General features: G+C 43.9%; 7 protein-coding genes and 2 long non-coding RNA genes across 17 annotated transcripts in view; 4 read left to right on the top strand and 5 right to left on the bottom strand.

Moving 5' to 3' along the window:
• The window catches only part of LOC118937835 (transmembrane channel-like protein 5), a 24,440-nt gene extending 9,666 nt beyond the window's left edge, over positions 1–14,774 (top strand). Inside the window, exons 10-15 of the mRNA XM_036939560.1 lie at positions 623–797; positions 2,579–2,731; positions 2,882–3,051; positions 9,784–9,859; positions 10,191–10,288; positions 14,741–14,774. Of these exons, the coding sequence (XP_036795455.1) occupies positions 623–797; positions 2,579–2,731; positions 2,882–3,051; positions 9,784–9,859; positions 10,191–10,288; positions 14,741–14,774 (706 nt within the window). The remainder of the gene's footprint in view (positions 1–622; positions 798–2,578; positions 2,732–2,881; positions 3,052–9,783; positions 9,860–10,190; positions 10,289–14,740) is intronic.
• Positions 14,775–14,824: 50 nt separating this feature from the next.
• LOC110518479 (transmembrane channel-like protein 5) lies at positions 14,825–29,466 on the top strand. The gene is made up of 7 exons (XM_036939558.1): positions 14,825–14,946; positions 15,528–15,603; positions 16,295–16,425; positions 25,481–25,657; positions 28,174–28,252; positions 28,598–28,675; positions 28,822–29,466. The coding sequence occupies exons 1-7, from the start codon at positions 14,825–14,827 to the stop codon at positions 29,284–29,286; spliced, it is 1,128 nt and encodes a 375-aa protein (XP_036795453.1). The 3' UTR covers positions 29,287–29,466.
• Positions 29,467–41,030: 11,564 nt separating this feature from the next.
• Positions 41,031–66,982, bottom strand: LOC118937804 (ras-related protein Rab-40C). 2 transcript variants are annotated; one of them, XM_036939383.1, is made up of 7 exons: positions 66,405–66,982; positions 65,035–65,263; positions 53,247–53,307; positions 48,879–48,939; positions 45,954–46,031; positions 43,195–43,417; positions 41,031–42,039 (listed from the first exon to the last, which is right to left on the bottom strand). In XM_036939383.1, exons 2-7 carry the CDS (start codon positions 65,174–65,176, stop codon positions 41,765–41,767), a joined length of 840 nt encoding a protein of 279 aa, XP_036795278.1. In that variant the 5' UTR covers positions 65,177–65,263; positions 66,405–66,982; the 3' UTR covers positions 41,031–41,764. The 2 variants fall into 2 exon arrangements, with proteins under 2 accessions (XP_036795278.1, XP_036795277.1); XM_036939382.1 differs by having other exon boundaries at positions 65,035–65,712; positions 66,405–66,981.
• A 4,148-nt stretch (positions 66,983–71,130) lies between these two features.
• LOC110494408 lies at positions 71,131–72,291 on the bottom strand. Its single transcript, XR_005035251.1, has 2 exons — positions 71,732–72,291; positions 71,131–71,680 (listed from the first exon to the last, which is right to left on the bottom strand). It is a non-coding gene; the product is annotated as an uncharacterized LOC110494408 (long non-coding RNA).
• A 1,018-nt stretch (positions 72,292–73,309) lies between these two features.
• LOC110494405 (phosphatidylinositol glycan anchor biosynthesis, class Q) lies at positions 73,310–106,558 on the bottom strand. 5 transcript variants are annotated; one of them, XM_036939377.1, is made up of 14 exons: positions 106,224–106,558; positions 104,221–104,470; positions 103,305–103,491; positions 101,629–101,870; positions 96,413–96,624; positions 90,467–90,598; positions 90,126–90,246; positions 80,021–80,147; positions 79,679–79,832; positions 77,694–77,805; positions 77,493–77,573; positions 77,191–77,305; positions 76,805–76,866; positions 73,310–73,490 (listed from the first exon to the last, which is right to left on the bottom strand). In XM_036939377.1, exons 2-14 carry the CDS (start codon positions 104,371–104,373, stop codon positions 73,338–73,340), a joined length of 1,851 nt encoding a protein of 616 aa, XP_036795272.1. In that variant the 5' UTR covers positions 104,374–104,470; positions 106,224–106,558; the 3' UTR covers positions 73,310–73,337. The 5 variants fall into 5 exon arrangements, with proteins under 5 accessions (XP_036795272.1, XP_036795269.1, XP_036795271.1 ...); XM_036939374.1 differs by lacking the exon at positions 106,224–106,558 and adding an exon at positions 105,659–105,866; XM_036939376.1 differs by lacking the exon at positions 106,224–106,558 and adding an exon at positions 105,745–105,768.
• An 86-nt stretch (positions 106,559–106,644) lies between these two features.
• Positions 106,645–110,342, top strand: eef2kmt (eukaryotic elongation factor 2 lysine methyltransferase). Its single transcript, XM_036939381.1, has 8 exons — positions 106,645–107,036; positions 107,172–107,234; positions 107,362–107,442; positions 107,615–107,716; positions 108,013–108,146; positions 108,620–108,864; positions 109,440–109,589; positions 110,062–110,342. Exons 1-8 carry the CDS (start codon positions 106,911–106,913, stop codon positions 110,160–110,162), a joined length of 1,002 nt encoding a protein of 333 aa, XP_036795276.1. The 5' UTR covers positions 106,645–106,910; the 3' UTR covers positions 110,163–110,342.
• Positions 110,343–110,416: 74 nt separating this feature from the next.
• Positions 110,417–125,517, bottom strand: LOC110512418 (chitobiosyldiphosphodolichol beta-mannosyltransferase-like). The gene is made up of 13 exons (XM_036939380.1): positions 125,204–125,517; positions 124,960–125,037; positions 123,908–124,011; positions 122,245–122,393; positions 120,990–121,079; positions 120,389–120,499; positions 119,000–119,121; positions 118,348–118,386; positions 117,590–117,649; positions 113,040–113,150; positions 112,785–112,899; positions 111,638–111,713; positions 110,417–111,351 (listed from the first exon to the last, which is right to left on the bottom strand). The coding sequence occupies exons 1-13, from the start codon at positions 125,493–125,495 to the stop codon at positions 111,214–111,216; spliced, it is 1,485 nt and encodes a 494-aa protein (XP_036795275.1). The 5' UTR covers positions 125,496–125,517; the 3' UTR covers positions 110,417–111,213.
• Positions 113,157–116,648, bottom strand: LOC118937803. Of its 4 annotated transcripts, none has more exons than XR_005035249.1 (4): positions 115,826–116,648; positions 115,427–115,470; positions 113,984–115,381; positions 113,157–113,669 (listed from the first exon to the last, which is right to left on the bottom strand). It is a non-coding gene; the product is annotated as an uncharacterized LOC118937803 (long non-coding RNA). The 4 variants fall into 4 exon arrangements; XR_005035250.1 differs by adding an exon at positions 113,910–113,954 and having other exon boundaries at positions 113,669–113,684; positions 114,087–114,133; positions 114,315–116,648; XR_005035247.1 differs by having other exon boundaries at positions 113,984–114,266; positions 114,315–116,648.
• An 8,119-nt stretch (positions 125,518–133,636) lies between the features above and the next one.
• LOC110494398 (UPF0764 protein C16orf89 homolog) lies at positions 133,637–138,382 on the top strand. The gene is made up of 7 exons (XM_036939373.1): positions 133,637–134,013; positions 134,657–134,809; positions 135,380–135,530; positions 135,917–136,034; positions 136,425–136,587; positions 137,219–137,359; positions 137,748–138,382. The coding sequence occupies exons 1-7, from the start codon at positions 133,839–133,841 to the stop codon at positions 137,849–137,851; spliced, it is 1,005 nt and encodes a 334-aa protein (XP_036795268.1). The 5' UTR covers positions 133,637–133,838; the 3' UTR covers positions 137,852–138,382.
• Positions 138,383–144,179: the final 5,797 nt, after the last annotated feature.

The raw sequence follows: 144,179 nt of genomic DNA, 5'->3' as shown, positions 1-144,179 counted from the left end.
AATATGGAGGAACAGTCAGCATGCCAGATATTATAGAGGAACAGTCAGTCAGCATGCCAGATATTATAGAGGAACAGTCAGTCAGCATGCCAGATATTATAGAGGAACAGTCAGTCAGCATGCCAGATATTATAGAGGAACAGTCAGTCAGCATGCCAGATATTATAGAGGAACAGTCAGTCAGCATGCCAGATATTATGGAGGAACAGTCAGCATGCCAGATATTATGGAGGAACAGTCAGCATGCCAGATAATATGGAGGAACAGTCAGCATGACAGATAATATGGAGGAACAGTCAGCATGCCAGATAATATAGAGGAACAGTCAGCAAGCCAGATAATATGGAGGAACAGTCAGTCAGCATGCCAGATATTATGGAGGAACAGTCAGCATGCCAGATAATATGGAGGAACAGTCAGTCAGCATGCCAGATATTATGGAGGAACACTCAGCATGCCAGATAATATGGAGGAACAGTCAGTCAGCATGCCAGATATTATGGAGGAACAGTCAGCATGCCAGATAATATGGAGGAACAGTCAGCATGCCAGATAATATGGAGGATCAGTCAGCATGACAGATATTATGGAGGAACAGTCTGTGTGTGTGTGTGTTGAGCAGCATGGCAGGGTGTCTCCAGACTGGTGTTGTGGCGTCAGGTGTAGCGGCTCAGAGACCTGGCTCTCTGTCTGGAAGAGGAGATGACTACTGGAGACTGTTGTGTAGCTGGGACTTCTCTCTGCTGCACCACGCGGACATACACACACACAGGACCAACCTGCTAGTACATCTAAAGGTACTCACACACACACACACACACACACATACACATAAACAACCTGCTAGTATTACTGAAGGTACACACAGAAACAACCTGCTAGTATTACTGAAGGTTCACACACAGAAACAACCTGCTAGTATTACTGAAGGTTCACACACAGAAACAACCTGCTAGTATTACTGAAGGTTCACACACAGAAACAACCTGCTAGTATTACTGAAGGTTCACACACATAAACAACCTGCTAGTATTACTGAAGGTTCACACACAGAAACAACCTGCTAGTATTACTGAAGGTTCACACACAGAAACAACCTGCTAGTATTACTGAAGGTTCACACACAGAAACAACCTGCTAGTATTACTGAAGGTTCACACACAGAAACAACCTGCTAGTATTACTGAAGGTTCACACACAGAAACAACCTGCTAGTATTACTGAAGGTTCACACAGAAACAATCTGCTAGTATTACTGAAGGTTCACACAGAAACAATCTGCTAGTATTACTGAAGGTACACACAGAAACAACTCTGTTGATCTGTATTGAGACCTCTAACTGTTGATTTGTATTGAGACCTCTAACTCTGTTGATTTATATTGAGACCTCTAACTGTTGATTTGTATTGAGACCTCTAACTGTTGATTTGTATTGAGACCTCTAACTGTTGATTTGTATTGAGACCTCTAACTGTTGATTTGTATTGAGACCTCTAACTGTTGATTTGTATTGAGACCTCTAACTGTTGATTTGTATTGAGACCTCTAACTGTTGATTTGTATTGAGACCTCTAACTGTTGATTTGTATTGAGACCTCTAACTGTTGATTTGTATTGAGACCTCTAACTGTTGATTTGTATTGAGACCTCTAACTGTTGATTTGTATTGAACCCTCTAACTGTTGATTTGTATTGAGACCTCTAACTGTTGATTTGTATTGAGACCTCTAACTGTTGATTTGTATTGAGACCTCTAACTGTTGATTTGTATTGAGACCTCTAACTGTTGATTTGTATTGAGACCTCTAACTGTTGATTTGTATTGAGACCTCTAACTCTGTTGATTTGTATTGAGACCTCTAACTGTTGATTTGTATTGAGACCTCTAACTGTTGATTTGTATTGAGACCTCTAACTGTTGATTTGTATTGAGACCTCTAACTGTTGATTTGTATTGAGACCTCTAACTCTGTTGATTTGTATTGAGACCTCTAACTGTTGATTTGTATTGAGACCTCTAACTCTGTTGATTTGTATTGAGACCTCTAACTGTTGATTTATATTGAGACCTCTAACTGTTGATTTGTATTGAGACCTCTAACTGTTGATTTATATTGAGACCTCTAACTGTTGATTTGTATTGAGACCTCTAACTGTTGATTTGTATTGAGACCTCTAACTGTTGATTTGTATTGAGACCTCTAACTCTGTTGATTTGTATTGAGACCTCTAACTGTTGATTTGTATTGAGACCTCTAACTCTGTTGATTTGTATTGAGACCTCTAACTGTTGATTTATATTGAGACCTCTAACTGTTGATTTGTATTGAGACCTCTAACTGTTGATTTATATTGAGACCTCTAACTGTTGATTTGTATTGAGACCTCTAACTGTTGATTTGTATTGAGACCTCTAACTGTTGATTTGTATTGAGACCTCTAACTCTGACCTTGTAGCTTGGTTGAGTAGGCTATCGCATGCAAAAGGCATCCTTGTGGGGGGCTGGGGGAACAGACAGAATGAAACACACACACACACACACACACGTACCCATCTTAATAGCTGTGTTTGTCTAGGAGTCTCTAAGGGAGAGCAGAGTGGAGAGAGAGCTGTCTGTGTCAGACAAGATGAGGGCCTGTCTGGTCCGTCTGGCTGTCTGGCTTCTGTCTGTCTGTCTGGCTACTGGGGCCTGTGTGGCTGTCTACTACCTCTGTCAGCACAACCTGCAGGTCGGTAGCACAAACACACACCACACACACACAGTTTAATGTGTTGTACTGTCACCTGGAACTACCTCTGTAAATATGTGTGTGTGTGTGTGTGTGTGTGTGTGTGTGTGTGTGTGTGGGTCCATGTGATGTGTGTGTGTGTTTCTCCAGTGTGTGGTAACGTCCCCCAGTCCAGAGGATGTCCTGACGGAGGCCTGGTCTCTGCTGCTGCCTGTAGCAGTGTGTGTCCTCAACACCTTCATATCACTACTCTACACACACACACACAGACTGGAGCGCTACGATAGCCCACGTACACGCGTCTACGTCACGGTGCTCAGGTAACGCACGCAGTACACACACACAGTACACACACACAGTACACACACACACCCACGCACACAGTACACACACACACACACACCCACGCACAAACAGTACACACACACACACACACACACCCACAAACAGTACACACACACACACCCACAAACAGTATACACCCACCCACGCACAAACAGTACACACACACACAGTACACACACACCCACGCACACACAGTACACAGTAGTAGGTAACATGTTATTGTCTCTACTCTGACTGTAACACCCCAGACCCTCAGTAGTAGGTAACATGTTATTGTCTCTGTGACTGTAACACCCCAGACCCTCAGTAGTAGGTAACATGTTATTGTCTCTGTGACTGTAACACCCCAGACCCACAGTAGTAGGTAACATGTTATTGTCTCTGTGACTGTAACACCCCAGACCCTCAGTAGTAGGTAACATGTTATTGTCTCTGTGACTGTAACACCCCAGACCCTCAGTAGTAGGTAACATGTTATTGTCTCTGTGACTGTAACACCCCAGACCCTCAGTAGTAGGTAACATGTTATTGTCTCTGTGACTGTAACACCCCCAGACCCTCAGTAGTAGGTAACATGTTATTGTCTCTGTGACTGTAACACCCCAGACCCTCAGTAGTAGGTAACATGTTATTGTCTCTACTCTGTGACTGTAACACCCCAGACCCTCAGTAGTAGGTAACATGTTATTGTCTCTGTGACTTTAACACCCCAGACCCTCAGTAGTAGGTAACATGTTATTGTCTCTACTCTGACTGTAACACCCCAGACCCTCAGTAGTAGGTAACATGTTATTGTCTCCACTCTGACTGTAACACCCCAGACCCTCAGTAGTAGGTAACATGTTATTGTCTCTGTGACTGTAACACCCCAGACCCTCAGTAGTAGGTAACATGTTATTGTCTCTGTGACTGTAACACCCCAGACCCTCAGTAGTAGGTAACATGTTATTGTCTCCACTCTGACTGTAACACCCCAGACCCTCAGTAGTAGGTAACATGTTATTGTCTCTACTCTGACTGTAACACCCCAGACCCTCAGTAGTAGGTAACATGTTATTGTCTCTACTCTGTGACTGTAACACCCCAGACCCTCAGTAGTAGTTAACATGTTATTGTCTCTGTGACTGTAACACCCCAGACCCTCAGTAGTAGGTAACATGTTATTGTCTCTACTCTGACTGTAACACCCCAGACCCTCAGTAGTAGGTAACATGTTATTGTCTCTACTCTGACTGTAACAATCCAGACCCTCAGTAGTAGGTAACATGTTATTGTCTCTACTCTGTGACTGTAACACCCCAGACCCTCAGTAGTAGGTAACATGTTATTGTCTCCACTCTGACTGTAACACCCCAGACCCTCAGTAGTAGGTAACATGTTATTGTCTCCACTCTGACTGTAACACCCCAGACCCTCAGTAGTAGGTAACATGTTATTGTCTCTGTGACTGTAACACCCCAGACCCTCAGTAGTAGGTAACATGTTATTGTCTCTGTGACTGTAACACCCCAGACCCTCAGTAGTAGGTAACATGTTATTGTCTCTACTCTGACTGTAACACCCCAGACCCTCAGTAGTAGGTAACATGTTATTGTCTCTACTCTGTGACTGTAACACCCCAGACCCTCAGTAGTAGGTAACATGTTATTGTCTCTGTGACTGTAACACCCCAGACCCTCAGTAGTAGGTAACATGTTATTGTCTCTGTGACTGTAACACCCCAGACCCTCAGTAGTAGGTACCATGTTATTGTCTCTACTCTGACTGTAACACCCCAGACCCTCAGTAGTAGGTAACATGTTATTGTCTCTGTGACTGTAACACCCCAGACCCTCAGTAGTAGGTAACATGTTATTGTCTCTACTCTGACTGTAACACCCCAGACCCTCAGTAGTAGGTAACATGTTATTGTCTCCACTCTGACTGTAACACCCCAGACCCTCAGTAGTAGGTAACATGTTATTGTCTCTGTGACTGTAACACCCCAGACCCTCAGTAGTAGGTAACATGTTATTGTCTCTGTGACTGTAACACCCCAGACCCTCAGTAGTAGGTAACATGTTATTGTCTCCACTCTGACTGTAACACCCCAGACCCTCAGTAGTAGGTAACATGTTATTGTCTCTGTGACTGTAACACCCCAGACCCTCAGTAGTAGGTAACATGTTATTGTCTCTACTCTGACTGTAACACCCCAGACCCTCAGTAGTAGGTAACATGTTATTGTCTCTACTCTGACTGTAACACCCCAGACCCTCAGTAGTAGGTAACATGTTATTGTCTCTACTCTGTGACTGTAACACCCCAGACCCTCAGTAGTAGGTAACATGTTATTGTCTCTGTGACTGTAACACCCCAGACCCTCAGTAGTAGGTAACATGTTATTGCCTCTACTCTGTGACTGTAACACCCCAGACCCTCAGTAGTAGGTAACATGTTATTGTCTCTGTGACTGTAACACCCCAGACCCTCAGTAGTAGATAACATGTTATTGTCTCTACTCTGACTGTAACACCCCAGACCCTCAGTAGTAGGTAACATGTTATTGTCTCTGTGACTGTAACACCCCAGACCCTCAGTAGTAGGTAACATGTTGTTGTCTCTGTGACTGTAACACCCCAGACCCTCAGTAGTAGGTAACATGTTATTGTCTCTGTGACTGTAACACCCCAGACCCTCAGTAGTAGGTAACATGTTATTGTCTCTGTGACTGTAACACCCCAGACCCTCAGTAGTAGGTAACATGTTATTGTCTCTGTAACACCCCATACCCTCAGTAGTAGGTAACATGTTATTGTCTCTGTAACACCCCAGACCCTCAGTAGTAGGTAACATGTTATTGTCTCTGTAACACCCCAGACCCTCAGTAGTAGGTAACATGTTATTGTCTCTGTGACTTTAACACCCCAGACCCTCAGTAGTAGGTAACATGTTATTGTCTCTACTCTGACTGTAACACCCCAGACCCTCAGTAGTAGGTAACATGTTATTGTCTCTGTGACTGTAACACCCCAGACCCTCAGTAGTAGGTAACATGTTATTGTCTCTGTGACTTTAACACCCCAGACCCTCAGTAGTAGGTAACATGTTATTGTCTCTACTCTGACTGTAACACCCCAGACCCTCAGTAGTAGGTAACATGTTATTGTCTCCACTCTGACTGTAACACCCCAGACCCTCAGTAGTAGGTAACATGTTATTGTCTCTGTGACTGTAACACCCCAGACCCTCAGTAGTAGGTAACATGTTATTGTCTCTGTGACTGTAACACCCCAGACCCTCAGTAGTAGGTAACATGTTATTGTCTCCACTCTGACTGTAACACCCCAGACCCTCAGTAGTAGGTAACATGTTATTGTCTCTACTCTGACTGTAACACCCCAGACCCTCAGTAGTAGGTAACATGTTATTGTCTCTACTCTGTGACTGTAACACCCCAGACCCTCAGTAGTAGTTAACATGTTATTGTCTCTGTGACTGTAACACCCCAGACCCTCAGTAGTAGGTAACATGTTATTGTCTCTACTCTGACTGTAACACCCCAGACCCTCAGTAGTAGGTAACATGTTATTGTCTCTACTCTGACTGTAACAATCCAGACCCTCAGTAGTAGGTAACATGTTATTGTCTCTACTCTGTGACTGTAACACCCCAGACCCTCAGTAGTAGGTAACATGTTATTGTCTCCACTCTGACTGTAACACCCCAGACCCTCAGTAGTAGGTAACATGTTATTGTCTCTGTGACTGTAACACCCCAGACCCTCAGTAGTAGGTAACATGTTATTGTCTCTGTGACTGTAACACCCCAGACCCTCAGTAGTAGGTAACATGTTATTGTCTCTGTGACTGTAACACCCCAGACCCTCAGTAGTAGGTAACATGTTATTGTCTCTACTCTGACTGTAACACCCCAGACCCTCAGTAGTAGGTAACATGTTATTGTCTCTACTCTGTGACTGTAACACCCCAGACCCTCAGTAGTAGGTAACATGTTATTGTCTCTGTGACTGTAACACCCCAGACCCTCAGTAGTAGGTAACATGTTATTGTCTCTGTGACTGTAACACCCCAGACCCTCAGTAGTAGGTACCATGTTATTGTCTCTACTCTGACTGTAACACCCCAGACCCTCAGTAGTAGGTAACATGTTATTGTCTCTGTGACTGTAACACCCCAGACCCTCAGTAGTAGGTAACATGTTATTGTCTCTACTCTGACTGTAACACCCCAGACCCTCAGTAGTAGGTAACATGTTATTGTCTCCACTCTGACTGTAACACCCCAGACCCTCAGTAGTAGGTAACATGTTATTGTCTCTGTGACTGTAACACCCCAGACCCTCAGTAGTAGGTAACATGTTATTGTCTCTGTGACTGTAACACCCCAGACCCTCAGTAGTAGGTAACATGTTATTGTCTCCACTCTGACTGTAACACCCCAGACCCTCAGTAGTAGGTAACATGTTATTGTCTCTGTGACTGTAACACCCCAGACCCTCAGTAGTAGGTAACATGTTATTGTCTCTACTCTGACTGTAACACCCCAGACCCTCAGTAGTAGGTAACATGTTATTGTCTCTACTCTGACTGTAACACCCCAGACCCTCAGTAGTAGGTAACATGTTATTGTCTCTACTCTGTGACTGTAACACCCCAGACCCTCAGTAGTAGGTAACATGTTATTGTCTCTGTGACTGTAACACCCCAGACCCTCAGTAGTAGGTAACATGTTATTGCCTCTACTCTGTGACTGTAACACCCCAGACCCTCAGTAGTAGGTAACATGTTATTGTCTCTGTGACTGTAACACCCCAGACCCTCAGTAGTAGATAACATGTTATTGTCTCCACTCTGACTGTAACACCCCAGACCCTCAGTAGTAGGTAACATGTTATTGTCTCTGTGACTGTAACACCCCAGACCCTCAGTAGTAGGTAACATGTTGTTGTCTCTGTGACTGTAACACCCCAGACCCTCAGTAGTAGGTAACATGTTATTGTCTCTGTGACTGTAACACCCCAGACCCTCAGTAGTAGGTAACATGTTATTGTCTCTGTGACTGTAACACCCCAGACCCTCAGTAGTAGGTAACATGTTATTGTCTCTGTAACACCCCATACCCTCAGTAGTAGGTAACATGTTATTGTCTCTGTAACACCCCAGACCCTCAGTAGTAGGTAACATGTTATTGTCTCTGTAACACCCCAGACCCTCAGTAGTAGGTAACATGTTATTGTCTCTGTAACACCCCAGACCCTCAGTAGTAGGTAACATGTTATTGTCTCTACTCTGACTGTAACACCCCAGACCCTCAGTAGTAGGTAACATGTTATTGTCTCTACTCTGACTGTAACACCCCAGACCCTCAGTAGTAGGTAACATGTTATTGTCTCTGTAACACCCCAGACCCTCAGTAGTAGGTAACATGTTATTGTCTCTGTAACACCCCAGACCCTCAGTAGTAGGTAACATGTTATTGTCTCTGTGACTTTAACACCCCAGACCCTCAGTAGTAGGTAACATGTTATTGTCTCTACTCTGACTGTAACACCCCAGACCCTCAGTAGTAGGTAACATGTTATTGTCTCTGTGACTGTAACACCCCAGACCCTCAGTAGTAGGTAACATGTTATTGTCTCTGTGACTGTAACACCCCAGACCCTCAGTAGTAGGTAACATGTTATTGTCTCCACTCTGACTGTAACACCCCAGACCCACAGTAGTAGGTAACATGTTATTGTCTCTGTGACTGTAACACCCCAGACCCTCAGTAGTAGGTAACATGTTATTGTCTCTACTCTGACTGTAACACCCCAGACCCTCAGTAGTAGGTAACATGTTATTGTCTCTACTCTGTGACTGTAACACCCCAGACCCTCAGTAGTAGGTAACATGTTATTGTCTCTGTGACTGTAACACCCCAGACCCTCAGTAGTAGGTAACATGTTATTGTCTCTGTGACTGTAACACCCCAGACCCTCAGTAGTAGGTAACATGTTATTGTCTCTACTCTGTGACTGTAACACCCCAGACCCTCAGTAGTAGGTAACATGTTATTGTCTCCACTCTGACTGTAACACCCCAGACCCTCAGTAGTAGGTAACATGTTATTGTCTCTACTCTGTGACTGTAACACCCCAGACCCTCAGTAGTAGGTAACATGTTATTGTCTCTGTGACTGTAACACCCCAGACCCTCAGTAGTAGGTAACATGTTATTGTCTCTGTGACTGTAACACCCCAGACCCTCAGTAGTAGGTAACATGTTATTGTCTCTACTCTGACTGTAACACCCCAGACCCTCAGTAGTAGGTAACATGTTATTGTCTCTGTGACTGTAACACCCCAGACCCTCAGTAGTAGGTAACATGTTATTGTCTCTGTGACTGTAACACCCCCAGACCCTCAGTAGTAGGTAACATGTTATTGTCTCTGTGACTGTAACACCCCAGACCCTCAGTAGTAGGTAACATGTTATTGTCTCTACTCTGACTGTAACACCCCAGACCCTCAGTAGTAGGTAACATGTTATTGTCTCTGTGACTGTAACACCCCAGACCCTCAGTAGTAGGTAACATGTTATTGTCTCTGTGACTGTAACACCCCAGACCCTCAGTAGTAGGTAACATGTTATTGTCTCTGTGACTGTAACACCCCAGACCCTCAGTAGTAGGTAACATGTTATTGTCTCTACTCTGTGACTGCAGGAATGCGATGCTGAAGGTGTCTATCCTAGCCGTGTTGTGTTACTACTGGTTAGCGCTGGTCCCCGGCAACGTCCCGGTAAGAACTAATACACACATATTGCCTGAGTCACATACGGCACCCTATTCCCTGTATAGTACACTACTATAGACCAGAGCACTATTCCCTGTATAGTGCACTACTTTAGACCAGAGCCCTATTTCCTGTATAGTACACTACTTTAGACCAGAGCCCTATTCCCTGTATAGTACACTACTTTAGAACAGAGCCCTATTTCCTGTGTAGTGCACTACTTTAGACCAGGGCCCTATTCCCTGTATAGTGCACTACTTTAGACCAGAGCCCTATTCCCTGTATAGTGCACTACTTTAGACCAGGGTGTGTGTCTGTGTGTCTGTCTGTCCTACAGTGCTGGGAGTCGTATGTTGGTCAGGATGTGTACCGGCTGGTCATAGTGGACTTCATCTTCTGTCTGCTGGGATCCTTCTGTGGAGAATACCTCTACAAGTACAGCTGTCTTTACTATACTATACTATATTACTATACTATACTATATTACTATACTATATTACTATACTGTGGAGAATACCTCTACAAGTACAGCTGTCTTTACTATATTATACTATATTACTATATTGTGGAGAATACCTCTACAAGTACAGCTGTCTTTACTATACTATACTATACTATATTACTAGACTGTGGAGAATACCTCTACAAGTACAGCTGTCTTTACTATACTATACTATACTATATTACTATACTATACTATATTACTATACTGTGGAGAATACCTCTACAAGTACAGCTGTCTTTACTATACTATATTACTATACTATACTATATTACTATACTATACTATATTACTATACTATACTAGACTGTAGAGAATACCTCTACAAGTACAGCTGTCTTTACTATACTATACTATATTACTATACTATACTATATTACTATACTGTGGAGAATACCTCTACAAGTACAGCTGTCTTTACTATACTATACTATACTATATTACTATACTATGCTATATTACTATACTGTAGAGAATACCTCTACAAGTACAGCTGTCTTTACTATACTATACTATATTACTATACTATACTATATTACTATACTGTGGAGAATACCTCTACAAGTACAGCTGTCTTTACTATACTATACTATACTATACTATATTACTATACTATACTATATTACTATACTGTGGAGAATACCTCTACAAGTACAGCTGTCTTTACTATACTATACTATACTATATTACTATACTATACTACATTACTATACTGTGGAGAATACCTCTACAAGTACAGCTGTCTTTACTATACTATACTATATTACTATAGTATACTATATTACTATACTATACTACTATACTGTGGAGAATACCTCTACAAGTACAGTTGTCTTTACTATACTATACTACATTACTATACTGTGGAGAATACCTCTACAAGTACAGCTGTCTTTACTATACTATACTATATTACTATAGTATACTATATTACTATACTATACTATATTACTATACTGTGGAGAATACCTCTACAAGTACAGCTGTCTTTACTATACTATACTATATTACTAGACTGTGGAGAATATCTCTACAAGTACAGCTGTCCATACTATACTATACTATACTGTGGAGAATACCTCTACAAGTACAGCTGTCCATACTATACTATATACTATACTATACTATACTATACTGTGGAGAATACCTCTACAAGTACAGCTGCCCATACTATACTATACTATACTGTGGAGAATACCTCTACAAGTACAGCTGTCCATACTATACTATACTATACTGTGGAGAATACCTCTACAAGTACAGCTGTCCATACTATACTATACTATACTGTGGAGAATACCTCTACAAGTACAGCTGTCCATACTATACTATACTAGACTGTGGAGAATACCTCTACAAGTACAGCTGTCCATACTATACTATACTAGACTGTGGAGAATACCTCTACAAGTACAGCTGTCTTTACTATACTATACTATATACTATATTACTATACTGTGGAGAATACCTCTACAAGTACAGTACTTATATTGGAGCTGGGATGATCAACAGCGACCACTTAACCACAGTCATTTTGCTGATATTGTTCATTACGATAAGTAGCCTATACTAGAGAAATGTGAAGTTTGAAATACGTTTGCTAATGTGGATGATTGTTAATTGATGACTACGACAGTCAGACTGGTAGTAGTAGTTTTTAAAGGGCAATTAAAAACCAACTGTGGTACACATCAATGTTGTAACTAGTATAGTACTGTATACACTGAGTGTACAAAACATTAGGAACACCTTCCTGATATTGAGTCGCACCCTCTTTTGCTCTAAGAACAGTCTCAATTTGTTGGGGTTTGAACTCTACAAGGTGTTGAACGTGTTCCACAGGGATGCTGGGCCATGTTGACTCTACAAGGTGTTGAAAGCGTTCCACAGGGATGCTGGGCCATGTTGACTCTACAAGGTGTTGAAAGGGTTCCACAGGGATGCTGGCCCATGTTGACTCTACAAGGTGTTGAAAGAGTTCCACAGGGATGCTGGACCATGTTGACTCCACAAGGTGTTGAAAGCGTTCCACAGGGATGCTGGCCCATGTTGACTCTACAAGGTGTTGAAAGAGTTCCACAGGGATGCTGGCCCATGTTGACTCTACAAGGTGTTGAAAGCGTTCCACAGGGATGCTGGCCCATGTTGACTCTACAAGGTGTTGAAAGAGTTCCACAGGGATGCTGGCCCATGTTGACTCTACAAGGTGTTGAAAGCGTTCCACAGGGATGCTGGCCCATGTTGACTCTACAAGGTGTTGAAAGCGTTCCACAGGGATGCTGGCCCATGTTGACTCTACAAGGTGTTGAAAGTGTTCCACATAGATGCTGGCCCATGTTAACTCTACAAGGTGTTGAAAGTGTTCCACAGGGATGCTGGCCCATGTTGACTCTACAAGGTGTTGAAAGGGTTCCACAGGGATGCTGGCCCATGTTGACTCTACAAGGTGTTGAAAGCGTTCCACAGGGATGCTGGCCCATGTTGACTCTACAAGGTGTTGAAAGGGTTCCACAGGGATGCTGGCCCATGTTGACTCTACAAGGTGTTGAAAGCGTTCCACAGGGATGCTGGCCCATGTTGACTCTACAAGGTGTTGAAAGGGTTCCACAGGGATGCTGGCCCATGTTGACTCTACAAGGTGTTGAAAGCGTTCCACAGGGATGCTGGCCCATGTTGACTCTACAAGGTGTTGAAAGAGTTCCACAGGGATGCTGGCCCATGTTGACTCTACAAGGTGTTGAAAGCGTTCCACAGGGATGCTGGCCCATGTTGACTCTACAAGGTGTTGACAGCGTTCCACAGGGATGCTGGCCCATGTTGACTCTACAAGGTGTTGACAGCGTTCCACAGGGATGCTGGCCCATGTTGACTCTACAAGGTGTTGAAAGCGTTCCACAGGGATGCTGGCCCATGTTGACTCTACAAGGTGTTGAAAGCGTTCCACAGGGATGCTGGCCCATGTTGACTCTACAAGGTGTTGAAAGCGTTCCACAGGGATGCTGGCCCATGTTGACTCTACAAGGTGTTGAAAGTGTTCCACAGGGATGCTGGCCCATGTTGACTCTACAAGGTGTTGAAAGCGTTCCACAGGGATGCTCGCCCATGTTGACTCTACAAGGTGTTGAAAGCGTTCCACAGGGATGCTGGCCCATGTTGACTCTACAAGGTGTTGAAAGCGTTCCACAGGGATGCTGGCCCATGTTGACTCTACAAGGTGTTGAAAGCGTTCCACAGGGATGCTGGCCCATGTTGACTCTACAAGGTGTTGAAAGGGTTCCACAGAGATGCTGGACCATGTTAACTCTACAATATGTTGAAAATGTTCCACAGAGATGCTGGCCCATGTTAACTCTACAAGATGTTGAAAATGTTCCACAGAGATGCTGGCCCATGTTAACTCTACAAGATGTTGAAAATGTTCCACAGAGATGCTGGCCCATGTTGACTCTACAAGGTGTTGAAAGCGTTCCACAGGGATGCTGGCCCATGTTGACTCTACAAGGTGTTGAAAGGGTTCCACAGGGATGCTGGCCCATGTTGACTCTACAAGGTGTTGAAAGCGTTCCACAGGGATGCTGGCCCATGTTGACTCTACAAGGTTTTGAAAGTGTTCCACAGAGATGCTGGCCCATGTTAACTCTACAAGGTGTTGAAAGTGTTCCACAGGGATGCTGGCCCATGTTGACTCTACAAGGTGTTGAAAGAGTTCCACAGGGATGCTGGCCCATGTTGACTCTACAAGGTGTTGAAAGCGTTCCACAGGGATGCTGGCCCATGTTGACTCTACAAGGTGTTGAAAGGGTTCCACAGGGATGCTGGCCCATGTTGACTCTACAAGGTGTTGAAAGCGTTCCACAGGGATGCTGGCCCATGTTGACTCTACAAGGTGTTGAAAGCGTTCCACAGGGATGCTGGCCCATGTTGACTCTACAAGGTGTTGAAAGCGTTCCACAGGGATGCTGGGCCATGTTGACTCCAATACTTCCCACAGTTGTGTCCAGTTGGCTGGATGTCCTTTAGGTGGTGGACCATTCTTGATACTCACGGGAAACTGTTGAGCGTGAAAAACCCAGCAGCGTTGCAGTTCTTGACACAAACTGGTGCGCCTGGCACCTACTACCATTCACCCTCTGAATGGCACACATACACAATCCATGTCTCTATTGTCTCAAGGTTTTAAAAATCCTTCTTTAACCAGGTCTCCTCCCCTTCATCTACACTGATTGAAGTGGATTTAACAAGTGACATCAATAAGGGATCATAGCTTTCACCTGGATTCACCTGGTCAGTCTATGTCATGTATAACACCTGGTCAGTCTGTGTCATGGAAAGAGCCGGTGTTCCTAATGTTTTGTCCACTCAGTGTCTATCCTCTCCTCTACAAGTTTGCCCATCTATCTGTGGTTATTCCATGTTTAGTATATTCACAAAAATACACTTATATAGATAGTTTAGTATTTAACTCCAACATGGACTCAAGCACACCTGTTGTTGTCTTTAGTGTGATTGCCACCAGGTGTGTTGTGAAGCCGGCAGAGTTTGACGTGGCCAGGAACGTTCTAGATCTGATCAACGCTCAGACCCTGGCCTGGTACAGTAACCTATAGTCCTACCCACTCTGCCTCTCTAGTAACCTATATATATATATATACCCTCTCTGCCTCTCTAGTAACCTATATCTATATAATCGATTAGCATGCCCACCATTTCCGTCAGTTAAACATGACAAACTGAACACAGTATGTATGCATTAACGTATCATGATACAATATTATAGTGAGGCAACATATGAGGTGTGAATGGCAAACATTTCACAGCAAAATGGATGTACATTTTTTCTCTACAGCAAAAAAACAACAATTTTTTCAAAATATATTAGAATAGCAGACTGATCACATGACCAATATCTGAGCTCTGGTTGGAGTAGTCCTAAAATTGCACACTAGGTGGCGCAGCTGATAAAAATTCCCCATGCTGGCAACATTGCTTGTCAATATTGGCAAAAGAAAATGCTAGTGTATCATTAGCTTGAGACTGTCTTAATGTTGCTCTGCCTGCCTGTCTGTCTGTCTGCCGGTCTGTCTGTCTGCCTGTCGGTCTGTCTGCCTGTCGGTCTGTCTGCCTGTCTGTCTGCCTGTCCGTCTGTCTCTCTCTGTCTCTCTCCCTCTCCAGGATAGGGGTGTACTTCTCTCCTCTCCTCCCTGTCGTTCAGCTCATCAAACTCTTCCTAATCTTCCACCTAAAGAAGGTAGAGCCCTGGAGAAAACACTAGGGTTCCATTGTAATACTAGGGTTCCATTGTAATACTAGGGTTCCATTGTAATACTAGGGTTCCATTGTGATACTAGGGTTCCATTCTAATACTAGGGTTCCATTGTAATACTAGGGTTCCATTCTAATACTAGGGTTCCGTTGTAATACTAGGGTTCCATTCTAATACTAGGGTTCCATTGTAATACTAGGGTGCCGTTGTAATACTAGGGTTCCATTGTGATACTAGGGTTCCATTGTGATACTAGGGTTCCATTCTAATACTAGGGTTCCGTTGTAATACTAGGGTTCCATTTGAGATGTAGACTCAGACTCCCTCCCTCCCTCTCTTTCTCCCCCCTCCTCCCTCCCTCCCTCCCTCTCTTTCTCCCCCCTCCTCCCTCCCTCCCTCCCTCTCGTTCTCCCCCCTCCTCCCTCCCTCCCTCCCTCTCGTTCTCCCCCCTCCTCCCTCCCTCCCTCCCTCCCTCTCTTTCTCCCCCCTCCTCCCTCCCTCCCTCCCTCCCTCTCTTTCTCCTCCTCTCTCCCCCTTGCTCCCCCATCTCTCTTTCTCCCTCCCTACCTCTCTTTCTCCCCCCTCCCTCCCTACCTCTCTCCCTCCTCCTCTCTCCCTCCCTACCTCTCTCCCCCCTCTCTCCACCCCCCCTCCTCCCTCCCTACCTCTCTCCTAGACCAGTATAAGGAGCTGCCATCCTCCCAGCTCCTGGAGTAGGGTGGGTCAGATGCAGACCCTCTTCATCTCCCTCCTCTTCCTCCCCTGTTACCTGGGGACTCTGGCCCTGCTGGCATACACACTCTGGAGGTACACACACACACACACACACTCACAATCAATACAATGTTTTTTATAAAGCCCTTTTTACATCAGCAGAGTGCTTCTACAGAAAACCCAGCCTAAAACCACAAACAGGAAAAACTCCCTAGAAAGGCAGGAACCTGGGTAGAAACCTAGAGAGGAACCAGGCTCTGAGGGGTGGCCAGTCTTCTTCTGGCTGTGCCGGGTGAAGATTATAACAGAACATGGTCATGAAGGCCAGATCGTTCTTCAAGATGTTCAAATGTTCATAGATGACCAGCAGCAGGAATCGTCAGGCCCGGTAGTTCTGAGGCATGGGCCCAGGTCCTCCGGGAGGGGAGACATAGAATGCCTAACAAGCAAAAAGGCAGTAACTGCTCATTTGGTTGAAAATTAGTTAATGTAATTTTTTGCTACATTAAATACATGCTTCATCATGTGGACAAGTATCCTTCCTCTGTTGTATTGTGTTTTGTAGAAAATGGGGGTCATATTAGCAGTAACAGCATACAGGTACTGTGAAACCAAGGTGAATCAAAGCTGTTCCACGCTATGAGCAGGTACTGCCTTTTTGCTTGGTAGGGCAGTATACTCTGCTTTGTCTCAGGGTAGTAAGTTAGTGGTCTGTTGATATCCCTTTGGTGGTGTGGGGGGGTAACCACGACCCTCCCCTGTCTCAGTCTCCAGTATCTATTCTGTAATAGTCTATGTGCCGGGTCAGGGTCAGTCTGTCCTATCTGGTGTAATTATCCTGTCTTATCTGGTGTCCTGTGTGATGGTAGGGCAGTATAGTCCACGAAGATCTCCCCCGCCACAGGAGTCCCAGAGGGCGCAAAACTGGACAGGAAAGACCCCGTCAGGGACTCAACCCACTCACTCGTACAGCGTGGCATGACGGGATGCACCCTCCTAGGGAGGGCATGTCATGTACTGTCATGTTGTGTCTTGTCTCTGTCCTTTCCCTTCACCCTGTCTCCCTCTGCTGGTCGTTGTTAGGTTACCTTTTCTCCCCCTCTTTCCCCCAGCTGTGCCTTGTCTCCTCCTAACCACCTCGTCACCCCTTTTCCCACCTGTTCCCTTTTTCCCTCTGATTAGGTCCCTATATCTCTCTCTGTTTCTGCTCCTGTCCTTGTCGGATTCTTGTTTGTTGTGTTTCATGCCTGAACCAGACTGTCGTCATGTTTGCTGTAACCTTGTCTTGTCCTGTCGGAATCTGCCGGTCCGTCTGAGCCTACCTATGTTTGGTAATTAAAGAAGCTCTGTTTAAGTTAATTCGCTTTTGGGTCCTCATTCACGCACCGTAACAGAAGAATCCGACCAAGAATGGACCCAGCGACTTCGGATCCTCTCCACTCAGCCGTCGGGATCCAGGGAGCGATGCTAGGCAGACACGAGCAGGAATTGTCTGCTGCTCGACATGCCGTTGAGACCCTGGCCACCCAAGTCTCCAACCTCACAGAACAGGTTCACCATCTCCGCCTCGATCCACCGGCCACTTCCAGGGCTTTCGAATCTCCGGAGCCCAGAATCAATAACCCGCCGTGTTACTCTGGGGAGCCCACTGAATGCCGCTCGTTCCTCACCCAGTGTGATATTGTGTTTTCTCTCCAGCCCTACACTTTCTCCAGGAGCACTGCTCGTGTCGCCTACGTCATATCTCTCCTTATTGGACGGGCTCGTGAGTGGGGCACGGCAATCTGGGAGGCAAGGGCTGAGTGTACTAACCAGTATCAGGACTTTAAGGAGGAGATGATACGGGTTTTTGATCGATCTGTTTTTGGGGAGGAGGCTTCCAGGGCCCTGTCTTCCCTATGTCAAGGTAATCGATCCATAACAGACTACTCTATTGAGTTTCGCACTCTTGCTGCCTCCAGTGGCTGGAACGAGCCGGCTTTGCTCGCTCGTTTTCTGGAGGGTCTCCGCGCAGAGGTAAAGGATGAGATTCTCTCCCGGGAGGTTCCTTCCAGCGTGGATTCCTTGATTGAACTCGCTATTCGCATTGAGCGACGGGTTGATCTTCGTCACCGAGCTCGTGGAAAGGAGCTCGCGCTCTCCGTCGCTCCCCTCTCCGCATCACTACCATCTTCCTCTGCCGGCTCGGGTGCTGAGCCCATGCAGCTGGGAGGTATCCGCATCTCGACTAAGGAGAGGGAACGGAGAATCACCAACCGCCTCTGTCTCTATTGCGGTTCCGCTGGTCATTTTGTCACTTCATGTCCAGTAAAAGGCCAGAGCTCATCAGTAAGCGGAGGGCTACTGGTGAGCGCTACTACTCCTGTCTCTCCTTCAAGATCCTGCACTACCTTGTCGGTCCATCTACGCTGGACCGGTTCGTCAGCTTCCTGCAGTGCCTTAATAGACTCTGGGGCGGAGGGCTGTTTTATGGACGAGACCTGGGCTCGGGAACATGACATTCCTCTCAGACAGTTAAAGGAGCCCACGGCCTTGTTCGCCCTGGATGGTAGTCCTCTCCCCAGGATTCAGCGTGAGACGCTACCTTTAACCCTCACTGTTTCTGGTAATCATAGTGAAACCATTTCTTTTTAAATTTTTCGTTCACCTTTTACACCTGTTGTTTTGGGCCATCCCTGGCTAGTTTGTCACAATCCTTCCATTAATTGGTCTAGTAATTCTATCCTCTCCTGGAACGTCTCTTGTCATGTGAAATGTTTAATGTCTGCTATCCCTCCTGTTTCCTCTGTCTCTTCTTCACAGGAGGAGCCTGGTGATTTGACAGGGGTGCCGGAGGAATATCACGATCTGCGCACGGTGTTCAGTCGGTCCAGGGCCACCTCTCTTCCTCCACACCGGTCGTATGATTGTAGTATTGATCTCCTTCCGGGAACCACCCCCCCCCGGGGTAGACTATACTCTCTGTCGGCTCCCGAACGTAAGGCTCTCGAAGATTATTTGTCTGTAGCTCTTGACGCCGGTACCATAGTCCCCTCCTCTCCCGCCGGAGCGGGGTTTTTTTTTGTCAAGAAGAAGGACGGGTCTCTGCGCCCCTGCATAGATTATCGAGGGCTGAATGACATAACAGTGAAGAATCGTTATCCGCTTCCTCTTATGTCTTCAGCCTTCGAGATCCTGCAGGGAGCCAGGTTTTTCACTAAGTTGGACCTTCGTAACGCTTACCATCTCGTGCGCATCAGGGAGGGGGACGAGTGGAAGACGGCGTTTAACACTCCGTTAGGGCACTTTGAATACCGGGTTCTTCCTTTCGGCCTCGCTAACGCTCCAGCTGTCTTTCAGGCATTAGTCAATGATGTCCTGAGAGACATGCTGAACATCTTTGTTTTCGTTTACCTTGACGATATCCTGATTTTTTCACCGTCACTCCAGATTCATGTTCAGCACGTTCGACGTGTCCTCCAGCGCCTTTTAGAGAATTGTCTTTTTGTGAAGGCTGAGAAGTGCACTTTTCATGCCTCCTCCGTCACATTTCTCGGTTCTGTTATTTCCGCTGAAGGCATTAAGATGGATCCCGCTAAGGTCCAAGCTGTCATTGATTGGCCCGTCCCTAAGTCACGCGTCGAGCTGCAGCGCTTTCTCGGCTTCGCGAACTTCTATCGTCGTTTCATCCGTAATTTCGGTCAGGTGGCAGCTCCTCTCACAGCCCTTACTTCTGTCAAGACGTGCTTTAAGTGGTCCGTTTCCGCCCAGGGAGCTTTTGATCTCCTCAAGAATCGTTTTACATCCGCTCCTATCCTTGTTACACCTGACGTCTCTAGACAGTTCGTTGTCGAGGTTGACGCGTCAGAGGTGGGCGTGGGAGCCATTCTTTCTCAGCGCTCCCTCTCTGACGACAAGGTCCACCCATGCGCGTATTTTTCTCATCGCCTGTCGCCGTCGGAACGTAACTATGATGTGGGTAACCGCGAACTGCTCGCCATCCGGTTAGCCCTAGGCGAATGGCGACAGTGGTTGGAGGGGGCGACCGTTCCTTTTGTCGTTTGGACTGACCATAGGAACCTTGAGTACATCCGTTCTGCCAAACGACTTAATGCGCGTCAGGCGCGTTGGGCGCTGTTTTTTCGCTCGTTTCGAGTTCGTGATTTCTTATCGTCCGGGCTCTAAGAACACCAAGCCTGATGCTTTGTCTCGTCTCTTCAGTTCTTCAGTAGCCTCCACTGACCCCGAGGGGATTCTCCCTGAGGGGCGTGTTGTCGGGTTGACTGTCTGGGGAATTGAGAGGCAGGTAAAGCAAGCGCTCACTCACACTCCGTCGCCGCGCGCTTGTCCTAGGAACCTTCTTTTCGTTCCCGTTCCTACTCGTCTGGCCGTTCTTCAGTGGGCTCACTCTGCCAAGTTAGCCGGCCACCCTGGCGTTCGGGGTACGCTTGCTTCCATTCGCCAGCGTTTTTGGTGGCCCACCCGGGAGCATGACACGCGTCGTTTCGTGGCTGCTTGTTCGGTCTGCGCGCAGACTAAGTCCGGTAACTCTCCTCCTGCCGGCCGTCTCAGGCCGCTTCCTATTCCCTCTCGACCGTGGTCTCACATCGCCTTAGATTTTGTCACCGGACTGCCTTCGTCAGCGGGGAAGACTGTTATTCTTACGGTTGTCGATAGGTTCTCTAAGGCGGCTCATTTCATTCCCCTTGCTAAGCTTCCTTCTGCTAAAGAGACGGCACAAATCATCATCGAGAATGTTTTCAGAATTCATGGCCTTCCGTCAGACGTCGTTTCGGACAGAGGTCCGCAATTCACGTCTCAATTTTGGAGGGAGTTTTGCCGTTTGATTGGGGCTTCCGTCAGTCTCTCTTCCGGCTTTCACCCCCAGTCTAACGGTCAAGCAGAACGGGCCAATCAGACTATTGGTCGCATCTTACGCAGTCTTTCTTTTCGCAACCCTGCGTCTTGGTCAGAACAGCTCCCCTGGGCAGAATACGCCCACAACTCGCTTCCTTCGTCTGCGACCGGGCTATCTCCTTTTCAGAGTAGCCTCGGGTACCAGCCTCCGCTGTTCTCATCTCAGTTCGCCGAGTCCAGCGTCCCCTCCGCTCAGGCTTTTGTCCAACGTTGCGAGCGCACCTGGAAGAGGGTCAGGTCTGCACTTTGCCGTTATAGGACGCAGACTGTGAGGGCTGCTAATAAGCGTAGAACTAAGAGTCCTAGATATTGTCGCGGTCAGAGAGTTTGGCTCTCCACTCAGAACCTTCCCCTTAAGACGGCTTCTCGCAAGTTGACCCCGCGGTTCATTGGTCCGTTCCGTATTTCTCGGGTCATTAATCCTGTCGCAGTTCGACTTCTTCTTCCGCGATACCTTCGTCGTGTCCACCCGGTCTTCCATGTCTCCTGCATCAAGCCCGTCCTTCGCGCCCCCGCTCGTCTTCCCCCCTCCCCCCCCATCCTTGTCGAGGGCGCACCCATCTACAGGGTCCGTAGAATTTTGGACATGCGTCCTCGGGGCCGTGGTCACCAGTACCTCGTAGATTGGGAGGGGTACGGTCCTGAGGAGAGGAGTTGGGTTCCCTCTCGGGACGTGCTGGACCGTGCGCTGATCGAGGATTTCCTCCGTTGCCGCCAGGTTTCCTCCTCGAGTGCGCCAGGAGGCGCTCGGTGAGTGGGGGGGTACTGTCATGTACTGTCATGTTGTGTCTTGTCTCTGTCCTTTCCCTTCACCCTGTCTCCCTCTGCTGGTCGTTGTTAGGTTACCTTTTCTCCCCCTCTTTCCCCCAGCTGTGCCTTGTCTCCTCCTAACCACCTCGTCACCCCTTTTCCCACCTGTTCCCTTTTTCCCTCTGATTAGGTCCCTATATCTCTCTCTGTTTCTGCTCCTGTCCTTGTCGGATTATTGTTTGTTGTGTTTCATGCCTGAACCAGACTGTCGTCATGTTTGCTGTAACCTTGTCTTGTCCTGTCGGAATCTGCCGGTCCGTCTGAGCCTACCTATGTTTGGTAATTAAAGAAGCTCTGTTTAAGTTAATTCGCTTTTGGGTCCTCATTCACGCACCGTAACAGGGCATGGGAGAGTGAGAGCGAGCCAGTGACTCAGCCTCCGTAATCGGGTCAGAGACAGAGGAACTCAGTGGAGTGAGGGGAGCCGGACAAGGCGGAAAACGCAAGGATGGTTGGTCACTCCAGTGCCTTGCCGTTCACCTTCAAACCCCCTGGGCCAGACTACACTCAATCAAAGAACCTACTGAAGAGATGAGTCTTCAGTAAAGACTTAAAAGGTTGAGATCGAGTCTTCATCTCTCACATGGATAGGCAGACCATTCCATAAAAATGTTGCTCTATAGGAGAAAGCCCTTGCTTCCAGCTGTTTGCTTAGGAATTCTAGGGGCAATAAGGAGTCCTGCGTCTTGTGACCGTAGCGTACATGTAGATACAGTATGTACCACAGGACTAACTCTGAGAGATGGGTAGGAGCAAGTCCTGTAATTCTTTGTAGGTTATCAGTAAAACCGTGAAATCAGCCCTAGCCTTAACAGGAAGCCAGTGTAGAGAGTCTAGCACTGGTGTAATATGATTGGTGTGATATGATGTAATATGTCAAGACTCTAGCAGCCGTGTTTAGTGCTAGCTGAAGCTAGTCTAGTTTTGAAGTGACAAAAGCATGGATTAGCTTTTCTGCAAGATGGGAAAAAAACGTTTTATCTGTTCGTCAAAGGAGAGATCAGGGTCCAGAGTAACGCCGAGGTCCTTCACAGTTTTATTTAAGACGACTGTACAACCATCGAGATTTGTCATTGTCAGATTCAACAGAAGATCTCTTTGTTTCTTGGGACCTAGAACTAGCATCACTGTTTTGTCAAAGACTAAAAGTACCAAAATTGCCACCATCCACTTCCTTATGTCTGAAGCACGGGCTTTGGGGTTGTCAATTTTTAGTGCTTCACCATGTTTCATTGAAATCTATAGCTGTGCGTCGTCCACATAGCAGTGAAAGTTGACTTTGTGTTTCCGTTATGACATCACCAAGAGGTAGCACATATAGTGAAAACAATAGTGGTCCTAGAACGGAACCTTGGGGAACACCAAACGTCCGAAGACAAACCATCCACCGAGACGAACTGATATCTTTCTGACAGATAAGAACTTGCGCGTGTGGACCATTTATGGTTTCCAATCTTCCCCCCCCCAAAAAATGTGCTGATTGATGTTGTCGAAAGCGGCACTAAGGTCTAGGAGCACGAGGACAGACGCAGAGGCTCGGTCTGACGCCATTTAATAGGTCATTTACAACCTTCATACGTTTGGTCTCAGGACTATGGTGGGGTCTAAAACCAGACTGGGACGTTTCGTATACATGATTTGTTTTCAGGACGGCGGTGAGTTGCTGAGAAACTGCTTTTTCTAGCGTTTTTGACAGGAACACGAGATTAGACATAGACTGATAGTTTATTTTCATTTATCAGGTCAAGGTTTGGCTTTTTCAGAAGACGTGTTATTACTGCCACTTTCAGTGAGTGTGGGACACATCTGGAGGATAGGGAGCCGTTTATTATGTTGAACATAGGAGGGCCAAGCACAGGAAGTACAGTGAGCTCCCAAAGTATTGGGACAGCGACCATTTTGTTTGTTTGTTGTGGCTCTGTACTCCACTTTGGATTTGAAATGATACAATGACTACGAGGTTAAAGGTCAGACTGTCAGCTTTAATTTGAGGGTATTGTCATCCATATTGGGTGAACCGTTTAGAAATTATTATTATTATTATTATTCTTGTACTTAGTCCTCCCATTTTAGGGGACCAAAAGTATTGGGACAAATTCACTTATATGTGTCTTAAAGTAGTTTAAAGTTGAGTATTTAGTCCCATATTTCTAGCAAACAGTGACTACATCAAGCTTGTGACTCTATAAACTGGTTGGATGCATTTGCTGTTTGTTTTGGTTGTTTCAGATTATTTGGTGCCCAATAGAAATGAAGGGTAAATAAATAACGTATTGTGTCATTTTGGAGTCACTTTTATTGTAAATAAGAATAGATATTTCTAAACACTTCTACATTAATGTGGATGCTACCGTGAATTAATCGTGAATGAATGAATGAATCTTGAATGATGATGAGTGAGAAAGTTAGACGCTCAAATATCACACCCCCAGGACATGTTAACCACTCACCATTACAATAACAGGGTTAGCATTTTTTTTTGTGGGGGGGGGTGGGATGATATCTGTGCATCTGTAACTTTCTCACACAGACTGTAGACCGGTGTATAGACACACTCTAACCCTACCTGTCCTGTCTCGGTCCCCAGTCTCCCTCCCTCTAGTGTGTGTGGTCCGTTCCAGGACCAGGGCTGGGTGATGCAGACTGTAGACACACACTAACCCTACCTGTCCTGTCTCTGTCCCCAGTCTCCCTCCCTCTAGTGTGTGTGGTCCGTTCCAGGACCAGGGCTGGGTGATGCAGACTGTAGACCAGTAGATAGACACACACTAACCCTACCTGTCCTGTCTCTGTCCCCAGTCTCCCTCCCTCTAGTGTGTGTGGTCCGTTCCAGGACCAGGGCTGGGTGATGCAGACTGTAGACCAGTAGATAGACACACACTAACCCTACCTGTCCTGTCTCTGTCCCCAGTCTCCCTCCCTCTAGTGTGTGTGGTCCGTTCCAGGACCAGGGCTGGGTGATGCAGACTGTAGACCAGTAGATAGACACACACTAACCCTACCTGTCCTGTCTCGGTCCCCAGTCTCCCTCCCTCTAAGTGTGTGTGGTCTGTTTCAGGGCTGGGTGATGCAGACTGTAGACCAGTAGATAGACACACACTAACCCTACCTGTCCTGTCTCAGTCCCCAGTCTCCCTCCCTCTAGTGTGTGTGGTCCGTTCCAGGACCAGGGCTGGGTGATGCAGACTGTAGACACACACTAACCCTACCTGTCCTGTCTCGGTCCCCAGTCTCCCTCCCTCTAGTGTGTGTGGTCCGTTCCAGGGCCAGGGCTGGGTGATGCAGACTGTAGACCAGTAGATAGACACACACTAACCCTACCTGTCCTGTCTCAGTCCCCAGTCTCCCTCCCTCTAGTGTGTGTGGTCCGTTCCAGGACCAGGGCTGGGTGATGCAGACTGTAGACACACACTAACCCTACCTGTCCTGTCTCGGTCCCCAGTCTCCCTCCCTCTAGTGTGTGTGGTCCGTTCCAGGGCCAGGACTGGGTGATGCAGACTGTAGATCAGTGGCTAGCCTCCCTTCAGGCCTCTCAACCCCACTCTGCCTGGCTGGCTTGGATCATCAACGTTATACTACACAGTCAAGTCTTCTACTGCCTCCTAACACTCATAGTACTGTGAGTAGCTGTGTACACACACATAAACACACACACACACACTTCTCCTATGTCCAGTCCTGGTACAGTATGTTACTGTGTGTCTAACGGTTTTATCCTCCCATGAAATAAAGAACAGAAGCTAAGGCTACTAGCTCTGACTGATGTACTGACAATGACCGTGTGGTTACTATAGCTAGCCTAGCTCCTAGCTATCTGATAACTACTCTATTGAGGGATAATGTACTATGACAGTGTGGTTGCTATAGCTAGCCTAGCTCCTAGCTATCTGATAACTACTCTATTGAGGGATAATGTACTATGACAGTGTGGTTACTATAGCTAGCCTAGCTCCTAACTATCTGATAACTACTCTATTGAGGGATAATGTACTATGACAGTGTGGTTGCTATAGCTAGCCTAGCTCCTAGCTATCTGATAACTACTCTGTTGAGGGATAATGTACTATGACCGTGTGGTTACGATAGCTAGCCTAGCTATCTGATAACTACTCTATTGAGGGATAATGTGCTATGACCGTGTGGTTGCTATAGCTAGCCTAGCTCCTAGCTATCTGATAACTACTATATTGAGGGATAATGTACTATGACAGTGTGGTTGCTATAGCTAGTCTAGCTCCTAGCTATCTGATAACTACTATATTGAGGGATAATGTACTATGACCGTGTGGTTGCTATAGCTAGCCTAGCTCCTAGCTATCTGATAACTACTCTATTGAGGAATAATGTACTATGACAGTGTGGTTGCTATAGCTAGCCTAGCTCCTAGCTATCTGATAACTACTCTATTGAGGGATAATGTACTATATGACAGTGTGGTTGCTATAGCTAGCCTAGCTCCTAGCTATCTGATAACTACTCTATTGAGGGATAATGTACTATGACCGTGTGGTTGCTATAGCTAGCCTAGCTCCTAGCTATCTGATAACTAGTCTATTGAGGGATAATGTACTATATGACAGTGTGGTTACTATAGCTAGCCTAGCTCCTAGCTATCTGATAACTAGTCTATTGAGGGATAATGTACTATGACAGTGTGGTTGCTATAGCTAGCCTAGCTCCTAGCTATCTGATAACTAGTCTATTGAGGGATAATGTACTATGACCGTGTGGTTGCTATAGCTAGCCTAGCTCCTAGCTATCTGATAACTAGTCTATTGAGGGATAATGTACTATGACAGTGTGGTTACTATAGCTAGCCTAGCTCCTAGCTATCTGATAACTACTCTATTGAGGGATAATGTACTATGACAGTGTGGTTACTATAGCTAGCCTAGCTCCTAGCTATCTGATAACTACTCTATTGAGGGATAATGTACTATGACAGTGTGGTTGCTATAGCTAGCCTAGCTCCTAGCTATCTGATAACTACTCTATTGAGGGATAATGTACTATGACCGTGTGGTTGCTATAGCTAGCCTAGCTCCTAGCTATCTGATAACTACTCTATTGAGGGATAATGTACTATGACAGTGTGGTTGCTATAGCTAGCCTAGCTCCTAGCTATCTGATAACTACTCTATTGAGGGATAATGTACTATGACCGTGTGGTTGCTATAGCTAGCCTAGCTCCTAGCTATCTGATAACTAGTCTATTGAGGAATAATGTACTATGACAGTGTGGTTGCTATAGCTAGCCTAGCTCCTAGCTATCTGATAACTACTCTATTGAGGGATAATGTACTATGACAGTGTGGTTACGATAGCTAGCCTAGCTCCTAGCTATCTGATAACTAGTCTATTGAGGGATAATGTACTATGACCGTGTGGTTGCTATAGCTAGCCTAGCTCCTAGCTATCTGATAACTACTCTGTTGAGGAATAATGTACTATGACCGTGTGGTTGCTATAGCTAGCCTAGCTCCTAGCTATCTGATAACTACTCTATTGAGGGATAATGTACTATGACCGTGTGGTTGCTATAGCTAGCCTAGCTCCTAGCTATCTGATAACTACTCTATTGAGGGATAATGTACTATGACCGTGTGGTTGCTATAGCTAGCCTAGCTCCTAGCTATCTGATAACTACTCTATTGAGGGATAATGTACTATGACCGTGTGGTTGCTATAGCTAGCCTAGCTCCTAGCTATGTTAAGATGGATTCTCTGACTGTCGCTCTGAATAAGAACGTCTGGTAAATGACTCAAATATAAAAATGTGCCTTTACTTCCTGTAGGGTGGTGATGTACTTCCTGTGGCAGGTGACTCAGGGTCGTAAACATCTCATCATGTCTCTTCCTGTAGGGTGGTGATGTACTTCCTGTGGCAGGTGACTCAGGGTCGTAAACGTCTCATCATGTCTCTTCCTGTAGGGTGGTGATGTACTTCCTGTGGCAGGTGACTCAGGGTCGTAAACGTCTCATCATGTCTCTTCCTGTAGGGTGGTGATGTACTTCCTGTGGCAGGTGACTCAGGGTCGTAAACGTCTCATCATGTCTCTTCCTGTAGGGTGGTGATGTACTTCCTGTGGCAGGTGACTCAGGGTCGTAAACGTCTCATCATGTCTCTTCCTGTAGGGTGGTGATGTACTTCCTGTGGCAGGTGACTCAGGGTCGTAAACGTCTCATCGTGTCTCTACGGGAACAGATCGTCAACGTGAGGGTCTCCTACACATACATACACTGAAGCACACACACACCTATAAAAACACACACGCACCTCTCTTCCTCAGTGTTTCCCTCTCTTCCTCTCTCCCCTTCCTCCCTCTCTCCCTCTTCCCCCCTCTCTCTTCCTCCCTTCCCTCTCTCTCTTCCTCCCTCTCTCTTCCTCCCTTCCTTCTCTCTCTTCCTCCCTCTCTCTTCCTCCCTTCCCTCTCTCTCTTCCTCTCTTCCTCTCTCCCCTTCCTCTCTTCCCTGTCTAATCCATCCATTTCTCTCCTCCTCCTGTCTCTCTCTCTCTCTCTCTCTCTCTCTCTCTCTCTCTCTCTCTCTGTGGTGTTAGGAGGGGAAGGACAAGGCCTTTCTCCTCAGGAGGTTACAGTGTCTACAGAGACAGGGAGCAGGCAGACCTAGACCACAGGTTAGTACTATAACCCCATAGGACTCTGGTCTGAAGTAGTGCACTGTAAAGGGATTAGGGTGCCATTTATGAAGCACTCTTGTTGTAGATAAGATGACAGACAGACAGACAGATGTAGATATGAAGACCGTCTGTTTCCCCTATAGGTGCACTTCGAGGAGGAGAGACCGACCAGGCCAGAGTCAGGGCAGCTTAGAGAAGAAGCACGCCCTCCTCCCTCCTTCCAACACCCATCCCACCCCATGGAGGCCCCCTCCGTGTTCACTCGGCCTCCCTGGGACAGCTCCCCCAGGCTAGGTAGAGCCCAGCCCCCCAGCCCCCGTGGTGGAGCCAGCCCCAGAGGCAGCCCTGGTCGCCGCCGGATCCCAGCCAGCAGGCAGGCGTGCTGGGTAGAGGAGGAGCGACCAGCCCCTCCCCTTCCAGATCCACTGTGGCCAGTCAGGGGTAGAGGATGGCTTCAGGGAAGGCCCCACGGGGGGCCCAGATTGGAGCCGCTGCCTGCCCGCGAGGTACCCGTCCTGCCTGGGTCGGTGCCTGAGAGCGCCCCCCCTCCCCCACGGAGACCAGGGTCCAGCAGAGCAGAGGTGAACCAGGGACAACATCAGTCCTAGCTAGACTCAGAGAGAGGATAGGAGCCCACATCAACTGTCGGGCTCAGACATGGCCTGCTTCCAAAATGCCACCCTATTCCTTAGGACTCAGGTCAAATGTAGTGCACTATGTAGGGAATAGGGTGCCATAGAGCTCTGGTCTAAAGTAGTGCACTATGTAGGGAATAGGGTGCCATAGAGCTCTGGTCTAAAGTAGTGCACTATGTAGGGAATAGGGTGCCATAGAGCTCTGGTCTAAAGTAGAGCACTATGTAGGGAATAGGGTGCCATAGAGCTCTGGTCTAAAGTAGTGCACTATGTAGGGAATAGGGTGCCATAGAGCTCTGGTCTAAAGTAGTGCACTATGTAGGGAATAGGGTGTTGTCCCAGAAGAAGATTTAAGTGTTAGTTAGTTGAGATAAAGGTAGGTGATCTTTATGTTGATATGCTGAGTCATGTTGAGATATGTTGACATGCTGAGTTATGTTGAGATGTTGAGTTATGTTGATATGTTGGCAGGGTGTTGATTAGTTTTGATATTCTAATAAGTCTTGTTCTGTATCAGTTGATTTTGAATTAAATTCTTTGTCATGTGTAAATAACATGCATGAGTCAGTTAGTGGACGTGTCTGAAATCTGGCGTGCCTACTACCAGGGTAGTATTGCTGCTGGAGGACTGTCTTGCCTACTACCAGGGTAGTATTGCTGCTGGAGGACTGGCGTGCCTACTACCAGGGTAGTATTGCTGCTGGAGGACTGGCGTGCCTACTACCAGGGTAGTATTGCTGCTGGAGGACTGGCGTGCCTACTACCAGGGTAGTATTGCTGCTGGAGGACTGTCTTGCCTACTACCAGGGTAGTATTGCTGCTGGAGGACTGGCGTGCCTACTACCAGGGTAGTATTGCTGCTGGAGGACTGGCGTGCCTACTACCAGGGTGGTATTGCTGCTGGAGGACTGGCGTGCCTACTACCAGGGTGGTATTGCTGCTGGAGGACTGGCGTGCCTACTACCAGGGTAGTATTGCTGCTGGAGGACTGGCGTGCCTACTACCAGGGTGGTATTGCTGCTGGAGGACTGGCGTGCCTACTACCAGGGTGGTATTGCTGCTGGAGGACTGGCGTGCCTACTACCAGGGTAGTATTGCTGCTGGAGGACTGGCGTGCCTACTACCAGGGTGGTATTGCTGCTGGAGGACTGGCGTGCCTACTACCAGGGTAGTATTGCTGCTGGAGGACTGGCGTGCCTACTACCAGGGTAATATTGCTGCTGGAAGAATGGCGTGCCTACTACCAGGGTAGTATTGCTGCTGGAGGACTGGCGTGCACTATGTAGGGAATAGGGTGCCATAGAGCTCTGGTCTAAAGTAGAGCACTATGTAGGGAATAGTGTGCCATAGAGCTCTGGTCTAATGTAGTGCACTATGTAGGGAATAGGGTGCCATAGAGCTCTGGTCTAAAGTAGTGCACTATGTAGGGAATAGGGTGCCATAGAGCTCTGGTCTAAAATAGTGCACTATGTAGGGAATAGGGTGTTGTCCCAGAAGAAGATTTAAGTGTTAGTTAGTTGAGATAAAGGTAGGTGATCTTTATGTTGATATGCTGAGTCATGTTGAGATATGTTGACATGCTGAGTTATGTTGAGATGTTGAGTTATGTTGATATGTTGGCAGGTTGTTGATTATTTTTGATATTCTAATAAGTCTTGTTCTGTATCAGTTGATTTTGAATTAAATTCTTTGTCATGTGTAAATAACATGCATGAGTCAGTTAGTGGACGTGTCTGAAATCTGGCGTGCCTACTACCAGGGTAGTATTGCTGCTGGAGGACTGTCTTGCCTACTACCAGGGTAGTATTGCTGCTGGAGGACTGGCGTGCCTACTACCAGGGTAGTATTGCTGCTGGAGGACTGGCGTGCCTACTACCAGGGTGGTATTGCTGCTGGAGGACTGGCGTGCCTACTACCAGGGTGGTATTGCTGCTGGAGGACTGGCGTGCCTACTACCAGGGTAGTATTGCTGCTGGAGGACTGGCGTGCCTACTACCAGGGTAGTATTGCTGCTGGAGGACTGGCGTGCCTACTACCAGGGTAGTATTGCTGCTGGAGGACTGGCGTGCCTACTACCAGGGTAGTATTGCTGCTGGAGGACTGGCGTGCCTACTACCAGGGTAGTATTGCTGCTGGAGGACTGTCTTGCCTACTACCAGGGTAGTATTGCTGCTGGAGGACTGGCGTGCCTACTACCAGGGTAGTATTGCTGCTGGAGGACTGTCTTGCCTACTACCAGGGTAGTATTGCTGCTGGAGGACTGTCTTGCCTACTACCAGGGTAGTATTGCTGCTGGAGGACTGGCGTGCCTACTACCAGGGTAGTATTGCTGCTGGAGGACTGGCGTGCCTACTACCAGGGTGGTATTGCTGCTGGAGGACTGGCGTGCCTACTACCAGGGTAGTATTGTTGCTGGAGGACTGGCGTGCCTACTACCAGGGTAGTATTGCTGCTGGAGGACTGGCGTGCCTACTACCAGGGTGGTATTGCTGCTGGAGGACTGGCGTGCCTACTACCAGGGTGGTAGAATGATGAAGACCTATAGGATACAGCCTCCTACAGGAAGGTAAATGGTGGTTTCTACCCTCTTCTCTCTGTTGGTGGATAGAATGATGAAGACCTATAGGATACAGCCTCCTACAGGAAGGTAAATGGTGGTTTCTACCCTCTTCTCTCTGTTGGTGGATAGAATGATGAAGACCTATAGGATACAGCCTCCTACAGGAAGGTAAATGGTGGTTTCTACCCTCTTCTCTCTGTTGGTGGATAGAATGATGAAGACCTATAGGATACAGCCTCCTACAGGAAGGTAAATGGTGGTTTCTTCCCTCTTCTCTCTGTTGGTGGATAGAATGATGAAGACCTATAGGATACAGCCTCCTACAGGAAGGTAAATGGTGGTTTCTTCCCTCTTCTCTCTGTTGGTGGATAGAATGATGAAGACCTATAGGATACAGCCTCCTACAGGAAGGTAAATGGTGGTTTCCTATAGGCTGTGTTTCCACTGCAGAGGTCCGTCAGAGGCTTGACCACTTTGGCCAATCAGAACATTGATTAAAAAAAATCTGCTGTTTAGCCACATGGACCTTATCATCACACCAATGAGATCGAGGATCCAAATTCACCGTGTGTCTGCCTTGACTTATCATCACACCAATGAGATCGAGGATCCAAATTCACCGTGTGTCTGCCTTGACTTATCATCACACCAATGAGATCGAGGATCCAAATTCACCGTGTGTCTGCCTTGACTTATCATCACACCAATGAGATCGAGGATCCAAATTCACCGTGTGTCTGCCTTGACTTATCATCACACCAATGAGATCGAGGATCCAAATTCACCGTGTGTCTGCCTTGACTTATCATCACACCAATGAGATCGAGGATCCAAATTCACCGTGTGTCTGCCTTGACTTATCATCACACCAATGAGATCGAGGATCCAAATTCACTGTGTGTCTGCCTTGACTTATCATCACACCAATGAGATCGAGGATCCAAATTCACCGTGTGTCTGCCTTGACTTGTCATCACACCAATGAGATCGAGGACCCAAATTCACTGTGTCTGCCTTGACTTATCATCACACCAATGAGATCGAGGATCCAAATTCACCGTGTGTCTGCCTTGACTTATCATCACACCAATGAGATCGAGGATCCAAATTCACCGTGTGTCTGCCTTGACTTATCATCACACCAATGAGATCGAGGATCCAAATTCACCGTGTGTCTGCCTTGACTTATCATCACACCAATGAGATCGAGGATCCAAATTCACTGTGTGTCTGCCTTGACTTATCATCACACCAATGAGATCGAGGATCCAAATTCACCGTGTGTCTGCCTTGACTTATCATCACACCAATGAGATCGAGGATCCAAATTCACCGTGTGTCTGCCTTGACTTATCATCACACCAATGAGATCGAGGATCCAAATTCACCATGTGTCTGCCTTGATGTTCATAATACCCTCAACAATATTTGACCAGTTGGTTACGGTGACACTTCTGCCAAGGACACACAACCCAGAGTGGCCACAGCAAAGCCCAGGGAGCCTGATCCTCTCTGGAAGTTGCTGTAGCCCTGCTTGGGATATTTAGCCAACACTAGAGCCTTTAGCCCTGCTTGGGATATTTAGCCAACACTAGAGCCTGTAGCCCTGTTTGGGATATTTAGCCAACACTAGAGCATGTAGCCCTGTTTGGGATATTTAGCCAACACTAGAGCATGTAGCCCTGCTTGGGATATTTAGCCAACACTGGCTATTGGTTGAGACGCAGGGCCCGTTCTAGCTTGGTATGTCAGGGGTGGGGAAATTGGAAATGTGAATCGTGCCAAGTTGGAGGTAACAATGTGTTTAGGTTCTAGTTTGTTGAGATGCGTGAATACGCCACACCAATAGATAGATTTTTATGTCTGTTTTAAAACTTAATTTCCTTCAGTTCTACTTTAGTAATGATGTATATTCACGACTTGGTCAGTTAATTTGATAGCATGTATAATCTATGCAAATAAATGATATGAATTGATAGTCCACATCTGTTTTCTTTTATTCTGTAACAGGGTATATTGTAACAATGTATTCAAGTGAATCAAATCAAAGTCTATTTATGATATAGATACACAATACAATGGTGGACTCACTAAACAGAGAACATCCCTGGTCATCCCTACTGCCTCTGATCTGGTGGACTCACTAAACAGAGAACATCCTTGGTCATCCATACTGCCTCTGATCTGGAGGACTCATTTGTTAATTATGTCTGAGTGTTGGAGTGTGTCGTTGACTATCCGTAAATAAAAATACAAAAACCAAATTGTGGCATTTGGATTGGCTAATAGAACTAATTTGAAATGATTTATACTTTCTATTATTTGTGATACTTAAGTATATTTAAAACCGAATACTTTGACTTTTACTAAAGTAGTATTTTACTGGGTGACTTTCACTTTTACTTGAGTCATTTTCTATGAAGGAATCTTTACTTTTACTCAAATATGACAGTTGGGTACTTTTTTCACCACTGGGTGTGGCTAACTTGGTGTTTGAGGGTTTTAAAAATCATATTAAAATGAGGTTTCTTATATATAAGTTTACAAATTGACTCATTCATCCCCCCTCCTCTCCCCTGTAACTATTCCCCAGGTCGTTGCTGCAAATGAGAATGTGTTCTCAGTCAACTTACCTGGTAAAATAATGGATAAATAAAAATAAATAAATACAAATCTCTCAGATAGAGTACAGACAGGTATAAAACATTTCCTTCTGATTACATTTTACAATCTGTTATTCCATGTATGAATCTGTTATTCCATGTATGAATCTGTTATTCCATGTATGAATCTGTTATTCCATGTATGAATCTGTATGAATCTGTTATTCCATGTATGAATCTGTTATTCCATGTATGAATCTGTTATTCCATGTATGAATCTGTATGAATCTGTTATTCCATGTATGAATCTGTTATTCCATGTATGAATCTGTTATTCCATGTATGAATCTGTTATTCCATGTATGAATCTGTATGAATCTGTTATTCCATGTATGAATCTGTTATTCCATGTATGAATCTGTATGAATCTGTTATTCCATGTATGAATCTGTTATTCCATGTATGAATCTGTTATTCCATGTATGAATCTGTATGAATCTGTTATTCCATGTATGAATCTGTTATTCCATGTATGAATCTGTATGAATCTGTTATTCCATGTATGAATCTGTATGAATCTGTTATTCCATGTATGAATCTGTATGAATCTGTTATTCCATGTATGAATCTGTTATTCCATGTATGAATCTGTATGAATCTGTTATTCCATGTATGAATCTGTATGAATCTGTTATTCCATGTATGAATCTGTTTTTTAATGCATTTCTTTGGGCTAATAGCAGTATGGCCAAATTTAATGTTTCATCAAATAATGTATTTTATTTATTCCTACAGGGGTCCTAAAATTATACATCAAACAGCTAAATTATCCATGGTATGACCATCTTAAAACAATTCCATATGTCAGCTTAGTAGAAACCCAGACCCGTGTCTTTGGACTAGGTGGATGGATACAATACGCATTTCTTTAGTCGAAAAACAGGTGCTGCTGATAATACTGCCATCGTCGTGGAGACAGAGGACATGTATCTGATGCTGTCTGGCCAACTAGACTATGGCATGTTATATAGTAAGGCAGAGGGGGACGCTGTTTCGCTCGCTCGGATGCTTTCTCAGGTGAGATGGTTTCAGACACGTGCGGATTGAAGGAAAAGTTAGCGAGTGGCGCTGTTGGGATGCCGGAATTATTTTTGGATGAACGTGTGAAGGTAACCTACTTTTTTATAGTGATTGGTTTGACAATCAGATGAAAACATAACTGGTTGTGTTCATGGCACATTAAAAGGTAGTTAATTTTTTACATTTAAATTACATGTCTTTACTATAAATTCTTTTTTTTTTTTTTAAATGAGGGGCAGGGCCTCCTACTGGCCTCTAAATCACTTAGCACCAGCGCTAGCCTGGGGACGGGGTTAGTGTCTGTTTTGGGGCCAGTAGATGGCGTTGTTTCTTTAAGAAACTGATACTCGTGTCTATGGCGCTAAATTCTGCACGCACCTCCAGCCGCTACATAGGATAAACTAACACACACTGTAAACACACAATATTACCTCTGGTTAGTGTGTCAAGGTTTTGGTCAGAACTTTAGCTGTTTTTTAACCATTTTGACAGTCACACATCCGGCACCACCTAAACAAAAACAATGATGCAGTGTGATGTTCACACAGGCAGCCCAATTAAGACGTTGACGCCACTAATTGGTCTTTTGACCAAGGAGAGCAGATGTTTTGCCAATAATTAGGCAAAAGACTCAAGAATTGGGCTGCCTGTGTTAATGCAGCCTTTTTGTGTCAAGGTTTTGGTCAGACTTTAAGACTACTTGTTGGCATTGTCTATTTTAACAAAAGTGTGGATTGCAGTCACTCCTTGTCCATAGACTGCTTTCAAGGTAAGGAAACAAACATCTTAATATGTCAAATTTCAACTATCCCTTTACAATAGAACATCAGACCCTGGTTCAGGCTCTCGAGTGGTGCAGCGGTCTAAGGCACCTCATCTCAGTGCTAGAGGCTATATCACTACAGACCCTGGTTCAGGCTCCCAAGTGGTGCAGTGGTCTAAGGCAACTCATCTCAGTGCTAGAGGCGATATCACTACAGACCCTGGTTCAGGCTCCCAAGTGGTGCAGTGGTCTAAGGCAACTCATCTCAGTGCTAGAGGCGATATCACTACAGACCCTGGTTCAGGCTCCCGAGTGGTGCAGTGGTCTAAGGCACCTCATCGCAGTGCTAGAAGAGTCACTACAGACCCTGGTTCAGGCTCCCGAGTGGTGCAGTGGTCTAAGGCACCTCATCTCAGTGCTAGAGGCGATATCACTACAGACCCTGGTTCAGGCTCCCGAGTGGTGCAGTGGTCTAAGGCTCCCCATCTCAGTGCTAGAGGCTATATCACTACAGTACCTGGTTCAGTGGTCTATGACACTGCATCTCAGTGCTAGAGGAGTCACTACAGTACCTGGTTCAGTGGTCTAAGACACTGCATCTCAGTGCTAGAGGCTATATCACTACAGTACCTGGTTCAGCGGTCTATGACACTGCATCTCAGTGCTAGAGGCTATATCACTACAGTACCTGGTTCAGCGGTCTAAGACACTGCATCTCAGTGCTAGAGGCTATATCACTACAGACCCTGGTTCAGAGGTCTAAGGCACCTCATCTCAGTGCTAGAGGCGATATCACTACAGACCCTGGTTTGAATCCAGGCTGTATCACAACCGGCTGTGATTGGGAGTCCCATAGGGCGGTGCACAATTGGCCCAGCGTCGTCTGGGTTAGGGTTTGGCCGTCATTGTAAATAAGAATTTGTTCTTAACTGACTCGCCAAGTTAAATAAAAGGTTAAATCTTTTATTTTATTTTTTAATCACAGAAGACACCATAACAATGACAACGTTAAGAACAGTTTTTATTGTGAAAAAAGTCTGCTTTTCATACCCTAGCCTAAAACTGTACAATCAATAATTTAAAAACATGTTTCGGCTTGTTTAAAAAATAATAATTAAGAACACACTCTTGCGCTCGTTCGATCACACACTCCTTGTTTAAATTACCCAGCAGCAGCTACAACCAAAGGAAAATAGGAATGCATCCCAAATCGCACCCTATCCCCTATGTAGTGCACTACTTTTGACCAGGGCCCATTGGCATATGCACTACATAGGTAATAAAAGTGCTCTTTTAGGACACACGCATAGTGTTTACATTTTGTGTTCACCATCATTTCTCTTCCCTTAGTCCCAAAATGGCCCCCTATTTCCTATCAAGTGCACTGCTCTGTTCAAAAGCAGTGCACTAATATAAGGAATAGGGTGCCATTTGGGACACACATTAACAACCTCAACTCAGGCAACATCAGGGACACCCCCCAAACGGGGCCCTTCTCCTGACATGGTCACAAAACTCCATCTCCCATCATTCTTTGCCAACTTTAAACAAATAAAATAAAAATTTAAACAGTCCATCATAATAACAACATTAATCTTATCTAGAGAAATCATTTGAGAAGGAAAAAATATATAATATCTCCGTTTCAAATTACACCCTTATTCCCCCATTATTAGGGCACTTAATTGAAAAAGTACTGCACTTATTTTGAAGAATAGGGTGTAATTTGAGGCCTTCCTGAAGTCCGACTATTATAAAGGTCAACGTTAAAGGCTGCTGTCGTAATAAAAGACATTACAATATGTCAAAACGTTTTCAAATGAATGACAAAAAAGGTTTTGTTGAAAGCTCGTCTTCTCTACATGTCGAAGGTAGTGGGCTCCATATTACGATGTGCTGCACAAGAACCAAAACCACCTCTTCCCTCCTTTACAGTCTACAACCAACAGATCACCATTAGGACTCTACTGGCACCCTATTCCCTAGGTAGGGCACTACTTTCGACCAGGGTGCCATAGTGACTAGGGTGCCATTTGGGATACATCCTATGCTTCTGTCCTGGCCAAAGAACAGCTTGACAACCTTTTCATATGACCAGACCGAGAGGTTTTCCCTGACCTCATGACCTGACCATGTGACCTAACCAGGAAAACCTCACAGAGGGAGGCCTGTAAAAAGGCTGTCGGGGGGAGAAGCTTCTTTATAAAAAGCAGACAAGAGTTAAAGTCCTATTTTCTTCATTCATACAATACTGGACTTTTGAGGCGATGGATGCATACAAACTACATAAAACAAAGTCCTTTTCTCCATTACGTTTACTCAACTCCGGGGTCCCTCTCTCCCTCCGTCCTCTTATCGCCTCCTTTTGGAAAAAGGTCAAAGGTAATCGAGGAGAGGCGGCGAGAAGGGAACGTGGGTGAGAAGGGAACGTGGGCGAGAAGGGAACGTGGGCGAGAAGGGAATGTGGGCGAGAAGGGAACGTGGGCGAGAAGGGAACGTGGGCGAGAAGGGAACGTGGGTGAAAATGCTACCTGTATAGAATGAAGACTCCTCTCCACTTACAGGCAAATTATCAGGCAAATTATGTTGACAGGGTGGAATCCCCAATAAATGTGTAATGTGATTAAAAAAACATTTCAAGAGTCTTTCCCGTGAAGGACTCGGGGTAGGGTCCACATGACCATCCTCCATGAAAGGTGGCTATCGAGGAGGGGAGGAGCCTCTTCCGTTCGTCTACTAACTAATTGACACCACTCGACCGGTTTCCGGATCACGCAGAAGAGAAGACGGAGATGAGAATGAGAAAAGGCCATCCATACATACATAGAAGAGTCTGTCCTTCTAGCGGTTGATACTCAGAGAGATACTACTCTCTCTGAGACCAGAGGGACAGTTCAGTAAAACACAGAACAATAAGGGAGAAAAATAGCTTTGAGGGCCAGGGGATTTCCCCGAATACGAGAAACTCTGGGGCTCCGCGCTCACGTCGCTGACTGTCTGTGTAGGAAAACAATATGGCCGCCCTGCAGTGAGAAGAGAACACCACTCAGCCTGACAACCAGGCTTCATTGGGTGAGTCTGGGACTACGTCCTAAATGGTACCCTATTCCCTACATAGTGCACTACTTTAGACCAGAGCCCTACATAGTGCACAACTTTAGACCAGAGCCCTATGGCACCCTATTCCCTACATAGTGCACTACTTTAGACCAGAGCTCTATGACACCCTATTCCCTACATAGTGCACTACTTTTGACCAGAGCTCTATGGCACCCTATTCCCTACATAGTGCACTACTTTAGACCAGAGCCCTACATAGTGCACAACTTTAGACCAGAGCCCTATGGCACCCTATTCCCTACATAGTGCACTACTTTAGACCAGAGCCCTATGGCACCCTATTCCCTACATAGTGCACTACTTTAGACCAGAGCCTGTGTAGGGAATAGGGTGACGTTCACTGTCTGCACTGGAAACTGGTGCAGAGAGGAGAGGAGGAGAGAGAGAGAGAGAGAGAGAGAAAGGAAAAGAGGAGAGAGAGAAAGGAAGGCGAGGAAAACTGGCAGGCAGACTGGATGACTCTGGGGAGAAGAGAGGAGGGAGGGAGGTAAAGAACAAGGAGGGAGGGAGATGAGAGGTAAAGAACAAGGAGGGAGGGAGATGAGAGGTAAAGAACAAGGAGGGAGGGAGATGAGAGGTAAAGAACAAGGAGGGAGGGAGATGAGAGGTAAAGAACAAGGAGGGAGGGAGATGAGAGGTAAAGAACAAGGAGGGAGGGAGATGAGAGGTAAAGAACAAGGAGGGAGGGAGATGAGAGGTAAAGAACAAGGAGGGAGGGAGATGAGGTAAAGAACAAGGAGGGAGGGAGATGAGAGGTAAAGAACAAGGAGGGAGTGCGAGATAATGCAAAGTGAGGGAGATGTAGGGAGAGAGAGCAGGCAGTGAGATGGAGAGAGAGAGGGAGCAGGCAGAGTGAGGAGAGAAAGCAGGCAGAGTGAGGGAGAGAGAGAGCAGGCAGAGTGGGGGAGATGTAGGGAGAGAGAGCAGGCAGTGAGATGGAGAGAGAGAGGGAGCAGGCAGAGTGAGGAGAGAAAGCAGGCAGAGTGAGGGAGATGGAGAGAGGAAGGAAGGAGAGAAGGAGAGCAGGCAGTGAGATGGAGAGAGAGAGAGTGCAGGCAGAGTGAGGAGAGAAAGCAGGCAGAGTGAGGGAGAGAGAGAGCAGACAGAGTGGGGGAGATGTAGGGAGAGAGAGCAGGCAGTGAGATGGAGAGAGAGAGAGAGCAGGCAGAGTGAGGAGAGAAAGCAGGCAGAGTGAGGGAGATGGAGAGAGGAAGCAGGCAGAGTGAGGGAGATGTAGGGAGAGAGAGCAGGCAGAGTGAGGGAGATGTAGGGAGAGAGAGCAGGCAGAGTGAGGGAGATGTAGGGAGAGAGAGCAGGCAGTGAGATGGAGAGAGAGAGAGAGCAGGCAGAGTGAGGAGAGAAAGCAGGCAGAGTGAGGGAGATGGAGAGAGGAAGCAGGCAGAGTGAGGGAGATGTAGGGAGAGAGAGCAGGCAGAGTGAGGGAGATGTAGGGAGAGAGAGCAGGCAGAGTGAGGGAGATGTAGGGAGAGAGAGCAGGCAGAGTGAGGAGAGAAAGCAGGCAGAGTGAGGGAGATGGAGAGAGGAGGCAGGCAGAGTGAGGGAGATGTAGGGAGAGAGAGCAGGCAGAGTGAGGGAGATGTAGGGAGAGAGAGCAGAGAAAGCAGGCAGAGTCAGGGAGATGGAGAGAGGAAGGAAGGAGAGCAGGCAGAGTGAGGGAGATGGAGAGAGGAAGGAAGGAGAGCAGGCAGAGATCCATGAAGAGAACATCTATTATTTAACATATGAATCATGGGACAGCAGGAGGCAACACTCTGATCAACAGAGAGAGAAAGGGGGGAAGACGAGAGGAGGGGAAAACACTATAACTCAGTAGGGTTGTGTGGATCTATTCTGGATGTAGTGTGGATGTATTCTGGGTCTATTCTGGGTGTGGATGGATGTATTCTGGGTGTGGATGGATGTATTCTGGGTGTTTTCTGGGTGTATTCTGGATCTATTCTGGATGTATTACAACTCCAGCACAACCCCTCCTATGGACGAGGGTTGACCAGAAATGTCTGGTCGGGTTTCCTCAAGTCTGTGCACACACACCTCCGTCCTCCTCCTCCACTAGGTTTCACCTCCCTCCTCCTACACTAGGTTTCATCACCCTCCTCATCCAGGGTTTCTCCTCCCCCAGGGTTAGGGTATGGGATAATTGCTAGGTCTGTTTCAGGGTATCTCCTCCCTTCAGGGTGTAGGTTATGTCTCAGACTTGGTTCTCCCCACAGGCTCTACACATCCTCTCCTCAGTGGAAGGGACAGGGTCTGTTTTAGTGTGTTTAGGGTGTCAGTCTCCCCCCTCCCCCCAGACAGGGTCCATCACTAGGAGATTTTACAGTTGTTGCGTGTGCAGTTCTGTGGGGGGCTCTGGGGGGGTTTGATAGATTTAGAACGCTTCAGACTGTTCCCTTTAGACCCGCCCGCCGCGTTGGCCAGCGAATAGGAACGTCCGTGCATCATCACTGCGTTCATCCCATTGGCCATAGAGAAGGACTTGAGGTGGGACTTTATCGCCACGGGCAACGGCAGCTTGTCGATCAGGTGGACGGGCGTGCAGGAGACAATCGCTCTGCAGCACAGGTCCTGGAGAGTGAAGACTGGAGGGAGAGGGGAGGAGAGACAGTTACTTCAACCTTGTTCTGTCCTGTTACAGCATTAGCTAGCTAGCAACCTGCTAACCACAGATCATTAGCTAGCTAGCAACCTGCTAACCACAGATCATTAGCTAGCTAGCAACCTGCTAACCACAGATCCTTAGCTAGCTAGCAACCTGCTAACCACAGATCCTTAGCTAGCTAGCAACCTGCTAACCACAGATCATTAGCTAGCTAGCAACCTGCTAACCACAGATCCTTAGCTAGCTAGCAACCTGCTAACCACAGATCATTAGCTAGCTAGCAACCTGCTAACCACAGCTCATTAGCTAGCAACCTGCTAACCACAGATCATTAGCTAGCTAGCAACCTGCCTAACCACAGATCATTAGCTAGCTAGCAACCTGCCTAACCACAGATCATTAGCTAGCTAGCAACCTGTCTAACCACAGATCATTAGCTAGCTAGCAACCTGCTAACCACAGATCATTAGCTAGCTAGCAACCTGCCTAACTACAGATCATTAGCTAGCTAGCAACCTGCTAACCACAGATCATTAGCTAGCTAGCAACCTGCTAACCACAGATCATTAGCTAGCTAGCAACCTGCTAACCACAGATCGCGGCCCTCCGTAGCTCAGTCGCTAGAGCGCGGCCCTCCGTAGCTCAGCCGCTAGAGCGCGGCCTTCCGTAGCTCAAGTCGCTAGAGCGCGGCCCTCCGTAGCGCAGTCGCTAGAGCGCGGCCCTCCGTAGCGCAGTCGCTAGAGCGCGGCCCTCCGTAGCTCAGTCGCTAGAGCGCGGCCCTCCGTAGCTCAGTCGCTAGAGCATAGCACTTGCAACACCGGGATAGTGGGTTCAATTCTCGGGACCGTCCAAACGTAAAATGTATGTACGCATGACTAAGTCACTGGATAAAAGCTCCTGCTAAATGGTATATGTTATAATATTAAAGTAGGACAGCTTTATGTGGGCTGCATCTTATTGTGTTCCTTCTGGTGCTCCTAAACCCTGGATTCTGTAATTACTACCTATTTATATCATCTATACCTTGAATACTTTTTATTGTGCTCCTACAATTTTTTTCTAATTAGGAGCACATGTACTCCTTGTAAAAAAGAAATATCAGTGTCAAGCTCCTCCCCCCACCACCCCCTCCTACCTCTGTTGGGCTTCCAGAACTTCTCCATGCCGTGCCTCATCAGTACGATGCGAGACAGCTCTGTGAACGACTCGATGACGTTGAAGTTGCAGAGCGGGCTGACCTCAAAGAAGGTCATGCCGTTCTTCTCCGCGTACGCCCGGGCCTGCTCCGTAGGAACCTGCCGCTTGAACGCCAGGTGGAGCCGGTTGCCTACCAGGATACGAGGTACACCCGGGGCATGCTGATGGGAGGGAGAGAGGGGGGGGGGAATTTAAGTGGTTTACAGGAAGTAGAAAACAGTAGTAAGTTATAGAAACTGTTAGAATTGTCTCTTTTATATAACAGAGAGGAACAAGCCATAGTTGGTAATATCTCTCTAGGAGCTGATCCGTCGTCAGTATTGTAGAATAATTCTAATGTTAAGGTACGATTGGAAAGGGAGAACGCTGATCTGAGAACTGTGCTTCCTTTCTTTCAATCCAATCAGTATCCATCCTATCAGTATCCATCCTATCCTATCAGTATCCATCCTATCAGTATCCATCCTATCATATCAGTATCCATCCTATCCTATCAGTATCCTATCCGTATCCATCCCATCCTATCCGTATCCATCCCATCCTATCCGTATCCATCCCATCCTATCCGTATCCATCCCATCCTATCCGTATCCATCCCATCCTATCCGTATCCATCCCATCCTATCCGTATCCATCCCATCCAATCCGTATCCATCCCATCCTATCAGTATCCATCCCATTAGTATCCATCCCATCAGTATCCATCCTATCAGTATCCATCCCATCCTATCCGTATCCATCCCATCCTATCCGTATCCATCCCATCCTATCCGTATCCATCCCACCCTATCCGTATCCATCCCATCCTATCCGTATCCATCCCATCCTATCCGTATCCATCCCATCCTATCCGTATCCATCCCATCCTATCCGTATCCATCCTATCAGTATCTATCCTATCAGTATCCATCCTATCCTATCAGTATCCATCCTATCCTATCAGTATCCATCCTATCAGTATCCATCCTATCAGTATCCATCCTATCAGTATCCATCCTATCCTATCAGTATCCATCCCATCAGTATCGACACGCTGCAACAACACACTTAACGAGCGTTCCCTCTGCGTGGTGTTTAGGGAAACACACGTTGCATCTTGGGTTGTTGTAGGAAAGATACGTGGTTAAAACACTGGGAAGCCTGAGCTCCATCGCTATGGGAAACGGGCCCTGGTCTTTCTAGCGGCTTCACCTTTCATTCTAACAATCAAATTCTCTAGTCTATTCCCCCCCCCCATCTGTCTGTCTCTCCCCCCCCCCGTTTCGTATCTGTCTCCCGCTCTCTGAATGACAGGAGTCCAGTTGCAGGGTACTGTAGACTAGAGGTGAACAAACAAACACACACACCCCCCCATATCTGTCTGTCTCTCTCCCCCCCCGTTTCGTATCTGTCTCCCGCTCTCTGAATGACAGGAGTCCAGTTGCAGGGTACTGTAGACTAGAGGTGAAGAAAAACACACACACACAGGGAGGATGTCCTGTATGCTTCTGCATCCCAGAAGGACATGGTGTGTCTATAGCAGTACTCTGGGTCTATTTGGTTCTGTTCACCGAGGTGTGTTGAGGACTATGGGACAGGGTCTCTCCTCTCCTCCTCCTCCTCCTCTCCCCTCTCCTCCTCCTCCTCCATCCCAGAAGGACATGGTGTGTCTATAGCAGTACTCTGGGTCTATTTGGTTCTGTTCACCGAGGTGTGTTGAGGACTATGGGACAGGGTCTCTCCTTTCCTCTCCCTCTCCTCCTCCCTCCCCTCCCCTCTCCTCCTCTCCCCTCTCCTCCTCCCTCCCCTCTCCTCCTCCTCCTCTCCTCTCCTCCTCCTCCATCCCAGAAGGACATGGTGTGTCTATAGCAGTACTCTGGGTCTATTTGGTTCTGTTCACCGAGGTGTGTTGAGGACTACGGGACAGGGTCTCTCCTTTCCTCTCCCTCTCCTCCTCCCTCCCCTCCTCTCCCCTCTCCTCCTCCCTCCCCTCTCCTCCTCCTCCTCCTCCATCCCAGAAGGACATGGTGTGTCTATAGCAGTACTCTGGGTCTATTTGGTTCTGTTCACCGAGGTGTGTTGAGGACTACGGGACAGGGTCTCTCCTCTCCTCTCCTCCTCCTCCATCCCAGAAGGACATGGTGTGTCTATAGCAGTACTCTGGGTCTATTTGGTTCTGTTCACCGAGGTGTGTTGAGGACTATGGGACAGGGTCTCTCCTTTCCTCTCCCTCTCCTCCTCCCTCCCCTCCTCTCCTCTCCTCCTCCTCCATCCCAGAAGGACATGGTGTGTCTATAGCAGTACTCTGGGTCTATTTGGTTCTGTTCACCGAGGTGTGTTGAGGACTACGGGACAGGGTCTCTCCTTTTCTCTCCCTCTCCTCCTCCCTCCCCTCCTCTCCCCTCTCCTCCTCCCTCCCCTCTCCTCCTCCTCCATCCCAGAAGGACATGGTGTGTCTATAGCAGTACTCTGGGTCTATTTGGTTCTGTTCACCGAGGTGTGTTGAGGACTACGGGACAGGGTCTCTCCTCTCCTCCTCCTCCTACTCTCCTCCTCCTCCATCCCAGAAGGACATGGTGTGTCTATAGCAGTACTCTGGGTCTATTTGGTTCTGTTCACCGAGGTGTGTTGAGGACTATGGGACAGGGTCTCTCCTTTCCTCTCCCTCCCCTCTCCTCCTCCTCCTCCTCTACCCTCCCCTCTCCTCTCCCTTCATACCTCGTCAATCTCTCGTATCCAGCGGTCGATGCCTTCAAACGACCAGCGGTTTGCGATGTCATACACCAGCAGGATTCCCTGGAGAGAAAACACACACACACACACACACACACACACACACACACACACACACACACACACACCATTGTTCTTTATGTCCTGTTTATAGAAGTAGGAGGAGCAGACAGGACCAGCCAAACACACTCAGTAGGGGACTTGTGTCATTAGATTGTGTGTGTGTACTATGTCATTAGATTGTGTGCGTGTACTATGTCATTAGATTGTGTGTGTACTGGATTAGATGAGTTTATTAGTCATGTGCACAGAGTCTCAGATGTAATTGCAGGGTACAGTGAAACTCTGTAGCTCCAACACTGCAGGTCAAAAAGAGAAGTACATGAAACAATAATACTAATATAATACTAATATATATACTATATACAGTCGGGAAGTTTACATACACCTTAGCCAAATACATTTAAACTCAGTATTTCACAATTCCTGACATAATCCTAGTAAAAAATGCCCTGTCTTAGGTCAGTTAGGATCATCACTTTATTTTAAGAATGTGAAATGTCAGAATAATAGTAGAGAGAAGGATTTATTTCAGCTTTCATTTCTTTCATCACATTCCCAGTGGGTCAGAAGTTTACATACACGCAATTAGTATTTGGTAGCATTGCCTTTAAATTGTTTAACTTGGGTCAAACGTTTCGGGTAGCCTTCCACAAGCTTCCCACAATAAGTTGGGTGAATATTGGCCCATTCCTCCTCCTCGGTGTAACTGAGTCAGGTTTGTAGGCCTCCTTGCTCGCACACACTTTTTCAGTTCTGCCCACACATTTTCTATGGGATTGAGGTCAGGGCTTTGTGATGGCCACTCAAATACCTTGACTTTGATGTCCTTAAGCCATTTTGCCACAACTTTGGAAGTATGCTTGGGGTCATTGTCCATTTGGAAGAACCATTTGCGACCAAGCTTTAACTTCCTGACTGATGTCTTGAGATGTTGCTTCAATATATCCACATAATTTTCCATCCTCATGATGCCATGTATTTTGTGAAGTGCACCAGTCCCTCTGCAGCAAAGCACCCCCACAACATGATGCTGCCACCCCCGTGCTTCACTGTTGGGATGGTGTTCTTCTGCTTGCAAGCCTCCCCCTTACCCTCCAAACATAACGGTGGTCATTATGGCCAAACAGTTTCATCAGACCAGAGGACATTTCTCCAAAACTACAATCTTTGTCCCCATGTGCAGTTGCAAACCATAGTCTGGCTTTTTTATGGTGGTTTTGGAGCAGTGGCTTCTTCCTTGCTGAGCGGTCTTTCAGGTTATGTCGATATAGGACTTGTTTTACTGTGGATATAGATACTTTTGTACCTGTTTCCTCCAGCATCTTCACAAGGTCCTTTGCTGTTGTTCTGGGATTGATTTGCACTTTTCACACCAAAGTACGCTCATCTCTAGGAGACAGAACGTGTCTCCTTCCTGAGCGGTATGTTGGCTGCATGGTCCCATGGTGTTTATACTTGCGTACTATTGTTTGTACAGATGAACATGGTACCTTCAGGTGTTTGGAAATTGCTCCCAAGGATGAACCAGACTTGGAGGTCTACAATTTTTTTTTCTGAGGTCTTGGTTGATTTCTTTTGATTTTCCCATGATGTCAAGCAAAGAGGCACTGAGTTTGAAGGTAGGCCTTGAAATACATCCACAGGTAGACCTCCAATTGACTCAAATTATGTCAATTAGCCTATCAGAAGCTTCTAAAGCCATGACATAATTTTCTGGAATTTTTCAAGTTGTTTAAAGTCAACTTAGTGTATGTAAAGTTCTGACCCACTAGAATTGTGATACAGTGAATTATAAGTGAAATCATCTGTCTGTAAACAATTGTTGGAAAAATGACTTGTGTCATGCACAAAATAGATGTCCTAACCGACTGGCCAAAACTATAGTTTGTTAACAAGAAATTTGTGGAGTGGATGAAAACCAAGTTTTAATGACTCCAACCTGAGTGTATGTAAACTTCTGACTTCAACTGTATATATACACACACTATGTCAGCAGAATGTGAGTACTATGTCAGCAGAATGTGTGTACCATGTCAGCAGAATGTGTGTACCATGTCAGCAGAATGTGTGTACCATGTCAGCAGAATGTGTGTACCATGTCAGCAGAATGTGTGTACCATGTCAGCAGAATGTGTGTACCATGTCAGCAGAATGTGTGTACCATGTCAGCAGAATGTGTGTACCATGTCAGCAGAATGTGTGTACCATGTCAGCAGAATGTGTGTACCATGTCAGCAGAATGTGTGTACCATGTCAGCAGAATGTGTGTACCATGTCAGCAGAATGTGTGTACCATGTCAGCAGAATGTGTGTACCATGTCAGCAGAATGTGCGTACCATGTCAGCAGAATGTGCGTACCATGTCAGCAGAATGTGCGTACCATGTCAGCAGAATGTGCGTACCATGTCAGCAGAATGTGCGTACCATGTCAGCAGAATGTGCGTACCATGTCAGCAGAATGTGCGTACCATGTCAGCAGAATGTGCGTACCATGTCAGCAGAATGTGCGTACCATGTCAGCAGAATGTGCGTACCATGTCAGCAGAATGTGCGTACCATGTCAGCAGAATGTGCGTACCATGTCAGCAGAATGTGCGTACCATGTCAGCAGAATGTGCGTACCATGTCAGCAGAATGTGCGTACCATGTCAGCAGAATGTGCGTACCATGTCAGCAGAATGTGCGTACCATGTCAGCAGAATGTGTGTTACATGGTACACACATTCTGCTGACATGTCAGCAGAATGTGTGTACCATGTCAGCAGAATGTGTGTACCATGTCAGCAGAATGTGTGTACCATGTCAGCAGAATGTGTGTACCATGTCAGCAGAATGTGTGTTCCTACCTGAGCCCCTCTGGAGTAGGACCTGAAGATGGTGCAGAACCTCCCCTGTCCTGACGTGTCCCTGAGAGAGAGAGATATGAGTTAACCACAATTAAAGGGATATTCCGTCAATTTTGATCTGTGGTTAAAAAGAGAAGGTTCTAAAAAATAAAAATGTATCTGTGACATGTATCTGTGAAAAAGTGATTTTCAAAACCTGCAACGAATTTCTAGCCAGGAGGGTATTATCTTCCTCCCCACGTCACCACAAATCCCATAGCGTTTGAATATCACTGTTTTTAAAATGGTTTAACTTCTGATGATATCATCGGGTAAAACTTAACATTTATATTTGTTTCTACAAAACGTAGAAAATGTGCCGTTTTCACACAGTGTCAATCTACGGTGTACCAAACGGAGATGAATGATTATCCAAGATAAAACCCAGATAATGCACTTCAGAAAACAAGGGTAGAGTAAGAAGACTTCTCTTTAGGCCAACGCCCCTAAACTACACTACCTCATAAATACCTTGGTTTCCTGTCTGATCTTGATCTTTGAGGTATAAAGTCTTCATCGAAAACTGTAGTAAACTGAACATCTGGAAAGACCTTAGCTGTGTTCGAATACCCATCCTAACATACTGTATACTACCTACTTAATGAGTACCCATACTAACATACTGTATACTACCTACTTAATGAGTACCCATACTAACATACTGTATACTACATACTTAATGAGTACCCATACTAACATACTGTATACTACCTACTTAATGAGTACCCATACTAACATGCTGTATACTACATACTTAATGAGTACCCATACTAACATACTGTATACTACTTACTTAATGAGTACCCATCCTAACATACTGTATACTGCCTACTTAATGAGTACCCATACTAACATGCTGTATACGACCTACTTAATGAGTACCCATACTAACATACTGTATACCCACCCTAACATACTGTATACTACCTACTTAATGAGTACCCATACTAACATACTGTATACTACCTACTTAATGAGTACCCATACTAACATACTGTATACCCATACTAACATACTGTATACTACATACTTAATGAGTACCCACCCTAACATACTGTATATTACCTACTTAATGAGTACCCATACTAACATACTGTATACTACCTACTTAATGAGTACCCATACTAACATACTGTATACTACCTACTTAATGAGTACCCATACTAACATACTGTATACTACCTACTTAATGAGTACCCATACTAACATACTGTATACCCACCCTAACATACTGTATACTACCTACTTAATGAGTACCCATACTAACATACTGTATACTACCTACTTAATGAGTACCCATACTAACATACTGTATACTACCTACTTAATGAGTACCCATACTAACATACTGTATACTACCTACTTAATGAGTACCCATACTAACATACTGTATACTACCTACTTAATGAGTACCCATACTAACATACTGTATACCCATACTAACATACTGTATACTACCTACTTAATGAGTACCCATACTAACATACTGTATACCCACCCTAACATACTGTATACTACCTACTTAATGAGTACCCATACTAACATACTGTATACCCATACTAACATACTGTATACTACCTACTTAATGAGTACCCATACTAACCTACTGTATACTACCTACTTAATGAGTACCCATTCTAACATACTGTATACTACCTACTTAATGAGTACCCATACTAACATACTGTATACTACCTACTTAATGAGTACCCATACTAACATACTGTATACTACCTACTTAATGAGTACCCATACTAACATACTGTATACTACATACTTAATGAGTATATACTATTAGTTAATTTCAGTATACTGTAAACAAACGGTATTGTTTCAGTTGAGCGTACTAGCATTTCGCCTGTCGACCGGAAGTTGATGCTGTTGCTATGCAACCTCTTAATAGCATTACAAATGACTAGCTAGGCATGTTAAGATTTCGGGTGTGTTCGTGAATTCAATCTGGAGTACTTTCTGTTTCACACAACTCTCCCACTGACTGACAATGCTTCACACAACTCTCCAGACATATTTAGCAAATGTACTGAAAATGAAACACAGAAATGCCCCTGTGTATTCACACCCCTCTGCTGTGTCACTACAGGCTGAGCTGTGTATTCACACCCCTGTGTATTCACACCCCTCTGCTATGTCACTACAGATGGAGCTGTGTATTCACCTTGATCATCCTTGATGTCACTACAAATTGGAGTCCACCGGTGGCCAATTCAATAGTTTGGACATGATTTAGAAAGAAACACACTTGTCTATTTAAGGTCCCACAGTTGACAGAGCAACTCTACCACGATGTCAGAGGAGAACCCCCCACCACGACGTCAGAGGAGAAACCCCACCACGAAGTCAGAGGAGAACCTATACCACGACGTCAGAGGAGAAACCCCCACCACGACGTCAGAGGAGAAACCCCCACCACGACGTCAGAGGAGAAACCCCACCACGAAGTCAGAGGAGAACCTATACCACGACGTCAGAGGAGAAACCCCCACCACGACGTCAGAGGAGAAACCCCCACCACGACGTCAGAGGAGAAACCCCACCACGTCGTCAGAGGAGAAACCCCCACCATGTCCAAGGAACTGTCCGTAGATCTCCAATATAAAATTGTGATGAGGCATATATCTGGGGAAGGGTATAAAACTAGTTTCCGAGAGAAATGGACTGCTAATTTCTACGCTCCAAAATGGCCACCTAGCTTCCCAAGGCCAAAAGGCCTTCAGCTGTACAGAGTGGGGCTGAGTTGAAATGGACTGCTGATATCTCTGTTAGTCAGAGGGCAGAGCGATGTATCTGTCACCACAGACAGGGTTGGGTTGGTCCTGTCCAGCACTACTTTACTGCTTCACACAACTCTACTGACTGACTGTTTCACACAACTCTACTGGCTGACTGTTTCACACAACTCTACTGGCTGACTGTTTCACACAACTCTACTGGCTGACTGTTTCACACAACTCTACTGGCTGACTGTTTCACACAACTCTACTGGCTGACTACTTCACACAACTCTACTGGCTGACTGTTTCACACAACTCTACTGGCTGACTGCTTCACACAACTCTACTGGCTGACTGTTTCACACAACTCTACTGGCTGACTGTTTCACACAACTCTACAGGCTGGCTGACTGTTTCACACAACTCTACAGGCTGACTATTTCTGTTTCACACAACTCTACTGGCTGACTGTTTCACACAACTCTACTGGCTGACTGTTTCTGTTTCACACAACTCTACTGGCTGACTGTTTCTGTTTCACACAACTCTACTGGTTGACTGTTTCTGTTTCACACAACTCTACTGGCTGACTGTTTCACACAACTCTACTGGCTGACTGTTTCTGTTTCACACAACTCTACTGGCTGACTGTTTCACACAACTCTACTGGTTGACTGTTTCTGTTTCACACAACTCTACTGGCTGACTGTTTCACACAACTCTACTGGCTGACTGTTTCTGTTTCACACAACTCTACTGGCTGACTGTTTCACACAACTCTACTGGCTGACTAATTCACACAACTCTACTGGCTGACTGTTTCTGTTTCACACAACTCTACTGGTTGACTGTTTCTGTTTCACACAACTCTACTGACTGACTGTTTCTGTTTCACACAACTCTACTGGCTGACTGTTTCTGTTTCACACAACTCTACTGGCTGACTGTTTCACGCAACTCTACTGGCTGACTGTTTCTGTTTCACACAACTCTACTAGCTGACTGTTTCTGTTTCACACAAATCTACTGGCTGACTGTTTCTGTTTCACACAACTCTACTGGCTGACTGTTTCACACAACTCTACTGGCTGACTGTTTCTGTTTCACACGACTCTACTGGCTGACTAATTCACACAACTCTACTGGCTGACTGTTTCTGTTTCACACAACTCTACTGACTGACTGTTTCTGACTGACCCTGTAAAACAACACCTATCATACTACTATGACTGACCCAGTAAAACAACACCTATCATACTACTATGACTGACCCTGTAAAACAACACCTATCATACTACTATGACTGACCCTGTAAAACAACACCTATCATCCTACTATGACTGACCCTGTAAAACAACACCTATCATACTACTATGACTGACCCTGTAGAACAACACCTATCATACTACTATGACCCTGTACAACAACACCTATCATACTACTATGACTGACCCTGTAGAACAACACCTATCATACTACTATGACCCTGTAAAACAACACCTATCATACTACTATGACTGAACCTGTAAAACAACACATTACACTGCAATGTACTAATAACCACAACGTGTTGATTCAACATGTAGGATGTACTAACCACAGCTCCAGTTTCACTCTCCTCCCATCCAGCAGAATAGTGGTGGTCTTGTAGTCGATGCCTGGATGGAGGAGAGAGGGAGGAGGTTGAGAGAGAGAGAAAGAGCGAGAGAGAGAGAGAGAGGGGAGGAGGTTGTTGAGAGAGAGATAGAGAGAGGAGGTTGAGAGAGAGAGAGCGGAGGTTGAGAGAGAGAGAGAGAGAGAGAGAGAGAGGAGGTTGAGAGAGAGAGAGAGGAGGTTGAGAGAGAGAGAGAGAGAGAGAGAGGAGGTTGAGAGAGAGAGAGAGAGAGAGAGAGAGAGAGAGAGAGAGAGAGAGAGAGAGAGAGAGAGAGGAGGTTGAGAGAGAGAGAGAGAGAGAGAGAGAGGAGGTTGAGAGAGAGAGAGAGAGAGAGGAGGTTGAGAGAGAGAGAGAGAGAGAGGAGGTTGAGAGTGAGAGAGAGGAGGTTGAGAGAGAGAGAGAGAGAGAGAGGTTGAGAGAGAGAGGGGGTTGAGAGAGAGAGAGAGAGAGAGCGGGTTGAGAGAGAGAGAGCGGGTTGAGAGAGAGAGAGAGAGCGAGAGAGAGAGAGAGAGAGAGAGAGAGGAGGTTGAGAGGGGGAGGTTGAGAGGGAGAAGGGGGAGGTTGAAATACAGAAGAGAAAGTGGTAGGGAGGAGGGTGAGAGAAAGAAGGGAGAGGTATTAGACATTAAAAAGCATTATCAGTTCACCTGTCCTTATAGCTGTGTGTGTGTGTGTGTGTGTGTGTGTGTGTGTGTGTGTGTGTGTGTGTGTGTGTGTGTGTGTGTGTGTGTGTGTAAAAGGACACATGTCGTGCTTCAGTTGCAGTTCTCCACTTGGATGAGAAATCTTTGCTCTCGTCCTGACCAATCAAATTACTGCTTTCACGGCGCGGTCTATGGCACTGCCTCTCAGTGCTAGAGGCGTCACTACAGACCCTGGTTCGATTCCAGGCTCATTCACAATTGTCCTAGCGTCGTCTGCGTTAGAGTTTGGCCTTACCCCCCGGCCGTCATTGTAAATAAGAATTTGTTCTTAGTTGATTTTCCAAGTTTAAAAAAAAAAAGTGTAATAAAATTTTAAAATTCACGAACTGGCATTATTTTATTTAAAAGGAACTCAGTCCACCTTTAAACTTACTCTTGAAAGGTGTAATAGTAGTGTAGTGTAGTGCATCATCAGTTCCTCTGTCATGTCAGTCATTACAGACCTTAGGGAGACATTTATACCCTGTCAGAAATGTCCAGATCAACCAGCTAACGCTTTTTAACTCAGGTTTTTTTAGCCCGTAGATACCGTTGTCCTTTTGTCGCTCAAATATCACATGATCAGTGCTGGTCCCCATAGAGGTGTGAACAGTCTGTATCATGAACAGTGCTTGTCCCCATAGAGGTCTGAACAGTACTGGTCCCCATAGAGGTGTGAACAGTCTGTATTATGAACAGTGCTGGTCCCCATAGAGGTGTGAACAGTCTGTATTATGAACAGTGCTGGTCCCCATAGAGGTGTGAACAGTGCTGGTCCCCATAGAGGTGTGCACAGTACTGGTCCCCATAGAGGTGTGCATAGTACTGGTCCCCATAGAGGTGTGAACAGTCTGTATTATGAACAGTGCTCATCCCCATAGGGGTGTGCACAGTGCTGGTCCCCATAGAGGTGTGAACAGTCTGTATTATGAACAGTGCTCATCCCCATAGAGGTGTGCACAGTACTGGTCCCCATAGAGGTGTGAACAGTCTGTATTATGAACAGTGCTCATCCCCATAGAGGTGTGAACAGTCTGTATTATGAACAGTGCTGGTCCCCATAGAGATGTAAACAGTCTGTATTATGAACAGTGCTGGTCCCCATAGAGGTGTGAACAGTCTGTATTATGAACAGTGCTGGTCCCCATAGAGGTGTGAACAGTCTGTATTATGAACAGTGCTGGTCCCCATAGAGATGTAAACAGTCTGTATTATGAACAGTGCTGGTCCCCATAGAGGTGTGAACAGTCTGTATTATGAACAGTGCTGGTCCCCATAGAGGTGTGAACAGTCTGTATTATGAACAGTGCTGGTCCCCATAGAGATGTAAACAGTCTGTATTATGAACAGTGCTGGTCCCCATAGAGATGTAAACAGTCTGTATCATGAACAGTGCTTGTCCCCATAGAGGTGTGAACAGTCTGTATTATGAACAGTACTGGTCCCCATAGAGGTGTGAACAGTACTGGTCCCCATAGAGGTGTGAACAGTCTGTATTATGAACAGTGCTGGTCCCCATAGAGGTGTGAACAGTCTGTATTATGAACAGTGCTGGTCCCCATAGAGGTGTGAACAGTCTGTATTATGAACAGTGCTGGTCCCCATAGAGATGTGAACAGTCTGTATTATGAACAGTGCTGGTCCCCATAGAGGTGTGAACAGTGTTGGTCCCCATAGAGATGTGAACAGTCTGTATCATGAACAGTGCTCATCCACATAGAGGTGTGAACAGTCTGTATTATGAACAGTGCTGGTCCCCATAGAGATGTGAACAGTCTGTATCATGAACAGTGCTGGTCCCCATAGAGGTCTGAACAGTCTGTATCATGAACAGTGCTTGTCCCCATAGAGATGTGAACAGTCTGTATTATGAACAGTGCTGGTCCCCATAGAGGTCTGAACAGTCTGTATTATGAACAGTACTGGTCCCCATAGAGGTGTGAACAGTCTGTATTATGAACAGTGCTGGTCCCCATAGAGGTCTGAACAGTCTGTATCATGAACAGTGCTTGTCCCCATAGAGATGTGAACAGTCTGTATTATGAACAGTGCTGGTCCCCATAGAGGTCTGAACAGTCTGTATCATGAACAGTGCTTGTCCCCATAGAGATGTGAACAGTCTGTATTATGAACAGTGCTGGTCCCCATAGAGGTCTGAACAGTCTGTATTATGAACAGTGCTGGTCCCCATAGAGATGTGAACAGTGCTGGTCCCCATAGAGGTGTGAACAGTGCTGGTCCCCATAGAGGTGTGAACAGTCTGTATTATGAACAGTGCTGGTCCCCATAGAGGTGTGAACAGTCTGTATCATGAACAGTGCTCATCCCCATAGAGGTGTGAACAGTCTGTATCATGAACAGTGCTCATCCCCATAGAGGTGTGAACAGTCTGTATCATGAACAGTGTTTGTCCCCATAGAGGAGTGAACAGTGCTGGTCCCCATAGAGGTGTGAACAGTCTGTATTATGAACAGTGCTCATCCCCATAGAGATGTGAACAGTCTGTATTATGAACAGTGCTGGTCCCCATAGGGGTGTGAACAGTGCTGGTCCCCATAGAGGTGTGAACAGTCTGTATCATGAACAGTGCTCATCCCCATAGAGGTGTGAACAGTCTGTATTATGAACAGTACTGGTCCCCATAGAGATGTGAACAGTCTGTATCATGAACAGTGCTTGTCCCCATAGAGATGTGAACAGTCTGTATCATGAACAGTACTTGTCCCCATAGAGATGTGAACAGTCTGTATCATGAACAGTGCTTGTCCCCATAGAGATGTGAACAGTCTGTATCATGAACAGTGCTTGTCCCCATAGAGGTCTGAACAGTCTGTATCATGAACAGTGCTTGTCCCCATAGAGATGTGAACAGTCTGTATCATGAACAGTGCTTGTCCCCATAGAGGTCTGAACAGTCTGTATCATGAACAGTGCTTGTCCCCATAGAGATGTGAACAGTCTGTATCATGAACAGTGCTTGTCCCCATAGAGGTCTGAACAGTCTGTATCATGAACAGTGCTTGTCCCCATAGAGATGTGAACAGTCTGTATCATGAACAGTGCTTGTCCCCATAGAGGTCTGAACAGTCTGTATTATGAACAGTGCTGGTCCCCATAGAGATGTGAACAGTCTGTATTATGAACAGTGCTGGTCCCCATAGAGGTGTGAACAGTCTGTATCATGAACAGTGCTTGTCCCCATAGAGATGTGAACAGTCTGTATTATGAACAGTGCTGGTCCCCATAGAGGTGTGAACAGTCTGTATCATGATCAGTGCTCATCCCCATAGAGGTGTGAACAGTCTGTATTATGAACAGTGCTGGTCCCCATAGAGGTGTGAACAGTCTGTATCATGATCAGTGCTCATCCCCATAGAGGTGTGAACAGTCTGTATTATGAACAGTGCTGGTCCCCATAGAGATGTGAACAGTCTGTATCATGAACAGTACTGGTCCCCATAGAGATGTGAACAGTCTGTATCATGAACAGTACTGGTCCCCATAGAGGTGTGAACAGTCTGTATCATGAACAGTGCTTGTCCCCATAGAGATGTGAACAGTCTGTATCATGAACAGTGCTTGTCCCCATAGAGATGTGAACAGTCTGTATTATGAACAGTGCTGGTCCCCATAGAGGTGTGAACAGTGCTGGTCCCCATAGAGATGTGAACAGTCTGTATCATGAACAGTGCTTGTCCCCATAGAGATGTGAACAGTCTGTATTATGAACAGTGCTGGTCCCCATAGAGGTGTGAACAGTGCTGGTCCCCATAGAGATGTGAACAGTGCTGGTCCCCATAGAGATGTGAACAGTGCTGGTCCCCATAGAGATGTGAACAGTGCTGGTCCCCATAGAGATGTGAACAGTCTGTATCATGAACAGTGCTGGTCCCCATAGAGGTGTGAACAGTCTGTATTATGAACAGTGCTGGTCCCCATAGAGGTGTGAACAGTCTGCATTATGAACAGTGCTGGTCCCCATAGAGGTGTGAACAGTCTGTATTATGAACAGTGCTGGTCCCCATAGAGGTCTGAACAGTCTGTATCATGAACAGTGCTGGTCCCCATAGAGGTGTGAACAGTCTGTATTATGAACAGTGCTCATCCCCATAGAGGTGTGAACAGTCTGTATTATGAACAGTGCTGGTCCCCATAGAGGTGTGAACAGTCTGTATTATGAACAGTGCTCATCCCCATAGAGGTGTGAACAGTCTGTATCATGAACAGTCTGTATTATGAACAGTGCTGGTCCCCATAGAGGTGTGAACAGTCTGTATTATGAACAGTGCTGGTCCCCATAGAGGTGTGAACAGTACTGGTCCCCATAGAGGTGTGAACAGTACTGGTCCCCATAGAGATGTGAACAGTCTGTATCATGAACAGTACTGGTCCCCATAGAGGTGTGAACAGTCTGTATCATGAACAGTACTGGTCCCCATAGAGGTCTGATCAGTCTGTATCATGAACAGTGCTCGTCCCCATAGAGATGTGAACATTAGATAGTTCCTGAAGACAGAGCATCTCTCTCTCTCTCTCTCATTAGTTATTCCCTCTATCTTCTCCCCCCATGTCTCTGGGGGATGTGTCTGATGGAGCTGGGAGTGTGTGAAGCAGCTCTTTTGAAGCCACAGACCAGCAGCCCCCCCCCCCCTCTTTCTCCCCATCGCCCCCCAATTATCAACAGCAGCAAGCTGTCACATCCAGCAGCACCATAACACCCAGACAGGCATCCGTCTCCTTTCCTCATGCCCAAGGAGAGCTCACCCCATCGGGTGGATCTGTCACATCCAGCAGCACCATAACACCCAGACAGGCATCCGTCCCCTTTCCTCATGCCCAAGGAGAGCTCACCCCATCAGGTACGGACGGATCTGTCACATCCAGCAGCACCATAACACCCAGACAGACATCCGTCTCCTTTCCTCATGCCCAAGGAGAGCTCACCCCATCAGGTACGGACGGATCTGTCACAACCTCCCCTCTCCACTGAGAACCTCCAGGACTCCGACAGAGTCACACCCCTAGCTCTGAACGATAATGACTGGGGATTTCCGGCAACAATGTTATTGTATTGAAGAAAAAGAAACCACACAACCTTTGAAATGACTTAACAAGGACAACGTAGGCAGTTCAACACACACCCTGATGAACTGGTGTGGAAGCTATGATTCCCAGCGTGATGGTAGCTAATGGGGGTCTCCCGACTCAACACACACCCTGATGAACTGGTGTGGAAGCTATGATTCCAGGCGTGATGGTAGCTAATGGGCTTCTCCCGACTCAACACACACCCTGATGAACTGGTGTGGAAGCTATGATTCCCAGCGTGATGGTAGCTGATGGGCGTCTCCCGACTCAACACACACCCTGACAAACCAGAATAGAAGGCATCTGGTGATCCTCGGGCTAAGGTCATGGTGACTGTGTAGCTACACTCTCAGGGGACCTGCTGGGTGTGTGTGTGTGTGTGGAGTGTGTGTGTAGTGTGTAGTGTGTGTGTGGAGTGTGGAGTGTGTAGTGTGTGTGTGGAGTGTGTGTACTCTATAATACAAGGCTTGTTGTAGGACTGTGAAGTCATTCAAACCAGGGGTGGGAGGAAAGGTCTGGTTTGAAAAGCTTCTCTTAAAACGTTATTATTTAAAAATAAATAAAAATACACAGGATAGGTGTTGTTTTACAGGGTCAGTCATAGTAGTATGATAGGTGTTGTTTTACAGGGTCAGTCATAGTAGTATGATAGGTGTTGTTGTACAGGGTCAGTCATAGTAGTATGATAGGTGTTGTTTTACAGGGTCAGTCATAGTAGTATGATAGGTGTTGTTTTACAGGGTCAGTCATAGTAGTATGATAGGTGTTGTTTTACAGGGTCAGTCATAGTAGTATGATAGGTGTTGTTTTACAGGGTCAGACATAGTAGTATGATAGGTGTTGTTTTACAGGGTCAGTCATAGTAGTATGATAGGTGTTGTTTTACAGGGTCAGTCATAGTAGTATGATAGGTGTTGTTCTACAGGGTCAGTCATAGTAGTATGATAGGTGTTGTTTTACAGGGTCAGTCATAGTAGTATAATAGGTGTTGTTTTACAGGGTCAGTCATAGTAGTATAATAGGTGTTGTTTTACAGGGTCAGTCATAGTAGTATGATAGGTGTTGTTTTACAGGGTCAGTCATAGTAGTATGATAGGTGTTGTTGTACAGGGTCAGTCATAGTAGTATGATAGGTGTTGTTGTACAGGGTCAGTCATAGTAGTATGATAGGTGTTGTTTTACAGGGTCAGTCATAGTAGTATGATAGGTGTTGTTGTACAGGGTCAGTCATAGTAGTATGATAGGTGTTGTTTTACAGGGTCAGTCATAGTAGTATGATAGGTGTTGTTTTACAGGGTCAGTCATAGTAGTATGATAGGTGTTGTTTTACAGGGTCAGTCATAGTAGTATGATAGGTGTTGTTGTACAGGGTCAGTCATAGTAGTATGATAGGTGTTGTTGTACAGGGTCAGTCATAGTAGTATGATAGGTGTTGTTTTACAGGGTCAGTCATAGTAGTATGATAGGTGTTGTTGTACAGGGTCAGTCATAGTAGTATGATAGGTGTTGTTTTACAGGGTCAGTCATAGTAGTATGATAGGTGTTGTTTTACAGGGTCAGTCATAGTAGTATGATAGGTGTTGTTGTACAGGGTCAGTCATAGTAGTATGATAGGTGTTGTTTTACAGGGTCGTAGTAGTATGATAGGTGTTGTTGTACAGGGTCAGTCATAGTAGTATGATAGGTGTTGTTTTACAGGGTCAGTCATAGTAGTATGATAGGTGTTGTTTTACAGGGTCAGTCATAGTAGTATGATAGGTGTTGTTGTACAGGGTCAGTCATAGTAGTATGATAGGTGTTGTTTTACAGGGTCAGTCATAGTAGTATGATAGGTGTTGTTGTACAGGGTCAGTCATAGTAGTATGATAGGTGTTGTTGTACAGGGTCAGTCATAGTAGTATGATAGGTGTTGTTTTACAGGGTCAGTCATAGTAGTATGATAGGTGTTGTTTTACAGGGTCAGTCATAGTAGTATGATAGGTGTTGTTTTACAGGGTCAGTCATAGTAGTATGATAGGTGTTGTTTTACAGGGTCAGTCATAGTAGTATGATAGGTGTTGTTTTACAGGGTCAGTCATAGTAGTATGATAGGTGTTGTTTTACAGGGTCAGTCATAGTAGTATGATAGGTGTTGTTTTACAGGGTCAGTCATAGTAGTATGATAGGTGTTGTTTTACAGGGTCAGTCATAGTAGTATGATAGGTGTTGTTTTACAGGGTCAGTCATAGTAGGATGATAGGTGTTGTTTTACAGGGTCAGCCATAGTAGTATGATAGGTGTTGTTTTACAGGGTCAGTCATAGTAGTATGATAGGTGTTGTTTTACAGGGTCAGACATAGTAGTATGTTACCCCTGGAGGAAACTAGGGTTAAGTGCCTTCCTCAAGGCACTTGGAGATTTTCACCTTGTCGACTCGGGCAGCGACCTTTCAGCTACTGACCCTTCTGCTGTAGCTGATACATTATTAGTTAGGGAGACAGTGACTGGACCTTTCTGCTGTAGCTGATACATTATTAGTTAGTGAGAGTGACTGGACCTTTCTGCTGTAGCTGATGCATTATTAGTTAGTGAGACAGTGACTGGACCTTCTGCTGTAGCTGATACATTATTAGTTAGTGAGACAGTGACTGGACCTTTCTGCTGTAGCTGATGCATTATTAGTTAGTGAGACAGTGACTGGACCTTTCTGCTGTAGCTGATGCATTATTAGTTAGTGAGACAGTGACTGGACCTTCCTGCTGTAGCTGATGCATTATTAGTTAGTGAGAGTGACTGGACCTTCCGCTGTAACTGATGCATTATTAGTTAGTGAGACAGTGACTGGACCTTCTGCTGTAGCTGATGCATTATTAGTTAGTGAGACAGTGACTGGACCTTCTGCTGTAGCTGATGCATTATTAGTTAGTGAGACAGTGACTGGACCTTCTGCTGTAGCTGATACATTATTAGTTAGTGAGACAGTGACTGGACCTTCTGCTGTAGCTGATGCATTATTAGTTAGTGAGACAGTGACTGGACCCTCTGCTGTAGCTGATACATTATTAGTTAGTGAGACAGTGACTGACCCTTCTGCTGTAGCTGATGCATTATTAGTTAGTGAGACAGTGACTGGACCTTCTGCTGTAGCTGATGCATTATTAGTTAGTGAGGCAGTGACTGGACCCTCTGCTGTAGCTGATACATTATTAGTTAGTGAGACAGTGACTGGACCTTCTGCTGTAACTGATGCATTATTAGTTAGTGAGACAGTGACTGGACCTTTCTGCTGTAGCTGATGCATTATTAGTTAGTGAGACAGTGACTGGACCTTCCTGCTGTAACTGATGCATTATTAGTTAGTGAGACAGTGACTGGACCTTCCTGCTGTAGCTGATGCATTATTAGTTAGTGAGAGTGACTGGACCTTCCGCTGTAACTGATGCATTATTAGTTAGTGAGACAGTGACTGGACCTTCCTGCTGTAGCTGATGCATTATTAGTTAGTGAGACAGTGACTGGACCTTCTGCTGTAACTGATGCATTATTAGTTAGTGAGACAGTGACTGGACCTTCTGCTGTAGCTGATACATTATTAGTTAGTGAGACAGTGACTGGACCTTCTGCTGTAGCTGATACATTATTAGTTAGTGAGACAGTGACTGGACCTTCTGCTGTAGCTGATACATTATTAGTTAGTGAGACAGTGACTGGACCTTCTGCTGTAGCTGATGCATTATTAGTTAGTGAGACAGTGACTGGACCCTCTGTAGCTGATACATTATTAGTTAGTGAGACAGTGACTGGACCTTATGCTGTAGCTGATACATTATTAGTTAGTGAGACAGTGACTGGACCTTTCTGCTGTAGCTGATGCATTATTAGTTAGTGAGACAGTGACTGGACCCTCTGTAGCTGATACATTATTAGTTAGTGAGACAGTGACTGGACCTTCTGCTGTAGCTGATACATTATTAGTTAGTGAGACAGTGACTGGACCTTCTGCTGTAGCTGATACATTATTAGTTAGTGAGACAGTGACTGGACCCTCTGCTGTAGCTGATACATTATTAGTTAGTGAGACAGTGACTGGACCTTCTGCTTTAGCTGATGCATTATTAGTTAGTGAGACAGTGACTGGACCCTCTGTAGCTGATGCATTATTAGTTAGTGAGACAGTGACTGGACCCTCTGTAGCTGATGCATTATTAGTTAGTGAGACAGTGACTGGACCCTCTGCTGTAGCTGATGCATTATTAGTTAGTGAGACAGTGACTGGACCCTCTGTAGCTGATACATTATTAGTTAGTGAGACAGTGACTGGACCTTTCTGCTGTAGCTGATACATTATTAGTTAGTGAGACAGTGACTGGACCTTCTGCTGTAGCTGATACATTATTAGTTAGTGAGACAGTGACTGGACCCTCTGTAGCTGATACATTATTAGTTAGTGAGACAGTGACTGGACCTTCTGCTGTAGCTGATACATTATTAGTTAGTGAGACAGTGACTGGACCCTCTGTAGCTGATACATTATTAGTTAGTGAGACAGTGACTGGACCTTCTGCTGTAGCTGATACATTATTAGTTAGTGAGACAGTGACTGGACCTTTCTGCTGTAGCTGATACATTATTAGTTAGTGAGACAGTGACTGGACCCTCTGTAGCTGATACATTATTAGTTAGTGAGACAGTGACTGGACCTTCTGCTTTAGCTGATACATTATTAGTTAGTGAGACAGTGACTGGACCTTTCTGCTGTAGCTGATACATTATTAGTTAGTGAGACAGTGACTGGACCTTCTGCTGTAGCTGATGCATTATTAGTTAGTGAGACAGTGACTGGACCTTCTGCTGTAGCTGATGCATTATTAGTTAGTGAGACAGTGACTGGACCCTCTGTAGCTGATACATTATTAGTTAGTGAGACAGTGACTGGACCTTCTGCTGTAGCTGATACATTATTAGTTAGTGAGACAGTGACTGGACCTTCTGCTGTAGCTGATGCATTATTAGTTAGTGAGACAGTGACTGGACCTTCTGCTGTAGCTGATGCATTATTAGTTAGTGAGACAGTGACTGGACCTTCTGCTGTAGCTGATGCATTATTAGTTAGTGAGACAGTGACTGGACCTTCTGCTGTAGCTGATGCATTATTAGTTAGTGAGACAGTGACTGGACCCTCTGCTGTAGCTGATACATTATTAGTTAGTGAGACAGTATGAATGTGTCTGCATTGTTCAGACGTTTTTACAGGAGCGGAAAAGATTATTCACTTACCACACACAGCGGACTGGTATGTGTCTGTTTTTAGGTGGTGTGTGTGTGTGTGTGTAGATGGTGTGTGTGTGTGTGTGTGTAGATGGTGTGTGTGTGTGTGTGTGTAGATGGTGTGTGTGTGTGTGTGTGTGTAGATGGTGTGTGTGTGTGTGTGTGTGTAGATGGTGTGTGTGTGTGTGTGTGTGTGTGTGTGTGTGTGTAGATGGTGTGTGTGTGTGTGTGTGTGTAGATGGTGTGTGTGTGTGTGTAGATGGTGTGTGTGTGTGTGTGTAGATGGTGTGTGTAGATGGTGTGTGTGTGTGTATGTAGATGGTGTGTGTTGCTGTGTTTGTGTGTAGAATGTGTATACATGTGTTATGTGTCCATGCGTCTGTGTGTGTGTTGATGGTGTGTGTGTAGTATGTGTATACATGTGTTATGTGTCCGTGTGTGTCTGTGTCTTTACGCGTTCGTGCTGTGTATTTGTATTTATTAGAGATCCCCCTTAGCTGCTGCCAAGACTTTGTGTGTGTGTGTGTGTGTGTGTGTGTGTAGTACATTTGCAAGTGAGTCATTTAGCAGAAGCTCTTATCCAGAGCGACTGACAGTTAGTGCATTCATCCTAAGACAGCTCGGTTGGACCACCACATAATCACTGTCACAGTAAGTACATTTTCCCCTTCAATAAAGTAGTTATCAGAAAAAGTCCTGAGCTCGTGACTCACCACTGCTGTACGCGTACGGAGACTCTGCCGATCCATCCTGTAGGCTGTCTAGTATCTCCCCTTTCCCCACATCGCTGTCCCCGACCAAGAGGAACTTCAACAGGTAGTCATAACTCTTCACCGGGCTGCCCTGGGTACCCATCCTACCTTCCTCACATCTGTACCCTCACACACTGGGGGAGGAGAGTGGAGAGGATGGAGGCAGAGGGGGACTAAGGGGGGATAGGGGCTGGAGAGAGGGGGAGAAACAGGTACAGTCTATTCCAGCAGAGAAGTTAAAAGAGTCAAGAGTCTGTGTGGTCCTCCAGTTGAGAATTGTTGATTAGCCCTACGGCCCACTGTTGTGTGTCGAGGTGGAGTTGAGGCGCTGCTACAGGTTAAAACACCTGACCACCATTGTAGCTTGGCAAGTCTGAATGATGCAGCAACAGTGGACACAATAAAAAATAAAAAGTCCCTCCAGGTTAAACAGCTTGCAGCAGTTGGAAGTACGGTGTGCTGCTCAAAACCAAAAACGTCCCTTGGACAGGAATTCGGCAGGGTACCAGTGGTGGTCCAAATAACGTCACTGCTGAAAGCAAGCTGCGAGCAGAAGTCCTGATCTTCCAACCTCAACACCGTTTTACAACTGGTATTTATTTAACCACCGACTTCTCTGACTGCTAGCGCTTCAAACACCTGTCACAGTTTAAAACATAAATTACATTTAAAATACAACGCGGTTGCTTCATCAACAGACGGTTAGTAAACGAACCTTGTTGTGAGCTATCTGGCAATAACCTCTCTTTAGATGAAAACAACATATTTGTTTTGTGGACGTGACGTTAGCTAAACTGTATATTTTAAGGACGTAGCTAGTTTCCTAGTTAGCGTACAGGCTATCTGTGTCCTTATTGTTAGCATAACGTTAGCTAGCTAGCGAGTAATGCCATTATGGGCTAGCTATCGCAACAAAGAAAGTGTTATCAAGAACATCTAACGTTACAGCCTATGTTGAGCCCACAAAACAAACATGTTTATAACCTGTTTTCTTTTAAAACTAGATAGTTAGCAACCCTGTTATAGTAATTAAAGGGTAAATAGGCATATGAACAACAGCTTTGCGTGGCTGGCAAGACAGGAGGAGCTAGTTAGCTGGATATGCTAAGCTAGCTGGTAATGCTAAACTAGCTGGGTATGCTAAGCTAGCTGGTAATGCTAAGCTAGCTGGTAATGCTAAGCTAGCTAGATATTCGTGGTTAGTTGACAAGTGTCAAATCAAATCAACGACAGAGGTCAACATCCGAATTAAATAACATACCCTATATGTATCAGTTTGAGCTCTCATTCATAAACCAGTTAGGTAATAATTTTACGAGTAATCTCCTAACCTGTCGAAAACTGGACTATCCTCTTCCTAAGTGGTTTACGATGCTGGCTTCCTTGGTACCGATTGCTTGCTAACTTCACCCGAGACTGGCTGCTCTGAAATCGGGCCCCTCTCTCTTGTCCGGACAACAAAGATCCGTAACTTCCCGACCTTTTCCTTGCCTTGGTTCTATCCAGAACTTGCAGTTTGCCGTATTTTCTCGTGGGTCCAAAGCACACTTTGAGATGTAAGGTTTTAGTCCAAGTCCGCGGTAAATCATTTGAAAATCTCAGTTTGTGAAATTATACATGTGTTTTTTTCCTTCCACGCTCAATCATATTCGCGATAACACACTGTAGTTGACAGATAGGCACTGCACAGTCTGGTGCTCGAGGTTCCCGCTCCGCCCTTACCAGCCTCTGATTGGATACACATACGCACAGAATGATCCGATTGGCTATCAGAAAAATCAATCATAAAATCTGTCAACAACACATTGAGAGTGTGGAAGTGACTGAGATTAAGGGGCAGATTCGACTATGTTGATCGTACTGGTCTACTGGGTACTGGCCTGTGACCGGTGACGCAAACGGGCAAAAGCAGGTGAAGGAGGAGCGTCGTTCTCAAATGGAACAGTAATCTTGCGCTGCTCGGTTCGTGTTGTCAACAAGGCAGCATTGTGCATCGTCCAGAAACATACATCTCTTTCCAATAAAAAAAAATATATGTTAGAATTTTTCTAATTAGTTTTCATTTGGAAGGCATGTACAGCGTTTATTTTTTTTTTTTTAAACAATCACTTTTTCATGTCATAACACATGAAAAAGTAATACACATTACTCCACGAGTTTAATTATGTCACTTTTGTTTTTGAGCCGATTTCGCCATGGGCTTTGAATGGGGTACCTGGCTCACGCCTGGGGGGCAGCCCGGTTCTAAAACGAATGCAATCAACTTTCACCCGGTGCAAAACACGTCTTATCGGGCGTCCCGGACAGATTGATTAATCGAATGCCTTCAATGCTAATCAGATGATAGAATGGATTAAAGCACTGGCTCTAACAAAAACGGAATAAAAAACAATGGGGAAATGTAGTAATACTAGTAACGTCATAAATGTTGAAACAAAGGACACGGAAGTAACCTTAACAAACACGTTTGTGTGGGATACTGTCAGTTGACAGAGGGTGTGAATGTGTGTCAAACCTGTTTGAAAATCATGACTCATTACCTCTCTCCCCTCCCATATATAGATACTCGAATGAATGAATGACTGATTGAATTAATCACACACACACATAGCCGAGGTAAGTAGTGGTGCTGAGGGTGCTGCAGCATCCTCTGAAAAATAACAATAATAATAATAATAATAATATATATATATATATACTAGTCATGTATTAGCGGACCGATATAGGCTTCCGTATCGCCGGCAAATATTTTTTTAGATATATATTTCAGGATATTGTGTATCCTTGGAAATAAACAGAATTCTGGTAAACATTACAATTTTAAAAACATAGCTTGTCCAAGAAAAGTAGTCTCTTGACAGGGTAAATTAAGCTGCCTACAAAGTTCTGTACTGAATTCAATATTACCGCTACCTTTTTAAAACCATGTATAGATAGATGTATTACCCAAACACAAGCATTATTATTTATTTGTATATATTTAATTTTAAGCTTTATTTTAACACAGGCCAGGCCCGGTCATATCCCACCTGCTTTGCATTACCCTGGGAAGACAAAATGCAATTTGCTCAACTTGCCATTGGCTCAACTTTCCCCAAGGCACATATCTACAAGGATGCACTTTCATACTAGGTTTAGGACCTCATATTGAAGCTTGTAGGCTGCGTTTACACAGGCAGCTCAATTCTGATTTCAGCCTACCGGGGAACAGTGGGTTAACTGCCTTGTTCAGGGGCAGAACTACAGATTTTTACCTTGTCAGCTCGGGGATTCGATCCAGCAACCTTTCGGTTACTGGCCCAATGCTCTAACCACTAGGCTATCTGCCACATCAAAATAATTTGTTATACTGTTTTATAAGATATGTTTTTATATTGTGTTAGATTTGTTGTTAATACATATTGTATATATACACACAAATATATATATATATACAGTACCAGTCAGAAGGTTTAGAACACCTACTCATTCAAGGGTTTTTATTTAATGTTTACTAGTATTCTATTTTTCTTTTTTGCTGTTTTCTACATTGTAGAATAATAGTGAAGACATCAAAACTATGAAATAACACATACGGAATCATGTAGTAACCAACAAAGTGTTAAATAAATCCTTGTTAAAAGTTCATTTGTGTAATTTCTTTCCTTCTTAATGCGTTTGAGCCAATCAGTTGTGTTGTGACAAGGAAGGGTTGGTATACAGGAGATAGACCTATTTGGTGAAAGACCAAGTCCATATTATGGCAAGAACAGCTCAAATAAGCAAAGAGAAATGACAGGCTCTCATTTCATTAAGACATGAAGGTCAGTCAATGCAGGAAAAAGTGCAGTCGTAAAAACCTTAAAGTGCTGAAACTGTCTCTCATGAGGAAAGGAAGAGCCAAGGTTACCTCTGCTGCAGAGGATAAGCTCATTGGAGTTACACACACCTATAAAACACACACCTGGTCAGGACTCCAGACACACACCTATAAAACACACACTATGACACCATGATGTGCATGTACTCACACAACCACGAGGCAAACGCACACACAGCTATTTCACACAAACACCACTGACAGATACACAATCTATGGGAACAATATTGTATGAACCAAGCACTTGGTCGATAACTCCCATTGGAATAATCTGCTTTAGCCTGATAACGCAATATACTTTACTAATGGATTATACCAATCATCATCACAATGATGCAGATAATATATGTAAACCCTGGATTATCCATCATCAATCTGAATCTCAGATAATATATATAAACCCTGGATTATCCATCATCAATCTGAATCTGTGTGTCTGTTGTGTTTGTGTGGCCAACAGGGCTCTGGTATGCTGCTTCTGGACAGGCCTCCCAATCCTCTAGATCCCTGCCTTGCCATTGGAGCCAGGTTCTGTCCCTGACTAGCCCCTGTGCAGATCCTGGTGTGTAACAGGCACGCCATATAAATATCCTCACACACTGACTGGAACCCTCCAGGAACTGTGGAGGGGAATCATACTTGACTATGAGGGATCCCAAAGGAATAGAAGGTGGAGTGTAGTGTGGTTGTGGTGTTGTGTGAGTGTGTGTCCAATCCATAGCAATTAGCAAGACACCCCCAATAAAGGAGTGGTTCTGCAGGTGGTAACCACAGACCACTTCTCAGTTCCTATGCTTCCTGGCTGATGTTTTGGTCACTTTTGAATGCTGGCGGTGCTTTCACTCTAGTGGTAGCATGAGACGGAGTCTACAACCCACACAAGTGGCTCAGGTAGTGCAGCTCATCCAGGATGGCACATCAATGCGAGCTGTGGCAAGAAGGTTTGCTGTGTCTGTCAACGTAGTGTCCAGAGCATGGAGGCGCTACCAGGAGACAGTCCAGTACATCAGGAGACGTGGAGGAGGCCGTAGGAGGGCAACAACCCAGCAGCAGGACTGCTACCTCCACCTTTGTGCAAGGAGGAGCACTGCCAGAGCCCTGCAAAATGACCTCCAGCAGGCCACAAATGTGCATGTGTCTGCTCAAACGGTCAGAAACAGACTCCATGAGGGTGGTATGAGGGCCCGACGTCCACAGGTGGGGGTTGTGCTTACAGCCCAACACCGTGCAGGACGTTTGGCATTTGCCAGAGAACACCAAGATTGGCAAATTCGCCACTGGCGTCCTGTGCTCTTCACAGATGAAAGCAGGATCACACTGAGCACGTGACAGACGTGACAGAGTCTGGAGACGCCGTGGAGAATGTTCTGCTGCCTGCAACATCCTCCAGCATGACCGGTTTGGCGGTGGGTCAGTCATGGTGTGGGGTGGCATTTCTTTTGGGGGCCGCACAGCCCTCCATGTGCTCGCCAGAGGTAGCCTGACTGCCATTAGGTACCGAGATGAGATCCTCAGACCCCTTGTGAGACCATATGCTGGTGCGGTTGGCCCTGGGTTCCTCCTAATGCTAGACCTCATGTGGCTGGAGTGTGTCAGCAGTTCCTGCAAGAGGAAGGCATTGATGCTATGGACTGGCCCGCCCGTTCCCCAGACCTGAATCCAATTGAGCACATCTGGGACGTCATGTCTCGCTCCATCCACCAACGCTACCTTGCACCACAGACTGTCCAGGAGTTGGCGGATGCTTTAGTCCAGGTCTGGGAGGAGATCCCTCAGGAGACCATCCGCCACCTCATCAGGAGCATGCCCAGGCGTTGTAGGGAGGTCATACAGACACGTGGAGGCCACACACACTACTGAGCCTCATTTTGACTTGTTTTAAGGACATTACATCAAAGTTGGATCAGCCTGTAGTGTGGTTTCCCACTTTAATTTAGAGTGTGACTCCAAATCCAGACCTCCATGGGTTGATAAATTTGATTTCCATTGATAATTTGTGTTTGATTTTGTTGTCAGCACATTCAACTATGTAAAGACAAAAGTATTTAATAAGAATATTTCAATCATTCAGATGTAGGATGTGTTATTTTAGTGTTCCCTTTATTTTTTTGAGCAGTGTATAAACCTCTCTCTCTCTCTCTCATATATATATATATAGATAGATAAACTGGAAAACAATGAGGCTACTCATTTTCAAACCACATTCAAATCAACTGGGCCTTTATTATTATGAAAGGGACATTGGGGATACGTCCCACATAGCCCTAGTCAAAAAGTAGTGCACTACTTAGTCTATAGCGTTCCATTTGAGACACATCCCTGGACATTCAGCACCTTCAGTAGTAGTCAACACTCAACACAAATCAAATGCAAGCAAACATGACTATATGACAAACTACGGTCCTGATTTAGAATCAATTGTTTTCTTATTTCTTCCATTATGGCACAAACAACAAAAAATCAGTCTATGAAATTAAAGGAGATTTAAAAAAAAATAGGTTCTAAGAAGATAAAACAGGATAATACCAGGTTGTTATTGTTAAAAAATAAAGGCTCTCAATAAAGTTGAGAAAGTCCTTTTGTATTTCAGAATTTCAGATGGAGGATTCCCTGTTTCTTCCTTCCAGATTCAGGGAATATTCTAACCAGGATTTCTGAAGGAAAACCTGGGAATTTGGGGAAAGTTAGGGGAATCTTTCAAACGTAATGCTAAATAAAAAGGTTAAATAAATACAGTACCTCTATACTCTAGTACTTCTCTGGCAGTTAGATACTGTACTGAATACAGTACCTCTATACTCTAGTACTTCTCTGGCAGTTAGATACTGTACTGTAGGTTTGGGGTTCGCAGGTTCTTAGGGGGGAAATGGCACATTACCAGAGTAAAAAATGACCTAGAATATTAAACTAAGAATAAATACGGAATGTTTTCAATGAAAATAAATTGATTGACAAATGTTGTAATAATCATAATCTCGTTACACATTAGTCGGAATGTATAAACAATAAATTCATCCTAAAATGTGAATGTTCTATTTTAATCTTATAATATAAAATACGTCTGGAATTAAATAAGACTAGGAGTAATTAGTTCAGTAGATGCTTTAGACAGCATCAAATGGCACCCTATTCCCTACATAGTGCACTACTTTTGACCAGGGCCCCATAGAGCTCTGGTCAAAAGTAGTGCACTATGAAGGGAATAGGGTGCCAGCAGCCCTAAATACCTGATTTAAAAGGAGACACACACACCTCCTTTACAAGCTCTCATCAGCAACACCAACATTCTCACACTAACATTCTCTCCCACCACCCCTCCCCCTCCACTCATCAACCTTGGTGTTCCCTTATCCCTCCCCCTTCTCTATTCTGTCTCTCCCCCCTATCCCTCCCCCTTCTCTATTCTGTCTCCCCCCCTATCCCTCCCCCTTCTCTATTCTGTCTCCCCCCTATCCCTCCCCCTTCTCTATTCTGTCTCCCCCCTATCCCTCCCCCTTCTCTATTCTCGGTCTCTCCCCCTATCCCTCCCCCTTCTCTATTCTGTCTCCCCCCTATTCCTCCCCCTTCTCTATTCTCCCCCCCCCGCTATCCCTCCCCCTTCTCTATTCTGTCTCTCCCCCATCCCTCCCCCTTCTCTATTCTATCTCTCCCCCCTATCCCTCCCCCTTCTCTATTCTCTCCCCCCCTATCCCTCCCCCTTCTCTATTCTGTCTCTCCCCTATCCCTCCCCCTTCTCTATTCTATCTCTCCCCCCCTATCCCTCCCCCTTCTCTATTCTCCCCCCCCGCTATCCCTCCCCCTTCTCTATTCTGTCTCTCCCCCATCCCTCCCCCTTCTCTATTCTATCTCTCCCCCCTATCCCTCCCCCTTCTCTATTCTCTCCCCCCCTTATCCCTCCCTCTTCTCTATTCTCCCCCCCCGCTATCCCTCCCCCTTCTCTATTCTATCTCTCCCCCCTATCCCTCCCCCTTCTCTATTCTCTCCCCCCCTATCCCTCCCCCTTCTCTATTCTCTCCCCCCCTATCCCTCCCCCTTCTCTATTCTGTCTCTCCCCCTATCCCTCCCCCTTCTCTATTCTGTCTCTCCCCCTATCCCTCCCCCTTCTCTATTCTGTCTCTCCCCCTATCCCTCCCCCTTCTCTATTCTCGGTCTCTCCCCTGGTCTCAGTTAGATCTTGGTGGTGTCTCCAGGGGTAGATGAGTTCTCCCAGAAACAGCCCCCCCCCCCGGTCCCCTGGTCCTAGTCTATCTTGGTAGTCTTGTGTCTCCAGGGGTAGATGAGTTCTCCCAGAAACAGCCCCCCCCCCCCCCCCCCCCCCCCGGTCCTAGTCTATCTTGGTAGTCTTGTGTCTCCAGGGGTAGATGAGTTCTCCCAGAAACAGCCCCCCCCCCCCGGTCCCCTGGTCCTAGTCTATCTTGGTAGTCTTGTGTCTCCAGGGGTAGATGAGTTCTCCCAGGAACAGCTTCTTGCAGAGGGCCAGCCATGAGTCTTTAGGGTAGCAGCTGTAGGTGGGGGTCCTGTAGGTCTGAACCACACTGCTCACCTTCAGAGGGTTAATCTGAGAGAGAGACGGAGGGAGGGAGGGGGGAGACATAAACATGTCTAGGTTTATCTAGGAGAAAAACTGTGAATGACACATGTGTAGGGTATGTCTGTGTTGTTGTGGTTTTACAGGAATACATAACCTAAACTGACTGTGTGTAGGGTATGTCTGTGTGGTTTTACAGGAATACATACCCTAAACTGACTGTGTGTAGGGTATGTCTGTGTGGTTTTACAGGAATACATACCCTAAACTGACTGTGTGTAGGGTATGTCTGTGTTGTTGTGGTTTTACAGGAATAAATAACCTAAACTGACTGTGTGTAGGGTATGTCTGTGTGGTTTTACAGGAATAAATAACCTAAACTGACTGTGTGTAGGGTATGTCTGTGTGGTTTTACAGGAATACATAACCTAAACTGACTGTGTGTAGGGTATGTCTGTGTGGTTTTACAGGAATACATAACCTAAACTGACTGTGTGTAGGGTATGTCTGTGTGGTTTTACAGGAATACATAACCTAAACTGACTGTGTGTAGGGTATGTCTGTGTGGTTTTACAGGAATAAATAACCTAAACTGACTGTGTGTAGGGTATGTCTGTGTTGTTGTGGTTTTACAGGAATACATACCCTAAACTGACTGTGTGTAGGGTATGTCTGTGTGGTTGTGGTTTTACAGGAATACATAACCTAAACTGACTGTGTGTAGGGTATGTCTGTGTTGTTGTGGTTTTACAGGAATACATACCCTAAACTGACTGTGTGTAGGGTATGTCTGTGTTGTTGTGGTTTTACAGGAATACATAACCTAAACTGACTGTGTGTAGGGTATGTCTGTGTGGTTTTACAGGAATACATAACCTAAACTGACTGTGTGTAGGGTATGTCTGTGTGGTTTTACAGGAATAAATAACCTAAACTGACTGTGTGTAGGGTATGTCTGTGTGGTTTTACAGGAATAAATAACCTAAACTGACTGTGTGTAGGGTATGTCTGTGTGGTTTTACAGGAATAAATAACCTAAACTGACTGTGTGTAGGGTATGTCTGTGTGGTTTTACAGGAATAAATAACCTAAACTGACTGTGTGTAGGGTATGTCTGTGTGGTTTTACAGGAATACATAACCTAAACTGACTGTGTGTAGGGTATGTCTGTGTTGTTTTACAGGAATACATAACCTAAACTGACTGTGTGTAGGGTATGTCTGTGTTGTTGTGGTTTTACAGGAATACATAACCTAAACTGACTGTGTGTAGGGTATGTCTGTGTGGTTTTACAGGAATAAATAACCTAAACTGACTGTGTGTAGGGTATGTCTGTGTGGTTTTACAGGAATAAATAACCTAAACTGACTGTGTGTAGGGTATGTCTGTGTGGTTTTACAGGAATACATAACCTAAACTGACTGTGTGTAGGGTATGTCTGTGTGGTTTTACAGGAATAAATAACCTAAACTGACTGTGTGTAGGGTATGTCTGTGTGGTTTTACAGGAATAAATAACCTAAACTGACTGTGTGTAGGGTATGTCTGTGTGGTTTTACAGGAATAAATAACCTAAACTGACTGTGTGTAGGGTATGTCTGTGTTGTTGTGGTTTTACAGGAATAAATAACCTAAACTGACTGTGTGTAGGGTATGTCTGTGTGGTTTTACAGGAATAAATAACCTAAACTGACTGTGTGTAGGGTATGTCTGTGTGGTTGTGGTTTTACAGGAATAAATAACCTAAACTGACTGTGTGTAGGGAATGTCTGTGTGGTTTTACAGGAATAAATAACCTAAACTGACTGTGTGTAGGGTATGTCTGTGTGGTTTTACAGGAATACATAACCTAAACTGACTGTGTGTAGGGTATGTCTGTGTGGTTTTACAGGAATAAATAACCTAAACTGACTGTGTGTAGGGTATGTCTGTGTGGTTTTACAGGAATAAATAACCTAAACTGACTGTGTGTAGGGTATGTCTGTGTGGTTTTACAGGAATAAATAACCTAAACTGACTGTGTGTAGGGTATGTCTGTGTTGTTGTGGTTTTACAGGAATAAATAACCTAAACTGACTGTGTGTAGGGTATGTCTGTGTGGTTTTACAGGAATAAATAACCTAAACTGACTGTGTGTAGGGTATGTCTGTGTGGTTTTACAGGAATACATAACCTAAACTGACTGTGTGTAGGGTATGTCTGTGTTGTTGTGGTTTTACAGGAATAAATAACCTAAACTGACTGTGTGTAGGGTATGTCTGTGTGGTTTTACAGGAATAAATAACCTAAACTGACTGTGTGTAGGGTATGTCTGTGTGGTTTTACAGGAATAAATAACCTAAACTGACTGTGTGTAGGGTATGTCTGTGTGGTTTTACAGGAATAAATAACCTAAACTGACTGTGTGTAGGGTATGTCTGTGTGGTTTTACAGGAATACATAACCTAAACTGACTGTGTGTAGGGTATGTCTGTGTTGTTTTACAGGAATACATAACCTAAACTGACTGTGTGTAGGGTATGTCTGTGTGGTTTTACAGGAATAAATAACCTAAACTGACTGTGTGTAGGGTATGTCTGTGTTGTTGTGGTTTTACAGGAATACATAACCTAAACTGACTGTGTGTAGGGTATGTCTGTGTGGTTTTACAGGAATAAATAACCTAAACTGACTGTGTGTAGGGTATGTCTGTGTGGTTTTACAGGAATAAATAACCTAAACTGACTGTGTGTAGGGTATGTCTGTGTTGTTGTGGTTTTACAGGAATACATAACCTAAACTGACTGTGTGTAGGGTATGTCTGTGTGGTTTTACAGGAATACATAACCTAAACTGACTGTGTGTAGGGAATGTCTGTGTGGTTTTACAGGAATACATACCCTAAACTGACTGTGTGTAGGGTATGTCTGTGTGGTTTTACAGGAATAAATAACCTAAACTGGCTGTGTGTAGGGTATGTCTGTGTGGTTTTACAGGAATACATAACCTAAACTGACTGTGTGTAGGGTATCTGTGTTGTTGTGGTTTATTTTCCCAGCCAAACGCTGTCATCAAAGAGGATCACAATTGAAATAAGTTGTATACCTTTTTTGTGTGTCCTCAAGTATTCTTAATCAAGTGCATCATTTTGTGTGGAACTAGTTTTAAATGATTAAATAAACTAAAAGACAGAACGAAAAGGAAGACAGGATTTATGTTGTGAAAAATTAAATGAAAGAGAGAGAAGTGAGAAAGAGACAAGAGCGAAAGAAGAGAGAAGAGAAATAAACAAAGAGGGGAAAGAGAGAGAGAAAGATACAGAGAAAGAGAAGAGGAAGAGAGAGAAGAGAGTGAGAGATGTCTTACATCCATCATGAGGTGTAGAGGTGTTCCTGGCTCCTCACAGAGCACTCTGAACTTCACCCCCTCTGTAGAGAACACACACATCTCAGTCAAACACAGAACATCACAGCCCAGCACCGTCTCCTCCCTCATTCAACCAGGTCTCTCTTAAAAAATAGAGACTAACCTGGTTAAATAAAATTAATATAGAAACCACAGTACAGAACATTTTTAAAAACATTTAATAAAGTTGGTTTTGTAACAAACTGGAAATCTGATATTTTTGACTGTCCTTATGATTGTTTCATATCGGCAAAGTAGTTAAAATGCTGTCACTTCCTCAAAGTTTTAAAGTACATTTCCTGCAATTCTACACAGTTAGACATGTTGGCAGAGACAGTCCCTCCCACCTGCCAGTCTGTAGGATCTGAAGAGTCGGAGGCCCATGGCGAACAGAGGGAAGGAGTTGATGAAGTCAACACTGAGGTGGAGAACTCCCTGGAACATTACTACCACAAGGCGGAGCTAGACAGAGAGAGACAGACAGACAGAGACAGTAAGGGGTCAAAGAATATACATTTTATTGTTCATTGGTTAGAAGGAGAATGTGTTTGGTTCCTTTCCCAGCAGCCCCAGACACACGTGGAGAGGCCCAGGGACAGCGCCCATGGATGGAGAGGGGATTAAAGTGCCTGTGTGTGTGTGTTCTCACCAGGGTAAACACTAGGTAGTATAGAGCTGTGGTTGGCAGGAGGAACAGCAGGATGGTGAAGAGTAACGTCCCGATGAACAACTAGAAAACACCACATGTTAGTTCACTGTAACAAATACACATGTTAGTTCACTGTAACAAATATACACAAATTAGTGTGTGTATGATAGGTGTGTGAGAGTAATAGGTGTGTGAGACTACCTGGTCCAGGTCATAAGAGCAGGAGTCTACTCTCTGTCTGAGGACATTCCATTTCTTCCCTCTGAACAGCCTCCACAGAGAGGACAGACCATATACTGTCATACAGTACAGCCTGGAGAGAGAGAGGAGTAGAGAGAGGAGGAGGGGAGGGGAGAGAGAGAGAGGAGGGGGAGAGAGAAGGGAGTAGAGAGAGAGAGAGGAGGGGAGAGAGAGAGAGGAGGTAGGAGAGGGGAGAGAGAGAGGAGTAGAGAGAGGAGGATGGGAGGGGAGAGAGAGAGGGGAGGGGAGAGAGTGGCGGTAGGGGAGAGAGAGGCGGTAGGGGAGAGAGAGAGAGAGAGAGGGAGAGGGAGAGAGAGGAGGTAGGAGAGGGAGGAGGGAAATGAGAGATGGTGAGAGGAAAGGGAGGTAGGGGGAAGAGGGGAGAGAGAGGGAAAGGAGCAGGAGGGGGAAGAGAGTGGAGGGGGAGACGAAAGGGAAAGGAGGAGGAGGGGGAAGAGCAGGGCGGAGAGGGGGAGGGGATAGAGAAAGAAGGATGGAGAGATGAGGGAGAGAGGGAGGATGGAGGGTGAGAGAAGGAAGATATTTTTAGCCTTCATACACATTTAATAAGTCTGTAAATGACATGCTGAGAGCTCCTCACACATCAATTAGTAAAGGGGAAAGAGGTAACACGTCACCATGATGTTCACAGGGCTGAGAGGTACAAGAGCCTTCACAATGTATTCAGACCCCTTGACTTTTTCCACATGTTGTTACATTACAGCCTTAAAAACACCCCCCCCCCCCCTCAATCTACACACAATATCCCATAATTATTTTAAAAATGTAAACATTTTCAGGGGGAGGACCCCCAGACCCCCCTGCCAGATGGGGCACCCCAACTTAATACAAAGTCAGGAGCCCATGAATAGACCAACAGTGTGACTGATGATTGGAGCAGGTGTTAAACATGGGCTCTGCTTCACAGAAAACAGCAGTTGATTTACTCCATTGCCAACACTTTAAATCACATCAGAAGACCAATATCCTTAAGTATCATGACATCAGCTTTTATAACCTTCAATCTGTTTGTTTTTTAAAATCATATTTTGGACCAGAATAAGGCTCTACTACTTATTGTTCCTGCAGTGAGGGACTCAACATCTTCATCGAATGTTTTCATAATTTACCTGAAGAGAATCGCTAAAAATCAGTAGTAGCCTACCAGTATGCACATTAGAGAGTAAATGAACAGCTCTCTGACGATGCAATTCGGTTTCGTTCACCTAAAATATCCGCTTGTTCGCAAACCACCCCCATCACTAGGTTACACTGACGAGTCACCTTAGCGGCAGTGGGTCGTGTTTACATCGCGACGTGTTGCATTACGTCGTACGTCATCATCACGGCGTTTTTGCTGCGCTACTGAACAGACAAGTCAAATGTAGTGTTTATAACGCAAGCTTGAGGAGAGCCTATCTCGTCAGGGATCGTATTTATTTTGGAAGAATATGACATGTTAATAAAAATAAATAAATAAAAAAACAGGATAAATATCAGTTTCAGCTGATAATAAACATGTTCTTCAACGAACTGGCTGGATTGAAGAGGACGCAAAAGTTTGAAAAAAGTCTTTCAACCGAACCTTCAACCGCAAGGGGGCGTTGCGTTTCCACGTCCCGATTGAAATTCATGACATCCGGCGCAACGTAAGGCTTTAGGAAGAAGAAGAAGAAGATGAAAAGATGTGGTCATTCTTACTCTCATGGCGTGTTAACCTGCCTAATTACACTGAAGACTCAATGTCTGTATCCCAAATGGGACCCTATCCTCTCCGTAGTGCACATCTTCTGACTAGAGCTCATAGGGTATTCCCTTTATAGTGCACTAAGGTCAAACGTGGTGCACTTTTGGGAGGCACCGTGACTGTGCCAGTCTCTTCTCACCTGGCTCCATAGACGTAGAAACAGTAGATATAGCAGGGTTAGTGACCGGTCTCTTCTCACCTGGCTCCATAGACGTAGAAACAGTAGATGTGGAAGGTGAGCAGGGCGGTGATGTCAGAGAGCAGGGAGAGGGCAAAGGTCAAGCCCAGGCAGGCAGACAGACCCACGTACCACAGAATCATCTCAACGAACGGAGACATCAGGTGAATGTAGCCTACAGAGAGAGGAGGAGGAGGGCCATGGGTGTGTGTCTGTGCAGGAGGGCCATGGGTGTTTGTGTCTGTGCATGAGGGCCATGGGTGTGTGTGTCTGTGGAGGAGGGCCATGGGTGTGTGTGTCTGTGGAGGAGGGGCATGGGTGTGTGTGTGTGTGTGTGTGTGTGTGTGTGTGTGTGAGACTCACTGATCCACAGGTGTATATGGTAGAGGAAGAATCGTCCTAACACCTGGTCTAGAGCCCGGTTCATCTTCAGACCAGCTGGAGCTCCCATCAGCCACTGCAACAGCTCCTCCAGCTCTTTAGCTACATACTAACAACAAAACACACAACAATACATAGCTTAGCTACATACTAACAACAAAACACACAACAATACATAGCTTAGCTACATGCTAACAACAAAACACACAACAATACATAGCTTAGCTACATGCTAACAACAAAACACAATACATAGCTTAGCTACATACTAACAACAATACATAGCTTAGCTACATGCTAACAACAAAACATACAACAATACATAGCTTAGCTACATGCTAACAACAAAACACAATACATAGCTTAGCTACATGCTAACAACAAAACATACAACAATACATAGCTTAGCTACATGCTAACAACAAAACACAATACATAGCTTAGCTACATGCTAACAACAAAACACACAGCAATACATAGCTTAGCTACATGCTAACAACAAAACACACAGCAATACATAGCTTAGCTACATGCTAACAACAAAACACACAGCAATACATAGCTTAGCTACATGCTAACAACAAAACATACAACAATACATAGCTTAGCTACATGCTTACAAATCACAGAACAACATTTTGTCTCACCTTATAATATCTACACTATGGGCTGTATTTATAAAGTGTCTCAGAGAGCTGATCTAGGATCAGTATAGCATTTTAGATCATAATGAATCAGATTACATGGACAGGAGGGACCTGATCCTAGATCATAATGAACACGATTATAATGGACAGGAGGACCTGATCCTAGATCATAATGGACAGGAGGGACCTGATCCTAGATCATAATGAACATGATTATAATGGACAGGAGGACCTGATCCTAGATCATAATGAATATGATTACATAGACAGGAGGAGCTGATCCTAGATCACAATGATTATGATTATAATGGACAGGAGGGACCTGATCCTAGATCATAATGGACAGGAGGGCCTGATCCTAGATCATAATGAATCAGATTACATGGACAGGAGGACCTGATCCTAGATCATAATGAACATGATTATAATGGACAGGAGGACCTGATCCTAGATTATAATGAATCAGATTACATGGACAGGAGGACCTGATCCTAGATCATAATGGACAGGAGGGACCTGATCCTAGATCATAATGAATATGATTATAATGGAGAGGAGGACCTGATCCTAGATCATAATGAACATGATTATAATGGACAGGAGGGACCTGATCCTAGATCATAATGGACAGGAGGGCCTGATCCTAGATCATAATGAATCAGATTACATGGACAGGAGGACCTGATCCTAGATCATAATGGACAGGAGGGACCTGATCCTAGATCATAATGAATATGATTATAATGGAGAGGAGGACCTGATCCTAGATCATAATGAACATGATTATAATGGACAGGAGGGACCTGATCCTAGATCATAATGAACATGATTCTAATGGACAGGAGGACCTGATCCTAGATCATAATGGACAGGAGGAACCTGATCCTAGATCATAATGAATATGATTATAATGGACAGGAGGACCTGATCCTAGATCATAATGGACAGGAGGACCTGATCCTAGATCATAATGAACATGATTATAATGGACAGGAGGGACCTGATCCTAGATCATAATGAATATGATTATAATGGACAGGAGGGCCTGATCCTAGATCATAATGGACAGGAGGACCTGATCCTAGATCATAATGGACAGGAGGACCTGATCCTAGGTCATAATGAACATGATTATAATGGACAGGAGGGCCTGATCCTAGATCATAATGGACAGGAGGACCTGATCCTAGATCATAATGAACATGATTATAATGGACAGGAGGGCCTGATCCTAGATCATAATGAACATGATTACATGGACAGGAGGAGCTGATCCTAGATCATAATGAATCAGATTACATGGACAGGAGGAGCTGATCCTAGATCACAATGAATCAGATTACATGGACAGGAGGAGCTGATCCTAGATCACAATGATTATGATTATAATGGACAGGAGGGACCTGATCCTAGATCATAATGGACAGGAGGACCTGATCCTAGATCATAATGAACATGATTATAATGGACAGGAGGGACCTGATCCTAGATCATAATGAACAGGAGGACCTGATCCTAGATCATAATGAATCAGATTACATGGACAGGAGGAGCTGATCCTAGATCACAATGATTATGATTATAATGGACAGGAGGGACCTGATCCTAGATCATAATGGACAGGAGGACCTGATCCTAGATCACAATGAACATGATTATAATGGACAGGAGGGACCTGATCCTAGATCATAATGAACATGATTATAATGGACAGGAGGGACCTGATCCTAGATCATAATGAACATGATTATAATGGACAGGAGGGACCTGATCCTAGATCATAATGAACATGATTATAATGGACAGGAGGGACCTGATCCTAGATCATAATGAATATGATTATAATGGACAGGAGGGCCTGATCCTAGATCATAATGAACATGATTATAATGGACAGGAGGGACCTGATCCTAGATCATAATGAACAGGAGGGACCTGATCCTAGATCATAATGAATATGATCATAATGGACAGGAGGGACCTGATCCTAGATCATAATGAACATGATTATAATGGACAGGAGGGACCTGATCCTAGATCATAATGAACATGATTATAATGGACAGGAGGGACCTGATCCTAGATCATAATGAACATGATTATAATGGACAGGAGGGACCTGATCCTAGATCATAATGAACAGGAGGACCTGATCCTAGATCATAATGAATCAGATTACATGGACAGGAGGAGCTGATCCTAGATCACAATGATTATGATTATAATGGACAGGAGGGACCTGATCCTAGATCATAATGGACAGGAGGACCTGATCCTAGATCATAATGAACATGATTATAATGGACAGGAGGGACCTGATCCTAGATCATAATGAACATGATTATAATGGACAGGAGGGACCTGATCCTAGATCACAATGAACATGATTATAATGGACAGGAGGGACCTGATCCTAGATCATAATGAACATGATTATAATGGACAGGAGGGACCTGATCCTAGATCATAATGAATATGATTATAATGGACAGGAGGGCCTGATCCTAGATCATAATGAACATGATTATAATGGACAGGAGGGACCTGATCCTAGATCATAATGAACAGGAGGGACCTGATCCTAGATCATAATGAATATGATCATAATGGACAGGAGGGACCTGATCCTAGATCATAATGAACAGGAGGGACCTGATCCTAGATCATAATGAATATGATTATAATGGACAGGAGGGCCTGATCCTAGATCATAATGAACATGATTATAATGGACAGGAGGGACCTGATCCTAGATCATAATGAACATGATTCTAATGGACAGGAGGACCTGATCCTAGATCATAATGGACAGGAGGGACCTGATCCTAGATCATAATGAATATGATTATAATGGACAGGAGGACCTGATCCTAGATCATAATGGACAGGAGGACCTGATCCTAGATCATAATGAACATGATTATAATGGACAGGAGGGACCTGATCCTAGATCATAATAAATATGATTATAATGGACAGGAGGGCCTGATCCTAGATCATAATGGACAGGAGGACCTGATCCTAGATCATAATGGACAGGAGGACCTGATCCTAGATCATAATGAACATGATTATAATGGACAGGAGGGCCTGATCCTAGATCATAATGGACAGGAGGACCTGATCCTAGATCATAATGAACATGATTATAATGGACAGGAGGGCCTGATCCTAGATCATAATGAACATGATTACATGGACAGGAGGAGCTGATCCTAGATCATAATGAATCAGATTACATGGACAGGAGGAGCTGATCCTAGATCACAATGAATCAGATTACATGGACAGGAGGAGCTGATCCTAGATCACAATGATTATGATTATAATGGACAGGAGGGACCTGATCCTAGATCATAATGGACAGGAGGACCTGATCCTAGATCATAATGAACATGATTATAATGGACAGGAGGGACCTGATCCTAGATCATAATGAACAGGAGGACCTGATCCTAGATCATAATGAATCAGATTACATGGACAGGAGGAGCTGATCCTAGATCACAATGATTATGATTATAATGGACAGGAGGGACCTGATCCTAGATCATAATGGACAGGAGGACCTGATCCTAGATCACAATGAACATGATTATAATGGACAGGAGGGACCTGATCCTAGATCATAATGAACATGATTATAATGGACAGGAGGGACCTGATCCTAGATCATAATGAACATGATTATAATGGACAGGAGGGACCTGATCCTAGATCATAATGAACATGATTATAATGGACAGGAGGGACCTGATCCTAGATCATAATGAATATGATTATAATGGACAGGAGGGCCTGATCCTAGATCATAATGAACATGATTATAATGGACAGGAGGGACCTGATCCTAGATCATAATGAACAGGAGGGACCTGATCCTAGATCATAATGAATATGATCATAATGGACAGGAGGGACCTGATCCTAGATCATAATGAACATGATTATAATGGACAGGAGGGACCTGATCCTAGATCATAATGAACATGATTATAATGGACAGGAGGGACCTGATCCTAGATCATAATGAACATGATTATAATGGACAGGAGGGACCTGATCCTAGATCATAATGAACAGGAGGACCTGATCCTAGATCATAATGAATCAGATTACATGGACAGGAGGAGCTGATCCTAGATCACAATGATTATGATTATAATGGACAGGAGGGACCTGATCCTAGATCATAATGGACAGGAGGACCTGATCCTAGATCATAATGAACATGATTATAATGGACAGGAGGGACCTGATCCTAGATCATAATGAACATGATTATAATGGACAGGAGGGACCTGATCCTAGATCACAATGAACATGATTATAATGGACAGGAGGGACCTGATCCTAGATCATAATGAACATGATTATAATGGACAGGAGGGACCTGATCCTAGATCATAATGAATATGATTATAATGGACAGGAGGGCCTGATCCTAGATCATAATGAACATGATTATAATGGACAGGAGGGACCTGATCCTAGATCATAATGAACAGGAGGGACCTGATCCTAGATCATAATGAATATGATCATAATGGACAGGAGGGACCTGATCCTAGATCATAATGAACAGGAGGGACCTGATCCTAGATCATAATGAATATGATTATAATGGACAGGAGGGCCTGATCCTAGATCATAATGAACATGATTATAATGGACAGGAGGGACCTGATCCTAGATCATAATGAACATGATTATAATGGACAGGAGGGACCTGATCCTAGATCATAATGAATATGATTATAATGGAGAGGAGGACCTGATCCTAGATCATAATGGACAGGAGGACCTGATCCTAGATCATAATGGACAGGAGGGCCTGATCCTAGATCATAATGAACATGATTATAATGGACAGGAGGGACCTGATCCAAGATCATAATGAACATGATTATAATGGACAGGAGGACCTGATCCTAGATCATAATGAATCAGATTACATAGACAGGAGGAGCTGATCCTAGATCACAATGATTATGATTATAATGGACAGGAGGGACCTGATCCTAGATCATAATGAATCAGATTACATGGACAGGAGGACCTGATCCTAGATCATAATGAACATGATTATAATGGACAGGAGGACCTGATCCTAGATTATAATGAATCAGATTACATGGACAGGAGGACCTGATCCTAGATCATAATGGACAGGAGGGACCTGATCCTAGATCATAATGAATATGATTATAATGGAGAGGAGGACCTGATCCTAGATCATAATGAACATGATTATAATGGACAGGAGGGACCTGATCCTAGATCATAATGAATATGATTATAATGGACAGGAGGGACCTGATCCTAGATCATAATGAACAGGAGGACCTGATCCTAGATCATAATGAATCAGATTACATGGACAGGAGGACCTGATCCTAGATCATAATGGACAGGAGGGACCTGATCCTAGATTATAATGGACAGGAGGGACCTGATCCTAGATCATAATGGACAGGAGGGACCTGATCCTAGATTATAATGGACAGGAGGGACCTGATCCTAGATCATAATGAACATGATTATAATGGACAGGAGGGCCTGATCCTAGATCATAATGAATATGATTATAATGGACAGGAGGGACCTGATCCTAGATCATAATGAACAGGAGGACCTGATCCTAGATCATAATGGACAGGAGGGACCTGATCCTAGATCATAATGAATATGATTATAATGGACAGGAGGGACCTGATCCTAGATCATAATGAACAGGAGGACCTGATCCTAGATCATAATGAATCAGATTACATGGACAGGAGGACCTGATCCTAGATCATAATGGACAGGAGGGCCTGATCCTAGATCATAATGAATCAGATTACATGGACAGGAGGACCTGATCCTAGATCATAATGGACAGGAGGGACCTGATCCTAGATCATAATGAATATGATTATAATGGAGAGGAGGACCTGATCCTAGATCATAATGAACATGATTATAATGGACAGGAGGGACCTGATCCTAGATCATAATGGACAGGAGGACCTGATCCTAGATCATAATGAACATGATTATAATGGACAGGAGGGACCTGATCCTAGATCATAATGGAGAGGAGGGACCTGATCCTAGATCATAATGAATATGATTATAATGGAGAGGAGGACCTGATCCTAGATCATAATGGACAGGAGGACCTGATCCTAGATCATAATGGACAGGAGGACCTGATCCTAGATCATAATGAACATGATTATAATGGACAGGAGGGACCTGATCCTAGATCATAATGGACAGGAGGGCCTGATTCTAGATCATAATGGACAGGAGGGACCTGATCCTAGATCATAATGAACATGATTATAATGGACAGGAGGGACCTGATCCTAGATCATAATGGACAGGAGGGACCTGATCCTAGATCATAATGAATATGATTATAATGGACAGGAGGGACCTGATCCTAGATCATAATGGACAGGAGGACCTGATCCTAGATCATAATGGACAGGAGGGACCTGATCCTAGATCATAATGAATATGATTATAATGGAGAGGAGGACCTGATCCTAGATCATAATGAACATGATTATAATGGACAGGAGGGACCTGATCCTAGATCGTAATGAATCAGATTATAATGGACAGGAGGACCTGATCCTAGATCATAATGGACAGGAGGACCTGATCCTAGATCATAATGAATATGATTATAATGGACAGGAGGGACCTGATCCTAGATCATAATGAATCAGATTATAATGGACAGGAGGGACGTGATCCTAGATCATAATGGACAGGAGGGACCTGATCCTAGATCATAATGAATATGATTATAATGGAGAGGAGGACCTGATCCTAGATCATAATGAACATGATTATAATGGACAGGAGGGACCTGATCCTAGATCATAATGAACATGATTATAATGGACAGGAGGACCTGATCCTAGATCATAATGAACATGATTATAATGGACAGGAGGACCTGATCCTAGATCATAATGGACAGGAGGGACCTGATCCTAGATCATAATGGACAGGAGGGACCTGATCCTAGATCATAATGAATATGATTATAATGGACAGGAGGGACCTGATCCTAGATCATAATGAACAGGAGGACCTGATCCTAGATCATAATGAACATGATTATAATGGACAGGAAGGCCTGATCCTAGATCATAATGAACATGAGGACCTGATCCTAGATCATAATGAATATGATTATAATGGACAGGAGGGACCGGATCCTAGATCATAATGAATATGATCATAATGGACAGGAGGACCTGATCCTAGATCATAATGGACAGGAGGACCTGATCCTAGATCATAATGGACAGGAGGACCTGATCCTAGATCATAATGAACATGATTATAATGGACAGGAGGGACCTGATCCTAGATCATAATGAATATGATCATAATGGACAGGAGGACCTGATCCTAGATCATAATGGACAGGAGGGCCTGATCCTAGATCATAATGATTATGATCATAATGGACAGGAGGACCTGATCCTAGATCATAATGAACATGATTATAATGGACAGGAGGGACCTGATCCTAGATCATAATGAATATGATTATAATGGACAGGAGGACCTGATCCTAGATCATAATGGACAGGAGGACCTGATCCTAGATCATAATGGACAGGAGGACCTGATCCTAGATCATAATGGACAGGAGGGCCTGATCCTAGATCATAATGAATATGATTATAATGGACAGGAGGGCCTGATCCTAGATCATAATGGACAGGAGGGCCTGATCCTAGATCATAATGAATATGATTATAATGGACAGGAGGGCCTGATCCTAGATCATAATGAATATGATTATAATGGAGAGGAGGACCTGATCCTAGATCATAATGAACATGATTATAATGGACAGGAGGACCTGATCCTAGATCATAATGAACATGATTATAATGGACAGGAGGGACCTGATCCTAGATCATAATGAATATGATTATAATGGACAGGAGGACCTGATCCTAGATCATAATGGACAGGAGGGACCTGATCCTAGATAATAATGGACAGGAGGGACCTGATCCTAGATCATAATGAATATGATTATAATGGAGAGGAGGACCTGATCCTAGATCATAATGAACATGATTATAATGGACAGGAGGACCTGATCCTAGATCATAATGAACAGGAGGACCTGATCCTAGATCATAATGAACATGATTATAATGGACAGGAGGACCTGATCCTAGATCATAATGAACATGATTATAATGGACAGGAGGACCTGATCCTAGATCATAATGAACAGGAGGACCTGATCCTAGATCATAATGAACATGATTATAATGGACAGGAGGACCTGATCCTAGATCATAATGAACAGGAGGGCCTGATCCTAGATCATAATGGACAGGAGGACCTGATCCTAGATCATAATGGACAGGAGGACCTGATCCTAGATCATAATGGACAGGAGGACCTGATCCTAGATCATAATGGACAGGAGGACCTGATCCTAGATCATAATGAACAGGAGGACCTGATCCTAGATCATAATGAACATGATTCTAATGGACAGGAGGGACGTGGGGCCGTACGTATCAGCTCCCCTCGGTCCATGTTATCTTATTCCTTGTGATCTAAAAGGCTAAACTGATCCTAGATCAGCACACATACTCAGAGATAAAGATTGTTTAGGGGGATATCGAGGGAGATATTGAGGGTGATATTGAGGGGGATATTGGGTTGGATATTGAGGGGGTTATTCTAGGGGGATATTCTAGGGGGATATTGGGTTGGATATTGAGGGGGGTTATTCTAGGGGGATATTCTAGGGGGATATTGGGTTGGATATTGAGGGGGTTATTCTAGGGGGATATTGGGTTGGATATTGAGGGGGTTATTGAGGGGGTTATTCTAGGGGGATATTGAGTTGGATATTGAGGGGGTTATTGAGGGGGATATTGAGGGGGATATTCTAGGGGGATATTGGGTTGGATATTGAGGGGGATATTCTAGGGGGATATTCTAGGGGGATATTGAGGGGGATATTCTAGGGGGCTATTCTAGGGGGATATTGGGTTGGATATTGAGGGGGATATTCTAGGGGGATATTGGGTTGGATATTAAGGGGGATATTCTAGGGGGATATGCTAGGGGGATATTGGGGGGGATATTCTAGGGGGATATTGGGTTGGATATTGAGGGGGATATTTTGTAGGGTAAAAACGACCCTGAACCTCTTTATAATGTGGCAACGAGATTTCATTTGAAGCTTATCTTCAATAGTGTGAGTTTTACGGAGGTGATTATGTAACTAGAATTTAGTCAACTGAACGATACATAAATAGTCACTTCTCGATACTGAACATTGTTGAAGACATTTTTTTTTAAAGAAAATCTCTCTGACAGATTATAAATGAGGTTTAAAGATAATTGTTGTACATTGCTTTTGCACTGGGGAAATGTTGTCCATGATATCTTACATCAGCAGCAGGTACCAGTGTGTTGGCCAGTTTGCCTATACGGTTCTCTCTATACATCCACGACACCAGCAGCAGGCCCAGAGACACATCCACAAAGAACGACACAAAGATATTGGCTTTCCTGTGTGGAGAGAAAGAGAGAGAGTCACTACTTTTGACCCGAGGTCAATAGGGCTCTGGTCAAATGCACTGCACTATACAGGGAATAGTGTGCGAATTTGAGACGCAATGGGGTGAGTTAGATACCATCTTGAAGCCAGTCTGCCACATGGCTGTGTGTGTGTGTGTGTGTGTGTGTGTGTGTGTGTGGGTGTGTGTGTGTGTGTGTGTGTGGTCTCTACCTCATGAAGTGGTTGTGTGCGGTGGCTCTGGTAGGAGAGCAGACTGTCTGAAGGTGTTCTGTTCTGTAGCTCAGCTGAACACACGTAGACAACTTACTGGAGATGAACCTCATTGGGCGCATATTCAATATCCTGGGGAGACAGACAGACAGACACATTCAATATCCTGGGGAGACAGACAGACACATTCAATATCCTGGGGAGACAGACAGAAACATTCAATATCCTGGGGAGACAGACAGACACATTCAATATCCTGGGGAGACAGACAGACACATTCAATATCCTGGGGAGACAGACAGACAGACACATTCAATATCCTGGGGAGACAGACAGACACATTCAATATCCTGGGGAGACAGACACATTCAATATCCTGGGGAGACAGACAGACAGACACATTCAATATCCTGGGGAGACAGACAGACACATTCAATATCCTGGGGAGACAGACAGACACATTCAATATCCTGGGGAGACAGACAGACAGACACATTCAATATCCTGGGGAGACAGACAGACAGACACATTCAATATCCTGGGGAGACAGACAGACAGACACATTCAATATCCTGGGGAGACAGACAGACAGACACATTCAATATCCTGGGGAGACAGACAGACAGACACATTCAATATCCTGGGGAGACAGACAGACAGACACATTCAATATCCTGGGGAGACAGACAGACAGACACATTCAATATCCTGGGGAGACAGCCAGACAGACAGACAGACATTCAATATCCTGGGGAGACAGCCAGACAGACACATTCAATATCCTGGGGAGACAGCCAGACAGACAGACACATTCAATATCCTGGGGAGACAGACAGACAGACACATTCAATATACTGGGGAGACAGACAGACAGACACATTCAATATCCTGGGAGACAGACAGACAGACACATTCAATATCCTGGGGAGACAGCCAGACAGACAGACAGACATTCAATATCCTGGGGAGACAGACAGACAGACACATTCAATATCCTGGGGAGACAGACAGACACATTCAATATCCTGGGGAGACAGACAGACAGACACATTCAATATCCTGGGGAGACAGCCAGACAGACAGACAGACATTCAATATCCTGGGGAGACAGACAGACACATTCAATATCCTGGGGAGACAGACAGACAGACACATTCAATATCCTGGGGAGACAGACAGACAGACACATTCAATATCCTGGGGAGACAGACAGACAGACACATTCAATATCCTGGGGAGACAGCCAGACACATTCAATATCCTGGGGAGACAGACAGACACATTCAATATCCTGGGGAGACAGACAGACAGACATTCAATATCCTGGGGAGACAGACAGACAGACACATTCAATATCCTGGGGAGGGAGGGAGGCAGACGAACTGGGTCAGTGTCTCTTGGCACATAAAGAGTTCCAACTGACGAACGTACAGGATCCAGTGTTAGTATCCAGGTGGTTAGCAGACAGACAGGTACTGACACACCCCTTACCTGCTACTACAGAGGCTGGTCCACAGTGTTAGTATCTAGGTGGTTAGCAGACAGACAGGTACTGACACACCCCTTACCTGCTACTACAGAGGCTGGTCCACAGTGTTAGTATCTAGGTGGTTAGCAGACAGACAGGTACTGACACACACCTTACCTGCTACTACAGAGGCTGGTCCACAGTGTTAGTATCGAGGTGGTTAGCAGACAGACAGGTACTGACACACACCTTACCTGCTACTACAGAGGCTGGTCCACAGTGTTAGTATCCAGGTGGTTAGCAGACAGACAGGTACTGACACACACCCCTTACCTGCTACTACAGAGGCTGGTCCACAGTGTTAGTATCCAGGTGGTTAGCAGACAGACAGGTACTGACACACACCCCTTACCTGCTACTACAGAGGCTGGTCAACAGTGTTAGTATCCAGGTGGTTAGCAGACAGACAGGTACTGACACACACCCCTTACCTGCTACTACAGAGGCTGGTCCACAGTGTTAGTATCCAGGTGGTTAGCAGACAGACAGGTACTGACACACACCCCTTACCTGCTACTACAGAGGCTGGTCCACAGTGTTAGTATCGAGGTGGTTAGCAGACAGACAGGTACTGACACACCCCTTACCTGCTACTACAGAGGCTGGTCCACAGTGTTAGTATCGAGGTGGTTAGCAGACAGACAGGTACTGACACACCCCTTACCTGCTACTACAGAGGCTGGTCCACAGTGTTAGTATCGAGGTGGTTAGCAGACAGACAGGTACTGACACACACCTTACCTGCTACTACAGAGGCTGGTCCACAGTGTTAGTATCCAGGTGGTTAGCAGACAGACAGGTACTGACACACACCCCTTACCTGCTACTACAGAGGCTGGTCCACAGTGTTAGTATCCAGGTGGTTAGCAGACAGACAGGTACTGACACACACCCCTTACCTGCTACTACAGAGGCTGGTCAACAGTGTTAGTATCCAGGTGGTTAGCAGACAGACAGGTACTGACACACACCCCTTACCTGCTACTACAGAGGCTGGTCCACAGTGTTAGTATCGAGGTGGTTAGCAGACAGACAGGTACTGACACACCCCTTACCTGCTACTACAGAGGCTGGTCCACAGTGTTAGTATCGAGGTGGTTAGCAGACAGACAGGTACTGACACACCCCTTACCTGCTACTACAGAGGCTGGTCCACAGTGTTAGTATCCAGGTGGTTAGCAGACAGACAGGTACTGACACACACCTTACCTGCTACTACAGAGGCTGGTCCACAGTGTTAGTATCCAGGTGGTTAGCAGACAGACAGGTACTGACACACACCCCTTACCTGCTACTACAGAGGCTGGTCCACAGTGTTAGTATCCAGGTGGTTAGCAGACAGACAGGTACTGACACACACCCCTTACCTGCTACTACAGAGGCTGGTCAACAGTGTTAGTATCCAGGTGGTTAGCAGACAGACAGGTACTGACACACACCCCTTACCTGCTACTACAGAGGCTGGTCCACAGTGTTAGTATCCAGGTGGTTAGCAGACAGACAGGTACTGACACACACCCCTTACCTGCTACTACAGAGGCTGGTCCACAGTGTTAGTATCGAGGTGGTTAGCAGACAGACAGGTACTGACACACACCTTACCTGCTACTACAGAGGCTGGTCCACAGTGTTAGTATCCAGGTGGTTAGCAGACAGACAGGTACTGACACACACCCCTTACCTGCTACTACAGAGGCTGGTCCACAGTGTTAGTATCCAGGTGGTTAGCAGACAGACAGGTACTGACACACACCCCTTACCTGCTACTACAGAGGCTGGTCCACAGTGTTAGTATCGAGGTGGTTAGCAGACAGACAGGTACTGACACACACCTTACCTGCTACTACAGAGGCTGGTCCACAGTGTTAGTATCCAGGTGGTTAGCAGACAGACAGGTACTGACACACACCCCTTACCTGCTACTACAGAGGCTGGTCCACAGTGTTAGTATCCAGGTGGTTAGCAGACAGACAGGTACTGACACACACCCCTTACCTGCTACTACAGAGGCTGGTCCACAGTGTTAGTATCCAGGTGGTTAGCAGACAGACAGGTACTGACACACACCCCTTACCTGCTACTACAGAGGCTGGTCAACAGTGTTAGTATCCAGGTGGTTAGCAGACAGACAGGTACTGACACACACCCCTTACCTGCTACTACAGAGGCTGGTCCACAGTGTTAGTATCCAGGTGGTTAGCAGACAGACAGGTACTGACACACACCCCTTACCTGCTACTACAGAGGCTGGTCCACAGTGTTAGTATCGAGGTGGTTAGCAGACAGACAGGTACTGACACACACCTTACCTGCTACTACAGAGGCTGGTCCACAGTGTTAGTATCTAGGTGGTTAGCAGACAGACAGGTACTGACACACCCCTTACCTGCTACTACAGAGGCTGGTCCACAGTGTTAGTATCCAGGTGGTTAGCAGACAGACAGGTACTGACACACCCCTTACCTGCTACTACAGAGGCTGGTCCACAGTGTTAGTATCGAGGTGGTTAGCAGACAGACAGGTACTGACACACCCCTTACCTGCTACTACAGAGGCTGGTCCACAGTGTTAGTATCCAGGTGGTTAGCAGACAGACAGGTACTGACACACCCCTTACCTGCTACTACAGAGGCTGGTCCACAGTGTTAGTATCGAGGTGGTTAGCAGACAGACAGGTACTGACACACACCCCTTACCTGCTACTACAGAGGCTGGTCCACAGTGTTAGTATCCAGGTGGTTAGCAGACAGACAGGTACTGACACACACCCCTTACCTGCTACTACAGAGGCTGGTCCACAGTGTTAGTATCCAGGTGGTTAGCAGACAGACAGGTACTGACACACACCCCTTACCTGCTACTACAGAGGCTGGTCCACAGTGTTAGTATCTAGGTGGTTAGCAGACAGACAGGTACTGACACACCCCTTACCTGCTACTACAGAGGCTGGTCCACAGTGTTAGTATCCAGGTGGTTAGCAGACAGACAGGTACTGACACACACCCCTTACCTGCTACTACAGAGGCTGGTCCACAGTGTTAGTATCGAGGTGGTTAGCAGACAGACAGGTACTGACACACCCCTTACCTGCTACTACAGAGGCTGGTCCACAGTGTTAGTATCGAGGTGGTTAGCAGACAGACAGGTACTGACACACCCCTTACCTGCTACTACAGAGGCTGGTCCACAGTGTTAGTATCCAGGTGGTTAGCAGACAGACAGGTACTGACACACACCTTACCTGCTACTACAGAGGCTGGTCCACAGTGTTAGTATCCAGGTGGTTAGCAGACAGACAGGTACTGACACACACCCCTTACCTGCTACTACAGAGGCTGGTCCACAGTGTTAGTATCCAGGTGGTTAGCAGACAGACAGGTACTGACACACACCCCTTACCTGCTACTACAGAGGCTGGTCAACAGTGTTAGTATCCAGGTGGTTAGCAGACAGACAGGTACTGACACACACCCCTTACCTGCTACTACAGAGGCTGGTCCACAGTGTTAGTATCCAGGTGGTTAGCAGACAGACAGGTACTGACACACACCCCTTACCTGCTACTACAGAGGCTGGTCCACAGTGCTAGTATCGAGGTGGTTAGCAGACAGACAGGTACTGACACACACCTTACCTGCTACTACAGAGGCTGGTCCACAGTGTTAGTATCCAGGTGGTTAGCAGACAGACAGGTACTGACACACACCCCTTACCTGCTACTACAGAGGCTGGTCCACAGTGTTAGTATCCAGGTGGTTAGCAGACAGACAGGTACTGACACACACCCCTTACCTGCTACTACAGAGGCTGGTCCACAGTGTTAGTATCTAGGTGGTTAGCAGACAGACAGGTACTGACACACACCCCTTACCTGCTACTACAGAGGCTGGTCCACAGTGTTAGTATCCAGGTGGTTAGCAGACAGACAGGTACTGACACACACCCCTTACCTGCTACTACAGAGGCTGGTCCACAGTGTTAGTATCCAGGTGGTTAGCAGACAGACAGGTACTGACACACACCCCTTACCTGCTACTACAGAGGCTGGTCCACAGTGTTAGTATCTAGGTGGTTAGCAGACAGACAGGTACTGACACACCCCTTACCTGCTACTACAGAGGCTGGTCCACAGTGTTAGTATCCAGGTGGTTAGCAGACAGACAGGTACTGACACACACCTTACCTGCTACTACAGAGGCTGGTCCACAGTGTTAGTATCCAGGTGGTTAGCAGACAGACAGGTACTGACACACCCCTTACCTGCTACTACAGAGGCTGGTCCACAGTGTTAGTATCCAGGTGGTTAGCAGACAGACAGGTACTGACACACACCCCTTACCTGCTACTACAGAGGCTGGTCCACAGTGTTAGTATCTAGGTGGTTAGCAGACAGACAGGTACTGACACACACCCCTTACCTGCTACTACAGAGGCTGGTCCACAGTGTTAGCATCCAGGTGGTTAGCAGACAGACCGGTGTCGAGGCCTGTTTCATCAGTTCTACTATAATGGAGCCCTCCCGTCCCTCTGATTGCCAGTGGGTCATCTTCACTGGACCGTCATCATACTTATCCAGGAAGAACAGCGGCTCACTCTGACACACTGTCCCAAACACCTGCAGCAGCAACAACAACAATTACAGACAACACATATGTATTACAACACATATGTATTACAACAACAACTACAGACAACACATATGTATTACAACAACAACAACAATTACAGACAACACTTGTATTACAACAACAACAATTACAGACAACACATATTGTATTACAACAACAACAACAACGACAGACAACACATATGTATTACAACAACAACAACAGACAACACATATTGTATTACAACAACAATTACAGACAACACATATTGTATTACAACAACAACAACGACGACAGACAACACATATGTATTACAACAACAATTACAGACAACACATATTGTATTACAACAACAACAACAACGACAGACAACACATATGTATTACAACAACAACTACAGACAACACATATTGTATTACAACAACTACAACAATTACAGACAACACATATGTATTACAACAACAACAATTACAGACAAAACATATATATTACAACAACAACAACTACAGACAACACATATTGTATTACAACAACAACAACTACAGACAACACATATATATTACAACAACAACAACTACAGACAACACATATTGTATTACAACAACAACAACAACTACAGACAACACATATTGTATTACAACAACAACTACAGACAACACATATATATTACAACAACAACTACAGACAACACATATATATTACAACAACAACAACTACAGACAAAACATATATATTACAACAACAACTACAGACAACACATATATATTACAACAACAACTACAGACAAAACATATATATTACAACAACAACAACTACAGACAAAACATATATATTACAACAACAACAACAATTACAGACAACACATATATATTACAACAACAACAACTACAGACAAAACATATATATTACAACAACAACAACTACAGACAACACATATATATTACAACAACAACTACAGACAACACATATATATTACAACAACAACAACAATTACAGACAACACATATATATTACAACAACAACAACTACAGACAAAACATATATATTACAACAACAACTACAGACAACACATATATATTACAACAACAACTACAGACAAAACATATATATTACAACAACAACAACTACAGACAAAACATATATATTACAACAACAACTACAGACAACACATATGTATTACAACAACAATTACAGACAACACATATATATTACAACAACAACAACTACAGACAACACATATATATTACAACAACAACTACAGACAAAACATATATATTACAACAACAACTACAGACAACACATATATATTACAACAACAACTACAGACAAAACATATATATTACAACAACAACAACTACAGACAACACATATATATTACAACAACAACTACAGACAACACATATATATTACAACAACAACTACAGACAACACATATATTACAACAACAACAACTACAGACAACACATATTGTATTACAACAACAACAACAACTACAGACAACACATATATATTACAACAACAACAACAACTACAGACAACACATATATTACAACAACAACTACAGACAACACATATATATTACAACAACAACAACTACAGACAAAACATATATATTACAACAACAACTACAGACAACACATATGTATTACAACAACAATTACAGACAACACATATATATTACAACAACAACAACTACAGACAACACATATGTATTACAACAACAACTACAGACAACACACATGTATTACAACAACAACAATTACAGACAACACATATATATTACAACAACAACTACAGACAACACATATATATTACAACAACAACTACAGACAACACATGTATTACAACAACAACAATTACAGACAACACATATATATTACAACAACAACTACAGACAACACATATTGTATTACAACAACAACAACAACTACAGACAAAACATATATATTACAACAACAACTACAGACAACACATATATATTACAACAACAACAATTACAGACAACACACATGTATTACAACAACAACAACAACAACATAACAATTACAGACAAAACATATGTATTACAACAACAACTACAGACAAAACATATGTATTACAACAACAACAACAACTACAGACAAAACATATGTATTACAACTACAACAACAATTACAGACAAAACATATGTATTACAACAACAACTACAGACAACACATATATATTACAACAACAACAACAATTACAGACAACACATATGTATTACAACAACAACAACAGACAACACATATTGTATTACAACAACAATTACAGACAACACATATTGTATTACAACAACAACAACAACGACAGACAACACATATGTATTACAACAACAACTACAGACAAAACATATGTATTACAACAACAACTACAGACAAAACATATATATTACAACAACAACAACAATTACAGACAACACATATGTATTACAACAACAACTACAGACAACACATATATATTACAACAACAACAACAATTACAGACAACACATATGTATTACAACAACAACTACAGACAACACATATATATTACAACAACAACAACAATTACAGACAACACATATGTATTACAACAACAACAACAATTAAAGACAACACATATGTATTACAACAACAATTACAGACAACACACATGTATTACAACAACAACAATTACAGACAACACATTGTATTACAACAACAACAATTACAGACAACACATATGTATTACAACAACAACAACAACGACAGACAACACATATGTATTACAACAACAATTACAGACAACACACATGTATTACAACAACAACAATTACAGACAACACATTGTATTACAACAACAACAATTACAGACAACACATATGTATTACAACAACAACAACAATTACAGACAACACATATTGTATGTATTACAACAACAACATAACAATTACAGACAACACATATTGTATTACAACAACAACAATTACAGACAACACATATGTATTACAACAACAACAACAATTACAGACAACACATATGTATTACAACAACAACAACAATTACAGACAACACATATGTATTACAACAACAACATAAGAGGTAAACAACACATATGTATTACAACAACAATTACAGACAACACATATGTATTACAACAACAACATAACAATTACAGACAACACATATGTATTACAACAACAACATAAGAGGTAAACAACACATATGTATTACAACAACAACAACGACAGACAACACATATGTATTACAACAACAATTACAGACAACACACATGTATTACAACAACAACAATTACAGACAACACATATTGTATTACAACAACAACAATTACAGACAACACACATGTATTACAACAACAACAACTACAGACAACACATATTGTATGTATTACAACAACATAACAATTACAGACAACACATATTGTATTACAACAACAACAATTACAGACAACACATATGTATTACAACAACAACAATTACAGACAACACATATGTATTACAACAACAACAACAATTACAGACAACACATATGTATTACAACAACAACATAAGAGGTAAACAACACATATGTATTACAACAACAACAACAATTACAGACAACACATATGTATTACAACAACAACAACAACGACAGACAACACATATGTATTACAACAACAATTACAGACAACACACATGTATTACAACAACAACAATTACAGACAACACATATTGTATTACAACAACAACAATTACAGACAACACACATGTATTACAACAACAACAACTACAGACAACACATATTGTATGTATTACAACAACAACATAACAATTACAGACAACACATATTGTATTACAACAACAACAATTACAGACAACACATATTGTATTACAACAACAACAATTACAGACAACACATATGTATTACAACAACAACAACAATTACAGACAACACATATGTATTACAACAACAACAACAATTACAGACAACACATATGTATTACAACAACAACATAAGAGGTAAACAACACATATGTATTACAACAACAACAACAATTACAGACAACACATATGTATTACAACAACAACAACAATTACAGACAACACATATGTATTACAACAACAACATAAGAGGTAAACAACACATATGTATTACAACAACAACAACAATTACAGACAACACATTTGTATTACAACAACAACATAACAATTACAGACAACACATATGTATTACAACAACAACATAAGAGGTAAACAACACATATGTATTACAACAACAACAACAATTACAGACAACACATATGTATTACAACAACAACAACAATTACAGACAACACATATGTATTACAACAGCAACAATTACAGACAACACATATGTATTACAACAACAACAACAACAACAATTACAGACAACACATAAGTATTACAACAACAACAACAACTACAGACAACACATAAGTATTACAACAACAACAACAACTACAGACAACACATAAGTATTACAACAACAACAATTACAGACAACAAATATGTATTACAACAAATATGTATTACAACAACAACACAACAATTACAGACAACACATATGTATAACAACAACATAAGAGGTAAACAACACATATGTATAACAACATAAGAGGTAAACAACACATATGTATAACAACATAAGAGGTAAACAACACATATGTATAACAACAACAACAACATAAGAGGTAAACAACACATATGTATAACAACAACAACAACAACATAAGAGGTAAACAACACATATGTATAACAACAACAACAACATAAGAGGTAAACAACACATATGTATAACAACAACAACAACAACATAAGAGGTAAACAACACATATGTATAACAACAACAACAACATAAGAGGTAAACAACACATATGTATAACAACAACATAAGAGGTAAACAACACATATGTATAACAACAACAACAACAACATAAGAGGTAAACAACACAGGAGAGGATAGAAAACCCCTGTGTTTAATGAGCAACAACATCGTCATGTAAATCAGGCTGTGAGTCCACGTCCTCACCTGTGGTAGTTGTGACTCCGTTTGAGGGTCTGGAACCCCGTTGTCTATGGGGTGCAGCTGAGACAGCATGACCTTCCTCTGTTCATAGTGGATAAAGATCACCTTGTCCTTCTCTCCTCCTCCTTCCTCTCCCTCTACTTTATTCTCTTCTCCTTTCTTCTCTCCTCCTCCTCTCTTTGTTCCTCCTTTCTCTCCACCACCATCCTCTTTCAGCTCCTTTTCCTGTTGTATCAGCTTCCCATCTACGGCAGGGGCAGAGGGACATTTTATTAGAGATGCACTGCATGATGATAACAACAGAAATATCCGCCTTTTGATTAAATATACAGATATCTGTGTCTCTAGGAATTAAAAAGATCAGAGTGAATTAAGCTATCTAATTTACAAACTCTTGTTAACTTACTTTTGCTATGAGAAAACAGTGATGCAGTGATGCACGTCTATAGACAGAACATTCATTTCAGTGTGAGAACACAGTGATGCACGTCTATAGACAGAACATGCATTTCAGTGTGAGAAAACAGTGATGCACGTCTACAGACAGAACATTCATTTCAGTGTGAGAACACAGTCTGTCTATAGACAGAAAGCCATTCCGTCAATAATTCGATATCAACAGTTGATCTCCAAAGAGAGTGGTCTCCGAATCAAAACACCTTTAATGTTGTTACAAAGTTTGCATCCCAAATAACACCCTATTCCCTACATAGTGCACTACTATAGACCAGAGCTCTATGACACACTATTCCCTACATAGTGCACTACTTTAGACCAGAGCTCTATGACACACTATTCCCTACATAGTGCACTACTTTAGACCAGAGCTCTATGACACCCTATTCCCTACATAGTGCACTACTTTAGACCAGAGCTCTATGACACCCTATTCCCTACATAGTGCACTACTTTAGACCAGAGCTCTATGACACCCTATTCCCTACATAGTGCACTACTTTAGACCAGAGCTCTATGACACACTATTCCCTACATAGTGCACTACTTTAGACCAGAACTCTATGACACCCTATTCCCTACATAGTGCACTACTTTAGACCAGAACTCTATGACACCCTATTCCCTACATAGTGCACTACTTTAGACCAGAGCTCTATGACACCCTATTCCCTACATAGTGCACTACTTTAGACCAGAGCTCTATGACACACTATTCCCTACATAGTGCACTACTTTAGACCAGAACTCTATGACACCCTATTCCCTACATAGTGCACTACTTTAGACCAGAACTCTATGACACCCTATTCCCTACATAGTGCACTACTTTAGACCAAAGCTCTATGACACACTATTCCCTACATAGTGCACTACTTTAGACCAGAACTCTATGACACCCTATTCCCTACATAGTGCACTACTTTAGACCAGAACTCTATGACACCCTATTCCCTACATAGTGCACTACTTTAGACCAGAGCTCTATGACACACTATTCCCTACATAGTGCACTACTTTAGACCAGAACTCTATGACACCCTATTCCCTACATAATGCACTACTTTAGACCAGAGCTCTATGGCACCCTATTCCCTACATAGTGCACTACTTTTGACCAGAACTCTATGACACACTATTCCCTACATAGTGCACTACTTTTGACCAGTAGCGTCGTATATAGGGAACAATAGGGGCCACTTGGGATGCAAACGGAGACTTACTCGGGTCCCTTGTGAGGACGTGACACCTGAAGCCTATCTTGCCCATCTCTCTACTGAGCTGGAGCCACTGTCCCTGGGGGAAGATGGTGCTGAGGTCCCTGAGGAAACTCTCCATGCCCTCCTGGCCCTCCTTGGGCATGCTCCACGAGCCCAGCACCGTCAGATCCACCCCACTCTGGCCACGCATCTGGACCAGGGAGAGGACAGGAAGGTTAAAACACACAAACTCTCTACCTGCTGTATGTACCATCTGAACCAGGGAGAGGACAGGAAGGTTAAAACACACACACTCTCTACCTGCTGTATGTACTGTTTGACCTGACAAGAGATGAAGGGGTATTGGGTGACTGACAGCTACACACTGACTGACAGATTTAAAAATATATGTATATTCATATTTAACATTTATTTAACTAGGCAGGTCAGTTAAGAACACATTCTTATTTACAATGACGGCCTGGGAACAATGGGTTAACTGCCTTGTTCAGGGGCAGAACGACAGATTTTCACCTTGTCAGCTCTGGGATTCGATCCAGCAACCTTTCAGTTACTGACCCGCCCCTCTAACCATTAGGCTACCTGCCGCCCCGGATACACACTGACTGACACACACACGCTGACTGATACACACACGCTGACTGATACACACACGCTGACTGATACACACACGCTGACTGATACACACACGCTGACTGATACACACACACTGACTGATACACACACACACTGACTGATACACACACACACTGACTGATACACACACACACTGACTGATACACACACACTGACTGATACACACACACTGACTGATACACACACACTGACTGATACACACACACTGACTGATACACTGACTGACACACACACACTGACTGACACACACACACTGACTGATACACACACGCACACACTCTACCTGGTGGATGTACTGCTTGACCTGTCCAGGGATGAAGGGGTAGTGGATAACAGCTAGCACCACGGCTGAGTTCTGTCCTGGGATCCATCGCCCCACAAGCAGCCCACTGTCTGCCTTGTTACAGCACTGAGGGAAGAATATCTTCAGCACCATGGTGGGACTGGAGGTCAGGGGTCAGAGGTCAGGCACGCTCCTTCAGTCTAACCTCCTGGGGTAGGTGATCACAGGTTAGCCTAGTGTCTTCAGATACCTGCAGAATGGAGAAACATTTTGTGAAGTTAGAAATAATTAGCATACCCATTACCCAGCTACACTAGTTACCAATAATCAGTACCCATTACCCAGCTACACTAGTTACCAATAATCAGTACCCATTACCCAGCTACACTAGTTACTAATAATCAGTACCCATTACCCAGCTACACAAGTTACTAATAATTAGTATACCCATTACCCAGCTACACTAGTTACTAATAATTAGTATACCCATTACCCAGCTACACTAGTTACTAATAATTAGTATACCCATTACCCAGCTATACTAGTTACCAATAATTAGTATACCCAGCTATACTAGTTACCAATAATTAGTACCCATTACCCACCTACACTAGTTCCCCCAAAAAGAAGTAACATAGTTAAGGTCTGTATATAGTTTAGTTATACTGTGTATACCAGTGTTTCATCTTGTCACATTGTGAATGTCCTCGTGTGGTGTGAGCCGATGTTGTTTAATAAACATGACCCAGAATCAGGAGGGTTGTCAAAGTGACTCACTCCAACTGTTAGCAGACATTTCAATTCAGCAATCAGGACCAGCTGTTTGTTAGTCAACTCAAATGAATCATTGTCGGGCCGCTTCAGTGGAGTTCCGTTGCCTTTGTCCACTGCTGCCCTCTTCGTGTCCTTCAGAATATTGAGCCTTGCATTCGTGTCCATGACAACCATGCCTGTGGGTTTAACTATTGATTTGGCTGTCGTGCTTTAGTTTCCCGTCACATCTATAACAGCACTATTGCTGCCTATACTACGTTACATGTTAATATAACATTTCAAACTATTTTGGGCATTAATCGACTTTTTTGCAGTATACGTTTGAGACAAAGTGAGACGCTTATTTTTATTAAATGAGCACAGATAGGCCCTAATCGAAGTTAGTGCACACTCCAGCCAGCGTCGGAAGCTGTGCGACACCCGTATCGTATCGTTATCCGTTGTCAAAATAAAATCAACAGCAATCAACAATAGTTTCTGTATTCCTCTCTGATGTGATGCATATCTTCAATGTCAGTGATAATATATTCTGCAGGCAGTTATCCACACTGGGCGCACAGTGCAAAGAGACAGACATTAGCTTACGTTAGCTAACTTAGTAACGACTAAATCCGTCTTCAGCTAGTTAACAACATTTCGGCAAATAATATCAAATATTCCATACCTGTAGGGTTGTTTATTTCTATTCGAAGGAAATCTGCTTTTGTCAATATGCTGTCAATACCGTTTCAAACAGATTTGGGATCGTACCGTTACATGATTTACCCTTCAATTGTTAAATTTAAGTTAGCGTCTGTTGGTAGCCATCTTTGTTGTTGATAGACCGTCAACATTTACGCTCCGGTTGGAATATCATTGCAGTAACAAGAGTTCCGGTGGATTGCTGGATGAGATGATGTAGCAGTTCTGTGAATAATCTGAACTAAACCCTCTGTTTGATAGTCACTTCCAGCCACAACAAAAAGCTTGATATTTAGCCTAATAATATCAAATATAATCATAAAATACTACACTTTATTATGGCCACTGAATTCCACTACCACTGAATATTCTTTAAAAAAATATCCCATCCATTTCTGCCAGTTGAAAAGGACACATTTTTCATTATTACCAAAACGATTCTAATCAAACATCGAATTTAATTTCGACTCAATAAGGCAGCCATAATATCAATTTGAATATAGTATTACAAAATTTGAAAACATCACCATCGAAATGACATTTCTGACCTTCAATGTTCAGACGTGTTGTTTGCTGTTTGAGGTCATTCTGTTGAATGAAGAACAACTGTAGAGGTGTTATCTTCTCTGAATGACACTGCAGGAAAAGAGCGGGCTGAAAAAAGCTTTAGACAAGTAGATATTATAAGTAACCCACATCCACTGTCCATAATATCTTACACCCTTGTGCACACAGCTTGTTCATTTTGACGAGATCTTAATTCCACCTGAAATGTCAAAGAAAGTCACATTTCAGAAGAATAGCTATGTCCTTGTGCAGCTTTAGTAGGCTACATTATCGTAATCTGGCACATTTTGGGTGCTTCATTTATTTGGGATGACAGTTGTGGAGGCAGAGATAACACAGACAAGGGGAGTGGTCTCAAACAGTAGACTTGTATCAACTTCAAGGGTTGCACTGAGAACAGTAGGCCCACAGATACATGTTCTATTGGGAAATAACATACAGTTCTCATCTCATTGTAAAGGTTTTCTCATTTGTACTTTCTTTAAAAAAAAAAAAGATGTATCCCTTATCACGTTACTGTCTGTCATGATTATACTACATTGACCATCAGGCATTGCGACAGGAGGAGTGCTTCTTGGGTAAAAGAGGAAGACAACAAACTCAGGGAAACACGTGGCCAGCCTGTGGTTTAGTGTAATTCAATTCTCGGCTGGTTTAAAATTAACGAAATGTATCTGTCTAAGGATCAGACCGACAAAACCAAAGTCACGTGCACAAGGAATAGAGCAGACGTTATATATGACTTTAAAGTCTCCTTTTTCACTATGGGTCAACTGCCAAATTTCCCATGGAATGTAAGTAGCGGGGCTGCTTGCATGTTGTACTGTAGGGTCTGCGTCATAAATTAAATGTATTTCTTTATTTTTTATTGTTTAGGAAGAGTAAGACATGAATACAGATATAACATAATTTGTTGTTGTTTTCTACAGTTCCTTGAAAGGGAGCTCGAGAACGACAGCTCATCAGAAATTATTCTAGACATTCTAAAGCAGGTATTGCCTGTCAAAAGCATTATTTTTTTTTAAATGTCACACCTATTTAGTTAAATATATAGAAACAGTACATTGGATTACCGAGTTGGAAACCACACTAACAATTACTATTGTCACCTGTTTCCAGACATGCCTTCATCCACTGTGCTGTAAACATCCTCCCTCAGTAAGATATAGGAGACTGTTTCTGTCTCGGCTCATCAAAAGGGTGAGTTCTGATATATTTTTTGTCTGGTATCATTCTGTCAGAAAATTGTTCACTCTTGTACTGGTGCATTTTAAAAAGGCAATTCTTACACGTTTCACATGAATACAATACAGTATAACTATATTATTAAAGCAAACAACAGTAATGTGATGCTTCTCTTCCCTGTGTGCAGCATGAAGCCAGTGGGAAGGAGCCCCTGGATGAGCTCTATGATGCACTGGGTGAAGTCCTGGGGGTAGAGGAGGGGACAGAGTGCTACAAGAGCTATTTACTGGTACTACACACACACCACACTGTATTTAACAGAAGCTGTAGTCTACATTTTCTGCAGACGCTCTTATCCTGAACAACTTCCAGTAGTGAGTGAATACATTGTTTTTGTACTGGTCCCCCGTGGGAATTGAACCCACAACCCTGGCGTTGCAAGCACCACGCTCTACCAGCCGAGCCACACCTCTATTTTATCCTTTAAAATAATACAATTATTATTAAATTCAATATTACTTTAATTAAATATTAATTTTAATATTTACCGTACGTGTGTGTGTGTGTGTGTGTGTGTGTGTGTAGCCGTGTGGAGAGGCAGTGAGTCTATCAGAGAGTACAGCTGTGATCTCTGAAGGAACTACAGGCCTGGTCACATGGGAGGCAGCTCTTTACCTCGCTGAATGGGCTCTGGAGAACACACACCTCTTCACTGATAGGTTGGTACACTACTGTGTGTGTTCTGTCATTGTGTTCTGTCTGGAGAACACACACCTCTTCACTGATAGGTTGGTACACTACGGTGTGTGTTCCGTCTGGAGAACACACACCTCTTCACTGATAGGTTGGTACACTACTGTGTGTGTTCTGTCTGGAGAACACACACCTCTTCACTGATAGGTTGGTACACTACTGTGTGTGTTCTGTCATTGTGTTCTGTCTACAACTCATACTGTGGTTACTACTCGTAATCTCAATCTGGTGTGTGTTTATTGTGAGTGTCCTCTCCCTGTGTGTGTGTGTCCTTGTGTGTGTGTGTGTGTGTGTGTGTGAGTGAGTGTCCTCTCCCTGTGTGTGTGTGTGTCCTCTCCCTGTGTGTGTGTGTGTGTGTGTGTGTATCCTCTCCGTGTGTGTGTGTGTGTGTGTGTGTCCTCTCCCTGTGTGTGAGTCCTGTCTCTGCTCTCTCCTACAGGACAGTCCTAGAGCTGGGCAGTGGTGTAGGGTTGACTGGTATAGCAGTGTGTAGGTCCTGCAGACCCTCCAGCTACGTGTTCAGTGACTGTCACCTCAGCGTTCTACATAGACTGAGGGACAACGTCCAGCTCAATGGGCTGGACAACCAGAACTCTCCCAGAGTGAGTGTGGAGCATCTGGACTGGGAGGAGGTGACAGAGAAGCAGCTGAGAGAGATCGGAGCCGCCACGGTCATCGCTGCAGGTAGGAACATGGCCTGGCTCTATTCTATTCAATCCGTAAAGCTGAAGATCCTCTTTAAAGGTAATGTTCCCTCTGTCGAGACTTCCTTCACAATAAACACGGCATATGTCAACTCAGTCAGAAATCACCTTTACATTTGTAGGCTGATCTCCTGCGATGCTTTGGCGATATGGATTGAATACAGCCTTTAATTACAACAACAAGTATATATTTCTCAAAATATATTATTAGTTAGCCAGTTACCTGGCAGTTACCTGGCTGTTACCTGATAGTTACCTGGCAGTTACCTGGCAGTTACCTGGCTGTTACCTGGCTGTTACCTGATAGTTACCTGGCAGTTACCTGGCAGTTACCTGGATGTTAAGTTACCTGATAGTTACCTGGCAGTTACCTGGCAGTTACCTGGCAGTTACCTGGCTGTTACCTGGTAGTTACCTGGTCCAGCTTTCTGGAACAGCCCCCCGGGTGCTGGTGAGGGATCAAATGTGTTTCCTAATTCTGTCAGCTGACACATCCTGTTGTTTCCTAATTCTATTGTTGTCAGCTAACATGTCCTGTTGTTTCCTGTGTTATAGACGTAGTTTACGATCCAGATATCATTGGCTGTCTGGTGAAGCTTCTCTCTAAGATCCTGAGGTGTTCGGCCAATGGCAGCCCTCCTGATGTCTACATCTCCTCCACCATCAGAAACCCCGACACATACAGCAGTTTTAGACACCAGCTAGGTCAGTACTAAACCTAGAGCTTTGAGAGAACTAATGAAAATACATTAAACTTGTAAAGCTTTCATTAGTAGTAAACCAACTGCTTCAAAGAACAGCTGAGTGAGGAGACTCTCCAACCTTATAGATACTGTAGAGGATGAATCTCAATAGTCTTCAAGTGGCCTCGTCACCTTGTATGTCGGGTTACAGTGAAGTTCTAGGTGACTACCGATGTCAATAAGGGCTTTATAAATACATGTGATTGATCTAGTCCATCTCCACTGGTCTGGAGAGATCTAATCCTATAGCCTTGGATGAATTCCTTTCCTGATGGATCTATAATTGTACACATCTGAAACTGATGGATCTATAATTATACACATCTGAAACTGATGGATCTATAATTATACACATCTGAAACTGATGGGTCTATAATTCTACACATCTGAAACTGATGGATCTATAATTTCTCCTTTGTTTTTCTCTCCCACAGAAAGTTCTGGAATCCAACATGAGGTCATGACAGGACCAGTGACCCATGTGTTCTTTTACAACAGACAAGCCACCATAGAGATGATCAAACTCTACATATAATAATAGCATCCTATTCCCATTGTAAGTGCACTACTTTTGACCAGGGTCCATAGGGCTGTGGTCAAAAGTAGTGCACTACATAGGGAATAGGGTGCCATTTGGGATGCACACAATATGAGACCAAGCCAGAACCAGATGTGTATTACTGTGTAATAAAGTCTTTATTTACATCAAAATATTTACATTGTGTGGAAAATATCCCATTTATACATTTTTTTAATTTAAACCTTTATTTCACTAGGTAAGAACAAATTCTTATTTTCAATGAGTGGGTTAACTGCCTTGTTCAGGGGCAGAGCGACAGATTTGTACCTTGTCAGCTCGGGGGTTTGAACTTGCAACCTTCCGGTTACTAGTCCAACGCTCTAACCACTAGGCTACCCTGCCGCCCCGTGTTGTTTAAGAGGAGAATCAAAACGGCCTGGAATGAAGAGATCCACAGAAGTAGAGAGAGAAATGGGGAGAGAGAGAGAGCAGAGGAAAGACTAGCCTGATGTAACAATCTCTCTTTCCGACAGGTCCTCAAAGTGGACCATGTGGCAGTTGGTAGCAGGTAGCCTAGCGGTTCAGAGCAGGTAGCCTAATGGTTCAGGGCAGGTAGCCTAGCGGTTCAGGGCAGGTAGCCTAGCGGTTCAGGGCAGGTAGCCTAGCGGTTCAGGGCAGGTAGCCTAGCGGTTCAGAGCAGGGAGCCTAGCGGTTCAGAGCAGGTAGCCTAGCGGTTCAGAGCAGGTAGCCTAGCGGTTCAGAGCAGGTAGCCTAGTGGTTCAGAGCAGGTAGCCTAGCGGTTCAGAGCAGGTAGCCTAGCGGTTAAGAGGATTGGGCCAGAAACCTAAAAGTCGCTGGTTTGAATCCCCGAGCAGTCTAGGTGAAACATCTGTAGATGTTCCCTTGAACAAAGCACTTAACCCTAATTTCTCCTGTAAGTCGTTCTGGATAAGAGCGTCTGTTAAAATGTTCAAGATTGGAGGCTCAAGAAGTGGGTTTGAGACGGAGCGAAGATGTAGAGAGGGGATGAGTCAGCTGCTGTAAAGAGGTCTGTCTAACAGGGGAGTCAGGGTGCAGTGAGGAGAGGCAGGACGTTCTGGTCCCAGTTCTGGTCCCACCGCTGCCCCCCACTGGCCCGGAGGTTCCTCCTGAACTGACCCAGTTTGCCCTCATCCTCACAACCAGGGAAGTCCCACAGAAGAGACTGGAGAGACACAACACAGGTTTTATAAAACGGGTAGATTGGATCCTGTCTAAAACAGCCATGTGTATATCAGACCATATACCACTGTCACAGGAACGGGTTACAGTCAGATAAGACAGAATATACTTTAGAAAAGATGGCAGTTGACAGGATCATACCACTGGGAAGTGATGTGGTATAAATCAGGGGTTTCTGTGTCTCCTCAGCTGAACAGTAGTAGTATATGACTGTACCTTGAGCTGTCCAGAAAGTTCCTCAGCTGAACAGTAGTAGTATATGACTGTACCTTGAGCTGTCCAGATAGTTCCTCAGAGTCTTTGAAGATCAACCCGTTCTCCTCGTGTTTCACCAGCTCATGTAGACTACAGAGGAGAATATAACAGGGTTAACAACAGAGACTGACAACAGGAGAATATAACAGAGAGACTGACAACACAGGAGAATATAACAGAGAGACTGACAACACAGGAGAATATAACAGAGAGACTGACAACACAGGAGAATATAACAGAGAGACTGACAACACAGGAGAATATAACTGAGTTAGATCCACATTAAACACAGCACAGGAAACTCAGTCCAAAACAGATCAGATCAGCACATAGCCTCTCTGCATGGGGGTAGAAGGTGACTGTTGACCCAGGGTTTAGAGTACTCCCTCAGCAGTAGAGGGTGACTGGTGACCCAGGGTTTAGAGTACTCCCTCAGCAGTAGAAGGTGACTGGTGACCCAGGGTTTAGAGTACTCCCTCAGCAGTAGAAGGTGACTGGTGACCCAGGGTTTAGAGTACTCCCTCAGCAGTAGAAGGTGACCCAGGGTTTAGAGTATTCCCTCAGCAGTAGAAGGTGACTGGTGACCCAGGGTTTAGAGTACTCCCTCAGCAGTAGAAGGTGACCCAGGGTTTAGAGTATTCCCTCAGCAGTAGAAGGTGACCCAGGGTTTAGAGTATTCCCTCAGCAGTAGAAGGTGACCCAGGGTTTAGAGTACTCCCTCAGCAGTAGAAGGTGACTGGTGACCCAGGGTTTAGAGTATTCCCTCAGCAGTAGAAGGTGACCCAGGGTTTAGAGTATTCCCTCAGCAGTAGAAGGTGACCCAGGGTTTAGAGTACTCCCTCAGCAGTAGAAGGTGACCCAGGGTTTAGAGTACTCCCTCAGCAGTAGAAGGTGACCCAGGGTTTAGAGTATTCCCTCAGCAGTAGAAGGTGACCCAGGGTTTAGAGTACTCCCTCAGCAGTAGAAGGTGACTGGTGACCCAGGGTTTAGAGTACTCCCTCAGCAGTAGAAGGTGACTGGTGACCCAGGGTTTAGAGTACTCCCTCAGCAGTAGAAGGTGACCCAGGGTTTAGAGTATTCCCTCAGCAGTAGAAGGTGACAGCACAGACAGTGTGTGTGGACATGGTATCAGAAGGTGCCTGTTAAAGAGTCCTGTCTCACCAGTAGAAGTGGATGGCACAGACAGGCAGACAGCAGCCAAACATGTCCACCACCTTCATAGGCAGGTCCAGACCACTGGACGACTTATGGAGACAAACACCCAGATCTGCTGAGCCTGGGACAGGGAGAACATACAGAACATCAGTACACACACACACACATCTGCTGAGCCTGGGACAGGGAGAACATACAGAACATCAGTACACACACACACACACAGATCTGCTGAGCCTGGGACAGGGAGACCACACTAACCTAGCAGAACAGGGTAGTCCTCTGCCTCCAGCCATGGAGTACAGATCTTCACGTGCTCAAAGCTCAGGGTGTCGATCAGCTTCCTGTAGTGGTCCTTCTGAGGACCCTTACCTGGTCTCACACAAACACACAGGGAATTGAAACAACACGTATCTAGGGTTAACAGTATAGGATCGACAAGAATTGTAAATGTTCTTCTCAGTTGGTTTAATCTGGCAACAACAGGTTAGTTGATAATGTCATTGTTTTGTGAGGCTTCTCAATCAAATCACATTTATTCATAAGGCCCCTTTTCACATCAGCATTTGACAAAAAAAAAACGCTGCGTTTACACAGGCAGCTCAATTCTGATATTTTGCCCAATTATTGGACAAAATACTTGATCTGATTGGTCAAAAGACTTGATCTGATTGGTCAAAAGACTTGATCTGATTGGTCAAAAAGACTTGATCTGATTGGTCAAAAGACTTGATCTGATTGGTCAAAAGACTTGATCTGATTGACCACACAGACCCGCAGCACACTGTCAACACTATAGTTACCTGGACCACACAGACCTGCAGTACACTGTCAACACTATATTTACCTGGACCACACAGACCTGCAGTACACTGTCAACACTATAGTTACCTGGACCGTAAAGACCTGCAGCAGTACACTGTCAACACTATAGTTACCTGGACCACACAGACCAGCAGTACACTGTCAACACTATAGTTACCTGTGATGACACAGACCTGCAGTACACTGTCAACACTATAGTTACCTGGACCACACAGACCTGCAGTACACTGTCAACACTATAGTTACCTGTGACCACACAGACCTGCAGTACACTGTCAACACTATAGTTACCTGGACCACACAGACCTGCAGTACACTGTCAACACTATAGTTACCTGTGACCACACAGACCTGCAGTACACTGTCAACACTATAGTTACCTGGACCACACAGACCTGCAGTACACTGTCAACACTATAGTTACCTGGACCATAAAGGCCAGCAGTACACTGTCAACACTATAGTAACCTGGACCACACAGACCTGCAGCAGTACACTGTCAACACTATAGTTACCTGGACCACACAGACCTGCAGTACACTGTCAACACTATAGTTACCTGGACCATAAAGACCTACAGTACACTGTCAACACTATAGTTACCTGTGATGACACAGACTGGCAGTACACTGTCAACACTATAGTTACCTGGACCACACAGACCTGCAGCAGTACACTGTCAACACTATAGTTACCTGTGATGACACAGACCTGCAGTACACTGTCAACACTATAGTTACCTGGACCACACAGACCTGCAGTACACTGTCAACACTATAGTTACCTGGACCGTAAAGACCTGCAGTACACTGTCAACACTATAGTTACCTGGACCACACAGACCTGCAGTACACTGTCAACACTATAGTTACCTGTGACCACACAGACCAGCAGTACACTGTCAACACTATAGTTACCTGGACCGCACAGACCTGCAGTACACTGTCAACACTATAGTTACCTGTGACCACACAGACCTGCAGTACACTGTCAACACTATAGTTACCTGGACCGCACAGACCTGCAGTACACTGTCAACACTATAGTTACCTGGACCATAAAGACCTGCAGTACACTGTCAACACTATAGTTACCTGGACCACACAGACCTGCAGCAGTACACTGTCAACACTATAGTTACCTGGACCACACAGACCTGCAGTACACTGTCAACACTATAGTTACCTGGACCACACAGACCTGCAGTACACTGTCAACACTATAGTTACCTGGACCGTAAAGACCTGCAGTACACTGTCAACACTATAGTTACCTGGACCACACAGACCTGCAGCAGTACACTGTCAACACTATAGTTACCTGGACCATAAAGGCCAGCAGTACACTGTCAACACTATAGTTACCTGGACCACACAGACCTGCAGTACACTGTCAACACTATAGTTACCTGGACCATAAAGGCCAGCAGTACACTGTCAACACTATAGTTACCTGGACCGTAAAGACCTGCAGTACACTGTCAACACTATAGTTACCTGGACCATAAAGGCCAGCAGTACACTGTCAACACTATAGTTACCTGGACCACACAGACCTGCAGCAGTACACTGTCAACACTATAGTTACCTGGACCATAAAGGCCAGCAGTACACTGTCAACACTATAGTAACCTGGACCACACAGACCTGCAGTACACTGTCAACACTATAGTTACCTGGACCGTAAAGACCTGCAGTACACTGTCAACACTATAGTTACCTGGACCATAAAGACCTGCAGTACACTGTCAACACTATAGTTACCTGGACCACACAGACCTGCAGCACACTGTCAACACTATAGTTACCTGTGATGACACAGACCTGCAGTACACTGTCAACACTATAGTTACCTGGACCACACAGACCTGCAGCAGTACACTGTCAACACTATAGTTACCTGGACCATAAAGACCTACAGTACACTGTCAACACTATAGTTACCTGGACCATAAAGGCCAGCAGTACACTGTCAACACTATAGTTACCTGGACCACACAGACCTGCAGTACACTGTCAACACTATAGTTACCTGGACCATAAAGGCCAGCAGTACACTGTCAACACTATAGTTACCTGGACCACACAGACCTGCAGTACACTGTCAACACTATAGTTACCTGGACCATAAAGGCCAGCAGTACACTGTCAACACTATAGTTACCTGGACCGTAAAGACCTGCAGTACACTGTCAACACTATAGTTACCTGGACCGTAAAGACCTGCAGTACACTGTCAACACTATAGTTACCTGGACCACACAGACCTGCAGTACACTGTCAACACTATAGTTACCTGGACCATAAAGGCCAGCAGTACACTGTCAACACTATAGTTACCTGGACCGTAAAGACCTGCAGTACACTGTCAACACTATAGTTACCTGGACCGTAAAGACCTGCAGGACACTGTCAACACTATAGTAACCTGGACCACACAGACCTGCAGTACACTGTCAACACTATAGTTACCTGGACCACACAGACCTGCAGTACACTGTCAACACTATAGTTACCTGGACCACACAGACCTGCAGTACACTGTCAACACTATAGTTACCTGTGATGACACAGACCTGCAGTACACTGTCAACACTATAGTTACCTGGACCACACAGACCTGCAGTACACTGTCAACACTATAGTTACCTGGACCACACAGACCTGCAGTACACTGTCAACACTATAGTTACCTGGACCGCACAGACCTGCAGTACACTGTCAACACTATAGTTACCTGTGACCACACAGACCTGCAGTACACTGTCAACACTATAGTTACCTGTGACCACACAGACCTGCAGTACACTGTCAACACTATAGTTACCTGGACCACACAGACCTGCAGTACACTGTCAACACTATAGTTACCTGGACCACACAGACCTGCAGCACACTGTCAACACTATAGTTACCTGTGATGACACAGACCTGCAGCACACTGTCAACACTATAGTTACCTGGACCACACAGACCTGCAGTACACTGTCAACACTATAGTTACCTGTGACCACACAGACCTGCAGTACACTGTCAACACTATAGTTACCTGGACCACACAGACCTGCAGCACACTGTCAACACTATAGTTACCTGGACCACACAGACCTGCAGTACACTGTCAACACTATAGTTACCTGGACCACACAGACCTGCAGCACACTGTCAACACTATAGTTACCTGGACCACACAGACCTGCAGCAGTACACTGTCAACACTATAGTTACCTGGACCACACAGACCTGCAGTACACTGTCAACACTATAGTTACCTGGACCACACAGACCTGCAGCAGTACACTGTCAACACTATAGTTACCTGGACCACACAGACCTGCAGCAGTACACTGTCAACACTATAGTTACCTGGACCACACAGACCTGCAGTACACTGTCAACACTATAGTTACCTGTGACCACACAGACCTGCAGTACACTGTCAACACTATAGTTACCTGGACCATGAAGACCTGCAGTACACTGTCAACACTATAGTTACCTGGACCACACAGACCTGCAGTACACTGTCAACACTATAGTTACCTGGACCACACAGACCTGCAGCACACTGTCAACACTATAGTTACCTGTGACCACACAGACTGGCAGCAGGACACTGTCAACACTATAGTTACCTGGACCGTAAAGACCTGCAGTACACTGTCAACACTATAGTTACCTGGACCACACAGACCTGCAGTACACTGTCAACACTATAGTTACCTGGACCACACAGACCTGCAGGACACTGTCAACACTATAGTTACCTGGACCACACAGACCTGCAGTACACTGTCAACACTATAGTTACCTGGACCATAAAGACTGGCAGTACACTGTCAACACTATAGTTACCTGGACCACACAGACCTGCAGTACACTGTCAACACTATAGTTACCTGGACCATAAAGACTGGCAGTACACTGTCAACACTATAGTTACCTGGACCACACAGACCTGCAGTACACTGTCAACACTATAGTTACCTGTGATGACACAGACCAGCGAGGGAAGAGAGGCTCCTGCTTTCACAAACCCCTCGTAGTCTGGTAGAGAAAACACACAAGGTTAATACAAGGGCTTGTATCCCAAACAGCACCCTACTCCCCATGTAGTGCACTACCTTTTGACCAGAGGGAGGATGGGTGGATGGAAGGGAGGGAGGATGGATGGGAGGATGGATGGATGGATGGGAGGAAGGATGGATGGATGGGAGGATGGATGGATGGGAGGAAGGATGGATGGGAGGGAGGATGGATGGTAGGAAGGATGGATGGATGGATGGATGGATGGATGGGAGGATGGATGGGAGGAAGGATGGATGGGAGGAAGGATGGATGGGAGGAAGGATGGATGGATGGATGGATGGGAGGATGGATGGGAGGAAGGATGGATGGATGGGAGGATGGGAGGAAGGATGGATGGATGGATGGGAGGAAGGATGGATGGATGGATGGGAGGATGGATGGGAGGAAGGATGGATGGATGGGAGGAAGGATGGATGGGAGGAAGGATGGATGGGAGGAAGGATGGATGGATGGGAGGATGGATGGATGGGAGGATGGATGGATGGGAGGAAGGATGGATGGGAGGAAGGATGGATGGATGGATGGGAGGAAGGATGGATGGGAGGAAGGATGGATGGATGGGAGGAAGGATGGATGGATGGGAGGATGGATGGATGGATGGGAGGGAGGGAGGATGCTCTTTAAAATGGGGCTCAACTGCAGATGGTAATGATTACCTTCCAGAGCCTTCAGCAGAATGGAGAAGTCCTCATCCTCTGTTGAACAAAGACAGGGGAAACAGTGAGACACCCTAACAAGTGTTTACACCTGACAGCTGTGTGTACTTACGTTGTACACGTGTCAACTAAACACATGGACATAAAATACAATCCTGGCTCTAACACAGGAAACCTCTAGTCTGATCCCCATCCTGACCCGACTCCAAACAGAATGTAATCTGGCTCTAGTCTGATCCCCATCCTGACCTGATACCAATCAGAATGTAATCTGGCTCTAGTCTGATCCCCATCCTGACCTGATACCAAACAGAATGTAATCTGGCTCTAGTCTGATCCCCATCCTGACCTGACTCCTAACAGAATGTAATCTGGCTCTAGTCTGATCCCCATCCTGACCTGACTCCTAACAGAATGTAAACTCGCACGATCAGGATGTTTGGACGAGGCTAGAACTGCTTTCGAGGTAAGAAAAACAATTTAGATTGGGGTAAAAATCCAGAAAAACTTCCCATTTAAACTGAATAAAATGAAGTCTCCTGCTGCTTACAAAATGGCACCCTATTCCCTATGTAGTGCACAACTTTTGGCCAGAGCCCTATGGAGAATAGGGTGCCATTTGGGACTCAAACTGTGCCTGTGGGGTACTGACCGGTCCAGCTGGTGCTGCTGATCAGTAGGGCAGGTCGACCTGAGGTCAAAGTCACAGAAAGGTCACTGGGGTCACGACATGTAAACGCTGTTTTCTCTGTCACGTCACCAGGTCGCTCACCACTGTAACAGACACAGGGGTTATAACATGTGTTATGACATGTCTATGATCGTGTAATATATATTTTTATGATAGTTCTTTATCTCTCCAATATAAACAGAAACCAAGAGGATAACTGTAGTACAGGCCCTGTGTTCCTCCAGGAACCAAGAGGATAACTGTAGTACAGGCCCTGTGTTCCTCCAGGAACCAAGAGGATAACTGTAGTACAGGCCCTGTGTTCCTCCAGAACCAAGAGGATAACTGTAGTACAGGCCCTGTGTTCCTCCAGGAACCAAGAGGATAACTGTAGTACAGGCCCTGTGTTCCTCCAGAACCAAGAGGATAACTGTAGTACAGGCCCTGTGTTCCTCCAGGAACCAAGAGGATAACTGTAGTACAGGCCCTGTGTTCCTCCAGAACCAAGAGGATAACTGTAGTACAGGCCCTGTGTTCCTCCAGAACCAAGAGGATAACTGTAGTACAGGCCCTGTGTTCCTCCAGGAACCAAGAGGATAACTGTAGTACAGGCCCTGTGTTCCTCCAGAACCAAGAGGATAACTGTAGTACAGGCCCTGTGTTCCTCCAGGAACCAAGAGGATAACTGTAGTACAGGCTCTGTGTTCCTCCAGAACCAAGAGGATAACTGTAGTACAGGCCCTGTGTTCCTCCAGGAACCAAGAGGATAACTGTAGTACAGGCCCTGTGTTCCTCCAGAACCAAGAGGATAACTGTAGTACAGGACCTGTGTTCCTCCAGAACCAAGAGGATAACTGTAGTACAGGCCCTGTGTTCCTTCAAGAACCAAGAGGATAACTTTAGTGAGGAATAGTCTTGGCCAGCCTCATCAACAGACTATACTGGACTCACCAGACCCGGAACTGAGGAATAGTCTTGGCCAGCCTCATCAACAGACTATACTGGACTCACCAGACCTGGAACTGAGGAATAGTCTTGGCCAGCCTCATCAACAGACTATACTGGACTCACCAGACCCGGAACTGAGGAATAGTCTTGGCCAGCCTCATCAACAGACTATACTGGACTCACCAGACCCGGAACTGAGGAATAGTCTTGGCCAGCCTCATCAACAGACTATACTGGACTCACCAGACCCGGAACTGAGGAATAGTCTTGGCCAGCCTCATCAACAGACTATACTGGACTCACCAGACCCGGAACTGAGGAATAGTCTTGGCCAGCCTCATCAACAGACTATACTGGACTCACCAGACCTGGAACTGAGGAATAGTCTTGGCCAGCCTCATCAACAGACTATACTGGACTCACCAGACCTGGAACTGAGGAATAGTCTTGGCCAGCCTCATGAACAGCTGGTGCTTTAGGTCTACTGAAGTCTCCTTGAAGATAGCAGGTGGCTTGTCATACAATGTGGTCGCCCTATAGGAGGAGAATAAGACAGGTGGGATTAGTCATGACCAAGGGGTTAGTCATGGCCAAGGGGTTAGTTAAGACCAAGGGGTTAGTCATGACCAAGGGGTTAGTCATGACCAAGGGATTAGTCATGGCCAAGGGGTTAGTCATGGCCAAGGGGTTAGTCATGGCCAAGGGGTTAGTCATGGCCAAGGGGTTAGTCATGACCAAGGGGTTAGTCATGACTAAGGGATTAGTCATGGCCAAGGGGTTAGTCATGACCAAGGGGTTAGATAGGGATAGGGGGGATAGATTCAGACTCCCCACTGCATCTGTTTGTCTATCCGTCCGTCTATCTGTATCTCTCCGTCCGTCTATCTGTGTCTATCTGTACGTCTGTCTGTCTCTCCGTCCGTCTATCGATGTCTGTCTGTATGTCCGTCCGTCGTCTGTACGTCTATCTATCTACGGATGGATTGATTGACAGACGGGATGTTGACAGTAAAACAATCCTTACCTGATGTTCCAGTTGTTCTGGAGGTCTTCCTTCATAGCGTTGGTGACACAAAGGTTATGGCTGGAGAATCGCCCAAACAACTGCTCATACCTGCCAGAGACAGGAACATGGGTCCTATTCATTAATGCACACCGTAGCTAAACAGTCTGCAACAATTTATTGGACAAATTCCGGTAGGTTCCTCCCTGATCTGCCCGTTTAGTTCCCACTGAAGAAGACCATGTTCATGCAAAGCTGTAGATACATTCAGAAAGTATTCAGACCCCTTGACTTTTTCCACATTTGTTACAGAGATGGTTGTCCTTCTGGAAGGGTGTCCCATCTCCACAGAGGAACTCTAGAGCTCTGTCAGAGTGACCATCGGGTTCTTGGCCACCTCGATGACCAGGGCCCTTCTCCCCTGATTGCTCAGTTTGGCCGGGCAGCCAGGAAGAGTTTTGGTTGTTCCAAACTTCTTCCACTAAAGAATGATTGAGCCCACTGTGTTCTTGGGGACCTTCAATGCTGCAGACATGGTACCCTTCCCCAGATCTGTGCCTCGACACAATCATGTCTCAGAGCTCTACGGACAATTCCTTCTACCACAACATGACTTGGTTTTTGCTCGGACATGCACTGTCAACTGTAGGACCTTGTATAGACAGGTGTGTGCCTTTCCAAATCATGTCCAATCAATTGAATTTACCACAGGTGGACTCCAATCAAGTTGTAGAAACATCTCAAGGATGACCAATGGAAACAGGATGCACCTGATCTAAAATTCAAGTCTCATAGCAAAGGGTCTGAAAACTTGTGTAAATACATTTTGTTTGTTTGTACATTTGCAACATTTTCCCCAAAAACTATTTTTGCTTTGTCATTATGGGGTATTGTGATGTCATTATGGGATATTGTGATATGATTATGGGGTATTGTGATGTCATTATGGGGTATTGTGATATCATTATGGGGTATTGTGATGTCCTTATGGGGTATTGTGATGTCATTATGGGGTATTGTGATATCATTATGGGGTATTGTGATGTCATTATGGGGTATTGTGATGTCATTATGGGGTATTGTGATGTCATTATGGGGTATTGTGATGTCATTATGGGGTATTGTGATGTCATTATGGGGTATTGTGTTTAATCCATTTTAGAATAAGGCTATAATGTAACAAAATGTGGAGAAGGGGAAGGGGTCTGAATACTTTCCAAATGCACTGTATTGAATAGGGATCTATTTGGGACTCAGCCATGGTGATGTTACTGACCACTGTGCCAGCCTGACGATGGGGTGGTCCGGGCCGTGTGAGAGGGCCATGATGGTGTAGCCGTAGTTGTGCCAGTCAATGATGAACCTGGATCCTCTCAGACCACACACCAGCCATGTCACCACTATACTGGGCAGTCCTGGAGGATTCTGGGGGAGGAAGAGGTCAATAACACACCAGCCACTTCACCACTATACTGGGCAGTCCTGGAGGATTCTGGGGGAGGAAGAGGTCAATAACACACCAGCCACGTCACCACTATACTGGGCAGTCCTGGAGGATTCTGGGGGAGGAAGAGGTCAATAACACACCAGCCACGTCACCACTATACTGGGCAGTCCTGGAGGATTCTGGGGGAGGAAGAGGTCAATAACACACCAGCCACGTCACCACTATACTGGGCAGTCCTGGAGGATTCTGGGGGAGGAAGAGGTCAATAACACACCAGCCACGTCACCACTATACTGGGCAGTCCTGGAGGATTCTGGGGGAGGAAGAGGTCAATAACACACCAGCCACGTCACCACTATACTGGGCAGTCCTGGAGGATTCTGGGGGAGGAAGAGGTCAATAACACACCAGCCACGTCACCACTATACTGGGCAGTCCTGGAGGATTCTGGGGGAGGAAGAGGTCAATAACACACCAGCCACGTCACCACTATACTGGGCAGTCCTGGAGGATTCTGGGGGAGGAAGAGGTCAATAACACACCAGCCACGTCACCACTATACTGGGCAGTCCTGGAGGATTCTGGGGGAGGAAGAGGTCAATAACACACCAGCCACGTCACCACTATACTGGGCAGTCCTGGAGGATTCTGGGGGAGGAAGAGGTCAATAACACACCAGCCATGTCACCACTATACTGGGCAGTCCTGGAGGATTCTGGGGGAGGGGACAAGTACAACTGAACAGAATAGAATGAATAGAATAAGAATAGAAGTAGATTAGAATTTAAAGAAGTAGGATAGAATACAATAGAACAGAATAGAATGAATAGAATGGCAGGTCAGGTCCTTAATAAACACTATTAAAACCAAATTCACCCTTTACTAAAGCAAAACACATTAACAGCATCCTAACTGTTGTTTTGGGGGGAAATCACAGCAGTATCTGTAGATGTCTCAGGACACAAACAGCATCCTACCAGTTGTTTTGGGGGGAAATCACAGCAGTATCTGTAGATGTCTCTGGACACAAACAGGATCCTAACAGTTGTTTTGGGGAGAAATCACAGCAGTATCTGTAGATGTCTCAGGACACAAACAGGATCCTAACAGTTGTTTTGGGGGAGAAATCACAGCAGTATCTGTAGATGTCTCTGGACATATGACATGATAGGTTACAGAACAGAACAGAATAAATGAAAGTTCACAGGTTTTTCTGTAAGTTCGTACAGTCAATAAGTAGGAATGTTTACATTATGTTTATTGTATTGTAGTAGAAATACCTGCATGATAATATAGGACACACACACACACACACACACACAGCAGTGTGTATTGTAGAAATATACCTGCATGAGAATATAGGACACACACACACACACACACACACACACAGCAGTGTGTATTGTAGAAATATACCTGCATGAGAATATAGGACACACACACACACACACACACACACACACACACAGCAGAGTGTATTGTAGAAATATACCTGCATGAGAATATGGGACTGGACATCAGTCTTCAATAACACCAGGAGAAGCTGCAGGGACTGGAGAATCACCTTGGTAACATAGCTCACCATCCTAGGTCCCACTGGAAACAGACAGACAGATGGATTTCCGTCTCAGTGCTCTCTGGTAGTGGCTCTCAGAACCAGGCTATATTATGGCATAGATTCAAGACCTAACTACTGTTATACAACCAGTGATTAGTAATGGAATAAATATTCGGTAATATGGAATAAATAAATATACTGTAATATGGAATACATATACAGTAATATAGTATACATATACAGTAATATAGTATAAATATACAGTAATATGGTAAACATATACAGTGATATAGTATACATATACAGTAATATAGTATACATATACAGTAATATAGTATACATATACAGTAATATAGTATACATATACAGTAATATAGTATACATATACAGTAATATAGAATACATATACAGTGATATAGTATACATATACAGTAATATAGTATACATATACAGTAATATAGTATACATATACAGTAATATAGTATACATATACAGTAATATAGTATACATATACAGTAATATAGTATACATATACAGTAATATAGTATACGTAACCAGTAATATAGTAAACGTATACAGTGATATAGTATACATATACAGTAATATAGTATACATATACAGTAATATAGTATACATATACAGTAATATAGTATACATATACAGTAATATAGTATACATATACAGTAATATAGAATACATATACAGTAATATAGTATACATATACAGTAATATAGTATACGTATACAGTAATATAGTATACATATACAGTAATATAGTATACATATACAGTAATATAGTATACATATACAGTAATATGGTATACATATACAGTAATATAGTATACATAAACAGTTATATAGTATACATATAGTATACATATCAATAAATATATGGTAATATGGTATAAATATACGGTAATATGGCATAAATATGGTAAATGGTGAATGGTAAATGCTGTAAACTCCTTTCCAGATCAGTTCCAGTACCTTGGAGTCCTTTAAGTTCTGTGATTGGGATGATTGTGATCCTCTCATCTCCAATCACATCCTGATGAGGCTTGGTACCTGACAATAACCACAACATGTCGTCACAGTAGAGAAGAATAGTCAGAAGAAGCTCGAGTTGGCAAGAGCACAAACACATCTGGGACCCGGCCAGCAGGGAGGCCACAAATTAAAGTATAGCTCCATGCTTATTTGTACACATAACACAATCAATCTATTCATTTACCAGGGAATCCAACAAACGTTACGCTGTAGCCGTGTTTGCTGAGTGAAAGGGCATGGTACTGCATGCGAGGGCTGCGTCCGATATCCCCCAGAACCAGCACACATACACGCCGCTCCGTCAACGCGTCTCTTCTCCGTAACTTCCGCAATAACTGGGACACCAACACGGCAGTAACAGTAACGGAGACCAGTGTCCATAGTGCATTTAAAGTGGTCAGGTAAAACCCTGCCAGTAATGCGAAACCTATCAGTGAAATTGTCGCTAGAGTCATAGATGCACCGGCATCCGCCATGTTTGTTGTGACTGATGACGTGTCTTGGTGTGACGTGCCGGGGGAGGAGGGGTTCAACTGGGATTTAAAGGTACCGTGCACCTACGGTGTAATCATTAGACCAAACGTTTGTTCAACTAAAACGACAGTCTCTAATGCACAAAATCAGGTACCCCCTCCCCTCACCGTTACGTTCCGTTTGCTTCCATTCAAGAAATGTTTTCCCATATAATTGTATTTTACATTTCGGGACTCGTGCCGCGTTCAAAACAACTGTGAATCTCTGACTTCAGTGCGTTCCCGACATCTTGGAACTCGTAAAAAAAACGAGCTCTGACTGGTAAAATTCTATAGTTAAATGCAAACAGGAACCATGTGTACATATTGAAGATAAATACTCTAAGAGAATGGAAGAATCAAATGCTTTATTATTTAAAAATTGACAAAAAATCTGGCTACAGCTACAAACACCATAACACAATCTGAAGTCATATTGGGTCTTACAAGCATTGGAAACAGTGGATGAAACCAATGGCTATTGATTATGAGAATAAATAAGAAACAACGTAATAAATAAATCAAATATTGAACCAATATGTAGAAGTACTGATAGGGTGGCAACATGTGGGTATGAATGAGCAAGTGTGGTGTCATTAACATTTGTCGAGTTTTATGTTGCTGTTTTTTTTACAAATCTTTTTCAATTTTGACTGTTGTGCAATAATTCCTTGCATAGTCATGCCGAGTGTTTTGTATCTATGTATGTCTAAATGTTAAATTAATTTTTTTATTAATTTGATTAATAATTAAAATTGTTTAATTAAAACGTTTTGCCAACAGAATCGGCATAATGAATATGCCCCTGTTTGTTAGAGTGGCTGGACCGGACCACTGGACACAGACCGATACAACGATGTTACAATGTAACAACTCTTAGAGGAAAATGTGCTGAATAGAACCAAAAAGGCTTCTGTAGCTGTCACAATGGGAGAACCCTTTGAAGAACCCTTTTGGTTCCAGGTAGAACCCTATTGGTTCCAGGTAGAACCCTATTGGTTCCAGGTAGAACCCTATTGGGTTCCTGGTAAACCCCTTTCCCAAGAGGGTTGTACATGGAACCCAAAATGGGGACAGTTGAAGAACCTATTTGAATACCTTTTTTCTAAAAAGTGTAGCCGACCAGTGATGATTAATTACTGTAACTACAGAGACTCTATTAAACTACAGGTACTACAGAGATTCTATTAAACTGCAGGTACTATAGAGACTCTATTAAACTACAGGTACTATAGAGACTCTATTAAACTACAGGTACTATAGAGATTATATTAAACTACAGGTACTATAGAGATTCTATTAAACTACAGGTACTATAGAGATTATATTAAACTACAGGTACTATAGAGACTCTATTAAACTACAGGTACTATAGAGATTATATTAAACTACAGGTACTATAGAGATTATATTAAACTACAGGTACTATAGAGATTCTATTAAACTACAGGTACTATAGAGATTATATTAAACTACAGGTACTATAGAGACTCTATTAAACTACAGGTACTATAGAGACTCTATTAAACTACAGGTACTATAGAGACTCTATTAAACTACAGGTACTATGTAACTATATGACTGTAACTATAGAGATTATATTAAACTACAGGTACTATAGAGATTCTATTAAACTACAGGTACTATGTAACTATATGACTGTAACTATAGAGATTCTATTAAACTACAGGTACTATAGAGATTATATTAAACTACAGGTACTATAGAGATTCTATTAAACTACAGGTACTATGTAACTATATGACTGTAACTATAGAGATTCATTAAACTACAGGTACTATAGAGATTATATTAAACTACAGGTACTATAGAGATTATATTAAACTACAGGTACTATAGAGATTATATTAAACTACAGGTACTATAGAGATTATATTAAACTACAGGTACTATAGAGATTCTATTAAACTACAGGTACTATAGAGATTCTATTAAACTACAGGTACCATAGAGATTCTATTAAACTACAGGTACTATGTAACTATATGACTGTAACTACAGAGACTCTATTAAACTACAGGTACCATAGAGATTCTATTAAACTACAGGTACTATAGAGACTCTATTAAACTACCGGTACTATAGAGATTCTATTAATATAGGTACTATAGAGACTCTATTAAACTACTGGTACTACAGAGACTCTATTAAACTACAGGTACTATAGAGACTCTATTAAACTACAGGTACTATAGAGATTATATTAAACTACAGGTACTATAGAGATTATATTAAACTACAGATACTATAGAGACTCTATTAAACTACAGGTACTATAGAGATTATATTAAACTACAGATACTATAGAGACTCTATTAAACTACAGGTACTATAGAGATTATATTAAACTACAGGTACTATAGAGATTATATTAAACTACAGATACTATAGAGACTCTATTAAACTACAGGTACTATAGAGACTCTATTAAACTACAGGTACTATAGAGATTATATTAAACTACAGGTACTATAGAGATTCTATTAAACTACAGGTACTATGTAACTATATGACTGTAACTATAGAGATTATATTAAACTACAGGTACTATGTAACTATATGACTGTAACTATATAGATTATATTAAACTACAGATACTATAGAGACTCTATTAAACTACAGGTACTATAGAGATTATATTAAACTACAGATACTATAGAGACTCTATTAAACTACAGGTACTATAGAGATTATATTAAACTACAGGTACTATAGAGACTCTATTAAACTACTGGTACTACAGAGACTCTATTAAACTACAGGTACTATGTAACTATAGAGATTATATTAAACTACAGGTACTATAGAGATTCTATTAAACTACAGGTACTATGTAACTATATGACTGTAACTATAGAGATTATATTAAACTACAGGTACTATGTAACTATATGACTGTAACTATAGAGACTCTATTAAACTACAGGTACTATGTAACTATATGACTGTAACTATAGAGATTATATTAAACTACAGGTACTATAGAGACTATTAAACTACAGGTACTATGTAACTATATGACTGTAACTATAGACTCTATTAAACTACAGGTACTATGTAACTATATGACTGTAACTATAGAGATTCTATTAAACTACAGGTACTATGTAACTATATGACTGTAACTATAGAGATTATATTAAACTACAGGTACTATGTAACTATATGACTGTAACTATAGAGATTCTATTAAACTACAGGTACTATGTAACTATATGACTGTAACTATAGAGATTATATTAAACTACAGGTACTATGTAACTATATGACTGTAACTATAGAGATTCTATTAAACTACCGGTACTATAGATTCTATTAAACTACAGGTACTATAGAGACTCTATTAAACTACAGGTACTATGTAACTATATGACTGTAACTACAGAGATGCTATTAAACTACAGGTACTATGTAACTATATGACTGTAACTATAGAGATTATATTAAACTACAGGTACTATGTAACTATATGACTGTAACTATAGAGATTCTATTAAACTACCGGTACTATAGAGACTCTATTAAACTACAGGTACTATAGAGATTATATTAAACTACAGGTACTATAGAGACTCTATTAAACTACAGGTACTATGTAACTATATGACTGTAACTATAGAGATTATATTAAACTACAGGTACTATAGAGACTATTAAACTACAGGTACTATGTAACTATCTGACTGTAACTATAGAGACTATTAAACTACAGGTACTATAGAGATTCTATTAAACTACAGGTACTATGTAACTATATGACTGTAACTACAGAGATTCTATTAAACTACAGGTACTATGTAATTATATGACTGTAACCACAGAGACTCTATTAAACTACAGGTACTATGTAATTATATGACTGTAACCACAGAGACTCTATTAAACTACAGGTACTATAGAGATTCTATTAAACTACAGGTACTATGTAACTATATGACTGTAACTATAGAGACTCTATTAAACTACAGGTACTATGTAACTATATGACTGTAACTACAGAGATTCTATTAAACTACAGGTACTATGTAACTATATGACTGTAACTACAGAGATTCTATTAAACTACAGGTACTATAGAGATTCTATTAAACTACAGGTACTATGTAACTATATGACTGTAACTACAGAGATTCTATTAAACTACAGGTACTATAGAGATTATATTAAACTACAGGTACTATAGAGACTCTATTAAACTACAGGTACTATAGAGATTCTATTAAACTACAGGTACTATAGAGATTCTATTAAACTACAGGTACTATGTAATTATATGACTGTAACCACAGAGACTCTATTAAACTACAGGTACTATGTAATTATATGACTGTAACCACAGAGACTCTATTAAACTACAGGTACTATAGAGATTCTATTAAACTACAGGTACTATAGAGATTATATTAAACTACAGGTACTATGTAACTATATGACTGTAACTACAGAGATTATATTAAACTACAGGTACTATGTAACTATATGACTGTAACTATAGAGACTCTATTAAACTACAGGTACTATAGAGATTCTATTAAACTATAGGTACTACAGAGACTCTATTAAACTACAGGTACTATAGAGACTCTATTAAACTACAGGTACTATAGAGACTCTATTAAACTACAGGTACTATAGAGATTCTATTAAACTACCGGTACTACAGAGACTCTATTAAACTACCGGTACTATAGAGATTCTATTAAACTACAGGTACTATGTAACTATATGACTGTAACTACAGAGATTCTATTAAACTACTGGTACTATGTAACTATATGACTGTAACTATAGATATTCTATTAAACTACCAGTACTATAGAGATTATATTAAACTACAGGTACTATAGAGATTATATTAAACTACAGGTACTATAGAGATTATATTAAACTACAGGTACTATAGAGATTATATTAAACTACAGGTACTATAGAGACTCTATTAAACTATAGGTACTATGTAACTATAATACTGTAACTACAGAGATTCTATTAAACTACAGGTACTATGTAACTATATGACTGTAACTATAGAGATTATATTAAACTACAGGTACTATAGAGATTCTATTAAACTACAGGTACTATAGAGATTATATTAAACTACAGGTACTACAGAGACTCTATTAAACTACCGGTACTATAGAGATTCTATTAAACTACAGGTACTATAGAGACTCTATTAAACTACAGGTACTATAGAGACTCTATTAAACTACAGGTACTATAGAGACTCTATTAAACTACAGGTACTATAGAGACTCTATTAAACTACAGGTACTATAGAGATTATATTAAACTACAGGTACTATAGAGATTATATTAAACTACAGGTACTATAGAGATTATATTAAACTACAGGTACTATAGAGATTATATTAAACTACAGGTACTATAGAGACTCTATTAAACTACAGGTACTATAGAGATTATATTAAACTACAGGTACTATAGAGACTCTATTAAACTACAGGTACTATAGAGACTCTATTAAACTACAGGTACTACAGAGATTATATTAAACTACAGGTACTATAGAGACTCTATTAAACTACAGGTACTATAGAGACTCTATTAAACTACAGGTACTATAGAGACTCTATTAAACTACAGGTACTATAGAGATTATATTAAACTACAGGTACTATAGAGACTCTATTAAACTACAGGTACTACAGAGATTATATTAAACTACAGGTACTATAGAGACTCTATTAAACTACAGGTACTACAGAGATTATATTAAACTGCAGGTACTATAGAGACTCTATTAAACTACAGGTACTATAGAGATTATATTAAACTACAGGTACTATAGAGATTATATTAAACTACAGGTACTATAGAGACTCTATTAAACTACAGGTACTATAGAGACTCTATTAAACTACAGGTACTATAGAGACTCTATTAAACTACAGGTACTATAGAGACTCTATTAAACTACAGGTACTATAGAGATTATATTAAACTACAGGTACTATAGAGATTATATTAAACTACAGGTACTATAGAGATTATATTAAACTACAGGTACTACAGAGACTCTATTAAACTACAGGTACTATAGAGATTATATTAAACTACAGGTACTATAGAGATTATATTAAACTACAGGTACTATAGAGATTATATTAAACTACAGGTACTATAGAGACTCTATTAAACTACAGGTACTATAGAGACTCTATTAAACTACAGGTACTATAGAGACTCTATTAAACTACAGGTACTATAGAGACTCTATTAAACTACAGGTACTATAGAGATTATATTAAACTACAGGTACTATAGAGATTCTATTAAACTACAGGTACTATAGAGATTATATTAAACTACAGGTACTACAGAGATTCTATTAAACTACAGATACTATAGAGATTCTATTAAACTACAGGTACTATAGAGACTCTATTAAACTACAGGTACTATAGAGATTATATTAAACTACAGGTACTACAGAGACTCTATTAAACTACAGGTACTACAGAGACTCTATTAAACTACAGGTACTATAGAGATTCTATTAAACTACAGGTACTATAGAGATTCTATTAAACTACAGGTACTATAGAGACTCTATTAAACTCCAGGTACTATAGAGACTCTATTAAACTACAGGTACTATAGAGATTCTATTAAACTACAGGTACTATAGAGACTCTATTAAACTACAGGTACTATAGAGATTATATTAAACTACAGGTACTATAGAGATTATATTAAACTACAGGTACTATAGAGACTCTATTAAACTACAGGTACTACAGAGACTCTATTAAACTACAGGTACTATAGAGATTATATTAAACTACAGGTACTATAGAGATTATATTAAACTACAGGTACTATAGAGATTATATTAAACTACAGATACTATAGAGACTCTATTAAACTACAGGTACTATAGAGATTATATTAAACTACAGGTACTATAGAGATTATATTAAACTACAGGTACTATAGAGATTATATTAAACTACAGGTACTATAGAGATTATATTAAACTACAGGTACTATAGAGATTATATTAAACTACAGGTACTATAGAGACTCTATTAAACTACAGGTACTACAGAGACTCTATTAAACTACAGGTACTATAGAGATTATATTAAACTACAGGTACTATAGAGATTATATTAAACTACAGGTACTATAGAGATTATATTAAACTACAGGTACTATAGAGATTATATTAAACTACAGGTACTATAGAGATTATATTAAACTACAGGTACTATAGAGATTATATTAAACTACAGGTACTATAGAGACTCTATTAAACTACAGATACTATAGAGATTATATTAAACTACAGGTACTATGTAACTATATGACTGTAACTACAGAGATTCTATTAAACTACAGGTACTATGTAACTATATGACTGTAACTATAGAGATTATATTAAACTACAGGTACTATGTAACTATATGACTGTAACTACAGAGACTCTATTAAACTACAGGTACCATAGAGATTCTATTAAACTACCGGTACTATGTAACTATATGACTGTAACTATAGAGATTATATTAAACTACAGGTACTATGTAACTATATGACTGTAACTATAGAGATTCTATTAAACTACAGGTACTATGTAACTATATGACTGTAACTACAGAGACTCTATTAAACTACAGGTACCATAGAGATTCTATTAAACTACCGGTACTATGTAACTATATGACTGTAACTACATGTAGCCATAAACCACAGACATGATCTACTCATTTCCCTTATCTGGTTTTCGCTGTAGGCAAGGCTATACATTGGACAAAATAACTGTCTTGGTTTACACTATGAATGCCTGCACCCCTCATCTCTGTCAGCAAATGTACGACATTTATAGAAACATTAATTTAATTAAACACGTCTGATGAGTGTCTACCAAAAGACTCATCCTTGACACCCTCTCCCCCCCCCCCCCTCACACTTTCTGTACCCCCTCAATAATAACTTTATATTTGCCAATTCCATCACAGGCAGATTAGAATGTGCTCTGGCTACTCCAGGAAGTTACAAAGCATTGAATCAAATTCCTTGAATAAAACCATTTCGATATGGACGAAATGCAACTAGCACACATTGCATTAGCCTAATTTAATAAAACTGAATTCCCAGCTTCTCAATCGATCGAGCCACGTGACAGCTCGTTTTCGCCAAACAAGCACATCACTCTTGCAAATCACTCTTGCAAATCAGGTATATGCGCTGCGTCAACCGTTTGGGGTTTAGCCTAGGGCGGCTATTGCTAGACTTTTAGTAGCCTTATATCAGAACATGGCTAGGTTTGTGGTAGAGGTGTTTTTTGTCCTTGTTTTCTCCGCCACCAATGCGGCGCAGGAGGAGGTCATTGATGTGATTCTAGCCAGTCTCGCCAAAAGCGCATCGTTCCTGGAGCAAGAGCACCGTAACATCAACCTAGACGGAGTGGTCGGGTACATCATCCTGCAGGGTGAGTAGTATACTAGCGTCATTATTATCACTAGTATCATTCTATATGGAGTGGGGGGGGGATAACAGAAAGGTCTGCACACTGTAGCATACACTGTATCTGATACAGTGTATCATATATCCTCCTAATTAGCACCTTTAATGAGGACGTTTCGATCCACAAGGACCTTCGTCAGGTCCAACGGAATACAAGTGCGCACATAGACTATCCAAATATCCGAGTAAATATACTGTATGTCGAGGAAACGTGGATTATTTTTTGATACATGTCTGGACATTAAATTGTAGTCTTATTTATGTGGTTGTTTTGTTAGACTATTGCTGGCTCAGCAAGTCAGCATGCACCAAATGCTTCCCGTTCCCGCTATTGCGATGTCCCGCATAACACGGCACCGGTCTTCAGGCTGTCTGATTGGCTATGTGGCATCAGTGTCATGTTGATTTGAAAGAAAACAGTATGTGATGTGATTATTTTTTGTCGATATGAAATACAAAACCTTTATGGTTGATCAAAGTTTGTTATTGTGTTCTTGTGGGTGTGTCAACATTGTAGATAGGAGAGCCAAAGATGACTTCAGTCACTTATTAATTACAGATGTCTTTTCAAAACATCTCTTTCCATGTCCTTGTTCTCCGGGCCCCAGCGGAGTTGAAGGAAGCAGTGAGAGCGTGGCCCCACACTGACCCTCTGAGCTGGTCTCAGCGCACCGCTACGGTAACCCTGGTCAGGAGGTTGGACCAGAGCCTGGCTAAGGCTGTCACCGAGCTGGAGAAGACTGACCCCAAATACTACAGAGGTAAATACTACTACACCTCTCTCTCTCTGTCTCTCTCTCTGTCTCTCTCTTTCCCTCCCTCTCTCTCTCTCTCCCCCTCTCTACCTTTCCCTCTCTCTCCCCCTCTCTACCTTTCCCTCTCTCTCTCATCCCCCTCTCTTCCTCTCTCATGCTCTCTCTCTTTCTCTCTCTCTCTATCATCCCCCTATCTCTCTCTCTCTCTCTCCGTCTCTCTCTCTGTCTCTCTTTCTCTCTCTCATCCCTCTCTCTTGCTCTCTCTCCCCCTCTCTCTCTTTCCCTCCCTATCCTCACTCTCTCCCCCTCTCCACCTTTCCCTCTCTCTCTCTCCCCCTCTCTACATTTCCCTCTCTCTCTCATCCCTCTCTCTTCCTCTCTCATGCTCTCTCTCTCTCTTTCTCTCTCTCTCATCCCTCTCATCTCTCTCTCTCTCTTTCTCTCTCTCATCTCTCTCTCTCTCTCTCTCTCTCTCTCTTTCTTTCTCTCTCTCTCTCTTTCTCTCATCTCTCTCTCTCATCTCTCTCTCTCATCACTTTCATCTCTCTCTCTCATCTCTCTCTTTCTCTCTCTCAGAGTTTGAGCCTCTGTTGAGCTGGACCTTCTGGTCAGTACCTCATGAGTGGAGCACCACAGATCCCTCTCTGGCCTACTCCTCCGGTCGAACCATGGAGTGTTACGATGAGACGCAGAGCGACAAGTGTATGACCCTGCTACTGGGAACATGGTACACACACACACACACACGCACACACACACACACACACACACACACACACACACACACACACACACACACACACACACCGCGCTTCTTGAGCGGCACAGGGCGATGCCTCACTAAATCTCATGTATTTCAGTGTGGCAGTAGGAGGGTAATAAATTCAATTCAATTCAATTCAAGGGCTTTATTAGCATGGGAAACATGTGTTAACATTGCCAAAGCAAGTGAGGTAGACAACATACAACAATAAACAATAAATAAACAACAATAAAACCCAGAAGGCCTACAGCTTCCGTTGGCCAGGTTGCTAATACATTTTTCTGCCTGTATATTTGTGTACGTGCTTGTGTGTCTTGTGCCTGTGCATGTTGTATGTGATGGTTTGTCAGGAAGAACAACGGGACTCCTTGCATCGTGACCAAGTCATGTCGTGACACAATGACGAGGTTTGGATGTCCTAACTACTCCCTCTCTCACCAGCTGCTCTACTTCATGCTGGGAGCCAATGTGAGAACACACACACACGCACGCACGCACGCACAGACGCACACACACACACACACACACACACACACACATACACACACACATACACACACACACACACACACACACACACACACACACACACACACACACACACACATACACACACATACACACATACACACACACATACATACACACACACACACACACACCTAACTTTCTATGCTCCACTCCTGTCTTCCCCAATTTACCTCCCCATCTCTCCCCATCTCTCCCTTCCTAACCCCCTCCTCCCTCCTCCCTCTCTCTTCCTCCCTCCCTGCCTCCCTCTCTCCCTCCCTAACCCCCTCCCTCCTAACCCCCTCTCTCTCTCCCTCCCTCCTCCCTCCCTGCCCCCCTCCAACCCAGAGAGGTTGTTCTGCCATGTTGAAGGGGGACATGCGTACGTCGCGTGCTAACCTAACAGAGAGACAGTACCAGGGGATATTCTGCTCCAACATGCTGAAGGGAAACATGGACATCATACAGAATAACTTCACCGGGGAGACCCAGGACATCTTCATCGAAAACAGTCAGTCCCAAATTACACACTATTCCCTATATAGTCCACTACTTTAGACCAGAGCTCTATGGCACCCAATTCCCTATATAGTGCACTACATTAGACCAGAGATCTATGGCAGCCAATTACCTATATAGTGCACTATATTAGACCAGAGATCTATGGCACCCAATTCCCTATATAGTGCACTATATTAGACCAGAGATCTATGGCACCCAATTCCCTATATAGTGCACTACTTTAGACCAGAGATCTATGGCACCCAATTCCCTATATAGTGCACTACATTAGACCAGAGATCTATGGCACCCAATTCCCTATATAGTTCACTACTTTAGACCAGAGATCTATGGCACCCAATTCCCTATATAGTGCACTATATTAGACCAGAGATCTATGGCACCCAATTCCCTATATAGTTCACTACTTTAGACCAGAGATCTATGGCACCCAATTCCCTATATAGAGCACTACATTAGAGCAGGGCCTATCTGTGTATACTCCAAGTAGACTAGAGTGTCTATGAAGCAGTATGACAGTCAGTGTTTAGAGAAACATAACATGTAAAACCTTTATGAGTTGTAGTTTGTTTAAAACGAGACCATGATTTTACTTTCTATAACTTCCTCCCTCTCCACAGTACTGCTGTGTGGATTGGCTGGTTTCTCTGACTTTCTCAAAGTCGATTGGCTGCAGCACATTCTGAGGCTGCAGGATCAGGAAGTGGGATGTTTTACACAGCCCCACAGAAGAGTGAAGAGGAGAGAGAGAATGTTGAAGGGTGTGTGTCAAGAATATCCCTGGTGTTATTCATGGCCAAAATGCACACATACAGACACACACAGAGAACCAGCACGCACAGAAACACACACACACACACACACACACAGAGAAAAGAGAAACAGCACGCGCATGCGCACACACACACACACATACACACAGAAACACACACACACACACACACACACACACACAGAGAAAAAGAGAAACAGCACGCGCGTGCGCACACACACACAGAGAAACAGCACGCGCACATGTACGCACGCACACACACACACACACACACACGTATGCACGCACACACACAGAAAGCCCAGAAAAACACACTCAGAAAAACAGAACCCAGCTCCAATAATGTTTTACTGTTCCATCTCCCCTCCTCCCTCCAGATGGTTGTTCCAGTCACATAACAGGCGTGTCAGTGAGCGCTCTGGGAGGATACCTCAACTACTACCTGACAGAGCAGGACATCACCAAGAGACCACTCACCTGAATGTCAACCACCCTTCACCTGGCTGTGTGACCCTTCACCTGAATGTGTGACCCTTCACCTGAATGCCAACCACCCTTCACCTGGCTGTGTGACCCTTCACCTGGATGTGTGACCCTTCACCTGGATGTGTGACCCTTCACCTGAATGTGTGACCCTTCACCTGGCTGTGTGACCCTTCACCTGGATGTGTGACCCTTCACCTGGATGTCAACCACCCTTCACCTGGCTGTGTGACCCTTCACCTGGATGTGTGACCCTTCACCTGAATGTCAACCACCCTTCACCTGGCTGTGTGACCCTTCACCTGGATCTGTGACCCTTCACCTGAATGTCAACCACCCTTCACCTGGCTGTGTGACCCTTCACCTGGATGTGTGACCCTTCACCTGAATGTCAACCACCCTTCACCTGGCTGTGTGACCCTTCACCTGGATGTGTGACCCTTCACCTGGATCTGTGACCCTTCACCTGAATGTCAACCACCCTTCACCTGGATGTGTGACCCTTCACCTGAATGTGTGACCCTTCACCTGAATGCCAACCACCCTTCACCTGGCTGTGTGACCCTTCACCTGGATGTGTGACCCTTCACCTGAATGTCAACCACCCTTCACCTGGCTGTGTGACCCTTCACTTGGATGTGTGACCCTTCACCTGAATGTCAACCACCCTTCACCTGGCTGTGTGACCCTTCACCTGGATGTGTGACCCTTCACCTGAATGTGTGACCCTTCACCTGGCTGTGTGACCCTTCACCTGGATGTGTGACCCTTCACCTGAATGTCAACCACCCTTCACCTGGCTGTGTGACCCTTCACCTGGATGTGTGACCCTTCACCTGGATGTCAACCACCCTTCACCTGGCTGTGTGACCCTTCACCTGGATGTGTGACCCTTCACCTGAATGTGTGACCCTTCACCTGGCTGTGTGACCCTTCACCTGGATGTGTGACCCTTCACCTGAATGCCAACCACCCTTCACCTGGCTGTGTGACCCTTCACCTGGATGTGTGACCCATCACCTGGATGTGTGACCCTTCACCTGAATGTCAACCACCCTTCACCTGGCTGTGTGACCCTTCACCTGGATGTGTGACCCTTCACCTGAATGTGTGACCCTTCACCTGAATGTGTGACCCTTCACCTGAACGTGTGACCCTTCACCTGGATATGTGACCCTTCACCTGAATGTCAACCACCCTTCACCTGGCTGTGTGACCCTTCACCTGGCTCTGTGACCCTTCACCTGGCTGTGTGACCCTTCACCTGGCTGTGTGACTCTTCACCTGGCTGTGTGACCCTTCACCTGGATGTGTGACCCTTCACCTGAATGTGTGACCCTTCACCTGGATGTGTGACCCTTCCCCTGAATGTGTGACCCTTCACCTGGATGTGTGACCCTTCACCTGGATGTGTGACCCTTCACCTGGACATGTGTCCCAAATAGCACCCAATTCTTTACTTATACCACTACCTCTGACCAGGCAAACCCATAGGGCTCTGGTGAAAAGTAGTGCACTATGTAGGGCAGTGTGTATCCATCCTCTCTTGGGGACACCCAGTCGTTCTATGGGTTTCATCTATTCCACAGCACCAAGGGTGGAAACCACTTAACTAGAACTTTAAAGTCATATTAGTCATTTTTGGAGGAATCTGTACTTTACTATTTATATTTTTGACAACTTTTACTTTTATTTCACTACGTTCCTAAAGAAAATAAATGCACTTTTTCCTCCAGACATTTTCCCCGACACCCAAAAGTACTCGTTACATTTTGAATGCTTTAGCAGGACAGGAAAATGGTCAAATTCACGCACTTATCAATATAATAACACCTGGTCATCTCTACTGCCTCTGATCTGGCGGACTCACTAAACACAAATGCTTTGTTTTTAAATGATGTCTGAGCGTTGGAGTGTTGACCCTGGCTGTCCGTAAATAAATTAAAAACAGAAAATGGTGCCGTCTGGTTTGCTTAATATCAGGAATTTGAAATTATTACTTTTGATACTTCAGTATATTTAAAACCAAACACTTTAAGTCTTACTCAAGTAGCATTTTACTGGGTGACTTTTACTCAAGTAGAATTTTACTGGGTGACTTTTACTCAAGTAGCATTTTACTGGGTGACTTTTACTCAAGTAGCATTTTACTGGGTGACTTTTACTCAAGTAGCATTTTACTGGGTGACTTTTACTCAAGTAGCATTTTACTGGGTGACTTTTACTTGAGTCATTTTCTCTCTTTACTTTTACTCAAGTATGATAATTGGCTAGCACACCTGATTCAACTTGTCAACTAATCGTCGAGCCCTTTGACTACTTGAATCAAGTGACCTAGTTCAGGGCTACGACAACATTGTGTAAGGTCTGGGGGTTCCCAGGGAAGTGGTTTGAGAAGCCCTGATGTAGGGAATAGAGCTCTTTGGGACACATCACAGGGCTACAACAACATTGTGTAAGGTCTGGGGGTCCCAGGGAAGTGGTTTGAGAAGCCCTGATGTAGGGAATAGGGCTCTTTGGGACACATCACAGGGCTACAACAACATTGTGTAAGGTCTGGGGGTCCCAGGGAAGTGGTTTGAGAAGCCCTGATGTAGGGAATAGGGCTCTTTGGGACACAACACAGAGCATCGGTGTCTCGTTTAGAAGACGTTTGTAGTTCACACAGATTTGCTAGTTAATTATGCGTATGATGAAATCCATAACTACACAATGCCATTTATACATTTTAAACTTGAAATGAAAATATGCAATTTACATATATTTTGTATGCTATTTGTTTTGCGATTTATAAATGAAATGCGCTTATTAATTCATTTGTGACCAACACAGCTTTATTCATTTGTAGAGACATTGTAATTAAACAGAATTTTCTCCTATTTTAAGAAATTATAGTATGAAGAAATGAAGTATAGCAACTAAGAACATTTGAAAAGTGAGGCTCCTGGGCCTTTGTTCACCAGACTGTAGGCTAGCTAGGGGATAGATAGGGCCCTCTCTATTGGAGCAGACTGTTGGCTAGCTAGGGTATAGATAGGGCCCTTTCTATTGGAGCAGACTGTTGGCTAGCTAGGAGATAGATAGGGCCCTTTCTATTGGAGCAGACTGTTGGCTAGCTAGGAGATAGATAGGGCCCTTTCTATTGGAGCAGACTGTTGGCTAGCTAGGAGATAGATAGGGCCCTCTCTATTGGAGCAGACTGTTGGCTAGCTAGGAGATAGATAGGGCCCTTTCTATTGGAGCAGACTGTTGACTAGCTAGGAGATAGATAGGGCCCTCTCTATTGGAGCAGACTGTTGGCTAGCTAGGAGATAGATAGGGCCCTTTCTATTGGAGCAGACTGTTGGCTAGCTAGGAGATAGATAGGGCCCTTTCTATTGGAGCAGACTGTTGGCTAGCTAGGAGATAGATAGGGCCCTCTCTATTGGAGCAGACTGTTGGCTAGCTAGGAGATAGATAGGGCCCTTTCTATTGGAGCAGACTGTTGACTAGCTAGGAGATAGATAGGGCCCTCTCTATTGGAGCAGACTGTTGGCTAGCTAGGAGATAGATAGGGCCCTTTCTATTGGAGCAGACTGTTGGCTAGCTAGGGGATAGATAGGGCCCTCTCTATTGGAGCAGACTGTTGACTAGCTAGGGGATAGATAGGGCCCTCTCTATTGGAGCAGACTGTTGGCTAGCTAAGGGATAGATAGGGCCCTTTCTATTGGAGCAGACTGTTGGCTAGCTAAGGGATAGATAGGGCCCTTTCTATTGGAGCAGACTGTTGACTAGCTAGGGGATAGATAGGGCCCTTTCTATTGGAGCAGACTGTTGGCTAGCTAAGGGATAGATAGGGCCCTTTCTATTGGAGCAGACTGTTGGCTAGCTAAGGGATAGATAGGGCCCTTTCTATTGGAGCAGACTGTTGACTAGCTAAGGGATAGATAGGGCCCTTTCTATTGGAGCAGACTGTTGGCTAGCTAAGGGATAGATAGGGCCCTTTCTATTGGAGCAGACTGTTGGCTAGCTAAGGGATAGATAGGGCCCTTTCTATTGGAGCAGACTGTTGACTAGCTAGGGGATAGATAGGGCCCTTTCTATTGGAGCAGACTGTTGGCTAGCTAGGGGATAGATAGGGCCCTTTCTATTGGAGCAGACTGTTGGCTAGCTAGGGGATAGATAGGGCCCTTTCTATTGGAGCAGACTGTTGGCTAGCTAGGGGATAGATAGGGCCCTTTCTATTGGAGCAGACTGTTGACTAGCTAAGGGATAGATAGGGCCCTTTCTATTGGAGCAGACTGTTGGCTAGCTAGGGGATAGATAGGGCCCTTTCTATTGGAGCAGACTGTTGGCTAGCTAGGAGATAGATAGGACCCTTTCTATTGGAGCAGACTGTTGGCTAGCTAGGAGATAGACAGGGCCCTTTCTATTGGAGCATACTGTTGGCTAGCTAGGGTATAGATAGGGCCCTTTCTATTGGAGCAGACTGTTGGCTAGCTAGGAGATAGACAGGGCCCTTTCTATTGGAGCAGACTGTTAGCTAGCTAGGAGATAGACAGGGCCCTTTCTATTGGAGCAGACTGTTGGCTAGCTAGGGGATAGATAGGGCCCTTTCTATTGGAGCAGACTGTTGGCTAGCTAGGAGATAGACAGGGCCCTTTCTATTGGAGCAGACTGTTGGCTAGCTAGGGGATAGATAGGGCCCTTTCTATTGCAGGATAAATGTAAAACAAGAGTAAATTGTTGCAAAACGTTTTGCAACAGTCTGTGACTAATGAGTTTACCTCTGGAGACTCAACCAGTTGAGAGGGATGCATAACATGTGACGATCAAGGCATTGTTGTTGTGGTAAATAGGTTCAGGAAAAATGAGACACCTCTGACTGAACACAGTAATATTTAGGGTTTGAAATGACTTTCTGAAATTTCCCTGGAATTGAAATGGAATCAACCCCAACCCTGTCGTCCACTTCATTCACTACCACAGAGACAGAATCACAAACCACTCGTACCACTCGTACCATTTCTTTTTATTCTGTAGAAAAACAAATATAATTGAATATAGACTAAATAATGGTGACCATCTTTTTTTAAACAAACGGTAAAAGAGAAGTTACAAAATCACTAAAACGTCAAAGTTTGAGTACAAAATCCCCCACCCGATTTCTTATATAGTGTACAACTTTAGACCAGAGCCCAGAACAAGGCCTTTCTACTCAGGAAGGTACAGCTGTATAGTGTACTACTTTAGACCAGAGCCCAGAACAAGGCCTTTCTCCTCAGGAAGTTACAGCTGTATAGTGTACTACTTTAGACCAGAGCCCAGAACAAGGCCTTTCTCCTCAGGAAGTTACAGCTGTATAGTGTACAACTTTAGACCAGAGCCCAGAACAAGGCCTTTCTCCTCAGGAAGTTACAGCTGTATAGTGTACAACTTTAGACCAGAGCCCAGAACAAGGCCTTTCTCCTCAGGAAGTTACAGCTGTATAGTGTACTACTTTAGACCAGAGCCCAGAACAAGGCCTTTCTCCTCAGGAAGTTACAGCTGTATAGTGTACTACTTTAGACCAGAGCCCAGAACAAGGCATTTCTCCTCAGGAAGTTACAGTGTCTACAGAGACAGGAAGCAGGCAGATCTAGACCACAGGTTAGTACTATAACCCCATAGGATTCTGGTCAAAAGTAGTGCACTATATACGGAACAGGGCGCCATAGGCCCTGGTCTAAAGTAGTGCACTATGTAGGGAATAGGGTGCCATGGAGCTCTGGTCTATAGTAGTGCACTATGTAGGGAATAGGGTGCCATAGAGCTCTGGTCTATAGTAGTGCACTATGTAGGGAATAGGGTGCCATAGAGCTCTGGTCTAAAGTAGTGCACTATGTAGGGAATAGGGTTCCATGTGAGACTAGTGTAAGGGTCGTAGTATAAGCATATGGACATACTCTCCTTTGAAGACACAACAAGCTCACACATATTATATAATAATATAACAATATATACAACAACAACAATATTTATAACAATAACAATATATATATATATATATACACACACTGAACAAAATGAAAACGCAGCATGGAAAGTGTTGGTTTCATGTTTCATGAGCTGAAATAAATGATCCCAGACATTTTCCAAATGTAGAAAATGCTTATTTCTCTTAAATCATCCTCACCAGGGTCTTGACCTAACTGCAGTTCGGCATCGTAACCGACTTCAGTGGGTAAATGCTCACCTTTGATGGCACACTGGCACTCTGGAGAAGTGTGCACTTCACGGATGAATCCAGATTTCAACTGTACCGGGCAGATGGCAGACATTGTGTGGGTGAGCGGTTTGCTGATGTC

The sequence above is a fragment of the Oncorhynchus mykiss genome, chromosome 12, assembly GCF_013265735.2.
Source record: "Oncorhynchus mykiss isolate Arlee chromosome 12, USDA_OmykA_1.1, whole genome shotgun sequence".
Classification (NCBI taxonomy): Eukaryota; Metazoa; Chordata; class Actinopteri; order Salmoniformes; family Salmonidae; genus Oncorhynchus; species Oncorhynchus mykiss.
This window is presented reverse-complemented; position numbering and strand designations above follow the sequence as displayed.

Coding starts and splice junctions, on each gene's coding strand:
- LOC110518479 (XM_036939558.1), top strand. CDS start 14,825: ATGGACTCAAGCACACCTGTTGTTGTCTTTAGTGTGATTGCCACCAGG. Junction 25,658..28,173: donor CTCCTAACACTCATAGTACT/GTGAGTAGCTGT, acceptor CTCTTCCTGTAG/GGTGGTGATGTACTTCCTGT. Junction 28,253..28,597: donor TACGGGAACAGATCGTCAAC/GTGAGGGTCTCC, acceptor CTGTGGTGTTAG/GAGGGGAAGGACAAGGCCTT.
- LOC118937804 (XM_036939383.1), bottom strand. CDS start 65,176: ATGGGTACCCAGGGCAGCCCGGTGAAGAGTTATGACTACCTGTTGAAG. Junction 53,308..65,034: donor TCCGTACGCGTACAGCAGTG/GTGAGTCACGAG, acceptor TCCTCCATCCAG/GCATCGACTACAAGACCACC. Junction 48,940..53,246: donor AGAGTGAAACTGGAGCTGTG/GTTAGTACATCC, acceptor TCTCTCTCTCAG/GGACACGTCAGGACAGGGGA.
- LOC110494405 (XM_036939377.1), bottom strand. CDS start 104,373: ATGGTGCTGAAGATATTCTTCCCTCAGTGCTGTAACAAGGCAGACAGT. Junction 90,599..96,412: donor ACCAGCCTCTGTAGTAGCAG/GTAAGGGGTGTG, acceptor CTGTCTCCCCAG/GATATTGAATATGCGCCCAA. Junction 73,491..76,804: donor CTCTACACCTCATGATGGAT/GTAAGACATCTC, acceptor TCTCTCTCTCAG/ATTAACCCTCTGAAGGTGAG.
- eef2kmt (XM_036939381.1), top strand. CDS start 106,911: ATGTATCTGTCTAAGGATCAGACCGACAAAACCAAAGTCACGTGCACA. Junction 107,717..108,012: donor GCTACAAGAGCTATTTACTG/GTACTACACACA, acceptor GTGTGTGTGTAG/CCGTGTGGAGAGGCAGTGAG. Junction 109,590..110,061: donor CAGTTTTAGACACCAGCTAG/GTCAGTACTAAA, acceptor TCTCTCCCACAG/AAAGTTCTGGAATCCAACAT.
- LOC110512418 (XM_036939380.1), bottom strand. CDS start 125,495: ATGGCGGATGCCGGTGCATCTATGACTCTAGCGACAATTTCACTGATA. Junction 117,650..118,347: donor TCTGCTGAAGGCTCTGGAAG/GTAATCATTACC, acceptor TTTCTCTACCAG/ACTACGAGGGGTTTGTGAAA. Junction 113,151..117,589: donor GCTGGTCTGTGTCATCACAG/GTAACTATAGTG, acceptor GTGTGAGACCAG/GTAAGGGTCCTCAGAAGGAC.
- LOC110494398 (XM_036939373.1), top strand. CDS start 133,839: ATGGCTAGGTTTGTGGTAGAGGTGTTTTTTGTCCTTGTTTTCTCCGCC. Junction 135,531..135,916: donor ACCCTGCTACTGGGAACATG/GTACACACACAC, acceptor ATGGTTTGTCAG/GAAGAACAACGGGACTCCTT. Junction 136,035..136,424: donor ACTTCATGCTGGGAGCCAAT/GTGAGAACACAC, acceptor CCTCCAACCCAG/AGAGGTTGTTCTGCCATGTT.